This window comes from Ammodytes marinus (assembly GCF_949987685.1).
Source record: "Ammodytes marinus genome assembly, chromosome: 9".
Classification (NCBI taxonomy): Eukaryota; Metazoa; Chordata; class Actinopteri; order Uranoscopiformes; family Ammodytidae; genus Ammodytes; species Ammodytes marinus.
Genome location: NC_137213.1, coordinates 18,596,448 through 18,706,545, shown reverse-complemented (window position 1 = coordinate 18,706,545; position 110,098 = coordinate 18,596,448). Strand labels below are relative to the sequence as shown.

General features: G+C 40.9%; 7 protein-coding genes and 1 long non-coding RNA gene across 10 annotated transcripts; 6 read left to right on the top strand and 2 right to left on the bottom strand.

Moving 5' to 3' along the window:
* The first annotated feature begins 17,235 nt into the window (after positions 1-17,235).
* gdf15 (Growth differentiation factor-15) lies at positions 17,236-19,079 on the top strand. Its single transcript, XM_080033776.1, has 2 exons — positions 17,236-17,600; positions 18,093-19,079. The coding sequence occupies exons 1-2, from the start codon at positions 17,252-17,254 to the stop codon at positions 18,854-18,856; spliced, it is 1,113 nt and encodes a 370-aa protein (XP_079889902.1). The 5' UTR covers positions 17,236-17,251; the 3' UTR covers positions 18,857-19,079.
* Positions 19,080-19,443: 364 nt separating this feature from the next.
* On the bottom strand, positions 19,444-22,426 carry LOC307255743. Its single transcript, XR_013845037.1, has 3 exons — positions 22,356-22,426; positions 21,705-22,042; positions 19,444-21,247 (listed from the first exon to the last, which is right to left on the bottom strand). It is a non-coding gene; the product is annotated as an uncharacterized lncRNA (long non-coding RNA).
* Positions 22,427-28,495: 6,069 nt separating this feature from the next.
* On the top strand, positions 28,496-50,558 carry crtc1a (CREB regulated transcription coactivator 1a). 2 transcript variants are annotated; one of them, XM_080034711.1, is made up of 14 exons: positions 28,496-28,640; positions 31,123-31,239; positions 34,015-34,142; positions 34,530-34,589; positions 35,106-35,200; positions 35,943-36,028; positions 36,135-36,175; positions 36,574-36,761; positions 36,938-37,062; positions 37,861-37,953; positions 39,760-39,855; positions 45,535-45,618; positions 45,742-45,922; positions 46,922-50,558. In XM_080034711.1, the coding sequence occupies exons 1-14, from the start codon at positions 28,515-28,517 to the stop codon at positions 47,125-47,127; spliced, it is 1,626 nt and encodes a 541-aa protein (XP_079890837.1). In that variant the 5' UTR covers positions 28,496-28,514; the 3' UTR covers positions 47,128-50,558. The 2 variants fall into 2 exon arrangements, with proteins under 2 accessions (XP_079890837.1, XP_079890836.1); XM_080034710.1 differs by having other exon boundaries at positions 39,757-39,855.
* Positions 50,559-54,621: 4,063 nt separating this feature from the next.
* Positions 54,622-58,494, top strand: crsp7 (cofactor required for Sp1 transcriptional activation, subunit 7). The gene is made up of 3 exons (XM_080033618.1): positions 54,622-54,860; positions 55,928-56,002; positions 56,097-58,494. Exons 1-3 carry the CDS (start codon positions 54,789-54,791, stop codon positions 57,819-57,821), a joined length of 1,872 nt encoding a protein of 623 aa, XP_079889744.1. The 5' UTR covers positions 54,622-54,788; the 3' UTR covers positions 57,822-58,494.
* A 4,381-nt stretch (positions 58,495-62,875) lies between these two features.
* cnn2 (calponin 2) lies at positions 62,876-71,338 on the top strand. The gene is given in 7 exon segments (XM_080033959.1): positions 62,876-63,057; positions 65,950-66,071; positions 66,182-66,248; positions 66,721-66,929; positions 66,931-67,096; positions 69,506-69,652; positions 69,933-71,338. Coding segments are annotated over 7 exon segments (1,068 nt in total). The 5' UTR covers positions 62,876-63,003; the 3' UTR covers positions 70,236-71,338.
* A 9,233-nt stretch (positions 71,339-80,571) lies between these two features.
* rps15 (ribosomal protein S15) lies at positions 80,572-83,271 on the top strand. The gene is made up of 4 exons (XM_080033882.1): positions 80,572-80,612; positions 80,996-81,081; positions 81,748-81,982; positions 83,112-83,271. Exons 1-4 carry the CDS (start codon positions 80,610-80,612, stop codon positions 83,223-83,225), a joined length of 438 nt encoding a protein of 145 aa, XP_079890008.1. The 5' UTR covers positions 80,572-80,609; the 3' UTR covers positions 83,226-83,271.
* A 646-nt stretch (positions 83,272-83,917) lies between these two features.
* Positions 83,918-100,560, top strand: LOC307255052 (dipeptidyl peptidase 9-like). Of its 2 annotated transcripts, none has more exons than XM_080033652.1 (21): positions 83,918-84,029; positions 85,269-85,359; positions 85,539-85,777; positions 85,910-86,022; positions 87,535-87,708; positions 89,260-89,428; positions 89,685-89,795; positions 89,994-90,122; positions 90,215-90,276; positions 90,366-90,466; positions 90,633-90,810; positions 91,508-91,667; positions 91,771-91,850; positions 92,508-92,660; positions 94,818-94,953; positions 95,886-96,031; positions 96,148-96,294; positions 96,423-96,575; positions 97,002-97,144; positions 97,856-97,967; positions 99,731-100,560. In XM_080033652.1, the coding sequence occupies exons 2-21, from the start codon at positions 85,304-85,306 to the stop codon at positions 99,821-99,823; spliced, it is 2,655 nt and encodes an 884-aa protein (XP_079889778.1). In that variant the 5' UTR covers positions 83,918-84,029; positions 85,269-85,303; the 3' UTR covers positions 99,824-100,560. The 2 variants fall into 2 exon arrangements, with proteins under 2 accessions (XP_079889778.1, XP_079889777.1); XM_080033651.1 differs by having other exon boundaries at positions 89,257-89,428.
* Positions 100,561-103,410: 2,850 nt separating this feature from the next.
* On the bottom strand, positions 103,411-109,793 carry angptl4 (angiopoietin-like 4). The gene is made up of 7 exons (XM_080033494.1): positions 109,174-109,793; positions 108,215-108,325; positions 108,005-108,098; positions 105,637-105,750; positions 105,383-105,478; positions 104,850-105,134; positions 103,411-104,727 (listed from the first exon to the last, which is right to left on the bottom strand). The coding sequence occupies exons 1-7, from the start codon at positions 109,687-109,689 to the stop codon at positions 104,543-104,545; spliced, it is 1,401 nt and encodes a 466-aa protein (XP_079889620.1). The 5' UTR covers positions 109,690-109,793; the 3' UTR covers positions 103,411-104,542.
* Positions 109,794-110,098: the final 305 nt, after the last annotated feature.

The following is a 110,098-nucleotide window of genomic DNA, read 5'->3' as shown; positions in this document are numbered from 1 at the left end:
GTATCTGTTATAAAGTAGCCTCTATCATGCAGCGCCACACAGCTGAGCATAAATTAGCCGACTGTCCTGCTTAACAAGCTAGCCTCAAAAAAAAAATAGATAGGACGTGATGAACACAACTAATGTCGGCGGAGTTCGTCATTGGTACAGCATGTGAATCTATCAGTATGCTGAATATTTTGTGTTGTTTAGGTTAACTTTAGGCTATATAATTAACACATGCAGTAATTTATTTGCTAAATGACAAACAGGCAATTCCCAATGTAGCCTTGTGCCTGGTTGTAATAACCAAGCTCTCTGCTCTCCTGGATGAAAGCATCCACCAGCAGCAAGGAGGAAGATGAAGATGAAGGGTCAGAGTCAAGACCAGAGTCATGTTATCTGTTCAGGGCCTTTTAAAGCTCAGATTTTAATGTTGAACTGTTCCTCAAATGTTATTGAAATATCTTAAAAGCTGTCCACACATTTTATTTTAACTACGCAAAGTGGGTTAGTGGTACTAAATCAGTCATGAAGCTATATATGTTAATTATATTATTTTGTCCCAACCATAAGTTATTTCTATGTTACAAGACTTGCAGTGATCTTGTATTTACCTTAATAGGATATTATAAGTACGGAGATCAGGGGCCTAACGAAGACTTCAGAGAGAGAATTCGGGATAAGGGATTATTTAAAAAAATCCGAAGCTGACTGTTTTTTTTCAAACATGTACATTTTTTCTTTCTGCTTTTTGGTAATTCTGTGTCTCCAAATTATTCCAAAAAATAGTACTAAATAGCCCACATTGACACAGGTGATTTAGCCTTAGTTTTCTTCTCAAAGTGCATCTGATTGATGAATTTTACTTTAAAAGGTTCAAATTTTTCTTCCGGGAGAGCATTCCCCCGGACCTCCCTAGAAGGTCCAGGGTCCCAAACACAGTCTTCCAAATTCCTTCGAGAAACACTCTATGTGTGGCCGGGTATTAAAAGTCATTAGGCCAGGGGGGGATTTTGTACAATTACCCTTAAAATGATTTGGTCATTCATCGATAGAATATATTGCGCCCTTTTTTTTGCAATGAGCACCTGCCCCCAAAAATTTCTGTGCACGCCACTGAGGAGGAGTGTGTTTTGGTGACTGACACAGTTTTTGCAATGTAGCGAAAAAAAATCCCATACGCAAATGGGCGTGGCCTATCTCAAAAGATGCAGCTGACTTGTGGGCATCCGTGGATATAAAGTGTTTGACTGTGGGATGTTCGGTGTGGAAGTTATAGCCCCAAACGCGGTTTCTTTGCTTTTTGTGGTTTTGGCGCCCCCTATGGATGACATTCGCAAAACTACATTAGATAGAAAGATGCAGCTCAATGTACCAAACAAGTGGATGTCAAGTTTTTGAATGAGCAATGTTTGGTTGGGGAGTTATGAGCAAAATCAAATTGTCAACCTCTCCATTGTAAAGACACTTTTTGAATTTTCCCGCCAAAACATATCGAAACAGGAAGTAAAAGTGAAAAACTAATTTGTTTAATAAATCCGGCATACATAACAATTTCTTGGCCATAATTTTTTTATAGACTCAGGTATGCCCCATGATAGTCTCCCTTGAGTTTCAAGAAAATCCCTTTTTTTTTTTTAAGGAATTTTCGCGAATCTTTAAAGCGCTACCGTTTGGTCTTCCGATGGTCGTAGAAAAATTATTTTACCAGCATTATTTTGCTGGTGGGAGTTAGTAGAGCATAATGCTTTTGGTTTCGTCCAAATCGGGCGAAAACTGTAGGAGGAGTATGTTTTGGTGACTGACACAGTTTTTGCAATGTAGCGAAAAATCTATATATACGCAAATGGGCGTGGCCTATCTCAAAAGATGCAGCTGACTTGTGGGCATCTGTGGATATACAGGTTGCGTTCCGAATCGCATACTTTCTACTATATAGTATGTAGAAAAAATATTTAGGATGTCCCGATTCTTTACCCGGATGTCCTACTTCATGCGGCCAAGATTGTTAGTGTTGAAAAGTGCATCCTATTTGGGCGATTCTGACCCACAATCCGATGCGCTCGTGAAGTGACGTAACATCGACGAAGCCTCCATAGAGCTGTTAAGCGGAAGTGGCGGAATTACGGGGCATGGGACCTCTCGGCTGAAAAAAAATGAATGGGAGTCTATGGAAAGTAATCTACTATTTTCTGGTCCCAGTCATTAAATGCCTTGGATTACATATATGTTTTGTATGGGTCTAAATCAGGGGTGTCCAAACTTTTTTCACTGAGGGCCACATACAGAAAAATCTACGAAGGGCCGGGCCACTTTGCAAAAATAACACATTTATCAGGACATGTAGCTGCTCTGATGTTTAGTTTCATAGTGTCTTCGTAAATTGTAATCCTTCTTCACGGCAACACTTTCCTTGCACATTAAACAGACACATTTCCCCTCTTGTTTATATGCCAATGATACACCCAGTGTTTTCTGCCTTTGCGTCCAATGTCCAGCAGGGTGAAAATAGTATCCATCCGAGGTCCCGACCCTCCTAGGGGGGTCCGGGGGTATGCCCCCCCGGGAGATTTTTTAAAGTTTTTAAAGTGAAATGCATGAATCTGGTGCACTTTGACAGGGAAATTAAGAGGCTAAATCTGAAGAATTTTGTATGAAAAAAATGGAGACACTGTGTCAGATGAATTAGAAGCTATTGGAGAAGGACACATAGATTTTCCATAATAATATTAATTTAAAATAAAATATTATGCAGGGTCCTCTGGGTTGGGCTTGTTGCTCTTTTTCTTTTATGGGACATATTTCTCTGTAATATAATGAGTGCATTTAAATTATTTAAAAATTAAAAGCGCTATATTACATTATATTTTTAAAATGTGCCACGGACCAATCAATCAGTGTTTGACACCCCTGCACTAGTGGGTTAACTAAGAAATGCAAAAATAAATAAATAAATATATTATTTTTTTTTTCAAAGGGCCATATTACATTATATTTTTAAAATCGGCCGCGGGCCAATAAGGGCCGTAGTTTGGACACCCCTGGTCTAAATGATAATTTTTCATGTGAAGAGTTTGACGGTATGTTGTATGATTATTCGTCTAACGGCTTTTGAAAAAATGTTACGAGAACAACTTCAAGTCTTGTCGCCTCTGTGACATCACCTCAAAACATTCCCTCCACTTCTCGACTGACAGTGCTAATGCTAATGCTAATGGCTGGTGTGGACAACGCCAACAATCTCCCCACTCGAGAAATTGAAACTCTCCACATGTCCACTTGTGTAGTGGTTTTCGCCACGCTGAAGACTTTTGTCTTGTCATTGAAAGAAGGCGGTAAAGTGCATTAAAGACACAGCCATGTTTCTGAGCTAAGTGGGTGCGAGTGGTGGTGACGTAGGCCTATATCATAAGTGTCAAGAGCAGCGAAGAGCTGTAGTCCACAAAAGCGCTCTGCACAAAACCTGACCGTATCCAGCTTCTACTCGCTAAATTGTTCCATTCTTTGCACGAAAAAATACCATCTAAATCCATACAAAACATATGTGTAATCGAAGGCATTTCATGACTGGGACCAGAAAATAATAAATTTCTTTCCATTGACTACCGTTGTAATTTTTCGAGCCCAGAGGTCCCATGTCCCGGAAGTAAGCAACTTCCGCTTAACAGCTCTATATGAAAACAAACGGGGATGCGACGGATATAAAAGCAAGAGGCAAGATCAAGGCGCAATGTTATGATGAAATAAGAGAGTAAAGTATGTCCCAATAGTATGCCTACTGCATCCTAACTAGATTCTTTTTATCGTCGGATGTAGTATGTAGAATAGAAAAAAGAAAGAGTATGCGATTCGGAACGCAACCAAAGTTTTTGACTGTCGGACTTTCGGTGCGGAAGTTATAGCCCAAAACGCGTTTTCCTTTGTTGTAGCGCCACCTAGTGGCCGGGATGTCTGATTTTTTTTGTCTGCGTACCAGGCACGGACCTGGATCTAGCTCTGCAAAACGCGGTCCCAGGCCCTACTCGGGCTTGGCCCCCTAATAACAACATCATGTTCTTTGTTAGTAGAGTGAGAGGGCTGCACTTCAATCTAAATTGCAGATGAGTGTAAAATGGAATAAAAATTACAATTAGGCTACAAGAACTGAATGGGAACACCCAGTTTGGGCCAGTCTTTCATCACAAACCGTACAATACATCATCAAAATATAAACAAAGAAGCACTCACTACCTCATTGCATACAAAATATAGGCCTACCCTATGAATGGGGACGGAAATAATATAATATTTTTCTCATTCTGGACATTCCTGAGTAATAAACATGGCATTTAGGAGTGAAGAGAAGATTAAGGGGATTTTTTCTGCCAATCACCCCATGGGTTTTATGCTCCTATCACCAAGGCAACCAGATTCGCCGAAGCACCAATGGGAAGCTCCAAATATAGGCTAAAACAAGGGTGCACAGAGCTACTGTACATTCATGAACTGAATTAGGTGCGCTCAATTTCTACAATGCATGCACTCGTGGTGGTGTGACACCGCCTGTTTTAATGAATGGATATCAAACACGAGGAGAAATTATCAAGAAAATAAACATTTCCAAGCAATGCCACATTATGACCAGGAGAAACAAACTATCTATAGGGCCTATAGCCTAATAATTTTAATGCAAATGTGTACACTGCTACACCTTTCTGAGATTCCTTGCCAATGGTTTATCATCATCATCATCACCATTAAATTATCTTCTTATCGTCCAGTTCGCAAGGACATAGCCCAACTAGCCTACATCCTGCTGTCATGACAGTCTCTATTTATTAGCCTACCTGTAGACCCCGGCGTCTCAGGATATTCGGCTCGTCCATCATTGAAGGCAATTTCAAAGAAAACAAAAACAAATCGGATCCCCGGTCAGTCAGCTCATTCTGCGCTCCCTCCCCTCAGCATGGATAGAAGAGTCCTCCTCGCTGCTGCTTCATGCACAACCTCCTCCTCTTCCTCCCCCTCGTCTTCCTCCTCCCAGGGGCGAGCTGCACGAGACCTACCCCAGAAGGTGAGCTCTTCAGCCAGCTGATCACCTGAGAAGAAGGTGGGTGGGGTGGTAAGTTAATCAAGACCATTTGAAGTGATTTGGCGGTTTGACTTCCACCCCTCCTCCTATTGATATTTTGTGATCAATCGGTTTCACTGTGTGAAAACATTTTTTTCAGCTTAAGGACTGTCATATAGGCCTACACAAATAGCCTACTCAAACGATCATGTCTTACGATTCCAATTCCTCCCATTGGCATTATTTAGCAATAAAGCAGCTGCGACTGTAAATGAATAAACTGCACATCCCTCCAAAAACACTTGCAATCCACTCGTTTCCCACACTGTCAGACACTTGTTGTGTTTCCATAGTCATGTATCCTCTGTTCACCCAATATGTAAAATAACACAGCGTCTGTCTGCAGCAATAAGATACAACTTAACACAGAGGCTGCAGAACAATGCGGATAAACCCAACGAGTCACGCTGAATAACAGTGATTGATCTGTGTCTGACGCCCGGCGGTACCGTCATGTGTTTCCTTTTTTTCCCCCCAAATTGAACAATGATGGGTCTTTTGTCCTGTGATGTCACAAGTTCATTATGACGAGGGGATGTGTATCCCTCATTGTTCTCTTGCGAGGTTTATTCGATAGAGCTATAACGTGAAAACTATGAGTGCTTTCAATCAAGACTTTACAGAAGTAGGCCTAACCCCAGTTAGTTGATTCATTTGTATGAAATGGATTTGTGATCAATTGAGATTGTGGTACTTGACTAGAAAGCTATATGGTAATCACAAAGCTTTAAAAATAGCAAATAATTTAGCTTTTTTCACTGTTTCTTTTTTAAATGTATTCACCAACCTTTTTACTAAAAATTATCTTCTAGCCGATAGAACAAGATATATTTTGGTACGGAAGAGGATTAGGGCCGCACATGTAAAAAAAAATTAAGTTCTGACTTTATTCTCAGAATTCTGAGAAAAAAGTCAGAATTCTGACATTAATCTCAGAATTCTGACTTTAATCTCAGAATTCTGAGAAAAAAAGTCAGAATTCTGAGATTAAAGTCAGAATTCTGACTTTTTTTCTCAGAATTCTGAGAATAAAGTCAGAATTCTGAGATTAAAGTCAGAATTCTGAGATTAATGTCAGAATTCTGACTTTTTTCTCAGAATTCTGAGAATAAAGTCAGAATTTAATTTTTTTTTACATGTGCGGCCCTAATCCTCTTCCGTAATTTTGAGTAGCTACATTGTATTCTTTTTTGAACTGTGTGTTTCAAATTGAACTGTATTTTGACATTTTTAAGCTAAATATTTTGAATTGATTCAGATGATTTTGTTGGTATAGCTGCAAAACCAATGAATAGTCATATGTTTTGCCATATGTGGAGCATGTGTATAGCGCTGAACAATTTTTTTTTTCACCGAAATATTTTTATTTAAATTTTAACAATATGAAATACAGTCTGTCACAGTCGTATAGTATACAATCTTTGTAAAGAAGGACGGTCAGTTCGGGCATCCGAAGTTATTAATCCGCCCGGTAACTTCCATCAGCCAATCACAAATGCGCATCCGGTTGCCAGGCAGATTCGAGTCTCCTTAGAATGTTACGGCGGGAAACGTTAGTCCAAAAGTAACAGACATATGAGACGGAGAGAGACGCTGTTGGAAGAGTGCTGTTGTAGTTTAATGAGAAATATACAGTTAAAGTGTGTTTGCTCGACATTAATGGTTATGTGTGCGTCCATAGAACCGTGAGTATTATTTACATGGTTGCAAGTTCATATTGTATTGTGTATATTGTAATTTGTCTGCGTGCTCTGGATTGTTGAGAGCAGTTATTTGAGTTTACCGTGTAATGGCCAGTATTTTATATGTGTTAATTAGATGCATATGTTTACTGTTAAGTTTTATAGAACTTATTGGGGCCATTTTATGTATTATTTAGGATTCACTGTAATTGTGTTCACATCTGATAAACATAGGAATTAGTACATATTGGTTAATCTGTACATAATGTATGGCAGAGCATTTAACTCCTGTTCATAATAATAATGTATATTATTTAGACTGATTGTATTATTTTATGTTTCTGTTTCAGAACCACACACACAAACGCTACACACGTGCTTGCGAACTGTTAAATAAATCCGTGAAGAGATAATCCTCGTTCCTTTTGCATTCTTACCGATGCACCGCAGTGGTCACAAACTAACTAACCAACAAGCATACAGTCCTCCATTACAAATTGGTCCTTCGAGCCGGATTCGTGTGACTGCTGTGGAAAGAGAGGATGTTTCCGTGTGAGAGAAGTGATGCCTTACCCCCCGCTGACATTCGCCGTAGACGTCAAATACGTCCGCCTAACTGGTTTGCAGACTATGACGTCTCCCTGCCTGCGATCGAGAGACCCCCCTCAGCTTTAACACCCCTCGTCCAGCCTCCTCGACACCTGCAGGATCCTTACAGCAGTACAACGAGGATTGACAATATGTTACCTCACATCCCTCCGCTCTACGAGGACTGGACTTCAGTAGCTGGTGCTCACCCAAAGATTCCCACAGAGTCAGTGTACTCAGGACCCCGTCAGCACAGCACCCCCGACCCAGTGTCTCGTAGAACGGACCCAGAGGCTCTACCTGCCGTACTAGCAGAGCTGCGACAGATCAGGGAAGATAATCAAAGGCTTCAACTCACCGTAATCGAAATGCAACAGCAGTTAAATGCAAGCAGTGTGCCAAACCCCCTATTGGCCACCCCCACAAAGGACCACAGTCCTGATGCTCCCGCAGTGCCTCACAATACATCAGTGCCTCTGCATAGATCCATTAAAGAGGAGGAAGATGATGAAGATTGGCCACTCCCCCCTCCTCCAGTGGTAGAAGAGGATGGGAAACCTCAGGTACCCATAACCACATTGTCCACTGATTTAGTGACACAGCTGACATCACTTCTTAAGAGGATGGGAACGTCCCAAGACTCGCCACCTAGAGTCCCAACGCCCGACTACTGTGAGCCAGCCGCATCAGACCATGTGAGAGGGTTACAAGACTCACCAGCCCATCCCCATCCACCGCGTCCTCCACAGCAAAGCTCACCTGGAGATCTGAGACAGGATAACTCCAGTTCCCACCGAACCACAGAGTTTATCTATCGTGGCCCCAAACCAACCATCCCAGACTTCAGCAAAGGGGACCCACGTGGTTTTGCGAGGTTGAAGACCTCCTTAGAGAACCTCCTACCCCCGGATGCTACTGAGAGGTTCAAATATCAGATCCTAGTAGACCACCTCAAGTTCGAAGACGCACTTCTCATTGCAGACTCGTATACCAACTCTGCTCAGCCGTATACAGACACCATGGCCTCTTTAACTGAGCATTATGGGCAACCCCACCAGCTTGCGCTAAGGCGCATTGCTGACCTGATGGAGGCACCCAACGTTCGGAGCCATGACACCACCGCCTTCAAAAGATTTGCCCTCAGGGTGAGAGCCTTGGTTGGTATGCTTGATCAGCTTGGAGAGAACGGCCATGTGGAGCTTTAGTGTGGATCCCACGTCACCAGACTGATGACCAAGCTCCCCCAAGACATGCGATCTGAATTCATGAGGTATCTACACCCCCTCAGCATCCGTGTTCCCACACTGCGGGACTTTGCTTCCTGGTTGGAGTTCGAGTTGAAGATCCAAGAGTATGGCTGCGGGCCCCAGCCTAGAGAAGACAAAGAGAACACTGATACTAAGGGGGCACAACGATGGGATTCTAAGTCTAGTAGGCCAACTACAGTTCTTCTTGGGTCTGAGCAGACCTCAAGCAGCCCTCCTACCCCACACTCTCCATCTGTTAGTGCTGGGCCACAGGATAACATTGTCTTGTCATGCCCGTACTGTGCCGATGCTCTGCATTACCTAAACCAGTGCACTAATTTCAGCCAGCTCACAACGGAGCAGAAGAGGGACTGGGTGAAGACCAACTGGCGCTGCTGGCGTTGCGGACGCTGTCATCAAGCTGCACAATGCAGACTTAAGGCGAGACACCCCAGGTGAATAGGGATTTTTTTTTTACTTATAGATATCATCATGAAACTTTGCCAGTTGATTACTGACACTAACACAATAATTTTTTGTATTACATGTTTTTCTTTAATATTTTATTAAATATGCAAATATGGCAATATTTAACCAATTATGCGTAAATTTGGGTCATTTTTCGAGAAAGATTTTGAGATGTTGGATAAAGCCAGAGTTAAAATCTCTATTTTATTTTAACCACATATTAGTTTCTAAAGTTTTTACACAACAGATTTTGGATACAGCCTTTTTTCATTTAATAAATCAAAAAAGACTATGTACATGTCTTAGAAATGCATTTTCGGCATGTTTTTAGGAGGAAAATGTATCATAAATCAGACAATTAACAATATATTAACAAATCCTTGTGTAAAAACCTTTAAAATAGTGCTATGAATGATCATAGAAAGTTTGGTTGATGTCAGTGGTCTAGAAGTCTAGATATCTTTCGCACAGTATTGGAAAAAGCTCATTTTGAGAAAACGGCCGTTAAAGATAAAAACGTGAATTCTGCTGATAATCACTGATTATAGCTAGAGTAATTCATTGAATTAGGCCCTACACCCTTCAATGCCATATAGGCCTACCACTGCTTAACATATATAAACCATAGCATAGTAACATTTACATCCACATGCTAATTTAAACGTGGTTAATTCATTATTAGCCACTGTCTGTCAACCTGCTCCTGTCGGCACAGACGCTCTCTCTCCCCACCATCTCCCCTCTGATCGTCTGACAGTCTGTGTCTCTCCGACGTGATCGGCGTGATTTACATGTCTTTAACACTTCTCCCCTTCAAATGGCGATCATATAATGTCCGTAGCCAATTGATTAAGTATTTTTTTTGTCTTGGTTTGGCATATTTTCGACGTTTTTCCCATTTTATTTTGTGATTTTCGAGCTACCCGGGGCTAGCATCACGTGATGCCTTTTAGCGAATCACATCGTCAGAAATGTGCATTAGCCAATGAGGTCGCTTTCCTAGCATTGAATCCCTCCTCACACTTTCACGATTGGTTACTGATACAAAGGAAATGACCATATTTGGATCAGATAACGTTGTTCTTGAGATTCAAAGCTTTCCAACAGTACCATGGTTATTATGATTCATACAGCGGTCGCGGTGCTGTATGTTACGTTAGAATGCTCACTTTTGACGAATTTAGGAGCAAAATACAGACGCAAGCAGTCAAAGTTTAGTAAAATAAACACCTAAAACGTATATTTTGGACCTTTTATCCATACTAGTATGAAAGAAGACATGTTATGGAAGCTAAATAGACACAGATCTCAAAATTGACCAGTGCTTAAAAAAACGATGTTTTTGCCTGCCGTGTCTCGCCTTAAGGCTAGATGCAAGAAGTGCGATGGCAGACACTTGGAGGCTCTTCATATTCTCAACATCAGACCAGCCCCAGAGAACACCTCCTGCTTGGTGAGTACCGCCAATGAAGTGCTCTACCTGGATAGGCAGTCCGGCTGCAGTCAGGTGCTCCTAAAGGTCAATAAAGTTATTCTGCATAATGGGAAGCAAGCCATGGAGACGTACGCTATACTTGATGATGGATAAGAACGGACAATGCTCCTTCCGGCTGCAGCGCCGGAACTCAAGCTTAAAGGGGACCCAGAGAACCTCGCCCTACGCACAGTGCACCAAGACCTGAGGGTTCTGTATGGAATGTCCGTCTCTTTCTCCATCTCCCCTGCTAGCCAACCCCATAAGAGATTCAAGATACAGCAAGCCTTTACCGCTGACCAGTTGGGGCTAGCAGAGCACTCCCAGCCCGCCGAAACGCTCCAGCGCAAATTTAAGCACCTGAGAGGTCTCCCGTTGCAATCTCTGGACTGCGTCTATCCGATGGTCCTCATTGGATCGGATTACACTCACCTGATAACCCCCATAGAGCCTGTCCGTCTGGGGCCCCGTGGAGGACCGGCTGCTGTGAAGACCAGGCTGGGCTGGACCATCCAGGGGCCAACCAGGATTTTCAGACGGTACCGCCAACCACAGCAGTGTCTTCACATAGCAACTCAGTCACGCTTTGCAGAATTTCATCCTGTGGAGAAGCTCCGTCAAACAGATGTTTTGCCCTACAAGAGTGAAGAGCATGTTACACGCGCAAGGCAAGACCAAGAGGCAGTCCAGTTGCTGGAAACCAAAACGGTGAAGGTGGAAGTCGATGGGATGTACAGTTACGCCTCCCCGCTGCTGCGTGTGAAGGACATGCCTTGTCTTCAGACTCCCACAGAAGCTGTGGTAGCAAGTCTGTGGAGCACCGAACGACGCCTGAGGAGAGATCCAGAACGACCATCAGCCTACAGGGCCAAAGACTCGAAACTGGTGCAGGCTGGTTGTGTGAAAGGGATCACAGACAAGGAGCAGACAAAGTCAAAAGAGCTCTGGTCTATACCGCACCACTGGGGAAATGACAGCCAAGCATTCGTACAGCCGTCACCTGATCGATGTCCTACTAAGCCAGAAGCTGAGCCTTTGGAGGAGATGGAGCTACGCAAGATGACCTTCTGCGGTTCCAGCTGCAACACTGCTCCTTCGTCTCCCGTACCCGATGCCAGCAAGTTCACATGTTTTAAGGATCTGGTAGAGGCGGTTGTGCGTTCACGTCACGGGGCGGCAGGTAATCAGTTTACTCCATCTGCACAGGATTATCAGGAAGCTGAAAGAGACCTACTGAGACAAGCCCAGGCCGACTGCTTTTCCCAGGACTTTCAGCACTTGGCAAATAACAAACCTGTTCCTGCCACAAGCCACTTAATCACCTTAGCCCCTGAGTATGATGACAGACTAAGGCCGATTCGGATTGGAGATAGACTGCAGCGCAGTGAAACGCTCAACCAAGAAACCATGCACCCTATAGTTCTGGACCTGAATCGCCATAAATGGAAAGTGAAGGCTGCAATCCCACAGATGGTGGACCTCCCTCCTGCCCACCTATGGCAAGCTTTCCACTCGAAGCCCTTTGGATACGTTCCCAGCGACGTTGCAGACCATGACCCAGTTACACCAAACATGCTCTTGATGGGGCGGCCCGACCTATCGTTGCCTCAAGTTGTGTATCCGGAGTCCGAGCTAATTAGCCGTCGCCGCTGGAGGCACACACAAGTCCTCACCGACCAGTTCTGGAGGTCGTTTATCAGGAATTACCTTCCAGCCCTGAAGATCCGCACCAAATGGCAGAAGGAAGCTGCCCCACTGCAACCAGGAGCTGTTGCTATGATTGTGGACCTCCAGCTCCCAAGAGCGCACTGGCCGGTAGGCCACATCACCAAGGTCATCCCAAGCGCAGATGGGTGGATCAGAGCAGCGGAAATCCGGGTGAACAACAGGGACTACACCCGACCAGTTGCTCGTCTAGTCATGCTTCCAGCGATACCTGAGACAGTACCTGAACCCATGAGTCCTTCTAAGTGGTAACAAATTTGACAGTGCAAATTTGGGGGCGGCTGTAAAGAAGGACGGTCAGTTCGGGCATCCGAAGTTATTAATCCGCCCGGTAACTTCCATCAGCCAATCACAAATGCGCATCCGGTTGCCAGGCAGATTCGAGTCTCCAGAATGTTACGGCGGGAAACGTTAGTCCAAAAGTAACAGACATATGAGACGGAGAGAGACGCTGTTGGAAGAGTGCTGTTGTAGTTTAATGAGAAATATACAGTTAAAGTGTGTTTGCTCGACATTAATGGTTATGTGTGCGTCCATAGAACCGTGAGTATTATTTACATGGTTGCAAGTTCATATTGTATTGTGTATATTGTAATTTGTCTGCGTGCTCTGGATTGTTGAGAGCAGTTATTTGAGTTTACCGTGTAATGGCCAGTATTTTATATGTGTTAATTAGATGCATATGTTTACTGTTAAGTTTTATAGAACTTATTGGGGCCATTTTATGTATTATTTAGGATTCACTGTAATTGTGTTCACATCTGATTAACATAGGAATTAGTACATATTGGTTAATCTGTACATAATGTATGGCAGAGCATTTAACTCCTGTTCATAATAATAATGTATATTATTTAGACTGATTGTATTATTTTATGTTTCTGTTTCAGAACCACACACACAAACGCTACACACGTGCTTGCGAACTGTTAAATAAATCCGTGAAGAGATAATCCTCGTTCCTTTTGCATTCTTACCGATGCACCGCAGTGGTCACAAACTAACTAACCAACAAGCATACAGTCCTCCATTACAATCTTACATTACTGCAATTAAGTTTTTCGTTGTTTTCAGAACTCGCAATGACTAGACAAATATGAATGAAAGCAATCTGCAATAGCAAAGGCAATGAATCAGTTTAGTTATTGATCCAGGTCTTATTAAATATGTGCCTTTTACACAAACATAAATAGTTTTTTCCCCCATGTACTTAAATTCATGAGTTTATTGTTGCATGTCCCTTTTAATGTGTATCTACATACATGGTGACGTTATCAGTTATCTTTTCTCATCAACAAATATGATATAACCCAAGATTCAAGTTATTATCAGCTTCTTAAGAGGAAGTGATCACAACCCAAATACAGAGGAAAAATGTTTGAATATCTGTTTTTGTATTGTTGACTAATTTTGCTTATTTTAAGTGAATACTTTCACAAACCTAGACAAAATTATTTTAATCATTATATCCATGTGTACAAATGTCTACATTTTGTTCTTTCGCAGATTGAGGGTGGGGTTTGGAGGACAGACTGTTGTGCTCCCCATGTGATCCAGTCTAGTTTAAATGCTCCATACATGCTCATTAGTGGAACCAGTCAAGCATGAAAGTCAGCTCTTACTCTTTTACTGCCCTCTTTTTACAATAATTTTTGTTTCCTTTCACTCTTTGTCTCTTGTCTTAACCTGAATTACTCGTTTTGTTCCATTGCGAGTCTGAAAAGTAAAAGCAAGTTTGCTGACAGTCCAGGTTATTTTTATCAAATTAAACAAATATAGTATAACAAATGTGGAAGCATAAGCAAAACCAACTCTTGCAACAAAAATCTCAATATTTCTAGTGTTCATCCTTTCTGTTTTCTTTTTCTTTCACTATTTCTTTGCTGATGGTTTAAATCACAGACCTGGTAATTTTTATTGAAACTGCTCACACTAGATGGGAATCAATGAAACAAATGAGTATTAAATAACCGCAATATTTTTTATGATTCAGAGGCCAGTCTTTACAGATGGAAAGAACATTGCAATCCTGTATTTTATTTTATGCATGGATTTTTCAATGTACATATATTCACACACAAATCGATTTGACAGGCTGGAAAACATTGGATTTAATTGTATAATCTGCCTGGAGAATTCTTCATCTGAGCTCCACAAGGTTCATATTTATATTCAGTCTTCCTGACTACAAATACACTTAACTGCACTATAGCTTTAAGGCCACTAAGGAGCGCCATAGAGTTACATGTCTAATCATTCTAACCCTGAAGATGACAAGTTATCCTCTCCTCTGCCAATTGCATTATGGGATGTTTCAAATGTTTTGGTTTTCTATCCTATCATAGAGTGACTTGCTACATTTACCTTCCCACCCCTCGTAGGGGTGTCGACCCACAGGTTGAAACCACTGTATTGTCCCATGTGAACATTGCAATGCTCTGTCATTTTCACAGTTATCTAGTTTTTAGTCTCTGACAGCCAGGATCTCTGTCTGTGTATGATGCAATCCACTACCATTATGCAGAAACTTGCCTTTGTCATGATGAGATGACAAAACAGCCCCCCCTCTCTGTTTCTCTCACGCAACAAGAAAGAGAGTGAAGAGAGAAAGGGGAATAACCAGATAAGAGAGAAAGAGTATTACCCAGCAGTTTAAACAACAGTTTGCATGAGTCACTTGACACCTTTCACACACTTTCAAATAGGTTCACCTGGCGAAGCACATGATTGTTCAATCACCTCAGAGACTCCCTGCTCAAAAATTCACACTAAGGAGCTACATCTCTGGCACTTTTTAAACAACTTTTTTTACAGTAACTTCTTTACATTTTATATTATGATCTTGGATTTTGATTTCGGAAAGGATTTGTGATGTTGTGACATGTGGAAGACATTCCTATATCTCTGATTCCCATCCTTGTATATAGGGATTTTATAAATACCTAAATGGTAAATGCAGTATATCAAATTATATAGATTGTGTGTGTGTGTGTGTGTGTGTGTGTATATACATATATATATATATATATATATGTAATAAACATTAATTATTGAGTTGAGAGAAGGGGTAGGATTAAATAAGTTTACCCTTCTGATGCTGGTTTATCAAACATATGTTGTGATATTCTTTTTTATTTTTCTTATTTGTGAATTAATTTGACTTATCCGTGCAAAATCTTTTTTGTGCTGTTCTTGTTTGTTTTGTATTATTTTAATATGTTTGAAATACATTTATTTATTGGTTAATTTTAATAGTTGGTAGTCCTAAATAAGGTGTAAATTATCGTCAGATAACCATAATGTTAAATTAATCTTGAAGATTTTTTGTTTTCCTTTTCCTTTTCACAAACCCTCACATTTATCTCGAAATCTGTCTACAATTTCCTTTATGAGCTTTGAATTATTACACTTCCTATGGCTTGGTATTCAAATCTAATTTGCATTCTCATAGTACTCATTTTATGGTTTTGTGGTTCTCATTTTTTATTGTTTTATTATTGAATGGTATTATAATCTACAAATTAACATTTAATTGTATTATATAACTTGACTTAACAGTTTTACTATCTGGTTACTGAAAGGTAATATTATACATCTAAGCTGTTGAGAAGAAATTACCATATGCACTTTAATAGACATTTTCCATGAAAGGAAATCCTTATCAGTAGGCGCAGGGAATGCCCTTGAGAGGGAAGAAATAGGGTCAATGACACAGACGGCCACGTATTAGGGTTGGTAAACTCCTTTGCAATCAGCCAGTGCCCTGAACCTATGTAATGATGGAGGTGTGGATTTTCACATGGTATGTACAGTAACTACCTGCCAACAAGTGCAGACGTATTTGACACCTGTTTCCAACCGTCAGTCCATCTCAACAATTCCCAGCGAAAGAGCAGGAATGCTCTTTGATCCAGTGGCTGCAGACAACAAGGCTGATATTAGATTTGTTTTGAGTCATCCTAAAAATAGAGCGCTTTTACAGAGCGCACCCTTTGAAGGGCTCCTTACATCAGTGGTGTGCCAATATGATAACTAAAAATAGAATTAAGATAATAATCACAGTTATCTCAGTTCCCTTTTTCAGCAGATGAGACAACTTATTTGATAGTTTATCTCTTTTTATAACCTTGGGAGGTCGGGGGGGGCATACAAATAAGTAACTCTCCACATTTTTCTTCCTTTCATGACTAAAAGCTGTTGGAATATACAGTACATTGGTAGTCGGACTGTCCACAGTAGCTCACAATCTTTGGCAGGAAGGTAGAGACTTAGAATTCCTCTTCGGTTAGGACTAAACAAGGAGAAGCAGCTTTTAGTTATTATGCACCAAAAATCTGGAACAAACTCCCAGAGAACTTGAGGTCTGCTGCAACTCTCAGTTCTTTTAAATCAAGTCTGAAGACTTTTTTGTTTCCATTTTAACCTGCAATTTTTTTTTTATTTGCTTCTTTTATTCGCTTTTAAATGTTTTATAATATGTTTTATGAATTCTAATCTTGCCCCTGTAAAGCACTTTGAGTGGCCTTGTGTCTGAATTGTGCTATATAAATAAACTTGCCTTGCCCCTTCGGTGTGTCGGATCTTGACCACTGACCTTACTTGGCAGAGTTGCAAGGGAACAGATATATATATATATATATATATATATATAAAGCGCTTTCATATATATATACTGTATATATATAGAGTTACATGCAGATGTTCACCTCGTGTACTCGTGACGTAACCAAATCGTATCCAGAAATCCTTATTTTTTCACATTTCACATGTTAATACATAACACAATGCTGAAAAATGTTGCCACATTATGACATATGGTTGCTGAGGCCATCACAGGCTCACCTGACTAACCAGGGGTGTGGCAACACACAAGCTCTATAAATAAAAGCATGTTAGGAATTTCATTCATAACATGAACAAAGCCCATCCACTGAGCTGCAGCACTTTCAAACCAAACCTACCTGGCAGGCTCACCATGTTCAGATCACACACAGTCCACAGATTCATCCCCTGCATGCTGCTGCTCCTTGCCTCCCTCTCAAGCTCAGGGGAGGGCCGGCCTCACAAGTTCAACAGAGGCACACCTGAGGTGGACAGGACGGACCGACAGAGGGCCCTGCTTCTGGAGGCGGTGAAGACGGGGATCCTTAACTCGTTGGGTATGGACAGAGAGCCCAGGCCAAGTCAAAAGGCCTCTGACGAAGAGCTGAGGAAGATGTTTCGGCTATACAGGGACAAACTGAGAGAGAAAGCAGGAAATTCCAGCCAGGAGATGAGGAAAATCTGGCAGTACATCATGTCTACTGTGCTCTTTCCACCTACAGGTGAGCAATTTGTTAGACAGCCATTGTCACACTTAAATGACTTAATCTGAAAAGGCAATTTAGGCAGTTTGTGTAGGCGTAAAAAGGAATTACTTAAATGCTGAAGAAATGTTGCAGTGTGGGTTTACCTTGGCAGACGAAAGGAATAGCTATTGTGCTGGTGTGGCTGTGAACAGATCTCTGTCTTCTTGGACTCGATGCAGAACAAAAACATGTGTGAATTGTAAATGCATTCCTCTAAGCTTTTAGAAAGCACAAGCGTGACACGGACACCTTTTACATGACGTTACACACATGTTTTAGTAACGTCAGCAACGGCAAATGTGACAAGAGAGTGTTGAAATTCAAACTAAAAGTATACGTATCCTTTGTATTTCCACTCTCAGTTGTTCCATGCCATAGTGTTTTCTAGATGTACTGTGACAAGTTATTTCAGGATGTTTCCAACTTTGATTCTAATCAAGCTTGCCTTTGTTTATTTGTTTTTTACAGTGAGGCCAATTAAAGTGCATCGGAGGGGGGAAGAAGCAGAGTTGGGTCAACGCATGCAGTGGTACAGAGCTGTTTTCCAGAAAAAACCCGATATCCATGCTGACCTGACACTAGCTCGGGCTGAGCTGAAGTTTTCCAGGCATATTTTAGATACACCTGATGTGAAACAAGAGATTGAAGTTAAAGTCAACAGGATGAAGCCGAAGAACTCTCCAGTCCATGTCAATGTGTCAAGCACTCAAGATGTAATACTGGACGTAACCCCTGAGGTGGACAAGTGGATGAGGACTGATGATGGCGGTCAGGCTCTGGTTGTAGATGTAGGGGTAGTTGTGGGTGGAAAAGATGCATTCAAGGCTAGTCCAACCATTTCCCTGGAATTAGGCCACACTCAGCCCACAGCAGCCCAAAGGACAAGGCTGCCTCGCTCCAACAAGGAGGACGAGTGTGATGAGCGAGGGTGGTGCTGCCGGAAGTCTGTAACAGTGTCCTTCAAGGACATCGGCTGGTCTGAGTGGGTGGTGGCACCGACCGAGTACACAATGCATTTCTGCGACGGCACCTGCCCTCACAACTACAAGCCCGCAAGCATGCACACGCAGGTGAAGTCTCGGCTACACCATATTACCAAAGGAGAGACACCTCGGCCCTGCTGTGTGCCGGCGTCCTACGAGCCCATGGTTCTCATGCACTATGACAGTAGGGGAACGTTGAAGCTGACTCCTTTCAATGATTTGATTGTCAGTAAATGTCACTGTGCCTGAGGAGAAACGGCAAGGATTGTTTTCCCTTTCTTTTTTTACCATACAAACTTATCTTTGGGAAGGGATTGCCACTAGAAACAAAGTGTTACATGGAGAAACATGTACTTTACAATTACTTTATTTTATTCACTTTGCTTTACAAAACTATTTATTGTTAGTTCTATTTATATTCCTAAAAGTTTATTTGTTTTGCCATAATTTAATGTTACAGCATATTTTTAGTATTGCTTGCTATTTAATTTTATTGTAGTGCATCATTTAAAGTACTGTATTGTTTTATGAGGCACATGGTTAGATGTTTTTGTTTGTTGTCCTATATATTTCATAATTATGTGAATACCAAAATAAATATTTGGATTTATTCCAGCTGAACCGTTGCACTTGAATGTGTCAATATGTACATTTCACAATAAACATACAACCATGATATTTTGTCAAATTTTTAATTTATGCACAGAAATATTGTCAACCGCCTTACAATATAAAGGTCAGGGTGTCCCGGAAATTCAGCTTGTAAAGATATGATAACTTCTATCTCCCATTAATGGCCTTGAAGTGTACTGTGACCTTGACCAGCTGGTTGAGGAACAAAATAAGAACAGAATTGTTAGTTTCATTTAACTAAGATAGTGGGAGTTTGCACAAAAGAGAAAAGGCTGCTTGTAATGTAAACTCAAGACTGCTCAGATTGCATATCATTGACGATACAGTTAATACATTTTCATTACAGATTATCAAAGCTTGTTGTTGTACTATTTGCTTTTAAGTGCTGTTGAGATAAGTTGTTTGAAAAAAGAGCAACTGATAATGTAAGATATCCTACAATAAGGGTGATCACTAAGATGAGAAAAAACATTCAAAAGCAAAAAAAAAAAAAAGGAGCTCAAGCTGAAATTTTCCAAGAAGTGACACCACTGCCCCTAATGAGTATTTCATAGTTTTTATCTTTAATGGGTAAAGGTCACTCAAATATGAACATGACTTGTTTTGCGATTAATAAGCTTGATGTATTAAAGGGTGGGGCATAATGAGTGACCCTAGTGGACTGAATAAACAGCCAGAGGAATAAATAGGTGATTAGTCAGAGCTGCAGACACAAATACTCAATGTAATGATACTTTCCTTGTGGTAAATTCAGACCTGTGCCCAGAAACTGCTCATTCATTTCTTTGTTTTGACCCTGCTATGCTTTGTTTTTTACTCAACCGTGGGCTGATGTAAAGGTCCTCAATCTTACATTCTGAAAGGTTGCAGTACCACCCAAAGTATACAAGTATAAAAGAATGAGGGACAGTATTTATCAAACCCTTCTGCGTGTCATCTACCTTAGATGACACGCAGAACAGCATGAAATTATTAGCTGCTGGGATATGGCTTTCTCCTGGTTTTAATCCTCATATAGCCTTCTTTTCTAGAAAACTACAACTGAAATTAATTACAGGGTGTAAAGGAAAAACATTTGAAAAAGAAAACATCACCTCTTGTCATTACCAGAGAAGCACAAGCACAAAATGAATGTGGGGGATATTTTCATATCACATACCCCAACACTTATACGTTTTCAACGTATTAAAAAAGTCCTTTGTAAGATTAAACCTGTTTAGTAATGCTATGAAATGACAATACTTATATATTAATTTTCCTTGTACCTAAATCTAATGGTTTGCAAAATTGCTAACACAAAAAGGGCATGCATGACTTTACTACACCAGTGTGAACAACTCACTCGCACTTCTCTTCTCTAAAGGTCAAATTGAAGGTGAGTCATTGGTGACTCCAGACGTGTCAAGAGGGAGCAATATGAACATCCGATCTTTACAGAAAATTGATTTATTTGGATTGCTGTAAAAAAGTGTCAACTTGTTCAGTGCTTCCAATAAGATTGTATATTACCTGCATGGGCCAAAAGCAGTGGCATTGAAAGATGCTAAAATCGGCTAAATATAATGCATGTTAAAAACCTCATGTTCTATTATTCTTCCCAGAAAGCCAAAATTTACCGAACATTAGATACAACAACTTACACATATTTTACCATTTTCTAATTTTACAGATAATATACAGTTGTAAAAGAAATATATAGAATGTACTGTACACTTGTACTTATCAAGTAGTATCACATTTTTACCACAGGTCAGTTGCATCAAAAAGAAGAAGCATGTTTTTGCCTGGTAAAAATATACATTTATACCCTAAGGAACACAGTACATTTAGTAAAATGATGCAGCCATGAATAGAGCGGTGTGCCATCATGATTCTGGCACAACGTACACATCATCCTCTTGGTAGTCCGAGACGATGGAGAGGTTACATGCCGGATCATTGCTGTATATTGCATCATCCTGTGAATCACATTGCAAGTAGACACCCTCTTCAGGTTCAATGGAAGATCTGCAGAGAAACAGTAAGTGTAGTGGTTAATGTTCCTATCAGTAACCACGTTACTGATACAAAACCATTGTGACACAAGACAAATATTATGCAAGCTGTGTGGATTTCCTTTTTTCTTCCTTACAGAAATTTTCTTGCTCGGACAAAAAAAAACTCCAGCACTGAGTCATCAGCGGGCAAGTTTTTTGATCAACAGAGTTTTAATAGCAGGAATCAACAGAAGAAGAGATTCCCGTCTGACAGCAGCCTAAGTATGTGCATTTCATATAAAAGGATTTTGAAAAATGGGGAAATCCGGTATTTCTTCATATGTTTCTTTTCTGGTCTGTTTTTCAACAGCTGCAGTTTCATAAATGACATTTCAGTTTTAACCATTTCCTCTAAATTGGTCTAAAAGTGTAAAACTAATCCTGGCCACTTTCATTCAAAATATGAAAAAACTGCAAGTGTAGCTTACCTGCTCTCCTTTGCTGGCCGCCTCTCGTATCCAGTAGTTTGAGTTGTCAGGTTTTCATAAATAGGGTTCTGTTCTCTCGACTGTCTGGTCATACTGGTGCACGGTTGGGATTCGCCATGTGGTGTCTCTGTATAGCCCTCCATCATCTGGCTCCTTCTTGATTCAAACTGCAACATATTTCTGATTGTGCTGTGGTATTTGTACACAATGAAACCGGCCACAATCAAAAACATTAGAAAGAGGAGCGTCAGCCCTACAGCAAGTCCTGCAGAGGAGCCTGGGACCACACATGCAACGGTGTCATTTCCAGACAGACATGTGCTGTTGACAATCATGATCTGCAAATATGAAAGTAACAGAAGTAAATTGAGTGACTGCATGGCATTGCTCAATTTAATACAAAGTGTCAATTTTTTTACTTATTCCTTTTGAAAAGGGACTCTCCATAAATAGAATATACTTTATTGGTATGATAACAACTTTTTATTAAGTATTACATAAACGTAGAAATATATACATATACAGTATATACATATTTCTAAAAGCTTAAAAATTCACAACCCATTCCAGGAAATGCTGTTAATATCGTGTAAGCCAAGGAAAACAGTTTCCTGTAAAAAGTGTGTCAGTCAACAAAAACAGTGAACTTACCAAACAAAGCTACAACGTCGTGGGTCAAGGTCTGAGTTGTAAGTGAAGTCATGCAGTTTGTCCTTAATGCCTCACACTCTCAAGCGGTGAAGTTCCCCTTTATTGAAATCATGAAACTGGGCAGCAAAAGAGCTGAATCTAGAAGATTTCCTGTGCAAGCCTTTTTCTCTGGAAATAGACGGCTGCTGACGGGAACTAAATTACTGTCATATTTAACTTAATGATTCACTGGACCAGTTTCCAATTCGACAAATAAAATCTTCAGGATTGCAAGTTTGGAAATAGTTTGAAATCGAATGATTGATAGGTAATAGTGGAACTTTTTTTTATTTTTTATAAATCTATGTTTTCTTTTGTTTTTGCTTTTTTTATGGTTTAACAGTTTAAAATTTAACCGAGAAATTAATAACATAAATAATACGTGTTTTGCTTAAAAGGTGAAAAAGTGTATTTGGAGAGGGAAATGGGAGGTTGATAACACAAACACATACAGGCTTTAGTCCTTCCACTGTTAAAGCAGTGTTATTTGTAATATGCATGTTTATCAAGCTACATTAATGAATGATATGAGATGCTGTCACGACATTGTTAAAGGTGAAGTAAGCGATTTATTTATGTTAATATAAGTGTTAAATCGCTCCTTAGTCATACAGTGATCACTTACAGTGGTATTACCATAAGTATTCATACCCCTTGAACTTTTCCACATTTTGTCACGTTACAACCAAACACGTTAATTTATTTTATTGGGACTTCATGTGATAGACCGACACAAAGTGCAAATGAAAGTGAAAATGAAATATGATTTACATATTTTTTATGAATAAAAAACTGAAAAGTGTGGCGTGCATAAGTATTCAGCCACCCTGAGTCAATACGTTGTAGAAACTACCTATCGCTGCAATTATAGTTCCAAGTCTATTTGGGTATGTCTCTACCAGCTTTGTACATCTACAGACTGACATGTTTGCCCATTCTTCTTTGCAAAATAGCTCAAGCTTCAGATTCAGCGTCAGATTAGATGGAAAGCATCTGTGAACAGCAATTTTCAAGTCCTTCCAGATATTCTCAATTGTATTTTGGTCTGGACTTTGACTAGGCTATTCTAACATGACTATGCTTTGATCTTAACCATTCCATTGTAGATCTGGCTGTATGTTTAGGGTAGTATCCCTGCTGGAAGGTGAACCTCCACCCCAGTCTCAAGACTGTTGCAGACTCTAACAGATTATCTGCCCTGTATTTGGCTCCATTGATTTTCCAACTAGCTTCCCTGTCCCTGCTGAAGAACAGGACCCCCACAGCATGTTGCTGCCACCACCATGTTTCACAGTGGGGATGGTGTGTTCAGGTGTGAGTTTTCCACCACACATTGCATTTTGCAGTATGGCCAAAAACTTCAATTTTGGTCTCATCTGACCAGAGCACCTTCCTCCAACACTTGCCACAAACCATTTTGGGGACACAGCATATTCAGATGAGACCAAACTTGAAGTTTTTGGCCTGAATGCAAAATGCAATGTGTGCTCGAAAACTAACACTGCACATCACCCTGAACACACTATCCCTATACCTTGAAACATGGTGGTGGTGGCAGCATCATGCTGTGGGGGTCCTTTTCTTCAGCAGGTACAGGGAAGCTGGTCAGATTTGATAGGAAGATGGATGGAGCCGAATACAGGGCAGAAAAACCTGTACGTGTCTGCAAAAGACTTGAGATTGGGTGGATTGGGTAGGACTTGAAAATTGCTGTTCACAGACTTTCCATCCAATCTGATGCTGAATCTGAAGCTTGAGCTATTTTGCAAAGAAGAATGGGCAAAAATGTCAGTCTGTAGATGTACAAAGCTGGTAGAGACATACCCCGATAGATTTGGAGCTGTAATTGCAGCAATAGGTGGTTCTACAACGTATTGACTCAGATGGGCTGAATACTTTTGCAAGCCACACTTTTCAGTTTTTTATTCATAAAAAAAATTGTAAATCATATTTCATTTTCATTCCACTTTACAATTATGCGCCACTTCGTGTTGGTCTATCACATGAAATCCCAATAAAATAAATGTACGTGTTTGGTTATACCGTGACAAAATGTGGATAAGTTCAAGGGGGATGAATACTTTTTCAAGCCACTGTATATAGTGTGTGCATTTCATAAAGCCGATCTCTCAGTCACCTGCTCTGCATGTAATCGGCATATAAACTTTTTCGGGGATCCCACTACTGATAACCAATCAGAAGAGAGAACGCTACAAACCGGCACCTGCCTCACTGCCGGTGCACGGGCAGAGCGACAGAGGGGTGAATGTGTATGCGCCTACAATGGCGGAGCAGGTAAAAATCCTTCCCAATGTCGGTTTTGATGGTTTTTATCATGCTTTATCACACTTACGGATCTGAGATGATGCTAGATAACTCCTACTTGAAGACCGCAGTGCATTAATGTGGTGACGTAGGGACAAGGGAGGGGACTGCTAACTGCTGTCACTGACAGGAAGTTAGCTAAACTGACCATTCCGCTTACTGAACCTTTAAAGTGAAACTGTGCGTTCAAACGCACTCCTATTACACAGAAGACATGACCACTCTGGAAGGTTATCTAGTTCAGCCAGACCTTTACCCCCCCCTGCTGTCACTACAGTCCGATACAGGCAACATACACAAGCCACATTGTTGCATTACCTGTGTACAGTTCCCCACCATTGGTGCAGAGTTTGTAGAAAAGGAGTTGATAAACTATAAACAAATTATTCTTTGGAAATATTTTTTTATTTTTGTGGTTGAACTAGCGATTTGAAACTTCTCTGCGTGAATGTTTTTGTCACTTCTCCTCACACATGAGGTGGTGTGAGAAAGTTCAATTCTTATAAACATTGAAACAATTTGTCGTATCACTTACAGTTACCCATGTGGTGTGATGAATCCTATCCCATCGGTCACCTTAACCCCTTACTGATCCTTCATCAAATTGACTGCACTCTTACAGGGATTGTGTCCAAATTGTTGCCTCTCATTCACCCATTTGCACGCACAATGGCCAATCATGATGCTCAATTTGGGTTTTTGTGTCTTTGTGTGTGTTATAAGTGGACTCAAACTGGTTCACATTATGATTTCGGACAGAGAACAAAACCAGCCATTGTTGATGACACAAATGTTGTGTGTTTAGGAGAAAAGCAGAACACATCAACACCTACGGAAATAGTAATAATATGAGCAATTGATCAGAAAATATCCCACATTTCAAAGGCTTAAAGAATGCCCCTCTGCATTCGACCTTCGGCGGTCACATGCATCTTGCATTTACATCTATTATTGTTCCAAAAACCTTCTGTGAACCACTAATAATATCTTGTAAAGCCAAAGTGGCTGAAAACTATGGATTATTGGTAGAGAATGAAAATCAAGAAGCTTAAGCATTCAGACATTCAGGTTGAACTGTGAAAGTTAAAGGAATACTTCGCCCATACGGATCAGGCTTTCTATCATTATAAAATCACTATTACAATATAATGAATGAGGTTTTTCTTCCCTCTGTCTTCCCTCAGTCTTCCCTTTGCCCAGCTGTCCTGTTAATCCTAGCCCTTACTGTGATGTCACAGTAAGGAACATGTAGGGTTAGACAGTGAGACCATAAAACACTCTTTCTGCCTTTTCTCAGGCTAGGATGATCCAATTTCAATTTTTTTTGCACATTTATACTAAATAGGATCTCAGAATTCAACACACATTCATATTCCCACCGGTGAAGTAGGTCTTTAAGTGAAACTGTCTGCTGCTTTAATCACTCAGGCCTCTGAGATGCTGCTGCTGTTAGTTGTGCTGCTAATTTTGATCCAGCTTGTTTGCATACAAGATACACATTTACAGAATCCTAGGAAGGAAATCCTATAACATGTGGTTTGCCTCAGTGTGACAGGCCATCACAAACAAGCCAAGCGTCAAACCCCCAACCCCCCCCCCCCCCCACACACACACACACACACACCTCCTGTTGGTTTGTTAACAGAATAATCCTGTCACAGAGTCCTTCCCCCCACCTGCCCTGGAGTTGCTTCTTTTTATATGTTACCATGGTTACTTTACAACTAAATCACCTTTCTCCTGAATGGCAGTTGAAGCAGCTCCACTGTGCCTTCAGTGCCTGTAAAAACAAAAAAGAAGAATACATTGATATAAGTGTGGCTTTTGGATGTTTTATTATTCTTTGAAATCAATTTGCATGTACATTTTTTTCATTTTTTACTGTTCCTGATATATAATTAATGCCTCTTGGTGTCAAACATGCAGCTGTTTTCGTGGCTGATAGAAAGCTGCCGCTGCAGAAACTGTGAGAGTGAAATTTCGGCCAGGAAACCAGAACGGACACGCAGAGGTCTTTTGCTCCTGTTGATGCATTTATTGAACACTTCAATAGGGGAAAGGGCTTGGAGAAATACCACTTCTTTCTCTCTTAACTGATCCAATTTTTTATGCATATGAGTAATTCTCTAACAGCAGTGTTCACGCCATTCACCCTTTGAATCTACTCAGTCGGAAAGTAGGGGAAGACAGTGTTGTGACAGTATTTATCCACAGTCAGCGTGGGTGCGCACACAACTCCAGAGGAGGCAGAAACTGCTCCGTTCTGGCCTAAGATTTCATATCATAAAAATGTAGGCCAACCCAGACAGGGAAGATACATTATTTCCCCAAAATAGTAAGCTGATTTTGGTTTTATACTCAAACACATCCCTCCTCACAAGAATCCATTCAGGTGTAAAAGAAGATTGATATTGTCAATGTCCACCACATGGCCCTATAACAGCAATGCTGTAACATGCTTGTCAATCTGGGAGTGAGGATTACCTAAATGACTAAAAATGCAATTTATTAAATAAGCGTATAGCCTACTAGACTAATTTACCTAGCCTATTACTTAAAATAGGTTAATAAAAGAAAACAAAAATAAATAAAATATAATCATAATAACGCCTATATTTTGCCTTCAATCATTTGGTTTATTCTGGTATTCTGGTACAAAAACGCACTAAAAAGTGAAATTTGCGTTTGTACCACAATCCAGATGTGCGCTGCACCTCCACTACACCCCCGTGCAGCAACGTGCGCACGCACAACCTCGCCAAAGGCAGCTGTGTCGATCGAGGCTCCCAGAGGCAACTACGTAGGTACCGGAAACTGAACGATCCTGACTTCAGAATAAAGGTGTGCCTTCTCGCTTCAAAGGGTAAATTAAGCAACAACAAAAAAATAAAGTTATTTAGCCTTGATCACTTTAAAAAAAATAGCCTACAATCAATAGTCCATCCATTCCAATATGTAATCAATAGCCTATAGACCTAAATTTGCTGGATGCATATTTCAAATGTGAACTCATTGACTTTTTCATTAGGGTATTATGAGTTAGTAACTTGTTCCTGTTTAATTGGGGCAGTTGTGAGTCTTTTAGTCAGTTTGGTTTTGACCTCATCCAAATAGGCCTAGGCTACTTGTTATCCGCATGGTTACTTAATTATAGGCTAAGCTATTAATCAATTTGCCTAGTAGCCTACATTGTGATAGAGTTTGTTGGCCTATTCTACGTCTATTCCAGTAGTAGAGGCTATGTTTCTGGCTTCGTTTACTCACTGAGAATGGTATAGTTACCCAAACTGTGAACTGAAGGCTACTTTCATAAATAAACTTAGTGGCCTTGTTCATTCCCAACAAACAAGTTCAGGCAAATCAAGTGTGGATATACAGCCCTAGGCCACCTGTTCTGCACAACAGATGCTACACAGCAAGTTAAAGATAGTCTACAGACATAGGCTTTTTGTCAGGAGTTAATGAAGACTAAAACGGAGCTAAAAGGCCAGCAAGTAGGTCTAGCCTGGGTCTACATCGCTTCATCGACGTGTCTGAATGTTGTCTCGGCAAAATGTTTTGCTAACGTATTAGCAACATAAACCTACTTAGCACACTGTAACCTGCTCATTTACTGACACTGCTTGCCCCAAGTGGTCGAAAACATCTGAATACAGTATATTTCTTTATATGTCCATAATATTGCCCCTGGTGTTTGTTTTACTCATTTCACCCTCTCTAACCGGAAGTCCGGTGTCCTCACTCCGTGTCGCTTGACGCTGTCCGTGGAAGGAAAACGGAGCAGAAGAGCGAAACATGGCGACTCCGAACAATCCGCGGAAATTCAGCGAGAAAATCGCTTTACACAACCAGAAACAGGCAGAGGAGACGGCGGCGTTTGAAGAAGTGATGAAAGACCTCAGCATTACCCGGGCAGCGAGGGTAAGGACACCCGGTTCTTGTTGTTGTGACACACACACACACACACACACACACACACACACACACACACACACACACACACACACACACACACACACACACACACACACCCACACACACACACACACACACACACACACACACATTTTGTTTTTAGCGAGCTGTCAAATCTGCATATGTAGCGCAGCGGCGGCTGCACGCAGCCCGGGCGGGATAGGTAAACAATAACAAACGACGCCTCCTGCCAGCTGTAGCCTTTTTCCTACCGCCACTGACAACGAGCATAGCTGGCAGGAGCTCGGTTAACAGTCCTGTAAACGTAGAAATGGATGGCAGGGACCCTCGTCCCAAAAAGTTATCACAATTTTTGTCCCACGCAAGAGGAAAGAAAAGGGGCGTGCGTGCGAATTTTGACAGCGCGCGCCCAACTGCAGCAGCGCGAGGGATTTCTCCTTGTCTCGTGCTCTCAGACAGGACCATGGAGAGGACGCGATAAGACAAAACGATGGAACCCACTTCAATAGAAATATAGGCCTAGGCATATACACGTTTTTTTCGTACTAAATAATTTGCTCTTTTTCGCTGTATGTAGGTTATGGCGGTGACATAAGGTGTGTGTGCGCCATGGCTGTGTAAACTTGTCTGACAGGTCTTCAGGCCTGTGTTCTCTGCAACATGAGTGACATTTACAAAAAAAAGATGAAAGCAAGCAGATTATGGGGATTTTAAACCACAATAAATCCTATGGAGGCAGGGCTTTAGTAATTGGCTGCTGCTGCATGATGGGTTAGACAGACTACAACTAGCATTTACAGCAAACCCTGCGCTGCTGCAGTGCCTGTTGTGTGATTTCTTTATTAGCTGTCAATATATAGAAAAGGATTGTGCAGGAGGAAATAAAAATCATCAGAAATCATCATTGCTTCCCTCCCATGATATCGATTCATCTGCCACTTGAATATTTGTATTCAAGCGGTGTTCCTATTTTAGATGAATTAAATCGGCCCACATAAACAAAAATAAAAAAGCGTGTAGTTCTTGTCCACTGTATGCACGTTGACATGTCTAAAGGGGAAAAGCCCATGTGCCAAATTATTAAAGGATTTGTGCCTGAGCTCCATTCAGCTTCAGTTTGGGTGCTGGTGTAGTGAACACTGGCTCACTGTCACACTGTCATGGCTCACTGGGATACTTGAACAAAACAGAGGCGTCGTACTGTGACAGGTCCAAATGCCTGCTGGAGAAGGCCTATGAAGTTGTGGCTGGATGTTTGGGTTTTCCCTGATAAACTACTAGTTTAAATTTTCTATAAACTATAGTGCGTAACTTCTGTTGCCCTCATGAGGAATTCTGAGAAATTACAACAACACTGTAGGCGCATTTACATGAGGTAAGCCTTCGCAAAACACACATGGATTGTATACATTCTGCTGTACGTCTAGGTTTTCTATTAGCAGTAGAATCAACAACTGAAACATTTCTCAGGCGCTTCTTGGGATTTTATTGAGCTCCTGCACCAGTGTTGAATAGTGACACCAGTTTGTAAACCTTGCCTGCAGAGAGAGTTCTGTTGAGCTAGGCTTAATCAACTTTGTGACTACTCATTTTACTATGGCATTAATGGAACCGTCATTCAAAATATGAAAAATATACGCACTATCTTTAACAGGTGTATCAATACTGTCAAACATGTGTGCTTTTACCTTAGACACATGTCTAGACAGGCTGATCAGAGAGTGCATCATTCATTTAAATGAAGGCCCTTTAAATGTATTGATTTTATTTGCATTTATCTATAGACACATGGTAATAAGCTCTTGGCTGGGCCAAAGTTAGACCAGTGGAAAGTAGGCCTCCGGTTTAGAGTTTCCTCTCTCTCTCTCTCTCTCTCTCTCTCTCTCTCTCTCTCTCTCTCTCTCTCTCCGACCTACCTCTACCTGTCTCGCTTTGGTTAAAAAGATTTTGGATTAGTCACCTCCTGATCCGGTAATGTTGCAATATTTAATCCTTTGTCAACAGAGTAGGTAGGAATGAAGTCAAGAAATAAAGTCTGAGGTGGGTCGGAGGCTTATCAACATACACCAGCAATACAGGCGTGGTAATTGATATTATTAGATTTTCTGCTCTTCCAACAGTGAGCGGTGGGCCGGCATGCAAAATTGTAATTGAGCAGTTGTGGGCTCCACATTGAGAAATGAAACTGGAGGTCGTTGTTGAAGTAAATACTGTCGCAAGGCTTAAGGGGGAGATTTTTTTCTGAAATCCATCCTTGTGCAAGTTCAGTCCATGTTCAATTATCCCTAAAGTGGTTCACTACCCCCTTTTTTACCGTCTATTTACATGCTCAAGATATAAAAATTACATTGAACCTTAAGATGACTCCTGTAATTGTCCCTAGCTGCATCAGACATAGCCAGAAGACACACAGGCTTTTTATCTCAATTAATATAAACATGGTGTCCTGCTGTTGTTCTGTTTCTAGTTACAGTTGCAGAAAACTCAGTACTTGCAGCTGGGACAGAACCGTGGCCAGTACTATGGAGGATCATTGCCAAACGTCAATCAGATTGGAAACGGCACTGTCGATATGGCTTTTCAGGTGAGGGACTTTTCATGTTTTCCCTGCTGTTTTGCATCCTCTCAGCAACATTTGAAATACTGTTTAGTTGGAGAGCCATACATTTGAACTAAAATTTGAATTCGTACCAGTCTTTTGGTTTATTTTTATTTTTTACAGCCATTTGATATTTATACATATCCATGGTTCTCATCTCTGTGGCCGAGTAATATCCTGCAATATTGATTCAACCTGGGCCCGCTCCATAAAAATGTTTACATAGGCTTTTTCAAACACCAAGAGATCCGTGGTTCCTGCAGGGTTCGACATAACGTATAGCCCGATGGCCCGGGGCCAGTAAAATCATATGCAGGGCAAGTTGATTGGCCAGTCACTGTCCCGCCCGGGCCAGTGACTGGCCATTCACAGTTCAGTATCTTTTTGTAGACTACATCATGGTTCATTGAAATGCGCGTTGAGAGTCGGAATGAAAGCAGTGTTTATTTAAGACTCAATATAATAAACCTAATATAAAATATATTTTTTAATGAAAGGCCAGTGGACACCGATGCGTGGGTGTTTTGACAGGCGGGGCAACAAGCGGGTGCACTCTCGCTCCGTTGGTAGAGCTGCCTACTGTCCGCCTGCGAGTCGACAAATCAATCGACTTGCTTTGCCCCCTTTCTTTCTTCCCACAGCAGAGGTTGAGGTGCAGAAAATGATAACTGCGCTTTTCCTTTATCTGCCGCCGTAATGTTACAGTATTTTCATCCAAGCCCCAATGGTAATACAAATGAGAGGCGTTATTTAAACGCTGTGAATGCGTCTCTGGTGATTGTGTCGGTTGTAGACAGAAACGAACGGAGGGACTCCGCTCACTGTACAGTATAGTCGCGCAGTTTGGCACTGTGTTTTCAGGCTCGAGACATTCAATCAGATCGCGGAAGTCTTTCCCATTGAAATCGCTAACGGGGAGAATATCCCCGGTTATTATTTTAGCCACAAACCACAGTTCATCTGCGCGGCGGCTCACTCGCTGGCGAGATCACACGGTGAAACGCTGCTGTGATCGGACGAAGGCATTGTGTGTTTCTAAGGTGATTTAACGTCATAGTCTTAGACGAGCGTTTAACTTATGCTGCATATTTTGCACTGCATTGTTTTTTATCAATAGTTTGAAAAAATGGTCCCACACCGGACTCTTATGTGAAGCTGACACTTCATGGAGAAGTGACACTCCTGCAGCGCGCACGACCAGACGTGAACTCACATACACGGTGAAATCTCCCATTAAAAAAACGGCATAACCCACTGATTTTCGGATTTCTATTCTATTTTTAAAGTCAACTTGAGCGCAAGTGGAAAACCGGTCATTCGGTCGACACATTCACATCCCTAATGCATATAGAGAAATTAATAAAAACAGCCTACCACACCACAAAGAATGATCAGACCTTCATCTCTTATTTTTTTTTTATGTTTGATCATGACTTCTGCAGGTGAACTATTCATTAAACTGCCCAAATTCAAGAATAAAAACAACCATCAAACTACTGGACTTTAAAATACTGGCCGACTCTTTCAACATACTTTTAGTTGTAGGCTTCTAATTCAATATGTTTTCCTGGTTTTATATATGAGCAATATCAACATTTCATATAATTAACTAAAAGAAAAATAACCAAATCTAAAGGGAATATCTATACTGTTACAGAATAGATATTCCCTTTAGATCTGGTTATCTTTCTTTATTTTTCTAATACAGGTATTATAATTATTGACACTAAATTATGAAGGAAAAAAAAGTGTGTGCAGGGCCAGTGAAAATATACAAGGGGCCAGTAAAACTCGGATCCACTGGCCCGACGGGCCAGTAGGAAAAAAAAGTTATGTTGAACCCTGTCCTGTGTTTTAATTCTCTGCTTCACAAGAAGTGACATACGTACTGTTTATGTAAGCAACAAGAGCACTTTGTTTGGAATAAATTGAAGAAAGCAGAGTAAATATATTAACCAACAGTCTACATAAGGTGTCTGGTTTACTGTAGTATTTTGGACTACATCCTCTCCTATGGAGTCATTTGTATCAGAGCCAGAATAACACTGTTCTAAACACTGTTTCCAAAGTCTTAGAAAGAAAGATAATCCACCATAACATTTCTGACCATGAATCATGCTTGTATAAATATTTATGTGATGATGAAGCAATGATGAGTTGTATTACACACCCAAAGTAAATAAGCTGCATTTTTTCTGGAAGGATTCACAGAGTTTTACTCGTATTCGTTGTTGTTAGGACACATTAAAAGAACTGACATTCTCAAGTATCAAGTAGAGAAAGTGTCTTGGTCGACGATGGGAATTGGTATGGTTGTTTCCCAATTCAGTCTCAGTCTCCTCATGAGTCAGTTGATGAGCAGTGGCCCATTCCAAGATATTACTCAAGAAAATACTTGAAGAAACTTGCATGAGCAGAACAAAATGGGAACTGTATCCAGATCCCTTTTTTTTTATTTCACAGGAACATCCCAATTTTCTACAGTCAATTTTCCCATGAGTCCCATTAACTTTCATCCTTTCTCTACATGCAGTACACGCATCACATTTCAATACGAGAGCTTACAAACACAGGTTTATTATCTGTGGGCCAAGGCCAGAGTCACTAGGGCGGGGATTAACCACTTCAAAGTTTAAGAAAGGATTTAGTTTGGTTTGCATTTCTTATTCAATGCTGACCGATTAGAGAAACCCTCAAAAATGGGGGAAGAATTCTCCAAATTTGATTTTATATAAATATATTTTTGTCTTTGCGTGTCAGAATTCAGGGCTGGACACAAACAGGTCGACGCGACACCACGGGTTAGTGGACAGAGTCTACCGGGACCGGAACCGCCTCACATCGCCCCACGGAAAACCCCTGTCCGTTGACAAACATGGACGCCAGATATCCTTTAAGACCGACTGTTTATTAAGCTAATTACTGTATACTGAGTTTAGATACGTCATACGCAAATTATGCTATTTTCTCTCTGAGGTCCTATGACATGGTCCTGTGATGTGATCGTGTCTGATTTGTACATATACTTCTAAGAATAGTAGAGGTGTAAGTTGTCTCACCCTGACGGCTGCAAAAACATGAGCTGTAGCCTTTTGGAGATGTTCATAAAACGTTAGTGGAAACACCTATGTGGATGGGTAGGGGGTTTTGTTCTCATATGCTGCATAAACTATATTTCCTCGTGTTGAAAACATCCAGAGGAAGGAATGCAAGACTTGAATGTGCCAAGACTTCTCCAGTCTCCAGCTATATTTTCTTAACCTGCAATCCTACATTGACAGCTGTCCATATGGCTCAGTATATCTGTCACCGCCATCTGATACCAACTGGAGGAGGTAAGACTGCCTCTCAGTAGGAAGCCCCGTCTCGAGTGACTGTGTGTCGTAGAGTTTACTCTTTTAATAACGGTCATAATAACGCTTTCCATAACAGTTCTGACTTCTATTACACTGCTTTGCACTGTCTGCATTGCATTAATTCCTAATCATGAAGATACATGGTCAGATCAGTACGAGACAAATTGGGAAAACAACCCAATACTTTATTAAACACTAATTTCATAGTTACATTTTGTGTCTGAAAATATGTTCACAGATTACATGGAACACATTTGGTTTAGATTTGAGTGCTTTGCATAAAGTACGATATCCTGTTTAGACCTAAAAAAAATCTATTTATTATTATTATTATTTGATTCAATAATTGTGATTTAAGCATGCATTTGTATAAAATACAATTTATTTTTAATGTTGCTATACTGTGGTTGAGGGATGTTTGTTTGTTATATTGTTTTTATACTATGCACAATGTGATTTTTCTTTTTTATTATTATTATTATTCTTTTGCTGCAGGACAAACTCTGACTCAGCACTGCACCAGAGCACATTAACCCCTGCCCAGCAGGCCTCTTTTATTGGGGGGTCACAGGAGCTCCAGCCAAAACGAGGTAAACATCACCTCAGGATTATTTTATTTTTATCTTTTAAAGATTTTCAATAAAACTTTATTTTCAGTAAGTCAGGATGCATGAGGACATTTTGGTGACATGATTGAATATTGATCCGGAAGGTTGCAGCAATGTAAGATGTATATGAAGTGAATTCTTATTGTATAAACTGACTTGTTGATCAGGTTCCAACGAGTCAGTTCCTAGCCAGAGTGTTTAGGTGTGTTCCTTCTTGTTATCTGCAGAGGGTGGTGGTGGTGGTTGGGGCTGTATTGTTTGAAGCCATCTTTTTGGTTTATTTTTTTTGTATTTTGCTGCTTTCTCTTGGCAGTTCAATCGAGTGCCCTCCAGTGTGTGATGAAAGGGTTTTGTATTTGGCTTTGAAGGCAGCTGAGCAGGAAAATGACTGCTGAGAAGACAGGGTGCATCCATGTTTTCTATAGATGTTACTGCTTGTCGCTAGTGTGTGGCGGGTTATTTTAACTCAGAGGGCCCTTTGATTGAAATTGTATAAATCTTCTCTGAGACATTTTTTTTCTTTGTTTTTGCCTAGTATTATTCCCAGTTAAAATAAACCTTTTTACTTTTTTTGAATGTCTTTCTTTTCCCTCTTGCTTTCCTATTATCTGTGTCATATTAATCGAGGACATGTGGGCTGTGATTATTATAAGCTCAAACAGGCTGGACATCTGTAGACCCAAGAGACTGAGTAGCTTTCATATAGTTTTTTTTCTGTCTCCAGTTCTCCTGCTCTCCATACCCGGGGCTGAAGCAATTAAACAGGAGGTTGATGAAGATGGACAAGAGCAGAACTGGGAGTGCAAAAAGGTGGAACTCCCACACTCACATCAATGTCTTATTTATTTATTTGCATCAGCTCATTCTGTGGTCGTCCTAATTCTCTAGCCGTATATTATTATTTTTCTCCCTGTAGAACCATTTGAGGCCCAAGTCCTGCAAAGTCCCAGGCATCCAGTGAGTATTTCCTTATCTGTCTAGAATAATGAAAAAGATATTTAAGAGCTTCAAATTAGGTGCGTATTTACTATTTACACTTACTGTATATCACGTGAACAAGTATGAATAAAACATGGCTTTAAATTGAGGACCATCTGACATCATTTTCCGTTTGCCCACTCCACCGCCAAAGTAATAAGAATGTGTAGCCAAAGCATTTTCAGAAGTAACCCTGGCCAAATACATGACGTCCGAATATCTCTGGAGTTGTTTGTGTTGGAAAACATTTGCTCAGTAATTCAGTTCAGATATCCGCCGTTTGAGTTTCTGTGCCTTCATTATGTCTTTATTATGTCACTGTTTTTTCAGACTGTATTAAGCCTGTCATCACTGCACCCCGTCTTGTTTTTCTGCAGCATTTTCCCTTCTCCTGAGCAGCAGTTGACCACTTCACTAAAACCAGCAGCCCACAACACTGGCGGCTCTCTCCCTGACCTGACCAACATCCAGTTTCCTCCTCCGCTGCCCACCCCCCTTGACACCGACGACGCAACCTCCTCCTTCAGCTCCTCCAACAGCACACAGGCCCTGACTAACTCGCAGGGTAAAAGGCTGCCCATCGTTGACATTTCCCCGTAGTCATGTGTGGGATATTAATGACTTCTCATTTCAGCATCCAGCGCTCTCTGGTGCCAATTTCTCTGTGACTCTACTTGTGCTTTTGAAAAAAACTTGGTGTGTGTGTGTGTGTGTGTGTGTGTGTGTGTGTGTATTGGGTAGAGCCTGCAGTAGCCATGGAAATGCAGTCTGGGCAGGACAACATGGTCCCTCAAATCATGAACACAGGAGACTCTCACCAGAACCTGCAGCTCTCCCCAACATCTCCACCACTCACTCTCTCTCAGGTACAGCCCCGCTCTTTGCCCTGACATCAGGCTTTTTGCAAGCAAATCAGTCATGCAAGCTTCAATTTTAGACAATTCCCAGTGGTTCAGATTGGTATTTTGTTTTGTGAAGATTATGAGAATTATTATTATGAAAAAATTGATTTCAAGAGTCGATTTTTTAGAGCTTGTAACAACGCATTATGTAATAATTTCAACATTATGTAATAATCTGCCGCATTTTGTAATAAACAGTCTGAACCCAAGTGCAATAAATTCCCCCCCCGCATTTTGTAAAATTATTACACAATGCGACTTTTTCTGTACAAAATTTTCAAAACCTTGAAGGCTTACTAGCACAGTGTATGTGTGTGTGCGTGCGTGCGTGCCTGCGTGCCTGCAGTGATGACAAATAATTCATTATTAAAATGAATTTTGAGCCAAGATTCATGCTAAAATAAACATCACAATGTCATACATTTTGGCTGGTTATTACATAATGCAACATTATTGCATTTTTGTCAAACGAAATAAGAAAAGAAAATCTGCATCCCTAGCATTTTAAAATAACTACCAAAATATGTCACAATGTGTTACAACATGTGGAGGAATGTATTTATTATTGCATTCAGGCTTTTTATTACATAATGCGGCAGATTATTACATAATGTGGATGTCATTACATAATGTGAAAATGTATTGCATTTTGAAGTTTTTTACATAATGCATTATTATTATGTCATGCGTTATACACGGCTTATAAAGTAGAAGTATTGTATTTTTGACCTCTTGTTTATGTGTTACTATGCTAAACGTCAGGCGGCCATCAACGCCATGAACCTTGAGCAGCAGTTGGCACAGTATGTCTTCTTCAACCAGCAGCCGTCGTCCCAGACCCACCAGAGCCAGCAGGTGAGTTTCTCCCCCAGCGCTCTTATTTTAAAAAAAAGCTAACCGCCATACAAGAATGTCAACAGGACAGGACGTATACACCAGACCAGGTTATAGTTGTTTAATATCTGAAGCACAGGCTATGGTTAGTATATAAACCACATGGAAGCACTAGCAGTATAAACACGATTGGCTGATTCTGTGTTTTCATTCACGTCAGTTTGCCAACTGCTTTTTCAATTGTCATCCACCGAGGTCAATTAGTCCGTGAATAACATGCAAGATTTGGAACTATTGTCCAATTATTGCAATTATATAAGGTCAGCAATTCTGAAGAAAGCTTGTTGTCAAAATCACTTTTTGTCAAAATCAGTGAATATCTCCTCAAGATCGGCTACCTGTCCGTACCGTTTGTGCACTGAAAAAAAACCCAGTCTTAATACAGAGACTAGGCTCTGTAAATTGAAAGTAGCGGTTAATGACAAAATATTTTATGTCAACAAGCATTCACCAGAATCGTTGACTCTACCTTTAATTAAAAAAAACTGTTGGTTGTATTGGAAGGAATAGTCCAATTGGAAGTCCACAGCATTTACTTCTTTGCAAAGGACTGTCTACAGCCAGCAAGGTTTTTCCATGAGCTAATACTGAGATTTGAGCAGCTTGTCAAATAAATGAGGGAAATAAACATCATCTTAGATCAAAACCAGACTCCCTGTTGTTAATGAAGATGATGTTTCCTGAGCTTAAAGTACTTTTTTGTTTAGAATAATTTTTTTAATCAGATTTTTTAAAGGAAAGCCTGTTGCCTAAATAAATGGATGAGCACAAATTAAGTCTCAAATTACAAGCAGGGCACAGACTTTTTAGTGTTGAGGGATGGTTGCATTACAGCCTCTGCCTCAGAGATTGTACTACGTGCACATTTTTTGTAAAAAGGAAAAAACAAAGGAAATGTGCTCATTGAGATGTAGCGCCCGCATCCATCCGTTTGCCTCAGCTCTGTGGAAAACTCTCCTCCGTCCTTGAATCAACGCTTCACATCCTGAAGTGAAATCCCTTTGAGATTCACTCTGATGTTCAGCAGAAGCAGCAGGAGCTCATAAATTAATGATTCAAAGCTAATTTGTTGACTTGGTAGTAGTTGGTACAAAATTAGGCCTGTATGATGTCTTATTATGAAACATGTTTTCTTCAAAAAGTAAGCAATATTTGAGCATTAAAAAAAAATGTAATGGGGACATTTGATATTTATTTTGGCATCTACTGTATGTTTTAAGGAAACAACATCCTTAAATCTATTTATTTGAGAGTTGTGAGAAACATATTGTATGTACAATTTATGTAAGATAATTGACAGGTTAACGAAAAACAATGTTGTGAGTTGAAAAACTGAAAATGTAATTTAAAAACTATAACAAATATGACATTTTAATAGTTTATCCTGTAGCCATTTACGCACAGCTTATTCCTTTTTAAATGTCTGCCAACATACAAAAAAAGCAGATGCTGATGTACGTTATCTGTAATGAGCCAATATTAAAACTATTAAAGGTGGATTTAGAAATTCTGGAATACTTGTTGTCAAAATCACTTTTTTCAAAATCAGTGAATTTACAGAGCCTAGCCCTAGGCTGTGTATTAACATAAAAAATTTTTTCCAGCGAACACACAGTACAGACAGGTAGCGGATCATGACGAGAAATTCAATGATTTTGACAACAAGCGTTCTACAAATTTGTGGATTCCACCTCTAAGTGTTCTTTAATGACTTAATGACATGATGTCTGTTTCTATTTATGACTCTACTCCTTGTTTCCTTAGCAGACAGGTCTAGTCCAGCTGTCGTCCTCTGTGAACTCCTGCGTTACGTCGGACAACCAGACGTCCACGCAGAACAATATGACCGTGGACATGAACACGGTGAGCAGCGGACACATCTTTATGCATTGCATCGCGTGTATAGCGGTGTTGTGTTGTGTTTCATGACAGCAACACAGTGAGGACTTGTTCCTCCTGGCTGGTTCTTGTTTTCTTCCCTGAAAATGGGTTTCCTCAATGAATCAATGTGTTGGTGCGGACACGTTGTAAGTATTCAGACTCCTTGACGTTGTGCTTTTTTCTGTGCGATAGGTAGGTAGGGTGTAGTTTGTTGTTGAGTGGAAATGTGCAGTGATCACTAAGATCAAAAAAACAAACAAATTTGCACTGTTGTTCTCTTTCATTTTAAAATGTATACCATTTAAACACAAAACAAAATTGCCTTTGAATATGTAATTTTTATTTGCATTTATTTGCACAGAACTGCCATAAAACCTCCCGAATTAACACCTGAAATAAAATCACAGCAAAATGTGCAAAACATCAAGGCATCTAATTGCTTTCGCAAGGCTCTGCACGTCCTTCAGATCTTGGCTTTCACTGCTCTATTTCTGTAATGTGTTTGGATAACTGCAGAAGTGTCCTAAATTCTCTCACTCTGAGTCGTAGACTTTACAGTGTGCAGGTCAAGTGAAACTGTGAGGAAACACAGAAAGACAGCTGCTTAGACCGCCACCTTTTTGTTGATTAGGCCAGAAATAAACAATCAGCTGTAGATGTTAGGTTCAGAAGCAAATGGGGTTACATCAAGATAATGGAAAATATCTCTTTACATTTCAAACAGGTCTACTGTAGAAACGATAATTGCACTAATAGTTTCTATCTATATCTTGAGACCTTGGACTGCTTTATCTCATGCTACCAATATTTTGATAGCTTATCTATCAATAGATTAGGACTGTGGAGGTTTGAACTCCTGTTGGCTTTTGGGTGATAAGAGATTATCATTCTCTTTGATACACCTCTGAATTTGAATAACTAGATGGTTTATCTTTTATTTACTGTGATAGTAGCGTTGATATTTCTTGGTTCACAGTTATGGTCACGTATATGCTGAGGTTGAATCGATTTACTTATTTTTTTAAATAGGAACAGAATTCTTGTTTTTCTTTTCAGTAGAAGTATTATTCTTTATGATACTGTTGGATGAGTAAATTGAAAAGAGCAGTTACGACAGCAAAGAACAAAAGAGAGCGGAGTCGGCTCTTTCTGACCCTCCAGTTTTACAGTCTTGGGTCGCCTAGCTAGCTCAGATTTCTGACAACATTTTTCCTCCACTAATTAATTCCCTATAGTTTTCTCTGTTTCTCACAGATCTTTTACCGCATTATTATTAATGCTGTGATGTGACATGTAGCTCATACTGTAATTATTTCAATTGTATTACAGCATAAGATGGTAGTATGATGAGTGATCAACCATTAAAAGCAACAAACAATTGTTTGAATAATTCCCCAGTTAGGTCACCTCCTGTTTGTGATGAGCTGGATAACAAACTAAAGTGAGACAAGCACCAGAGATACATGAAACAAAGCTGGGTCCAAGGAACATCGTCCCATGTGAATAACTCAAACGTATGCTCTTGTATCAGGCCTCCACCATCCAACAGTACCGCAGTAGGGTCGGATCCTCTGCCAATCAGTCTCCAACCTCCCCCGTCTTCAATCAAGGCTTCTCACCTGGAGGCTCGCCTCAAGTAAGGGCGTGTGAACCAGTGAGCTGCTGGCTCGCTCTGTATCAACGTCACCTAGTCCCGTGCATATCGTAGTCCTGTGCTTATTGTTGCAGAGTAGGACTCTGTGGTTGCCACCCCCCCCCCACCCCCACAACTTGCTTGTATTTTGTTGACATTAGCAGATCTGGGCAAAGGCAAAAGCAAAGCAAAGCAAAGCGTGTCTGTTCCATTTCAAGCACTTGAGCAAGACTAACAAAGATATAACAGGCTAATTTCCTCCTTGGTTAAATAGTTATTTGTTTACCTATGTACTTAGTTGGGGCGATATTCAGTAATGTCAACCTTTTTGGCGGCTCACATTTTATCGTGTCATAGCAGGAAATTCACAGTGTTCTTCAGTGGAAGTTTCTCAACAAGTCCAACTCCATTTTTAATGTGGCTAATTACATCTGTGGTTTTCATGCTATTACATGATTAGGAAGTCAAATGTAATGTTGCTGAGTATTTACGGAAACATTCCGGGAGAAAACTGATTTCCACACAAGGAAGTATATAGGCTATAATTGTTCACAATTTGAAAGAAAAATAAAAGTGTCACAATTACAGGAATAGATGATAACATTAAATGCTGATTGGTTGTGAAGCCTACCTATTTCCAGCTTTGCTCAGATCTGACCACCACTCTTTAAACACTCATTGATGTATTGTTATGTATGTGTCCCTTACTGTCCTTCTCTGCTGCTTTTGTGGATATTTTTCGTGCATCTCCACTGTTTTCCTCCCCAGTCTTGCTATAAAAGAGTCTGTACTGGAGTTTTTGTTTAAATATATATGTATATATATACAGTATATACTGTATATGTTCATCAGGACATTGTTTTTATTTTGGGTTTGTATCAGCATGGGGATTTGAAGTGGGTGGTGAGATTGTAATCCCACTCTGCCCCACAAAGTGTTTTTGAGCAGAATCATTCCCATGGTTGAACCTCAACAAACTGAACCTTGCTTGCAGGGTGGTGCTTTGAGTAAACTAAACACACCCAAAGGTAAACATGGATCAGGGTTGTTCATTTGTGTCACACTTGGTGTAAGCATTTGAGATTTGTAACCCTGGAAACCTAAAAAAAAGTACATGTTTACGTGTGCTTTATGCAGAGTATTAGCCTGGAAATCCAGAACCCATGTCTAGAACGATAGAGGGTCTGGCCACGATCAATAGACCTTCCCAACTCAAGGGGCGGCTCCTACTCGTGCATTTCAAATGCCACTGCACGCAATTGGATAACACTACAACCAATCAGAGCAATGAACAAGGGGACGTATTAAGCCCTGTTCGTTTTGCGAACAGCTGGATTAACTGTTAAATTAAAATGGACCTATTATACTTTTTCGACTTTTATGACCTATAAACGTTGTTATAATGATTTATAGTCATATTTAACCATACTAAAGTATCAAATAATGACTTGCATGCATTTAGACTTATTCCCTGCTGACCGTCTGGGGTGGCTGTGCAGAGCGCTAAACACTAGGGCAGCCGGTCGAGAATTCACTTGTTCAAATCGGTTCAAATTTCCTGCAATCGTGTCGTCACGATCCCTGATTTTTCCATGTATGGTAATGCTGCAACGTGGTGGCGCGCTCCGGCCATGCCCCCACCTTCCTGCTCAAATCTGCCCGTGCGCTGCTCAAAGTGTTCCGAAAGGAAGGTAACCACCAATCACAACGGAGTGGGGTTTGCAGGAGAGGGAGGGGGGGGGGGGGCGGAGATGGCCGAAGCGCAGTGTTGACAGAGCATGCTGAATCGCCCAGAAAATCTACATCGTTTTTTGTGATGTGATTCGTGTCAGTTTGCTCTGTAGCAGTTTTTAACAAGAAATTAAGACCAGAAAAGTAGTATAATATGAGATCTTTAAACTTTTGCCGTGGTCGGTCGATAAACTGAACATTCCTCTTACTTGCTAATGAAATATTTGAGTGCCGTCTTCCAAATCGTTAAGGGTCGGGGCCAAATCCGTCTCAAACTCAAACAACTTATCCACAGCCATCTCTGTTGTTTACTATCACGGCTTCGACGGCGCATGCACAGCACTTTCGTCATCCGGTTACGTCCGCGCCAGAGCACCATACATAGGGCCCATATCAGATATAACCAATTGAAACGTAGCTCAGAATTTTCTGACATATTTAATGACCTTCAATGGAGAGTGTACAGGCGCAGCAAATGTAATTTGCCAGCGACAGGTCTGGATTTCCAGGCTAGCAGAGTATTAGATTATCCAGTTAAATATTTAAAGTTCAACCAGAGAATAAGGCACAATTTAAAACAAATAAGAAAAAGGCTTCTACTGATTTCTTAATGTGACTTTGTGTGTTTTGAGATGCAGAGAAAGAGAAATGTGGCGAGTCACAGTGATACTACAGTATATGCCATGTTTATACTGTACATCTCTGATGCCGTGCTGTTTGCTTAGCCAGCGCTATTCTCTCCTGGTCTGAAGTGGCTCACTCGTAGTCCTGAGGTTATCTACTGGCTAAACCACAACTGACAAGCCATGTGCTCTATTATCCCGCTCTGCCCTGTGGGGACATGCGCAGCGCACACAGATAATTTGGTTTTGAGCTAGGAGGAGCACGGTCTGAGAATATGATCCAATTACTTATACATTTAAAAGGGGCCACGGTGAAATAGGAGAATTTCCGTCGCTGGTTCAATGAGGACATATCAAATGAGAAACTTTCAAGAGAATTAGCTTGCACTGTGTGAATCAGTGGAGGGAGAATAAAGTCACAAAGGGGATTATATTTTCATTGATTCCCTTTTTATATCATGGGCGATTCATTCCATTTGGTAGGTGTTAATTAAAACTCCAAGGACAGAGGAGGCTCGCATGGAAGGTCAGCCCTGCATGTCCCTTTTGTTTAGCTGTGTGATTTTTTACGGTTGATGGTTTTATCAGCACTAGTGTATACAGATTTTTGTGATGACTTTTTACGTTATGTTAAGCAATGATTCTTGCAATTTTTAAGCGTCCTGGAGAGAAGAAAATTCAGCTAATTTTGCTCTTAGGTGATTTTTTAAAGGCCTACTTCACCGGTTGGAATATGAAGGTGTATTGAACTCGGAGATCCTATTTAGTATAAATGTGCAAAAAAAATTAAATCGGATCATCTTAGCCTGAGAAAAGGCAGAAAGAGTGTTTTATGGTCTCACTGTCTAACCCCACAGTTTCTTTCTTGTGACATCACAGTAAGGGTTAGGATTAACAGGACAGCTGGGCCAAGGGAAGAGTAAGGGAAGACTGAGGGAAGAAAAACCTCATTCATTATATTATAATAGTTATTTTATAATGATAGAACGCTGGTTCCGTATGGGTGAAGTATTCCTTTAAGTAGCTTTATTTATGAAAGATTAATTCATAATTTCTTGTGATTGCAGATGTATCCCTGCTACATCTATACATCACAGTAAACAGTCAATACTTTAAAAAATGCAGGATTTTCACAAATGTCGCAAGGTTTGGCTAACATCTCACAGAACCTGCAGGCTACAAATTGATTGACAATGAAGAAGTTACTTCTGAATTTCTGCGTTTATTACAAGATTGTTTATCGCTTCTTCGGTGTGTGCTTTTACTTTTCATTTCATTAATGAGGTCCAGCAAGCATTCTTGTCTATAAAATGTAAACACAAATATTATGTCACACACACGCACACACACACACACACACACACACACACACACACACACACACACACACACACACACACACACACACTGAGCAACGGATGCATTAGCATACACTGAATTATCATACTCAACTCAAACGAAGGACATTTCCAGATTCTGTGAGGTGACTTTGGTGCTCCAGTGTTACTGCTGCTTTGACTGTGTCCTTTTCACTTTCCACATTCTATGTGCAATGTGTAACTTCTGCAGCCTGGATGAAGATTATTCGTAGTTGATGGTTCGGAGTTGTTGTTTTTCTTTTTCTTTTTTACTAGACTGTGTTTAAACAGATTTGTCCTGTTTTTATTGTTGCAGCATAACTCCATACTGGGCAGCGTGTTTGCAGACTTCTACGACCAGCAGCTCCCGTCCATTCAGGCCAGTGCTCTCTCACAACAGGTACAAGCTCTGTCTGTGCATGTCCATATTTTTTAGTTCTGCTCTCCGCCTGCAATTGCGGTACCGCAGTGACATGTTAGACACCGCAGCATTTTTGATATGTCTCTCTCCTGTGATTGCCAGTTGGAGCAGTTCAACATGATTGAAACCCCCATCAGCTCTGACAGCCTGTATAACCAAACCTCCACCCTCAACTACTCCCAGGCACTTATGATGGGTTTGACTGGTGGCCACTGCAACCTTCAGGACTCGCAGCAGCTGGGCTACAGTAGCCATGGCAACATCCCCAACATCATTCTCACAGGTGCTGCCTCGCCGTATCATGTGGCCCACTTAAGTCTTCGAGCGAGTGGCTTGTTAGAGAACAGTGGCACACTGCGGCTTGTGTTGAAAGCCTTTTGAGGAGATTTCCAAAACCAGTATAAAGAATAAAGCGTGTGCTCGGTATTTGATGTTGTGCATTCAAATATATTGACAATATCGCTATCTTTAATCTCTGTCGACCAAAACTGAACATCATAGGTGTCGCAAAGGCATGATTCATAACAGAGCTCTTATATTGCAGTAAATTGTACCTTATATCCAATGAACTGGCTTTAAATTGCCCGGCATCTTTGTTAATCTGCCACTCATGCAGTGGGCAAATTAAATATTTGAAGCCAATTTCTAAACGACTGTAGTAGTTTGACCTGTGAGTTACTGGATGGCGCAGACATAGTCCAGAGTTGACCACAAAACAGAGCCATATTTATGATCTTTTTTCCTGAGAAGGAAAGTTGTTTTCCTAATCTATAGTACCGCACTTGCACCATCCTGACGGAGCATTCAATCAATCCACACTTTTACCGTGTATTCCAAAGAAGACTAGAAAAAAGGAAATACAGTATAGACTCATTATAGATGGGTAGAACCTATACAAAATTACGATGATTGACAGTTCCAGCAACATAAAAAGCTGCTCAAACTCATAACTTTAAACACTTGAATTGACTACGTACACTGTATGGATTAACCAGTTTAAAACACAAAGCATTTCCCTTTGGTTGCTTATAAATATTAGCCTTGTCTGTTCTAAACTGCTTCTTTCCTGAAATGTGTAATTAAAATGTCAAGATGTCAAGCTTTTCACAGCTAGTTATTTTCAAATCATAACCCATAGTTCTTGTCTTTTCCTGATTTATTTTCTTATTTTAACCGCCATCCCTCTCCCCCTCCAAAAACCTCAGAGAGATAAATACTTGCCTACTTATGCATTTAACTACTCATCCCTGTCATTCATTTTTGCTGTCTTGTTTCTGCTCAGTGAGTGGCGAGTCCCCCCCTGGCATGCCAAAGGACCTGACCGGCTCGCTGTCCACAGATATCAGCTTCGATATGGACTCCCAGTTCCCTTTGGACGATCTGAAAATCGACCCGCTGACGCTCGACGGCCTGCACATGCTCAATGACCCGGACATGCTCCTTGCCGACCCCGCAACCGAGGACGCGTTTCGCCTGGACCGCCTCTAACCGCCACAGCTCCGCGAGCTCACGCATAGGTGTGTGTGTGTGTGTGTGTGTGTGTGTGTGTGTGTGTGTGTGTGTGTGTGTGTGTGTGTGTGTGTGTGTGTGTGTGTGTGTGTGTGTGTGTGTGTGTGTGTGTGTGTGTGTGTGTGTGTGTGTGTGTGAACGCTGCTGCCCTGCAGGGATTTCAACCAGAAGGAGCAGATTTCTGGAGCACGCTGTTCCCAGACCTTGTCAGGATGGAGCGTCCATTCCACACTAACCAATCCAATCGAACACCACAGGTAATGAAAGAAACAGCATTGTAGGGAAAATGCATTGAAATTGTTTCTGAAGACTGCTGCCAGCCTCCGTTCTCTCTCAGAACCGGGAAAGGATGGTTTATGACTGATGACACACAAGTTACGGTACGATCATTGTTCGTGGTTCCGCCACTACCTTTTGCAAGTGACAAATCCAACTTAGATTTATTTTAAGATGCTTACTTTTCCTTCGAGGGAGCCGGATCATGTGGGCATAAAGAGCTCGCTCCTCCTATTGTCCAACAATGACCATGTCTGCAGAGCAAGCCCTTAACAACCTACACTATATCACTCATTGTTAACAGACATTGGCTTTATGACTCACAGGAAACATTTGTCAAGTTGAACCTCCCTTTGTGCCAAACTGGCTGTCCTCAGTAGTACATTCAGTTTGGATATTGATTTAGCGCTAATCCCTGTGTGGTTTTCATAGAAGCCAAAGTCAGGCCTGGTTTGATTTTCCCCAGATTTCCTCCAGAGTCTTGAGTGACTATGAGTCATTATTTTGCCAGGAAATGCTGAATTTAGTTTTTTTACCGTGGTAAATAGCAGTCATCAGTTATGCATGATATCACAAATCACTGTGCATACTTGTTTTGCCTTAATAGCTTGACATTTTGGTTTTCTTGCAAAGATGACTCTTGTGTAAATGAGGGAGGAAAAAAAACATTTCAACCATCAAGTCATTTTTACAGTTGTACAGGTTGTCTGGCCTACATCATTCACAGTTGCATTACTGTAATTGTATTTTTTGAGGTGCGCTGATCTTTATCCGTTACTTCATCCATTTTTCACTACTGTTGTTATGTTTAATAATCATCCTTCAGACTCATTTAAATGGATGATCCAGTCATTTGTTATGGAATGGATGTTTACAGGCTTGTTTTTTTTCATATTTTACATGTACAGAATGTGATTAGATTTTGCGTCATGGTATCTATGCAAAACTGATTTGGTTTGGGACTGTAAAACAAAACAGATAAAATGAACCCTTGTGAAAAGAAAGCCAATGTGCAGAGACGGTGCCATGTTATCTTTTTTGTTTTTGATACTTTGTAAACTCTTTACATTTTTCTTTCAGTCTAGCATGGTGTAGAGAGAAAGAGAAAAAAGGCTTAGGGAGTGTGATACACACAGTAGAAACTCTCCTGGATTACTCCCAAAGATGTGACCTCAGTGTAGTAGAAATAGATATATTTTTCCAGACAATTGAACTGCCTCAATTGTTGATGCGATGAGAATGTATTTGGGTCACATCTGTACTGTTGTGTTGTTGCCATTTGGTCATCCTCATTGCCTCCCATATCTAGCCTTTACTGTAGGACCAAATATCCTTCACCTATTTATTTTCCTCCTCACGAAGGAGACATGGCATACTGTTATAAGTTGTATGTTATTTTTTTTGTTTTGTTTCCTTGGCACTACAGTGACACTGACTATCCTTTTCCTCGTCATGCTCGTGTTGTCTATGCCCTTTAATCAATTTGTTCCGTCCCTCTATCCATGTCTTTGGTTCTGCTTTTATTTGTCTTCATTCTTTATAAAATAGCCATTGAATCCAGCTTCACTCATAACTGTGTCCATGATCTCATATTGCACTTTATGCATTTATTTAAACCCTGATTCATGAGAGTTTATATACCAAACCCCCCCTCCTGTGACTGTTATGTGCACTGGACCTGTTTGCCCTGTCTTTGATTAAACTTGCCTTCTTGTAAAAAAAAAAAAATAAATATGAAAATAAGCTAAATTAAATTATAGTTATTTTTGAAAAGTCATATACAGATAGTCTATTTACAAGAGCTGTTTTTACTTAATCTGTGAGTATTTTTTGAGCTGTCTACTGTTACACCGTTTTTTCCTAAATTTAGAGAAATATCTGTATTTTGGGACAGTCATGGTCCTGTGCTGCAGCTCTTAACTAGGGAAAAATGCCTATAGTTAATCACTGATTAGCAAATTAAAAGCTTATTACTGAAATAGTTCAAGACAGAGGTGCAGTATAGTGCAATTTTTCAGATAAGTATGTTTGAATGTGCAGGGCATATTCTCACCTTAACACCGTGCCAGATGAGATGAATCGATCCCTGAAAAGTATTTTGTGTAATTTATACTGTAGTTGAGGTGTAATTAATGGTGAAATGCCCATAAAATAAATATAGGTTTCTTTTTAGGACACTAAATACTAAATAGCCATTTCCCATCAATATTCCACTACGAAGACTATTCTGTATAGCTGCAACCTAATGTCTCTGTATTGGTGTGTCACTGTCCTCCTGTGCCAGCATATTTCACCACCTTTCTCACATAATGTAATTCAAAAAAAGATTCTGACACATGTTGTTGCATCAGTTGAAATGTAGTTGTTGAGCTTGAAGATTATTTGTTTCCTTTAAAAAAAAAAGTACTCCAATGTTTTGGAGGCATACTGTTTCTGAATTTTTAATGCACTGTTTCTTTTTTATTCGTCCTTATTTTATCAATGTTGTGACTGCATGAATCTCTCCCAGTTAGGGCTAGGGTTTGATTTCCTTTTGAAAGGCGGGTGTTGGCTTTGTTTGTCTCAGTGTTTTTTCTTGTTTGGTGATATTGTCCTTATGTCCCTTTTTTTTAACTGGGCTTCATGTGTAGGGATATGTATCTTCGAAGTAATGCCTAAAAGGCTTTGGAATTATCTTTTCAGAATCAGCCTTTTATGCACATGTAGAAGCTGTCTTTTGGTATGTTTTAAACTGCAATATACAATATACAGTACATGCTTATTTTCTGTGCAACACCCACAGACTTTTGTTGTTGTTGATTATGTCATTGTAAATCTAGACTAGATTTGTATATTGCTGTTTGGTAGGAACAATGTTTTTTCGTGCTTTATGTGATATGATGTCAAAGTGAGAAAAATGCACTGAGAAATACTGTGCTGCAATATGTCATTGTGGCTCTGCGATCTCTGCTGGACCTCAGACTTTCTAGGGAGCCTGACGTTGTTGTTTTTGGTATTTCTTTGAACCTCCTCTGTTCTCATGTAGATAGCTCTGACTGATGTGTGTCGCCTGTTACTGCCAACTATTTTATGCATCAATGTTCAGATATCCATTGGTATTACAGAAGTGTTTACAGAGACACAACTTTATAACAGAGCAACGTTTGTTTTTTTCTCTCCTTAAAATGTTTCAACTTTGTTAAATACTGGATCTGGAGTAATGGACTACATACTATGAACCACATGCAGTGTAGAGCAGCAAAAAAAATATTTTGCATATACATTTAAGCGAAAGAGTAATGTCACTTGAATTGTATGAAAGTAATTTCAATATTATAAACTCAATTACATATTCTATTTCATGAGCTTTTGAAAATATATGAATTGATAACATTTCCTTTGGACTTCAACCGTATGCATTTTGAGGCCCTGAAAGCACTTTTAATTTAATTTACAGACTTTTATTGATTTAGAAATTCCTCTTCCCTTGTACTTGCTATGAACAGCTATCCCCTAAGAAGTTTTAGTTTAGTTTTATTGTGAATCTGTCATCAGCTCTATACCTTCCTCTCTTTCTTTTTAAGGGTGTATTCACACATGCCGTGTTTAGTTCGGTTGAAACGAACTCAGATGCACTTCTGCCTTCGGTGCGCATCTTTCAGGCAGGTGTGAATACAGCAATCGCACTCGGGTGCGGACCAAACAAACGCTCCGAGACCCAGCTGAAGGGGTAGTCTCGATGCGTTTCCAAACGCACTCTGCTGCAGTTCGTTTGTGGTGTGAATTTGTTCGGACTCGATCCGACCCAAATGCAGGAGGCACTGTGCCTTTTCTTTCTTTTCTTTTTTAATAAATAGCCGTCAGCTTCACATTATGGGAAAGTGTTGTTGTCGCCATTGTTAGGAAGATTAGTTGTGGTTTGACCGGGAGCCCAGAACAATATAAATGCTGAATGTGTTCAGCGATCAGATGAAAGAGAGGGGAGCGTCTCTCGCACAGTGCCAACAGGTTCACGCTGCGCAAGAAGTGTGTGTTTTTATTTTGCTTCCCATGTACGGGACCGTCAATAGCCTACTATCCCCGTGTCAGTTTGGAGCTGAACTGCGCCGACCCAGCTGATACACAGCTTAATCAGCTGAGTGTCAGTTTGAGCCTATCCTTCTCGCGTGACGCGCATCCAGCACCAAAAATACAGTAAAAATTATGTTTCACATCGTAGGCTACAAGCCACATAACGTGGCATTGACATAAGGCTACACATTATGACCATATGAAACAACAATAATTTGATGTTTTTCCTCTTTATTTATAGGTTAGATGTAGGCCCTTTTATTATTTGTAGCCCCATATTATATCAATGATATATATTTCGCAGTTCGTGCTTCCTGTTTCTCTCCACCCCAGAATGTCTGTCCAATGAATGAATGACCTCAGATCACGTGTGGTTTTGCTTCGTAATGCTGGTTCACTTGCAAAAGGGGCAATATGAAAGTGGACCACACCAAACAAAAAAAATCAAAACTCTATTTGGTCTGGACCAAAGCAAGTGCACTAGCGGACTTTCCCAGTGTGAATACACCCTAAGTGTGAAATCAACAGTTGAACCAAAAGGCCAAAGTTCAAAACAGCCATAAATTAGAGAGTACTTAGACATTTATACAATACTTCTAACTGATTAAACACATCTTCTCCCTTTGTTCTTCAAAATACGTTATTGGGGTACAAATGACTTCACCTTTAAACATTGAACTTATCGATGCATTGTTTACATTGAACATAATTAATTAAATTCTTGCAGCGTGCAACTTCAAACAGATGTGACTCATATATTATCTTGTCCATTACCCGGGAAACCTCTTTTTCTGTGTGGTGCTAAATTTCAAAATATCTCAGTAAAATACCTTGACCATGTTGTATTTTTGCTTTAAATTAAGTATTTAGTTTTGCCTATGTTTTTATAAATCTGTCCTCTAAAGATATTATTTAGTAAATATTACTATATACATCTTGTCTGAGAAATAACAGAGATACAGTAAGAAATAGCATAAGAGATAGCAGATACACATACACTGTTCAGTCAGGCTATATATATAAATATAAATATATATACAGTAGATGTATGTAGTATGACTTTGTGACGCAACATGTTAAAACACAAACAGAATCAAGAAGATGAAGCAGAATCATAGTCTAGTCACTCTGTGGGTGACCCACATCCCTGAATCCTTTGTGTGCATTTTGAGGACAGCCCTGCTGGTTCAACCCTCAAGCAATGGCAGCTAAATTGTTATATAATTTATTTTGTCTCTTGAGTACAGTGATTCTATTCCAAACACTGCACATACATCTTACTGCCGTGATGAATGGGGTGCACTATGCTCCTATGGTACACTCACAGCAACAGGAAAACATTATGCTCATTAGAATATGCAAAATTTAGCATACTGCAGCACAGCTTGGCAAGTTGGTACTTTTTTGAGCTAACCCTTTAAAAAAATGACTGGTTCAAACCTTGTTCTTCAAAATTGTGTGTTTTCTATTTTTAACTATCAAATCGGACCAAAAGAATCCAGGTTGGCTGTAAAAATGTGTGCTGTATTAAAGAGGAAATACGCTTCTGTTTGAATTGTACCTGACGTATTTTTCTTGTGTGAAGGCTTCTGTCTTTGTAACTTTGCATTATTATTTGTAAATTAACTGAAAATAATAAATAAATATATCTGAATAAGCCAAGACCTTTCTTCTATCTGTTTTTTATTGTCATTAACTTGGCTACAAAGAGAACTAGAAAACAATATCAGGACTTACATGAAGATTGAAGCCCCAATAACTGGCACAATTCTTTCTCACCCACCCTGCAACTTTTCATTTTCTCACCCACTCCACAGCTTCCTGTCCAGCATTTTGCCTTGCCTCTCCCACTCTGTCCAGTGTCCACACTAACAAATCAAAAGTAATGACCAAGATGAGTGGTGGGAAGATTACGGTCTGGTTAACACAAGCTAAGGTTCATGATAATGTTAAAAACCTTTGGGGGAAGAACACTAGAAATCTGCCTGGTCATACTCTCTGCAGTTCGGTGACTCATTTTTTTAAGGCCAACATCCCGAGCATCACCCTCACTGATGCCCTCAAATGGCACAGTAGTATCTCCCATCTGGTCCAGTGATGCAGCATAGCAGACTTTTCTCAGTGCTTGACCTCCTGTTCTAATGAAAAGGCTATGCTCTTTTAGAAGCCGTAGGACTCCATCTGCTGGTGGATTGCTGCAATGTAAAAGTCATCAGTATGCATTATAGCTGACGTGCTTTGGTAAACAGATCAATGTCAAAATTGTATTCGAACATCTGCATCAAAAGTGGCAACTGTCAATGTTCTATGTGCTAATAATAGGGACTCAGGGACAGATTTTGATATGATTCTCTCATCTGTGAAACCTGTAGGCCTCTTACAATTATTTAGTTGAATTCACTTTTCAACTTTGCAATTAGTTCATGAGTGGCTTCCTTTCTGGGTGTTTCAACTGACAAGATTAGTATGTATCGATTATGAAACTAATCACCAACAGTCATGATTATGGAAGTAGCCTACCGTTTCAGTTGTTTATCAAGCAAAAAAAAGAAAAATATGATCTGGGTTCCAGATTCTCACATGAAAGGGTTTGCTTCTTTTCTCTGCAGTTGAATACTTTTGGGTCAGGCTTGGTCAGACAAAACTAGTCATTTGAAAATATCGCATTTGTCTATCGGAGACTATGATGGGCACTTTCTATCACATTATTATATTTCATAGTTAATAATAATAATAATCTTTATAATGATAATAACGGGGAAAAAAATGAAAGAAATTAAACAAATTGTTGGTTTCACACCAAAAAAAATCAAATTAAGCCTATGATGTTTTCCTTTAGGGCTAATTAGGCCTACTATAGGCTGTTTAAAATGCGGTTAGATGGCCTACCACTGATCTAGCCTACTGAATAGGCTATACAGTTGAGAAGTAGGCTACTCCCTTTACACATCCATGGGTTTACCTAGGTTTATCCAGCAGTGTAGGTGGACGGCGGGGATGTTTACTCGGCTGCGTGGAGCGACGTCAAAGCGCATACATCGTATCCCGGCATGCAGCAGGAGGCCGTGGAGAGATCCAGCAGCTGGTAGTGAGTTGCCACAGCGCCGAGCAGGCAGCAGCCAACGGTAAACACAGCGCAAACCTCTCCCACTCCATGTGAGAAAAAGCAGAGCCGTCTACATTACGGGCGAGAGGAAAAATATGCTGTTCGGACGCCCAATTTGCCACCGCAGCGGCTTTTGAGTCCTCACTGTCGGCCGGTTTTCATTTTGGAGGATTCCTCCCTCCATCCTCCGGATCGCACCGAACGGGCAATGACAACGGTCTCAGCAACCCCGCAGCAGATGAAGGACCGGCTGCTGCAGGCCATCGACAGTCAGAGCAATGTGAGTGAGCTTATCAGGCTAGGTAGCTAGCGTTAGCTTGTTTACCTGAACTCTGGCCAACTCGACAAGGCACTCTCCCGACAGCTGTCAATTAACTGTTTTGTTATTCTTTAAAATGCGCGATTTGCGAAGTGGGTTGGCGCCGAAGTGTCGATTGACTGCAAAAGATGGAGAGAAGCTGAGCTCTAGATTTGACAGCTTGAAGGCTAACTTAGCAATAGGCGCTACACTGGTTAGACGTCAGTCTGGCGTTAGCTGGTTTATGTAGCATGCTTCGTGCTAGCCTAGCCCCAACACCAGAGCGGGGTTAAAGTCTTTAACTGTTTGAAGGAACATAATGCTTACATGTTCCCCGGAAATACCTATTTTACCTCAACATTATCTATCAGTTTTACTCGTTGGCTAGCGTTTCGTTGGAGAAATGTTCACAATCAAAACTCCTCGTTGCCCAAGTGTAGGGGGAGCGTGCTATCTCTTAGCATGCATAGCTGAGTTTTAGGAAATAGTCGGACCCTTCCTGCTTAAGTTAGTTAAACGACAGTGGTAGCACAATTAGCCAACACAGGTAAGTCTGACCACAGTCAAACGCTGGCCGACTTTCTCGACGGGAAAATAAACTTGTTCAGATTAAATTATGTGTCACTTATTGCGTCTGTTTTCTGCCCTAATGGTGCACGTTTGTTTCGGCTTTTGCAGTGGCCAACGGTTTTCTAGTTGACACTTTGCCATCTTTACTTTTCAACGTCGTTCTCTCGATGTGAAAGTCAGACGAGCTAATGTTTCCACAGCTAACGTGCCCCCATACTCACACGTTGCAGGCACGACTCAACAACGTCGGCTCGAGTGTTTCTTGCCAATGCCATCACATTAAAACAGTTGGTAGCCTATATCATTTATCAATAATTTGCATCATCCTCTATTATATAAGCACAGTAATGAAAAATCTAATTTAAGAGTTCCACTGTTAATTCCTCTGTTAACAGTGGTTTTATGCTTACACTAAATATTTGCTTTGTGCAAGCAACAGTGCAGTAGTAACACTAAATATGTGTTTGTCCTCCTTGCAGATATGCAATATGGTGGCTGTCATGGAGGTAATTTCCTGCCTTGAAAAGTATCCTATCACCAAAGAAGCACTTGAGGTAAGATGATTGACTTGACATGAACAGCTACTTCACGTAGAATTTATTAGTTCGCTAAACTTGTTTCTAACTTTCTCACACATTATTTATGTAGGAAACTCGACTAGGGAAATTGATCAACGATGTAAGGAAGAAGACCAAGGATGAAGACCTTGCCAAACGTGCTAAGAAACTCTTAAGGACCTGGCAAAAGCTGATCGAACCTGGGTCAGCTGTGGTTGTGAGTGGCCCTGGGTCTACCAATGGCAGTTCTCACCCCATCAGAACAGACGCTTCCCCGCCCGACATTTCTTTGCCGGGTAAGGGCGTACCGGAAGTCAAAATCCGAAACGACGTTCACAACACGTACTCGCCCAAAGCTGAGAAATCAGGCAGCCGCAAACGACGAGCAGAGAACAGAGACAGTGGAGTGCACTTACCAGAAAAAATTTCCAAGATGTCTTCATTTGACAACTCGGTTTCACTGCCACCCACCAACGGGATTGCTGGCAGTCCTGACGCCCTGGCTGACCAGCAAGTCGTCCCGTCTCCAGACAGGTCTCGGATAGAGCATCTCGATAATGATAAAGTTATCAGAATTCCGGTTAATGCTGTCAAGCCTCGCCCCAGCTCCCCTGGAGTGGCCAAACTACCTAGCACTTCCTCTATGATCAAAGTTGCGGTGATGCAGCAACAGGCCAGATTGGATGAAGGAGGAGGGGGGTCTTATCAAGCCAAAAGTCCCCGTGGCCTCACAACCAGTCCAAGGAGCGTGAAGCAAGACACCGTGACCAAGCGCTCTTCAGCATTTTCATCTAAAGGAACACCTATCCCAAGCCCCTCCTCTAGGGACTCCCCCTTGTCTTTGCCCCAGCCCGTACCCTCCCCGGCCCAAGGATCTTACGCCGACAAGCTGCCACATTCTTCTCAAAGGTCTTCAATGCACTGGGCCACTTCGTCTGAAGTCCCCTCTTTTTGCCCACCACAAGACATATCTACAACACTGGAATCCCCGACAGTCTCCCCTCCCCCTTCTCACTTCCAACAAAACTCTGAACTACAGAGAGCCACATCTGAGGGAGTCCTGTCTGTGTCTGATGACACAGACGGGCCGATGGTCCCCAATTCAGAGCATAAAAGGAGGAAGTATAGATCGAGAGACTACGCTGTCAACTTAGACGGCCTGAAAATAGAAGATACAACTAAACCAGTACGGTTAAAAGAGCGCAGGCTAACATTTGACCCTGCCACAGGTCAGATCAAACCTATGGTACATAAGGAACCTTCTCTAACAGAGGAAGTCCCCTCTCCTCCTGACCCTGTTGAGTCCAGGCAGAGAACTGAAAGCACTGTACATCAGCCAGCTGCACCAGCCTTGGCCCCTCCTCTGGCTTTAGCCCCGGTCCTAGGTCCTGGTCCCGGTCCTGGTCCCCGTTCTGGTCCCAACCCTTTCCATCAAACAAACTGGAAGGAGCTGTCCAGAAATGAAATCATCCAGTCCTACTTGAACCTTCAGAGCAATGTGCTCACCTCCTCAGGGGTCCAGGCCCCTAGCGCACACTTTTTCATGTCAGAGTATCTGAAAAGGGAAGAACAGGAGGTGAAGGACTCACGTAAGATACATGTTCTGCAGACGGACAGCTCAGTAGGGGAGTTACCGGGCGTGAGCCGGGAGGTGACGGACGAGGACATGGGCAGGATACACACACAGCGCTGGACGGGGGTGAATGGTTGTTATGACACCAAAGGCACCTGGTTTGATTGGACAGAGTGCATATCATTGGACCCTCACGGGGATGAAAGCAAATTGAACATCCTGCCATATGTTTGCCTAGACTGAGGGGGTTTGGAGAAGGTTGCTGTCCTTTTTCCACTCCCCTCTCGTCTCCCCCCACAGAGACAAGATGCTTTGTGATTTTGTTTGTCCACTGTGAGTTTGGCAAAAGCCAGGCCTGCTAAACTCCCACCCCCATCCCGAACCTATTCCTGTGATAATCTATTGAGCTTTTGGTATAAAAAAAATAGTAAAGATTAAATGAATAGTTGAGTTTGTGATACCAAGGGCTGTTTCTGTTTTATTTTTCAAACTGAAAGCCACAGGAATGATGAGGCCCTTGTTGCCAAAGTGCTGCTACTAACACAGAAGGCAAGAAAGAGGGGAGTGAATCATCCCAGGTGACCAGAAGTGGTGTTATCATGAGAATAGTTGATGTTCTAAGTCGTACCTCTTATTTCAGGCTCAATGGGATGATTCCTTCTTTTCCTTTTTCTTTTTTTTTCTTACCTTCGAGAGACTGAGGAATTCCAATCTAGGGTTAAATTTGATGGGAAGGCTGGGGTTTAGCTGTCCTGTCCTGCCTGCCATGTTGGTGCCCAGAAAGGTGTTGATAAGAGTTCATCTAGCACAGGTAGAGCTGAACATGTCCAGAGTATGAAATACTGGAGCATTTTTGGCAGTTACAAGAAGCTTTATGTGAGATATTAAGAGTAAATTATAAATTTCTTATCATGTATACATCTATTTATTTTTGACCAGTTCATTTCTGTTTGCATCGCAAAGTTGTCATCCTTAGCTTCGATGTTTAAAGGGGCATACCAATGTTGTTTTTTTGCCATCCTTTCCTTGAGGTTGGCCAACGCATTTGGTCATCAACATTCCATACTCCACCCACTGTCAATCTCTCGCTGTCTCATCACACTGCTCCTATCTGCCCATGTCATCTCTACTCTCCAGAAGAAAAGTTCTGAAATATTCTGAAAGTTCACTTGGTTCTAAAAGGTTTCATTTAAAAATGGTGTGCCGCTAATTTAAAATTTGATTTAGCTAAAAGTGGAATAAGTCTTGCCACAAGCTAATTCTCTCCCAAGCCTGAAATATTAAAGAATGTCAAGTCAGATGGTGCTGATCAATATTTGCATTTTATTGACAAAAACAAAGAAATGTTCTAATGCTGGAACTCACTTAGTTTTCATTCCTTTAGATATTATTGTTTGACTCTGGAATCCCACACCATATTTCTCTTAGTTTAACAGCCTCAATGAATGTACAGAATGGAGACCGCTGAAGCACTTGTACATAAGTTGACAACCTGTTGGTCGTTTTATCTCTGACTTAATTTGAGTGTGAATAGTGTGATGCTCCCACTATTTATGTTCCCGATGTTTATTAAGATTTTCAGACGTATTCATAGTTTTTTTTGCAGCTGCATTTGAGAGTTTAGATAACACTTTAAGATGTAGTTTTTGAGGTAACATTACTTTGCCATATTTAAAAATTGGAATCAAAAACGTTAAAGGCAGAAAGGGAGAAAGCTGTGCGCATCAGATATTCTTGGTTTTTTCCTTGTGACAACTAATAATTCAGATTTTCCTATTATACTCATCAATCAATATCACTTATTTTCCCCCTCACGTTACTTTATTCTAAGATTGGCTTCTGTGCAGCCTCTCTGTCCATACATGTCATACTGTCTGTCATTCATCCCTACCAATGTGCCTTGGTAAATGGTAAATCGGGATTTGCTTCTGCATAAAAACACGTTTGTTTGAAGCTGGATTTATGTGGGAGAACTTAAAATCCTGTGATCAATACAACGCTGGTATTATGCACCACTTCTGTTACTTTTTGTACACAGTGATGTGAGCGCGGGTGAAGCTGCAGACAATGAGAAACTGCACAACACAGCTGGCAATAAAGGAAAAAAAGTGCTGCAACTGGTTGATGAGAATCTGTTTTCTGGAGTTTTGACTGGGGGCATCTTTATTTGTTCAGTGTTTAACATCTCAATTGTTTGAAAAATAAAAAATCTAAATCTTCAGCTCAGTCAACTGAGTCGTGGGTCTTTTACAGCACCATTGTGCTTGGCTTCTGCCATAATGCTTTAATATTTTGAGTGGTCATTCTGAGCTCTGTGTACTTCTGCTTTTTTTGTTTTTTAACTTCACTGTGGATTCTCCATTTTGTTGTACTTACCCAGTTCATCCATGCGGGGGTGCTCATTGTCCATTGGTCACCTTGTCTACATGTTATGTAATGGTGGCATGGTATGAGTAATTTCAGTTCAGGGGAAATGTATTGAACAGTCATCATTTATCTATGCCAACTAAGCAGATATGGCCATCTTTATTTAAATTAGAGAATCAAGAGTTGAGATGTAGATCATCTTCCACTTGTAGAACTATTAGAACCCTGGAATTGTCAACACCCTCGGTGAAGAGATGGCTGTGTGTCTACTAAAGTGACATTCTTCAGCACTATAGCCATAACAGAGATCGCATATGGATTGCTGTGTGTTATAGATGTCTGGGGCATTCAGAACTACGTCACTCCCTGTCATGACTCAGTGAGCTGACGTATTATCAGCAATATCAGGATGAGTAACTGTCCTCCCCTTAGGGTGTGCTTGCTTTCACACTCTGAATCAGTTGTCTTCACACCTGTATGATGTCATCACTTGCAACATTTACCTCTTGAAATACAGCTGTTTATATGTCCAGACAAAGTGTAAGAGACACCTGGGGGCTTACGTCATTCCTAGTTTCCAGGATTGTACGTCTCATCTGGTCTAGGTAATAATTAGAGTTGGTTGAGGACGACAGATGAGCGTTTACAAAAATCACACAGGGGGCTGAAGTTGCGCATGTCGGTGAAATCTGCTGACGATGATTTCTTGCCAAAAATCAATTGTTTTTCCTTTAAGAAGAAAATACTTCTGATGTATTCACCCTTGCTTCAGAGCAATCAATACAAAAACTAAAGATTTTCAACAGATGTTTTGCTGACTTTCCACATGGTTGCTGAATAATTTTCCAACAACCAACTAGTCAATTAATGGACTGATCATTTCAGTTCAAGTGATTTGAAACGGTGAGCTTTGGTTTGCTGATGCTTGAAATCCATAGACCATAAAACACTTTACTTTTCATCATTTGATCTTCCTGCTGACAAGTGTTTGAAGGAGACACAAACCATCTGTATGCCCCTAATTACACAGATTACTCATACTCATTACACTTTGATTTGGATGTTATAAAAATGAACTATGCAACCAGACATGTTTTTTGTTTTATAGTAGAACTACTAGCGGTCTCTTTGGTCAAGTCAGATTCTTGACTGTCCCATAGTCAACAGCTCTATCTTCAACAATTGCCCTACTATGGTCCAAAACTATATTATGAAAAACAACTACATATGTCACAGTGCGTAGTTTTTTGTTGTTCAAAACTATATGGTGTAGCTTTCTATATTATGTGATATGCTATGGAAGAACAAATCAATGACTTTGCATTGTCCTATTCTTTGAAAAATTATGGAATTTAGGCTGACCTGGAAACTTAGAACCTCTGTACACCAAAGTAAACTTTTTTTTAACAAAGAAAACGTTTTCCTTACCCTGGAGTCCCCACTATAGCTAATAGTTAAGACGAGAACCATTTTTCAAGTAGGCTACAGGTCCATTAAAACTAGTTATTTACATTTCCAGATAAAAGAAAGCAATGTGGTGTAGACCAGGCTTGTCGCTTCTGTTTGGAACTATAGTAATAGTGAAAGAAGAAGAGAGGTCGAAAAAAGCCCCCTAGGTCATAATAGAAATCCCCTGGCCTTCCCAACTCACATTTAGCCTAAATGACACTAGTAGGCCTACACTTTGTCATTATTAGTATGAGAAGAAGAGAGCAATCCTGCCGAGTTACTGCTGCAGGCTCAGACATTCATCTGGAGCAAATCCTGGCTAGTGAAGGGAAGTTGTATCTGTTATCTCAAGCCCTCATAGCATCAACATTACGTCACCTCAGTAGCTTATTGTACTTTGCCCACAGTAGTTTACTTAGGCTACTAAAAACTGACAAAAAAAGTGCGACAATTTGTCTGCTCCACTGCACGTCTGGTATGTAGGGTGGGACCGGTGGATCACTCCCACCATTCAGGAATTTGGGAAGTTTCCGTCCATATAAGGAGTTTTTGATTTCTAGCGCGACCTAAGAAAGAGAAGTGAAAGGTGGAGCCAATGATCGATTAAAGAAGCGGGCAACCGAAGAGTGCAGGAGAATCAAGAGGACTGCCGCCGGCGTAATCCTTCGCACGTAATAACTGGAACTGTTTTGTTTACAAGGGATGAAGGCTGTTTGTAGTGTAAGTTTATTAAGCCAGTTGGCTTACTGGCCAAAGCATATAACTGTTTCTGTGTAGGCTACATAATACGTGTCAATTTTAGGCCTACAGAAAAGTAGACATTTTACATAGCCTACAGTCAAATCTTTGAATTCCATTTCCAAACATGTTTAAAGGATTTCTCAAACAATAAAAGTGCCACAAATTCAAGTAGACCTATTGACGCAAAAAATGCTGAAGCCTTTCCCCTTTGTATTAAGTTGTTGGGCAAAAGTGAGCCCAAATAGCCTATGCACATTTTGTCCAAACTGAAAATACTGCAACTAGGCAACAAAGCATGTGTAGCCTATGTTTTGAATAGCTTAGTGGAAGACCACCTCTAAAAAACACAAACCTACACCGATCAAAACAAAAAGGTGAAATAATAGAGTGAGTATATCGGAGTATATTCATAGGAAAGGAGCATTGGCCCTCCTTTCCTTTTAAAAACATGTCAAATAGGCTATTTAGGCTAGATTGTGGCTCTTCATTTGCCATAAGGACATTATAAATGATCAAAATGTGTTGTGTTATCTAATCCAATTTTATACAAGAAAAACTCACTTGATGTCTTGTGTCGAAAATACATAGATTGTTGTTTTTCAGGTGCCAACCACAGGCCTATTTTGCTCTGTGTCGTTACGGTAAACTATCAGCAGTGAACCATCTCGACTTAACTCGACCCTCTTTGGCAGAAACCGTGGGAGCGCTCTAATTGGCGGCCGTAGAATAGAAAGGAAGTATTTAGTTCACTCCGTTTTCATTGGAAGAGAAAGTTGACGATATTTTAGCGCAGATTTTATCCTCAAGTCAGTATCGTCTTTTTTTTGTCGTTGCTGTACCCGAATAGAAAAATCCAACTTCTTTGAGAATGTCCTTTCATAGGGGTCCAGCCTTCGGGTTTTCAGCGGAAATCAGAAACAAGGTATTTTTATTTATTTATTTTTTAATGTAGGCTACATGTCACGTTAAGTATTGTATTTTTCTCCCGTCACCCACTAGTGTCTCTTTCGGTACGCGAGTATGGGAGTCACCTGCCTCCATTTTGATAGGCTATGTGAGGCCAGGTTGAAAGGTAGACCGAGGTGGATGAAAAAAAAATGTCTTAAAACATTTTAAAGTGTTTTTGGTTATTAGTTAATCTAACTTCATTATATTTAGCTTACTCAACTTCAGTTACGTGTGAATAGCCTACTTCGTAAAGTAGGCTATTTAGCCGCATTTTAGTTTTAGCCTAGGTCTTGAAAAGTAGAATATTGAGATTCCGCGTGCAGGAGAACAAAGTTAAAAGAAGACTATGGGCGTTGTCCGTCTTGGCTAAGAAGTGTGTCGTTGTGGCAAATTTGTTATCCCCCGTTTTTGCAGCATTTTCCATGCCGTGTGCCGCCATGGTCGTCCGGACATTGTGACCTGAATTAACTGTTAATGCAATTCACCTATTAAGAATGAATGTCATCCTCGTTACTGGCCTTCTGTTCTGTGTCTTTTCTATTGCTTCTTTAAATTCGAAGACTAGTTTCCCTCTTCCCCCCCTTGTGATATGGTCGTTCTGCTTCTGTTGAGTAGATTTTTTTTTTTTTTTTTACTTCTTCCAAGTTGTCACCCTGCAAAATGAGTCTAGCTCTGAGGCCACACCACAATGACCCCACTTTTTGGGCAAGTGCAATGTTTTTAAATGGGAGTCCTTGATGAGGAAGGCCCCTTGTTTATTTGGACCTGCCTGCAACAGTGCACACATCTCTACACACCCGGGGCCACTTAAAATGCCAGACCTTATGTTAGTTAGTTAGTTAAATCTTTATTGTCCACGGTGTGGAGATTCGTCTTCGGTCTCATACAAAAAACAACAAGCAGGACAACACAACAACAACAACAATAAAAGCAACAACAACAACATTTACACACAGACATCTTCAGGGCAAGAAGCAGGACAGCAGTGGCAGTATACACATCAGCGGGACATGGTGTTCAGTACCCCAATCGCTTTAGGAGTGAAGGAATTTTTAAAAATGTTACGATTTGCCCTTGGCACTCTGTAACGTCTACCCGAGGGAAGAAGTTCAAACTCCCTATGGAGTGGATGGGACGGATCGTTTGCTATTTTAACAGCTTTTTTCCTCAGCACTTCGTCGTACATACAACTTAAATTGTCTGGAGATCTACTTGACTGCCCTTGTTATTGGGTGTCAGAGGCAAACCTGGCTGCACAAGCTTGAGACCATGGCATGAATGTGGTGTTACTGTGTAATACCGTTTAGACTTTTGTCTTTCTTGGCCATTTCTCAACTCTATTCCCTCTTCTCACTAAAATGTGGAAAACTAAATTACAGCTAATCCGCCTTAGAGATCTAAAGTCATCACTTTCTCTGCTCTGAGGCACACTCTCCAGATTTTCTTAAACCCACCTTCAGATAATTTATTGTTCTGTTCTTTTCGTCTGCATTCCTTGGCTATGGCCTTGTATTGCAGAGACCAAGGTCATGTCCCCTCCGTAAATCTCCACAGAACAACATGTGCGCGACTTAAAGAAAACATGCAGATTTTCTCTGCATGTCTGTTACCAGTGATGTCCTTGGGGGGGGGGGGGTTAAGAGATGCTGACTTGAGTGGTATTTCCTGCCATCAGTGACGTAGGCTCCTCCGTGAAATGTGAGGCATTTTTTAGGATTTACACTCCTCCCAGAGCCCCCTCCTTCTCCCCCGCATTTTCTTTCTCCCTTTAACTTTTGCTTAAAACTCCATAGAGTTTCTCCACCAGCAGCCAGCATCTCAGAAGTTTTGACTGAACTCAAAGTTGCACGGCTGCATACAAGAAACATGTCTGAGCTTCCTCTAACCGGTCCGTGTTCATTCATTGGATCCGCACACACAGCTCTGCTCCCTCTCACTGCTTTTAACCAAGCACTGTGGGCTACATTCCTCTGAGTTCAGACTGTCTCCGTAAATTACACATGCAGGATTCTTTTGCGGGCAATTAAAATGGGCCAGTGTTGTTTTTTAATATAGGGATAACCGAACTAAGGAAATTTAATTATAAGACGTGGGCTTCCTTAAGAGTACAACCAGCTGTGAGCTGTGTGCGGCCAGCTTCTCTGAATAGAGACCAGTATAGGTTCAGCTGGTTGTGAGTTTGTGAGGAGCTTGGTCAACACCTTATATCACTCACTGGATGAGAAGTATTCTAGACCTGTTTTGGTCAGTCCCCCATTTTTATTTTCTGCTTCCAGTTTGTCAACCAACAGACTTGACATTCTCTTCTTCAATGGCCTCTTTCAGAGCCAGCTTAGTGCGTCTCACACTTCCGTCACCAATCGTTTAAAAAAAAAGCCTGTAAATCAGAGTATAACCTCAACAGCGACACCCACACTAGAAAATGCGATCTTTGTGCTATGTCAAGCCCCTCACAGCTCTCCCTCCCCCTTCTCAGCCATTACCTTCCTGTGTTTCAGGGGAGACTTGAGCAATTTAGCAGACAGGATATCCGTGTTTGTGTGAGGTCATGTCAGTGTCACCTTTTTTTAAATTTATGAAGGCTACAAAGGCCAAAACCCCCTCTGACATGGCACACAACAACGAGGCACTGAGTGAAATTCAGGGGGTTGACCATGAAACACGATAACATGCAATCTAAATAGGCGTGTGTGCGTTCCAGTGTGACGGAAAGCTAATTTCTAATCTGGTAACACAAAAAAAGTAAAAGAAGAAGCCAGTGATGAACTATTTGAATGCATTTACTGTTTAACAAGTCCAGCTTCTGGCCAATATCGCTGCTGGTGGAAACTCATGTGACACCCTCTGACCTCTCGCCCCCGACCAGATAGCACAGAAGTACGACACTCAGAAAGAAGAGGAGCTGAGGGTCTGGATCGAAGAACAAACCGGCCAAACCATCGGGCCCGACTTCCAGAAAGGCCTGAAGAATGGTGTCATTCTATGCGCGTAAGTGGAGGTCACAGCGCAACACAATGGACTCATTTTATTATGCACAAGGTTTTGGAAAACCTAAATATTTTTATTTATTAATCTCTGCTTCTTCTTTTTTTCCACAGACTTATAAACAAACTCTCACCAGGCTCTGTCAAAAAGGTCAACTCGTCAGCGCTGAACTGGCATCAGGTGAGTTAGTTGATGACTCAACACATTCTTTTAAACCCAATTGAGGGTGCAGCAAATGAGTGTCTTTTGCTCGCAACGGTTCATTAATGACATAATATCCATTTAAAGATTTTGCTTTTGTACGTAGCACAAATGGATCCATGTGCTTTCTCATTGTGTGTCCGGTTTCTTACCAGTCAGGATGTCAATACACTGAATCACTCTAGATCATCATGGCTGCACTCACATCTTGTCTGTGACCTAACCTTATTTTGCTTAGAGCTGCTTCTGAAACCGGTTTCTTTACTGATGTGTACAAAGTAAACAAATACACAAGTCCGGCTGAACGTTGCAAACTGTTTTTAAAGCTACAAGACCTCTTACATTTAAATACAATGGTAGACAAACAGAGATAATCCCACTGCCGCCATTAAAGACCACACACACACACACACACTGTTGCTGATCTTATTTTGGATTGGTGCGGTTTCAGCTGGAGAACCTGACAAACTTCATCAAAGGCCTCACAGATTATGGCCTGAAACCTCACGACATCTTTGAAGCCAACGACCTGTTTGAATGCGGCAACATGACGCAGGTCCAGACAACACTGCTTGCACTGGCCAGCATGGTGAGTCTTCAAAACCAGCCTCTGGTACTGGGAGCAATGTGTTCCTGTCATGGAAAATTGCATCATTATGACTGGTTTAAGTGTATTCACCATGACAACCTTCTGCACCGTTTTCACTCAGGCCAAGACCAAGGGGTGCCAGTCACGGGTGGACATCGGGGTGAAGTACGCTGACAAACAGGAGAGGATGTTTGATGAGGAGAAGATGAAGGCCGGACAGTGCGTCATTGGCCTACAGGTATAACCCTTTTATTTTTTACTTGGGAGACTCTTGAGAGGTATACTACAAAGCAAGTTCAACAGAGCCTGGCTCCCTTTGCTTGAGCTGGCTTGACTGCCTAAAACAGGGGTTGGCAACCTTAGGCATGCGTGCGACTACTGACACGCGCAGCAAAATTATCAGCACACTAGCAATAAGCAGTGCCCTTTCAGCAGCCTTTTATATAAACTAAAAAGCACCAGCTTTATAAGTGGCATTTGACCATCTTGTTTGTTTGGGTAGGCTACGTGCTCTAGCGCACATTTCCCGCAGTGGGCGCTGCAGGTGTCCTCCGTGCCCAGATTTCCTATCGCGCGCATGGTTCAAGCGCCTTAGCTGGGGGCAAAGTCGCTCCAGCGCTGCCCGACTCGGCCCCGCCGCCACCCTCTCTAGCAAGGAATCCATCAAGCTTAGTTTTTGGGATTCAATAAATTCATCGGGCTGAAATCCCACAAGTCCCACAACAAGAAAGGTGTCATTCTATAGGTAACATTTACTGCTGCTGCTATAAGCATAGTAAGAGATGGAACGATATTAGGGCAATCATGCTATTTTTTTAAAGTTTACAAGGAAGGCCCTTGTTTACAAGGAGAGTTGGCCGAAATATTAATTTCTTAAGATCTTTAGCATGAAACTCTCCCATATCTTTGTTGGAAAATATACCATTAACTTATAATATAAGCCCATTTAATGTATTTAAAGAGATTGGCCAGGCTACTCCTCCTAATAATAATAATAATATCTTGGTTTTATATAGCACCTTTCAAGAAACCCAGCGACGCTTCAATATTAAAAATACAAAAAAGTAATTGGCCTACTGTGGTATAATACAGTCACCATCCAAAACACAAGAATGGTGTCATAATTAAACTTCATATTTAACTTATTGTTAATTATAGCACACTCATTAGAAGAAAATTTCAAACTGTCACCCTGTTGCCGATCCCTGGCCTAAATCCTTCAACCATAGCCAGGTAAAAAGGGAACCACCTTTCATGACAGTCAGTGCGGTTACATGGCACAACTAGATTGGATTATCACATATATCGAACAAGACACTCGAACGGACCGTGTCACTTGTCTGAGTATACATGGCCTTTCAGAAATCGGATAAATGTCCGATGCATGGCTGTCTCCACTATGCTAGGTGGCGCTGTAGCCCTTTCAACCATGCTTTCAACAAGTGGTTTTAGAGCCACGTCCGGTTCTCTTCCGTCAATAACCCATGGTGTAGCCTATCACGCGCAGGCACACAAGCACAGAACGAGAAGTCCGATATGCGATGTCCGATCCCTGTATACATGCAGAGAGAAAGCCGACAATGAACGAATTATCTAGGTGTTCTTATCCGACTTCTCTTGTCCGTTATTGTGCCGATTTGTGTCCGAAGTAGATCGGATAAAGGTGTTTACATGCAGTTTAAAAGTCCTGTTGAGGTCTTATTCGTTTAGTTATCCGATTATGAGTCTGCATGTAAACGAGTGAAAACTCTGGCTTTAGACTAAACAGACCTCGCTCATCCGTTAGTCTCACTTCGTAGTACACCCCTCTGGGCAAGCAACAGGGTTTAATATGTCAACAGCAGTTCACTATTTATACTTGTGAGATCTCCATAATAAGTCACATTCCTTTTTAAACCAGTCTGATAACTGAAATTTGTGTTGATACACGTCTGACAGTGATATGAATAGACAAAATAATCAAATGTTACAGGACAAAAAATAGTCATTGTTGTCAGTGAAGAAAGTATTTGACATGACACCACAAAACAAGTTTTAGTTTATTATATTGGTATTCGTGGCTGGACATGACAGAGGAATGACACTGCAAACTTTGATAGGATGTGTCGAAACCAGTCAGCCGTCAGCTAATGTCAAGCAACGCATACTTCAGCATAAGGGCTGGTCATTGTTCTCACAGCCTTTTAAGCCTCTGTGTTTTGTTATTGTTTCCGTCACCAAGAAAGATGTCAATAAGATATGATAGGTGCCTAAACAGTGAGAAAAACGTACAATAGGACTTACTGTTTACAAACTCTCTTGACTGTTTAGTTATAGATGACATGACGCATGAATATAACTTTAAAGTATGTTTGCCTAGTGTCTTATGTTCACTTACCTTTTGTCGAACATTTAAAATACGCAGTGACATTATATAACACATGAAACCTCTTGTTGTTGTAGTTATATGCAGGCTTGTTAAATTGCCCAACTTTTTTTCAGTGTGCACACGACGGACAGGTAGTGAGTGGCGAGTAGATATAAGATGATATTGACAAGGTGTTCTGGATTACAATTGCCTAGTATGCCTTAAAGTGCAGCAAGTGGGTTCAAGGCATCTTTGGTTTTGTTACTTTTGTATGATTTATCCTTGTGTTTTTGTCTTCAGATGGGGACCAACAAGTGTGCCAGTCAGGCAGGTATGAACGCATATGGCACCAGGAGGCACTTATACGACCCCAAAGCTCAAGTTCAGCCCCCAATGGACAACACAACCATCAGTCTGCAAATGGGAACCAACAAGGGAGCAAGCCAGGTACTGCAACATATTCCCAATTTCTCATAAATCCGATTTTTATAGGGCTCCAGCGGAAACAAGCCTCAGTACATGGCCTATTGCCAGTCCTTCCGCTGCTGTTAACAAGTGGCATGTTTGGTCTTGTGGAAAGTTGTAATCTGGATTGTCTCCTTGCAAAGGGAAAACTTTGGAGTGAAATAAGCAGTTTGCTTTTTAATACCTATGTAGGACTAATAGGTGTTGCATTGGTGTTATACACTTTAAAAAAAAGTAATTTGTTTTGCTTTCTGTGCTACAGGCTGGGATGACTGCTCCGGGGACAAGGCGTGCCATTTACGACCAGAAAATGGGCACGGACAAGTGCGATAACAGCACCATGTCCCTACAGATGGGCTACAGCCAGGGAGCCAATCAGAGTGGACAGAACTTTGGCCTGGGACGGCAGATCTATGACGCCAAGTATTGTGCTAGCGCCGGCGAGGTTCCAGCTGATGAAAACGGGGCAGACGTTGCAGCGTACATCCCAGATTTCCAAGATGAGGGTTACCAAGGTTACCAGGAAGAAGAGCGGGTGTACCAAGAGGATGGGACTGATTACTGAATGAAGGGCGGAAGCTGAGGAGGGGATGAGAGGTTGGATAAAAAGAGGCATCTTCTGCAAAGAGAACATCAAAGCAGGCAGTTTATTTTTTATATCCATAGGATGTTGCACTTTTTTGGGTCTCATCCTTTTTTTAGTATTGTATGAATTTTTCTCTTCTTTCCCTGTTTGTGCAAAACTATTGTTACACATATCATGAGTTGTATTCCTGTGATTTTTATATATATTTAAAGTGACCACAAAAGCCAATCTGTCGGCTTAGCTAGTTTTTATTTTATCCCAGGGAGATTTTTTTATTTTATTATTTGTGTGCCAAAGCCCCACGGTTTTCGTTACTTGTTTTTTTTTTTTTTTTTTTTTTTTTGCTGACTCATTAGTTGCATACAGGGGGATCCCTATGTTTTTGTAAGGGCAACAACATGAAAGTGAAACACCTATACTTTTGCTTATCTGTAATAGCTATACACCTATTAAAGATACGCTCAGGCATGCATATTCTATGTGAACAACTTAAGTGTAAATGAGAATGTACTTTTGTGTGTGTTCGATTCCTTCAGTATTGCTTGATGACGTATACAGTAGTAAACAGTTTTAGATCAGACCGATGAGGGAGCAAAATGATTAAAACATTTTTGCAGAAGAAACCAGTCTAATACATTTTTTTAGTTTTTATGCCGTCTTTCTCTCAATCAATTCTGCATTTTAAAGGAGGAAATATTTCCTTTGTTTGCATAACCAGTCCTACTGGAGTTCAGCTTGTTTTCTTTGGATTAAAGACAGTGGGGGAGGATAAAATAATATTCAAGTGAAACTTTGAACATTCCAAGCAAGAATAATGAATTCTTCTCTCTGTCAGCGATGTTTTAGTGAATCATTCTTAAATGCTGGTTGATATGCAGACCAAAAGGACAATAGTGTTTAGATCATTATTTATGTACCTTTGTCATCTGAATGCGGGTTGTTTTGTATAATGACTCTGAATAACATTTGGTATTGGACTATTTTTTCCTCTGGAATCATCTTTATGCAAATGGAGGGAAAAAAAATATTTTTTTAAATACTGATGTTTGTGTTAATACAGTGTATTAAAGATCTGTATCAATTATCATGTGTTGATTTGGTTTGTGGAAAGACTTACGTGTGGTTCATTTACTTGATCGTCAGTTGTGTGTAGCATTGTTTTGGCATTGACTCATGAAAGTGGCTAGAAGTACATTCAATCAGATCTCCAATCAAAGAAAAACACAATAAAATTACAAATCTGTTGACTAGAGGTAAGTTAAAAACAGGACGGGTAATGAAACACTAAATTTTAGATAATACTGCAAGTCTTCCTAAATTAAATAAATTAAACCTACATTGGATTGGACAGATTCATTATGTACCATGTACATTTGTACTACAAATGAGTTGAAAAAAAAACATGTACAATACACATGTAAATAATTCAACCTGAATAGATTAAATGCTTATTAGATAAATGAATATGTATTAAAAAAAAATAGAGCAAGTAAAAACATGTGTGCATTTTTGTAATTTGGGGAACCAACTCTTTTAGTTCCCATAATACCTAAATGATGGGAAAAAACGCTTATTTTTTTAGGTGGTAGCACTGGTGCTAGCAAGCAAAAAAAATCAGTAGCACAAAAATAAATTCAGTAGCACACAAAGTATGATCGAAAACTTGCATAACCTTAACCCATGCATTTCGCTCTAATTACCTTTGAGCATGTTATCTTGGTCTCATTTGAAATTCTCAATTAATGTCATATCCTAGTGTGTGCAGTAATAATTGTAGAAAAATTAATAGGGGTGCACTGATTGTAATTTAGACAAAATAATCTAACCTGCCAATTGCAATTTTTTGCTGATTCAGAATTATTTCTCCCCATGAGCACATGCTGCTGGTCCAACGGTGACCATAAAAACCCTGAGTGGAGCAGAAAGACAATTGCTTGTGAGAAAAAACAATGGCAGAGGTTAAAAAAAATCCCATCAATAAACTTTAATGAATTTGAAAAAAATCTCTTAAAAACTGGGACTGAGCAAATAGATAGTTGGACCGCAATTCGCAAAAAATTCAATTAATGAAAATGTTACTAAGAGAACAATACACCAACTTCAGGTTATCTTCATTATTATCGGTATTTCACATCTTTCTCATTTATAATTTTGACATTATATTTAGCCTAATGATGGGCCTGTTTCAGGTAGCTGGTTTTACATACTCTGAGTTTAATCAGAGCGCAGGGTTGATGAGTAACTCTGGGTTTTCGGTTTCAGAACAGTGGATCAGCGTTGGGTTTATAAACTCTGAGCGTGTTCACTCTGGGTGGAGCATGTGCGTAAAAGGCATCGTCAATGGATCGCTGATAACATGATTCACCATGGAAACAGAAGAAACAAATGCTTGATCCTCCCACTTCTCCACTTCTCAAAAAAGAAAAAAAGAAATCTCCGCTCCTCCCACTGAGTTAGAAATATTAACGAATGAGCTTATGGTAGCCTATGGAGAAGAATTAACGGGATATTGTCTCATAACTCTGATCTAATCTCCTCGGCAATTCAGAAAAAAAAACAGAGCAAACATTTTTTGTCAAGATAATCATTTCGCTTCCGTATGAGAAGCCATTGTCTATTTTAAAAAGTTACTCATATCAGCTGTAAAGTAATAAAGCTGGCGCGGCACAGCATTGCTGACAGTGTTTTATATTCACTGTATAATATGTTGGCAACCTATAGCCTACTGTGCAGTAAACAGAACAGACATCGCTTCTTTTAAATGGGGAGTGAAAGACATTAACATCAGACACATTAGGTGACAGTTTCCATTGAAGAGCCTGATTGATTTATTACCAGATCCATTTTCCTCAAGTGATCACAGTTTAAATGATTATATAATTGTTATATTCATATTAGGCTATTTAACGAGGCTCGTCTGTGACTTTAGGATCGCACAAGTAGGCCTAGCCTAACGATCGCGTGCAGCCGCAGCGTTACATGAATCCACCTGACATAACTCTGTTCAGTGGCACAGACGTTAAAAAACATACAATACAAATGGGTTTATTAATCTGAATGTAGAGCATGTCACGATGTGTAAGGTGGCCGCCTATATGAACGGACCGAGGGCTGAGAACAAGGCTACTGATCAGATAAATGATCGGTCAAACGTAAAATCATCAGGAAATGATAAAAACATCCCGATGGAGATTTCTATGGAGTGATTTTGCTTCAAACTGTACAGGGACGCGTGTGACAGTGACACTCTTTCTTCAGTCGGAGCTGCAGCGTAAAGTGAAAACAAAGGTCTAACCACCTCCCGAGCAGGTTAGACCCATGGCGTATGTTGCCGCAGTAACTGACTCTCGGTTGCGCTGAACCTGTATAGCCTACCTGAAACGGAAAACCCAGAGTTTCCACTAACTCAGAGCGAACAAACTCTGGGTTGCCTCAAAACCAGCTACCTGAAACAGGCCCGATATCTGCACTGATAGACTCTGTAGAAAAACCCAAATCTCACTTTAACCCTTAAACAGGCAACAGTGGAAAATGAGTTTCTAAAAATATTTTCATGTTATCACTCATCTCTTTAAGACCAAAGAAAAATATTTCCACATACATTTTTTTAATACTTTGTATATTTTGTGTTTTACGAGTTGTACCTCCCAGGATACGTTGCCCTGGGTGTAAAAAAAGCCGAAATGGTAAAAATATTAATGTTTAATTTGATGAACAGAAATGATAAATTGTTGTTTATCTTGTCCATTTAAATTACAAATACTACTTTTTAAGTACATTTTATTCAGTTTTACCAATCTAGTTTCATCAAACTGGATCAGCCACATCCAGATGGGCAGGCTTGAGACGGTCGATAGTGACCCGCTGTAGCTTATCCCCCATGTCCACCACAAAGTTCTTGGGCCAGAAGGGCCCATCGTAGGGGAGGCTTCAGGGGGATCTGAGTGAAGGGGCTGGAGTTGCCCAGAGCAAAAGTCCGATGTGACGCGCCCGTCCACAGAACCGCAGCGTCCTGAAGGAACTTTCCTGGGACCACCAGTGGCTGTCCGTAAACCAATTCAGCAGATGAAAACTGCAGGCCCTCCTTAGGGGCAGAGAGCAGGCCAAACATTAACCACTGGAGGCAGTCAACCCAGTTGCGACCCCTTAGTCATGCAGCTCGGATGTGAACTGTGGGCCCCTGTACAAGGTAAGGTCAGCCGGCATACCAAAACGGGCCACCCACAACCAGAAGAACGCCCAGTCCACTTCAGCAAATACAGAGGAATGGCTTCCGGCTACCTGGTGGTGCTGCCCACCAAGGTGAGGAGGTCAGTGAACCTATGGGAGGAAGGCAGTGGGCCCACCAGGTCCTTTTTGACCTGGTCGAAATGCCTCTCTTGGACCAGAATCGACGTCAAGGGGGCTTTGGTATTATGTGTACCTTGCACACGCTGACTGGCCAAGCTGAAGCTAGCCCAGGTCTTTACATCCCTCCTGAGGCGGGGCCAGACAAATGTAACACCCACCAGCCTCGTAGACGCCTGAACACCCAGATTGCATAAACCATTGATCAGGTATATACATTGGCGCACCCAACCCACGTGCACCATCGGGCGGGGCTGGTCAGTACAGATATCGCAGAGGAGCCTTGCCGTGATCAAACACAGCACAGCAGCCACAGGCCTGAAGTTGGAGGACATGATGTAGTAGGGACATCTGAGCCAGCGGCCTGGTCTTTAGACATGACAGCGTAGTCGAGTCCCAAGTGCACAGACCTCGAAGTTGTCCTTACCAGCCATGCTGAATATCAGTGGTGAACTCAGAGACGGCGAAAACTGATGTTGCTGGCGTGCAGGCCACAGCTCAGAAGTCTTGGCAATGGCGAAGGTCAGTGGCGTGTGGTCCACGAAGGCAGTGGAGGCCGTCCCAACAGGAATGTAGGGACTTTATGGTGCAGTGTGCATGAACCTGGCACGGTGTCCTACTTTACCAGTTTAATGGCTCCCTTTGTGGAAAGCAGTGTCCAAGGAAATCAATGGATGACAGGCCAAACTGTAACTAAGCAGGATTGACTATCACCCTGATCCTTTCAAACAGCTGCTACAGGTGTGTCAGATGCTCCTCTAAAGCCAATGCAAGTATGATGCCACCAGCTTGAAATAATATATTTAATAAACAGCAGCTTACTCTCCATGCCAGTGGCTTTGGCCATCCCTGGGCAGGGAAGTTTGTTGGTGTTTTCTGCCTGGAAGGCACCTTCCGCCCCCAACGGTTAGGGTTAGGGTTAGGGTTAGGGATAGGGCCTTCCAGGCAGCGCTGCCCTAAGTATATATAAATATAGAAAGATAATTTTTAAAGTAAAATACAGTAATAATGTTGTAATGGGCACAACTGTTCATGATAATACGTATATGGTTCTGCAGTCATTATTAACATGTCAACAAGTTTATGTTACAATTATTAACATATCAACAAGTTTTAAATAAAACTCTGAATAATAAACATTGACCAAATTTCTACCCCCTAATCAGGCAACGTATCTCTGGGGATACATACATTTCAAATTCTGCTAAAAAACCCACAAACACAGATGGATTTTTTTTTTCTTCATCAGCATGTTAAGACAAATGTCCTAATTCAATCTATGAATTTAGATTGTTATTTTAATGAAAATAAGTATGTCTAATATATGATTACTTACACCCTGGGAAGCTGGCGCTTCGCCACTGGCGGCCATGTTGATTTCTGATCAGCCTGACTAAACAATGACAGATAACTTTAACCAAATCATGTCACCTAGATGCTAATAACAGACAAGTCTTTTGATAAATGCTAACTAGATTAGTGAAAACCTTCCAGCAAGCCCCCTACAGGATGTTAAAGAGTATGTATCTCCCAGTGCACGTTGCCTGTTTTAGGGAGAAGAGCTTGCCACAATCTTTCAACAAAGGACAGAAAAGATGACGTTGCATGAAAGTTATTCTGAGAATTCCATGAACAGAAAATGCAATATTATATCTAAAGGAAGTATGACATGAAAATGAAAATTTGACAGGTGGAATTGGACATGAAGTTGGAAGAGAGCTATGATTCAAACAAGATACAGTACTGAGACAATTGTGATTACTAATCACAGTGAAGATATAAGTAGAAAATAAAAGGTGTTCATGTTGTGTTTTTATCATTTTGTTATTCATGTGTGTCAGTATTTTAAATCACAACAACCACATTTGAAAACAGAATTGTTTTAGACACTCATTTTATTATGCTGAATACATATTCAATTTAAATGCATCCATCTAATGTAATGTAAATTCATCAAATAAATGTTTTGGATAAGACCTATCCACAAGTACTCTTCTGGCTGGCCTCTGCAGTGGGAGTTGGTCTTCATTTAGATATTCCAAATAGTCCATGCTCTCTCACAAACACCACTAAACTGAAGTTAAACCTGCCTCTTTGGAGGATTAATTTAAACTCAAATTTAGACCTAGAGTAGCTCTAGTCGTCCGTCTTGCAATTGGCTTTGTTTAATCCAGAATAGTTTTAATCTAGGACTATTTTAACCCTTGGGTATCCTTAACTTTTACTACGCCTTGGTTACCTTAGAGGACAAAAACGTCCTCTCCCTATAAACTGCCATAAAAACATTATACATTAATATTTTTTTCTACTTTTTTTTTTACAAACCTTTTATCTCACTTGACCTCTTCACATACATATCAAATATTCATTCATTTGTAATTGCTTTTAACCCTTTACATGCAAGTTTATGTGATGACGTGAGCCATTTTTATTTAAAAAAAACACAATAATTGAAAAATTTCTCATATAATAGATGCAAAGTGGATTTTTTTAAGTGGGATAATTAGACTCTAGGATATGTTAATGATTTGCAATAAAACTGCTTTTGATATATGTTTAGTATTTGTGCAGTCACAGATGCAAATAAATACTCCCTCTCATGACCTTAGAGGACAAAAACGTCCTCTCCCTATAAACTGCCATAAAAACATTATACATTAATATTTTTTTCTACTTTTTTTTTACAAACCTTTTATCCCACTTGACCTCTTCACATACATATCAAATATTAATTCATTTGTAATTGCTTTTAACCCTTTACATGCAAGTTTATGTGATGACGTGAGCCATTTTTATTTAAAAAAACACAATAATTGTAAAATTTCTCATATAATAGATGCAAAGTGGATTTTTTTGAGTGGGATAATTAGACTCTAGGATATGTTAATAATTTGCAATAAAACTGCTTTTGATATATGTTTAGTATTTGTGCAGTCACAGATGCAAATAAATACTCCCTCTCATGACCTTAGAGGACAAAAACGTCCTCTCCCTATAAACTGCCATAAAAACATTATACATTAATATTTTTTTCTACTTTTTTTTTTTAAAACCTTTTATCCCACTTGACCTCTTCACATACATATCAAATATTCATTCATTTGTAATTGCTTTTAACCCTTTACATGCATGCTTATGTGATGACGTGAGCCATTTTTATTAAAAAAAAACACATTAATTGAAAAATTTCTCATATAATAGATGCAAAGTGGATTTTTTTGAGTGGGATAATTAGACTCTAGGATATGTTAATGATTTGCAATAAAACTGCTTTTGATATATGTTTAGTATTTGTGCAGTCACAGATGCAAATAAATACTCACACTCATCCTCTCCCTATAAACTGCCCTAAAAACATTATACAGTAATATTTTTTTCTACTTTTTTTTTTAAAACCTTTTATCCCACTTGACCTCTTTACATAAATATCAAATATTCATTCATTGTTAGTTGCTTTTGACCTTTTAATTCCAGTTTCTTTGATGATGTCAACAAAGTAACAAAGTAAACCTGCAGCCACCTGAAAACCCACAAATTGCACATTACAGCTGCACACATATGCATGCGCACAAAGACACACACACATACACACACAGTAATTTCACAACACACACACAGACACAACCCTAAGGTATCCATATGGATCCACACTTTCCATTAATTTCTCATATTTCTTATGTTTAGGCCTGCAACTCTAAAAAATTACAAAAAAGTACAAAAATGGTTTTAGGGAGCATATTTGATCCTCAAAAAAAACTGGAGAAAATAAATGATTGAGCTAGATAAGGCTAAAAAAGCTATTTTGGTGTCTTAAGTGTTGGATTATTGCCTAATATCATCAAATGTACATGTGTTTGTCATCATGGCTATGGTTTGAAAAAATAAAGTTTAAATTGGGCCATTTTTTCCATACACGTTTGAGTTTGTAAAGTTTGGCTGTGTGTACACAAACACACACACTATATTTTCTCAATACACACATATGCACCTCACACTAGCATCCCTACCAACACACTCACACCATTTAGGTTGAATTTTTTTTTTCTATTGCACTGTGGGGGGCAGGACCGAAAACCTGGAAAATGCTTGTAATTCAACCCTATGCCAAATATAGGGAAATGGCTAAAAATTTTGATGGTGTTGAAAATGATCAATTTTGATGCTTTGTGTCTAGGATGAAAGCATAAAATCATTGAAAAAAATATTTTATGCTGTAATGACAGCAGGATCAAATTGGTGAAAAAAGGCCATTTTGAATGGGAGTCAATAGGGGACAAAAACGTCCTTAGGGAGCTGAGAGGAACAAAAAAGTGTACAGCCTTTATAATAGATGGTACAAAGTTGCTGAGTAGAAATAAACAAAATATTTGAAAAAAAAAAATCCCTGGCCAAAAATATTTCAGCTAACATAAGCACAGCCAAAGTTATACACAAAAAAGAGCGTAAAAAAAGTGCGAAAGGACAAAAACGTCCCCAAGAGCACCAAAGGGTTAAACTGAGTCTGTGCAAGTAGCTTTGAATTAATCCAGCTCAAACAGGCATTTTAGTCTCGGACCAGGCTTAAGCCTTGTCTGTGAAACCGGCCCATAATGTAATTATTGCACTAATGACTCAATCAATGAGATATAGCTTTACTGTACTCTTATGTTTTTTTGTTTATTTTAGTTTAAGCTAAATCAAAATGTAATCATGATGAATGTGTTAAAAGTATAGTGTTCATGTAAATGTTTCTCTCACACTGGAAATACTAAAGTAAGGTTTAAATAAATGTTTTCTAAGTTACAGTGATGGAAATAGTAGGCTACTTACTACTTAATGTATCAAAGTAGGGTACCAATACAATAACATAAAAGCATGTACAGTACATTACAATTAAAGGTACTGTATTCAATATTTAGTTACATAAATAGCCTACATTTGAATATGAATATGATTTGAATATTTTATTATTGTGTCATGCATTAGCATGCCCAGCCCACAAGGGCTTACAAGACACCATTATAAAACACAGACAGACCAAAAACCAAAAATAGATGCTAAACAATACTAACATTAACGATATAAACCATCCTGACGTTTCATCCAGGCTTTAGTAACAACAGAGGCTAACTTATAAACATTAAAGGTAAACAAATATTCCATCCTGACATCATTATTACTCCAAAATATTTCAGGGTTTTGAGCAAACAGTTAATTTACAAAAGGTACTCTCAGTTCATCATAAAAGGGACAGTATAAAAGAAAATGAGATTCATTCTCCACTTCTCCTAGGTCACACAGTTCACACAGTCTCTGTTCCTCTGGGATGTTCTTAAATCTGCCAACCTCAAGTGCCAGGGGAAGGATTCCAATTCTTAATTGGGCAATCAAGGATCTTTGATTTCTTGGTAAAATGGTTTTAACATATAATTCTGACGTAAACTCACGTAAAGATGTATATTAACAGCAAAATATAGGCTTAGTATCAAGTAGGTTACTCCGTGTGTAAGAAGTGGGCCTATTGTAGGCCTACTGTTGTAGGTGGACAGTGGAGCTAGTTTTAACTGTTTACAGTAAAGCAGTTTCAGTATAGTCCAGTATTTCCCAGTCCAGGTTTCAGGCCACATAGCCCAATAGCATGGGGGTTGTGTACTACTGTAGGATATGGTTTAGGAATGACACAAAACAAAAAAGTCAGCACATCCAAATGCTTTCCTTTTTTTCTTAAATAGCCTATTAGCCTATTTGAGCCAACAGCCAAAACTGGAAATGTATTTTCTTCCTCTTTATTATAAAAATGGACACGTTGCTAAGAAACTTGACACTGTGCAGAAACCATGGACCTATAAAGAAAGGCAGAAACTGAAGTTATTGAGTTGTTATACAATTGCACCCCCTGCTGTTCATGATGAGGACCGACTAGCGCCGGAACCGCCGAAACACACCACCGGATGTGTGTCTCAATTCGCGCGATATTAGGCCCAACGAGACTTCTGGCCGTTCTTTCCCCCCGGAACTTCAGGCAAGATGGTAGGTGTTTCACCGATTGCGAAGCCTTGCAAACTACAATCTATATGCATCTGTGCTTTGTGAAAACGGTTTAGAATCGCTGTCTACATCACCTGGCACTTACAAATATTCACTGACCACCCAGTTAAAAATCGTTGCAAATCATGCCGGATAAATCTATGTTTATAGGGTGTGTATTAGCCCGAGCTATGTCCGCCTTTGGCTAAGCTAACCCGGTGGTTTAACGTAGTCTGCGCTTGTGTATCTTTTTATTATACGAGTTATGTCATAGCGAGGGGTCAATACGATAATCTGTACTTGGTTAGCTGTGACAATCATCATTTTAATTTCCAAGCACGTCATTAATGTGAAAGTTATACTGACCTGTGATGCCTCTGTTACAGGCGGAGACCGAAATCAAGAAGAAGCGTACCTTCAGGAAGTTCACCTTCCGAGGTGTGGACCTGGACCAGCTTCTGGACATGTCCTAGTAAGTGAGACACTTAATGCCGAGCAGCTTATTCTGTACAGTGGTGAGTTTGAGCAGCTGACAGATGATTTCCTGCTTTCATTGACTGGCAAGATGGCACGTTTTCTGTCAACTATAGTGTCAATCTTAACTTTCTATATAACATTGCCCCACGCTCAGCATCTAAAAGGATGTCTCAAAGTTTTTGCAAAACTTATTGCAGTATATGCAAATTGAGGCTAACATTTTACAATGAGTGCCATAGATGTAAAGGGAAACGCATTCCTTGTTTCAGTAGTACATACTCCTAATTATAATGTACACTGATGTAAAGCTATTTAAAAAAGTTATTTTCACATTTGTATTGCAGCATATTGGTCTGATACTGCAATATATAATGTATTATGATATTTTGGGAGAAACCAAGCAATTCCAAGTAAAATCAGTCATTCGGCATCCCTATAAAGCTGGTATGTAATCATAATTCATAAGCAAATTGTGACGATTCGACTGAGATTGGCAGTCGAATTTGTCTTCCATCGGCTAGTCGACCACTCGGGGTCAACCCTATAGATGGCCAAATTGAATTGCAGCTGCCCTGTACTTTTTTTTTTACGAAAGGCTTAACCAAATATGTTGAAGCTTGCAAGGCGCAGTACTGATATCACTGCCCTCTTCCCTGTGTAGTGAGCAGCTGATGCAGCTGTACTGTGCCCGCCAGAGGAGGAGGCTGAACCGTGGCCTGCGCCGCAAGCAGCAGTCTCTCCTGAAGCGCCTGCGCAAGGCAAAGAAAGAGGCTCCCCCCATGGAGAAACCAGAGGTGGTGAAGACTCATCTTAGGGACATGGTCATCCTGCCTGAGATGGTCGGATCCATGGTTGGCGTGTACAACGGCAAGACATTCAACCAGGTTGAAATCAAGGTGAGGTGCTCCTGTTCAGATGGGCGGTAGCGCAATTTATAATGTTTTGGAGCTCGTGGGTATGAAAGGAAAACGTTTTCACTATGGTTGGGATATATTTTCAGAGCAGGCTGTCGGAGGTCAGTTAAAGCACAGTTTGTTGTCAGTCTGTCTGTGCCCCACCAATACCTCTCATTTATTGATGTCAGGGCCATAGGCATAATCTTGATCTGTAAGAATCCTTCGGCATTGGGAAGTAGCTTGATGATGACTTGACACGTTATACATGCATGGTTGATGAGTTGCTGCAAATGACGGGTTGTTTGTACAGATAATATAATTGGAATATAAAATGCATCATACAGAAACATTGATGCACAACTACAGATCTGAAAGAATTGTTTAGAACCTTTAGAAAGTTGATGTTGCTCTGAAAATTGTCTTTTAAACCATTGTCCTGCAAATGTTTCCATATAATTCCTATTACAATATTCACACGGAAGAAAATGTGAAACTTTGTAAAAGATAGATTGAAAACTTGACCAAAGACTAGCAGAAAGGTTCTGCATAATGTTACCTCTTATATATATCTGTGGCAACATCAAATGTGTTGACAATTAGTGTTGGGTGGTAGGATGGCCTAGAAAAAAAAGGAGTCAACCAGTATTATTTGTAAAACTAGTGGTGCCTGGTATTGCATGTACAGTCTTTACCATCTCAACCATTGTATCCTTGAGCAAGGCACTTAACCCCAAACTGCTCCAGGGGCGCTGGCTGTACTATGGCTGACCCTGTGCTCTGACCCCCTCCGAAGTGTGGAAACTTGTAAGGGGATATGCAAAAAGACACATTTCAATGTTGCAATTGACTAATAAAGTAACTTAGTGTTGACATTGCCTATAGGGCTAGATAAACTGTTAAAGGTAGTGGCAACTGATGCTGCTTCAGAGCACACTGACTCCAAACTCCTAAACAAATATGACAGTTTCTAGTTCCAGATATAAATAATTTTAGAGCTGCCTAAAGTGAACAGTTTTTAGTGTATCTGGTTAGACTTGTTTTATCATCAGCATCTTCTACATAACTTAATGTAGCCAAAAGTGAATCTAAGGCTTTAATCCTGTTACTAACATGTTCCTCCTCTCGACAGCCTGAGATGTGCGGCCACTACCTGGGCGAGTTCTCCATCACCTACAAGCCTGTCAAGCACGGTCGTCCTGGTATTGGAGCCACACATTCTTCTCGTTTCATCCCTCTGAAGTAGACTGGCTGTATTTGTAAAAATAAAAAAATGGTTGCTCCACAAAAAATGTCTGCTTTGCTTTCTTCGGTGTAATGTTTCAACATGAAGATACTTTCCTCATGTATATTGTGTAATCTTAAAGCCTATAACTTTTTCTAAGGGGTCTTGATGAGCTGTATGGGTGACTTCATATAACTGAAGGAATAAACAATGGGTTCTACTGACTGTAATGAGTTCTGATCAGCACTGGAAAACATGAATAATTGTGTGAAGTAAATTGTCATTCAATCTCATCCTGAGTTGCAGTGAATTTGATAGAAATAACATACGTGTCACACAGACGGTTACACGCGAGATGATTTAAAAATTGGTTTGATTGGAAAAACGCCAGAAAATTAAATATTGGTTGGTTTGATGGGGAAACCACTGAAAACGTTTAGGGCAACATATCTACGGTTCAAGCTTTATTTTCTCAGTGGTAATTTAGGATGGATGATTACGTCTAACTTAATTTGCAGGAGTCGTCACGGACTGATGCGCGATGAGTGTTAAATGTTTAAATTAATAAGTCTTGATGTACTGCCCGGCGACACATCGTGGAACCATGGGCATATAAAGCCTGCAACAGTGACCGTCACTGACGGTGCTGCCCTGAAAGAGTCCCGGTGTGTCCTCCACCTCCATGGCTAAGGTTCCTCCTCTTTCCGTTACATTCTGTTTGTGGCCACTCTGGGCCATGGATGCAACCTCTAGCAGTTGCACAATCTGTTTATTGACACCAAGCTAACAGTCTAAAACGTGGTTAAAGAAACAGTGGCCTGATTGGTAAGTATTCCCCTTAATTTCCGCTTGTTTCGTCCGTACGATCGTCTGAGCCTCTGTTTTTACGGAAATACCAGCAACCGCTAGCTGGCGGCTAGCTTGCTTGTAGCTAAGCTAACGACAGTTAGCTTCAGAGCGAAAATGACAGAGTAGAGCTGTCATGTCAAATTGTAGCTAAGCAAGATTTCTGAACACAGACACTGGCTGCTGACGGTCCTTTTATAAGAGCTTGGGGTGTTGTAATTAATTGCTAAATGGTACTAAGGCTTTTGCCGTTTAAACCGTTACCATAAATCAAATTGCCGGTGTTTTCCCCATTGAGACCGAGTAACGTTAGGTGAAATCCGAGAACAAAGATCGTAGGCTAGCTCACTGTTAACGATACAATTATTTTAATGTTTCAGCTTGTTACCCATTCTTATAAGGACCTTTTTAAGTAACCCACTGAGCCAAATGGGGCCTTGTCATGTATAGCGGTATGTCGCATTCTATTGTATACAGTTTTTACCACAACACCGAGGCCAGGTTAATTTTAGGTTTAATGGTCACGGGAGGTTTTTTGTTTTAGCAGAATACATACAGTGGTATAGACCTACGTGGGTACCACAGTAGTCAGATCATGATATCCACATATTAGCAAATCTCCATTCATTGATCCACTCCTTATATAGACATCCTCAGTAGGGAGTAGGTACCATATGACAGCTTAATTCATGATTACTGGTTATTGTCGAATTGACCCTTCAGGGCATAGCTGAGGTATTGTGGTGTTTGCTTATTGTTACTTCTATACACATTTAAGGTATCTCACACAATCAGGCAAGTGTGCTACAACTCCCATAACAGTGCATAACAACTATGATTTTTCCCACTGCTCTTTGTCATACTAATCCCTGACCAAACACAGAAGGCTAAAGGGAGGAATGTCAGATATTCCATGCGCCCTGTGTTTCACCTTCAGCTGATTGAAAGCCTTATCAGCAGTTTTTTGTGTTCACAACAGGAGAAATGAAAAAGCCATAATTGTCACTCCCTGTTTCTGAGTCAGTATGCTTTGGGAGCCTGTGTTGAGGACTCACTGATCTAACCGAAGAAAATGTAAAACTATCCACCCAGTGCAGCTCATTTGTAGCTGTCATAATGAGGAAGTGCTGTACAGCTTGTGTCACCATGGTTAACTCTTATTTATTACATTTGTATTCAGGACTTCTGGGTGATCTTAGTTGTGTACTCTGTTCACAGGTTACATAATTGGAGTGAGGCGTGTTGACCGGTGAATGCATAGAGTCAAGAAGCTCAAACATTGTGACAATAAAGAAGGTATCTGGAAAAGGTACAGTATACTTTAAAAAAAACAGTTTTTATATATACAGTATATCCGCTTTAACTGCCTTGATGCTTGGGGAGCTGGATGAAAAATGTTTTAAGCAATTCCACTCAAGGAATGCAAAAGCACTGGTGGGCCTGGGCTTCTGCGACTCTTTTCATCTTATTTTTAATCTCATCATCCAGCTGTGTGACCGTGAGCATGACGGCTTTGGACGGCCTTTCGGACAGCACAGAGGTGGTGGAGATGGAGGACGTCCCATCTCAGTTCTTTGTTGAGAAACACTCTTGGGAGGGCCTCCGTGACATCATCCACTGCAGCAGGAAGTACTCGGGCATGATCGCCAACAAGGCTCCCCATGACTTCCAGTTTGTGCAGAAGAAGGACGAGAATGGGCCGCACTCTCACCGGCTGTACTACCTCGGTGAGTTTACGGATGCCACAAAGATTACCCCTACATCAGCTCCTGATTTGTATTCTCTGTGTAAACCACGCTGTTGAAAGTTGTTTTATGTGTTGTTGATGAAGTTGCCTCTGTTCTCTGTGTGCCTGCCAGGAATGCCTTATGGAAGCAGAGAGAACTCGTTACTCTACTCAGAAATCCCCAAGAAGATCAGGAAAGAGGCCCTCTTAGTGTTGTCATGGAAACAGATGCTGGATCACTTCCAGGTGAATTCCTCCCCTCTTCCTGTTTGTGCAGTGCCAATACCAAACAGCACACGGTCATTTGTCTCACATTTGTTGAGCAGCCCCGTTTATACATTGACGGAAGCATTTTTCTTGAGTTTTACTTTGATGCAAGTTTCACTGAGGTAAACAATCCATGATGGTGCTGTAGTACAGCGTTTTTAAAGAGAGGAATGCTTGTACCGAACAACCATTGTATGGTTATTTTATCCTTACTTGAATGTGTGAGATATGTGTCGGAATGTCAGATATATTTCACAGTAATGATACTGCAAGAATGAGTACACTAAAACTTAAAGGCCGTGGCAACCCACAGACATAAATATATGACATTAATGTTGGGTTTCTCTATAAGCTGTTTACAGTCATCCAATTAAAAATTAATTTTCATAGATATTATAAAATTTAGTCTAAAAAACAGCTTTTTTGCTGTCTAGAACATTTTGCAGGGTGGTGTGGGCGTGGCCAATAACGTTCTGTAAGGGAACGTTCTCTCACTCACGGCACTGAGCAGGTACTTAGCCCAGTTCAGAACAAAGATTCACCACACAACGAGACGCAAACTTGAAAATGCTGCACATGCTCACAACAAGCCTGACTGGCAGTTCACACTGCTGCATCGGGCTGCGACGGTAGCTGGTTTCCCTAGCAACGGTGAATGCTCTGGCACAGCTGAGAGCGCAAGCTCAACATCACTTGCAGAAAGTAGCTTTTTATTATTATTAGGCCTATATAGGTTTGCAATTAGTTATAGTCTATTTTTTCCCACCACAACCGCAACCTATTTAATTGACACAGGTGTCAGTGTCACAATGAAAATATATAAAAATATCTCATATTTATTGTTATCTCTTATTAGTCTATTTCACATTTAACTTGCAAAAAAATCTGCTATCTATTTTAGGCATATGCATTTTTTTATTTTTTTGAGGATAGGAGTGGGAATAGAGAGAGAGAGAGGAAGAGAGAGAGAAAAAAACGGAGTCTGATTATGTTTCTCATCACGTGAGCTGATGCGATATGCGGTTTGAATTAAGGAGTAAACTCGTAAAATATAAAAAAGACAATCAAATGAGTTCAAACCAGCCGGCCAGTTGGATCCTAAGCATGCAGGCTAACGTTGTCCAGACGGATCAACAGTGTGGAGACCCGCTGTTGAAGTAGCCTACGCTACAGGCAGCCGCAGATACATATTCTCAGAAGGGAGTGCTGACAAAAAAAAGCTCTGCCTGCACTTAAATAATAACTCGCTACATTGATAAAAAAAAATGCATCACCAATGCAATATTGTTACATGCAGCGGTGACACATGGCGCAGGGCCTATTGGGCCAATTATAATAAGGGGTTTCCCCCTGGGAATAGGTCGTAAAAAGTCGGGTCGTTTTATATTCGGTGTAATATTCAGCGTCCAGTTATGCAAACTTGTATACTCAAATCTCTTCTGTTTATTCTAATGTTGTCTGTGTAATCTGATTTCCTGTCGGATCTCTTAGGCTACACCGCACCAGGGGGCGTACTCTCGAGAGGAGGAGTTGCTGAGAGAGCGTAAACGTCTCGGAGCATTTGGCATCACGTCCTATGACTACCACGCCCAGACGGGCCTGTTCCTCTTCCAGGCCAGCAATAGCCTCTTCTACTGTCAGGATGGAGGCAACAATGGTTTCATTGTGAGTAGCCTGCTATTCATTTCTTCAATTTGGAATTCAAAGCTACTCTGTATTTAATGCAAAGCCAGGTAAAAGTCGGCCAGTACAAAATTCTGCAGTGCAGCCGTGTGGTGTGTGCTGTCACTCAACAGCAATTTACAGATAGGAAATGTGTTATCGAGCATCTGCTAGAAAGAGCTGTGCTGCTGCTGTGTATCAATGAAGAAAACCTCCAGAGTTTGCTTGTTCCAAGCTGCAAATGTTCTCCTTTATTATGTTTGTTTGTATCAGTAGTAGTAGTTATAGTGTTTGTAATGCTGTTGTCTACTGTATACATTTTAATGTTTGTATTAAATGTTTTTTAAATACTGATCTGCTAGTGGAGCCATGCTCAACACACAGTGTCTATATAAGTTTTGGTCCTTGGTTAAGGCTTCAGATGTTATGCTCTTAACACCAAGTTGATGATTTTTGGGCTTTTGTGTTACATACAATTTAACATTTCTATTAATCCTATTTCTTAGAAACACATGATGAAGGTTTTAAGGCTGTCACATAGGTACAAAATGCGTCTTGCGGGAGTCTTAGAATCTTCAATACTTTAACCCATTTATGTGCAATGCATGCGATTACATACAATATTTGGAGAGGAGATCGGAGGAGTTGATAAACATATCGAAAAAAGTATTTTTTCTTTATTGGGAACATTACAACACTGCTTTATTTTGCACTGTGGGTGGTGAGCACCACCCCAATTTTGTTGTACAAGTTACACAATGAAAATAAAGGCTGAAACTGAAATTGTTAAAGAGGACCTATGATACTTTTCGACTTTTATGACCTATAAACGTTGTTATAATGATTTATAGTCATGTTTAACCATACTAGAGTATCAAATAATTACGTACATGCATTTCGACGTATTCCCTGCTGATGGTCTGGGGTGGCTGTGCAGAGCACTAAAATGTTTCCATGTATGGTAATGCTGCCGCTCAGGCAAGCTCCGGCTGCATGCCCCTACCTTCCTGAAAATTTCCCGCTGTTGGAAGGAAGGTAACCAATCACAACGGAGTGGGGTTTGCAGCAGGGGGGAGGGGCGGAGAAGCTCAAAGCAGTGTGTAGAGAGATAATGCTGTGCTCGCTAGGGTAAGAGGAAGAGTGTCCCGAAAATCTACATAGTTTTTTGTGATGTGATTCGTGTCAGCTTGCTCTATAGCAGTTTTTAACAAGAAATTAAGACCAGAAAACTAGTATAATAGGATCTCTTTAAACGTAGATATTTTTTTTTTAAGTGAGCGTGTCCATATAGGGCTGTCATTTGGACGGTTAAATATTTGAAGAAACCACTTTTATTTTGAAACATCAGGACACAGCTGCTGGCTCGATTTTGCAAAATCTTTAAGTACGGACCTCACTGTGCGCACTCTCCTTTTTCATGTCTGAGAAATGTCTCTATTTGAGACAATGTTTGCATCAAACATGTCTCTCCAAATAATCTTTGCATCCAGAAGAATAAATCCCTTTTTTTCCCCCTTTCTGCTTGACTAAGATTGTTTATGTTGGTTTTAGCAGTCTGCTCCTGTAAAGCCAGTGGAGATCAAGACCCAGTGCTCAGGGACCCGCATGGACCCCAAGATCTGCCCTGGAGACCCCGACTTCATAGCCTTCATCAACAATAACGACCTGTGGATAGCCCACATTAAGACCGGCGAGGAGAGGAGACTCACCTTCTGCCACAAAGGTCTGAAAGGCTCTGGGTTTCATTTGACTTGATTTAGTAGGAAATTAAAAGTTATGCCATAAAAAGCTTCAGATATTTAAATATCTTGTATATCTTTTATTTGACTTATCATAATAACATTTTCACAAAAGGGCATTGAGATGCCATTTTCATCTTTCATCTTATTCTTAAAGACAAAAGTGTATGGTATTATTTGCAATATTCCAGTCACATGGTCGTGAACTTTTTGTTCTTAATGAAGCACATTCTTCATCAGGTGTAGATAGTGTTAAGGAGGACCCCAAGTCTGCAGGTGTAGCAACGTTTGTCATCCAAGAAGAGTTTGACCGTTTCACCGGCTACTGGTGGAGTCCCTCTGCAGTGGAAGGTCAGCTGTTCGGTAGCTTGAGGAACACAACTAACTCAGAGACAATGTTACTATGTAATGTTTTATCATTCCATGTAATGTTGTAAAAATTCCGATTTCTTTATTAACCATAGGATCTGAAACGTGTTATAATTAGGTTGCATATGCTGTTTTCTTTATAGACTTGCCTCAAATACGTGCTTTTCCCCCCACTGTTAGACCCTACTGGAGGTAAAACGGTGTACCTGCTATATGAAGAGGTGGATGAAACCGAGGTAGAGATTATTCATGTTCCGTCTCCGGCACTGGAGGAGCGGAAGGCCGACGCATACAGATATCCCCGTACAGGTCAGTGTATCCCACACACAGGCTTGGAACACAGTGACTTTTATTGGCCATTTCATTAATTTTCCATTTCCCCTATTTCTTTGTATTTACAGGTAGCAAAAATCCCCTGGCAACCCTTAAACTGGCAGAGATCACAACAGATCATCAAGGAAGAGTGAGTATTTCACCATCTTATCTTGTCTTTTTGTCTTCTCCAAAATGATAATAAGGTGTTCCTAAATGTGTGTGGTTGCACACTTACAGATTGTGAGCACGCAGGATAAAGAACTAGCTGTCCCCTTCACCTCCTTGTTTCCTGGGACCGAATACATCGCCAGAGTGGGATGGACGAGTGATGGCAAATAGTGAGTGTTACGGTCAAAGCTTTGTTTCTGTAGACTCAATGATGGTGTCCTGCTCAAAATAAACCACCAGATGGTATACAACCTGTTTTTTCTCTTGTAGTGGCATGTTTTGGGTCATGCTGTATGAAGCATTAATTAGATTTTGTTCTCCTCTTTGCCCCTCTAGTGGTTGGGCAGTGCTTCTAGACCGCAGTCAGAGAAAGCTCCAGCTGGTCCTGCTGCCTCCAGCCCTCTTCATCCCTGTGACAGACGACCCAGCTCAGAGGCAGGAGAGTCTGGTGGCCATTCCCAATAACACGCAGCCGTACATAATCTACGAAGAGACCACCGACGTCTGGATTAACGTAGGTTTTTTTTCTCCATGATGTCCTCTTTGCTTTAAAACCAAAATCATTGTTTTTTTTTTAATTCACTATAGCCTCATTTTCACTAAGAGGTGCAGTTTTTGTTCGATGCGGCTCGGCACGCATTGTTTTGGGTTTCCACTATCAAAAGTTGGAAAGGATACCAAAATCAGCGAACCGTGCCGCAACAATTTTTGTCACTCTTACGTTGGGGTACCAAGCCATCCCAAATGCACTGCAGTCTGTTGATCGGTCGACAGAATCACAATTTCCGTGCAAGAGATAAACCGCTGTGTCACCTCGGCAAGAGTTTTGCGTTAAGTGAAAAATGTCTGTGCACAGCTCTTTGTTAATTGTGTGCCACTTTTCCTCTTCATTGAATTAATCAGCGGGCTACACTGTCCCGCTGCTACAATGTCCCGATAGTTGCGTAGCTGCTGCAGCCAGCGCCCTTTAACGGCTCTGACCTGTAGAGGGTATATATTCTAACCGCTGCCATCGCTGTCCGACATAAACAAGTAAAGAGAAAGGTTGGCAGGGGAAACGCAAGCCATATCTAGGGTTACTGTGCCCAGGCTACCCATGCCGTGCGGAACCGAACCGTGCTGCTCGGTGGAAACCAGCCATAATTGTTATGGTTCTGAAAGGTTTTTCCGCTGTAGGGTTTCAGTAACTGACAGTTTTTCTTTTTCCACAGGTTCACGATATATTCTATCCTTTTATTCAAACAACAGATGACGAGTTTACTTTCATTTGGGTCAACGAATCTAAAACGGGTTACAGCCATCTGTATAAAATCACATCCCTGTTACAACCTGGCTGCTACCAGTGGGCAGACGACTACCAACACATAGAGGGTAAGATAAATGATCGGACTAAAATGATCCTATCAAATAGTCACATAATCACAGTTTTACATCGGAGTATGACGTAAAACCGTTCTGTTTATGTTTACTGCAGGAGACTTCAAATGTGCAATCAACGAGGAGGTTACATTGACCAGTGGAGAATGGGAAGTGCTGGCAAGACATGGTTCCAAGGTTAGAAAAAGTCTGTTGGTGTGGAATACATAAATTCACCCAGCAGATATACAGAATGTTTTCAGAAAGTATTTGAACAGTTAGATATAGTTCGTTATTGTCTTTGTACCCCAACCCATTGAACTGGAAATGAAACAATGACTATGAGCTCAAATATCTGACTCTCGGGGTATTAACATCAGATGAACGACCCGGCTTAAATGCCTGAAGCATGCATCTCAGCACAAACTTAGTGTTTTCTCTGTTGACATTCTAAAAGACCTGTACCTCAGTCACCATCACTTCTTACTTGTTTTACCGGATGTATGCCTTCAGTCTGCACTAAAAATTTGTTTTGGCATTTGTATCTTCTTAAAAATTGGGATAAGAAATTAAAAATTCCTCTCCTAGTCTGGTTAAAGTTAAAGTCTTTAACCCTTTAAACTTAAATCTGAGTTCAATTGTACCAGAATACAGAGACCAAAACAGTCACGGGTCTTACACTTAATGACTGAACAGAATTTTAGATTTTAAAAAAATATATAAAACAGAATGTTGATTTCTTTTTTCAGTAGCGCCAATGAAATTGATCTTCTCTTCTTAATACTTGGCTTACAGTATCATGCTTTGGCCTCACTGCTATTGTCTCATGTTTCTCTCTCCTCTCTCATTTGCCAGATCTGGGTGAATGAGTCATCGAGGTTGGTGTACTTTCAGGGAACCAGAGACACCCCTCTGGAGCACCACCTCTATGTGGTCAGCTATGACTCACCCGGTGATGTGGTCAGATTAACTAAGCCTGGCTTCTCTCATAGCTGCTCTGTTAGTCAGGTAAAAAGCATTAATTTGTTTTCCTACTTCCTCTAAATACATACACACACATTTCATTAATCCATTCACATATTTACTCAGCTGCTTGTCTGTTCATATTCATAACTAATCCAGCAAAGACATTTTGCTTATGGATATTCCTTTCTTGACAAGCTTTTTAATTACTGTGAATTTAAAGGCGTAGTCAGTGATTCTGGAGAACGCTGGTTGTCTAAATCAATTTGTCAAAATCCGTGAATATCTCCTCAGGGTGTAGGTACTGTGAGTGTGCTGAAAAAAATCCAGTGTTAAAACACAGCCTAGGCAATTTAAACTAGTTTAGATTTATTTCAGCGAACACACAGGATCGTGAGGAGATATTCAATGATTTTGACAAAGTAATTTTGATAACAAGCATTCTCTAGAATCACTGACTCCACTTTTAATGTCTACAGTAGTGGCCAAAAGTTTTGAGAATGACACAAATATTACATTTTCACAGGGTCTGCTGCTTCAAGGTTTTTAGGTATTTTCGTCAGATGTGTCTATGGTATACTGAAATATAATTACAAGCATTTCATAAGTATCAAAAGCTTTTATTGACAATTACACTGAGTTCATGCAACAAGTCAATATGTGCAGTGTTGACCCTTCTTTTTCAAGACCTCTGCAATTCTCCCTGGCATGCTGTCAATCAACTTCTGGACCAAATCCTGATTGATGGCAGTCCATTCTTGCATAATCAATGCTTTGAGTTTGTCAGAATTTGTGGGTTTTTGTTTGTCCACCCGCCTCTTGAGGATTGACCACACATTCTCAATGGGATTAAGATCTGGGGAGTTTCCTGGCCCTGGACCCAAAATCTTTATGTTTTGTTCCCCTAGCCATTTAGTTATTACTTTTGCTTCATGGCAAGGTGCTCCATCATGCTGGAAAAGGCATTGTTCATCACCAAACTGCTCTTGGATGGTTGGGAGAAGTTGCTCTTGGAGGACGTTCTGGTACCATTCTTTATTGGCTGTGTTTTTAGGCAAGATTGTGAGCGAGCCCACTCCCTTGACTGAGAAGCAACCCCACACATGAATGGTCTCAGGATGCTTTACTGTTGGCACGAGACAGGACTGATGGTAGGGCTCACCTCGTCTTCTCCGAACAACATTTTTTCCAGATGCCCCAAACAATCGGAAAGGGGATTCATCAGAGAAAATGACTTAACCCCAGTCCTCAGCAGTCCAATTCCTGTACCTTTTGCAGAATATCAGTCTGTCCCTGATGTTTTTTCTGGAGAGAAGTGGCTTCTTTGCTGCCCTTCTTGACACCAGGCCTTCCTCCAAAAGTATTTGCCTCACTGTGCGTGCAGATGCACTCTCACCTACCTGCTGCCATTCCTGAGCAAGCTCTGTGCTGGTGGCAGCCCGATCCCGCAGCTGAATCAACTTTAGGAGACGGTCCTGGCGCTTGCTGGACTTTCTTGGGTGCCCTGGAGCCTGTTTGGCAACAACCTTTCTCCTTGAAGTTTTTGATGAAGTTCATCTTCAAGGCAAAGAGGGACTTTGCAATTAATTGCAGTTGAGCTGATCACTCCTCATTACATTCTGGAGTATATGCAAATTGACATTATAAAAACTGAAGCAGCAGACTTTGTGAAAATTAATATTTGTGACATTCTCAAAACTTTTGGCCACAGATGTATATATGCAACGTTTTATATTTTGATTTGAAATAGAACTAATTTAGAACAAAGGATTTACACCTGACAGACTGCTGGGGTAACACAGACAATGCAGGTGGTAAGGCAGATTAGAGATGGTTGAAGAACAAGAACAGATAGATGACCCTTGAAAACCCGAGGAAAGAGATTGGTTGGATAGTTTGTAGTTCATGGGATAGATGTTCTCTGGCTGTCAGCAGGGTGTTACACCCACAGTAGCTCATTTTGGGCTTCGTAACACACAATCCTTGTAATATAGGGTTCAGCGTTGTAACTACATCCCGTCTTTGCCGAGCATTTCAATTCCTCACTTGTTGTTGCTTGTTTATTACATACTTTAGGTCCCTTGTCTATTTTGTACATTATTCTTTATATCCATAATATTTTTCACCCCTCTCTCTCTCTCTCTCTCTCTCTCTCTCTCTCTCTCTCTCTCTCTCTCTCTCTCTCTCTCTCTCTCTCTACAGAACTTTGACTTTTTTGTCAGCCACTACAGCAATGTTAGTACGCCTCCGTGCGTTCACGTCTACAAACTGAACAGCTCAGAAGGTGACCCACTACACATGGTACCTGAGTTCTGGGCCAGCATGATGGAATCACCAGGTAAACAGGGTGTTCTGTAACAGTGAAGTCTGTTTATTTTGGTGATTCACCACGCAGTTTGAATTCACGTGTTTGACTTCGAGCAGCTTTCTTTTTTAGGCCATGTTTACACGACAGCGAAGACACCATGCACACACTTATCAGAGATAACAACACAATCACAGCTCGGTAATCGTGTCGTAAAATGTTAGAAAGCAGTCTGGCCAAGTGTGAAGGTCGCCCAAGTGTCAACAACAACAATCAATACAGCCGATTCTCTGGGGGAAAGTTGAGGTCTGGCTTTGATTAGATCAAGGACAGTCCGTTAGATGTAGAATAATTGTCCTCCAGACTAGGGCTGTATATTGGCAGTGACTCCACGATAAGATACGCATCACGATGCACGGGTTATGCTAAGATATATTGAGATACATTGCGTTATACCACATGTTTTACTCAAAATGTAAAACAGAGCTCAAAAACAAGTTGCTGTGTACAATCTGGGTGATCTCCATACATCACAACACACTATATTGATAACACATTGTGTAAAATCAATTGAATTCAAAACTTTAATTCAGATTTTAAACCCTGCAAATAACCGTACTGCTACATCTGCAGGGCCGCTCTAACCACTACACCACGAGCGCGCCCGAGATGATAATTCTTTTTTGATAGGTTGTGCGTTCATGAGCTTTTCTGCTATGGCAGAAGTGTAGGGGTCACAGGGTAACTGCCACCCTAACACAGCCCGACTCTCCACCTACAGATGTTCTGTAAAACACCCAATTTGAAATAGAAGAATTAGGCTCCCGAAATTCAGCTAAACTACCAGGGAGCTGAACAGTTACAGAATTAGAATGTCTGTTGTAAGAGGGAAAAGTGGTACAGGTTGCAGAGTATTGTTTTAGGTCTAGTTCCACTCAATCCCATGTTTTTAAAATGTCTTCCAGGTTGCCCAGGAGATTACAATCCGCCTGAGATTTTTGACTTTCCGGGGAAGTCGGGCTTCCAACTTTATGGGATGGTTTACAAGCCTCACAACCTGCAGCCTGGGAGGAAACACCCGACTGTCCTCTTCGTGTATGGAGGCCCACAGGTTGGTGGAAATATTCAGCCCAATATTGGTATCTTGCTTTGAGTCACTTTGAGTTGCAATCACTGTGCAGATAATAATAAAAAAAAAAAAAACATTTTGTGTGTGTGTGTCTTCAGGTTCAGCTGGTTAACAACTCCTTCAAGGGGATGAAGTACCTCCGTCTGAACACGCTGGCCTCTCTGGGTTACGCTGTGGTTGTCATTGATGGGAGGGGTTCCTGTCAAAGGGGCCTGGAATTTGAGGGAGCGCTAAAAAATAAAATGGTGATGTCAGAGTTTGATAAATGAACAATTCATTAGGAGCATTTAAAAAATATACATAATACCATAGATGAAATGATGCACAATTGCCAGGTTCACTAACATACTTACTTTGCCTGGTGTGTCTTCAGGGCCAGGTGGAGATTGAAGACCAGGTGGAGGGACTGCAGTATGTGTCTGAAAAATTTAAGTTTGTGGACCTGAGCCGTGTGGCCATTCACGGCTGGTCCTACGGCGGCTTCCTCTCTCTCATGGGCCTCATTCAGCGGCCCAATATCTTCAAGGTTAGGAGCCTCTTTTGTCCCTTAGCCCTTCTTTTATCATTGAAACATACACTTGCTTTCTATCAGTGAGCGTTCTCTGCTGTCTCGTTTAGCAATACATCTGAATGCATACCATAGTCTGTATCATGTATCAGCATGTAAAGCATGAAGTCTCAACGCTGAACTTGGGGGTTGATGTAGTTGCCACTTGCATCCACAGGGTGTCCGTATTGTACAATTTATTAGATAATGGTGTTCTTTTGGTAAGGATGTTTGTAGATTCAAGATGTGCTAGAAGGATTGAAAGTTACATTTTTGTACCGATTGTGTGTTTTTATTTTTCAAATATGTGCTATAATCTTTTGAGGTTCCACAATAAGATAATTATTTTTGATTTCTTCATATGACTTTGTCTTCCTCCCTACCCCATTGTGCCACCCCTGCTAGTTGGCTATTGCAGGTGCCCCGGTGACCGTGTGGATGGCCTACGACACAGGCTACACAGAGCGTTACATGGATGTGCCTGAGAACAACCAGCAGGGCTATGAAGAAGGCTCTGTGGCACTGCACGTGGACAAGCTGCCAAGCGAGTCAGTACACATTTTTGTACAAGCAGGCAATTAACATGTAGCGCTTGAAAATTTTGCTGGAAATATTTCACTACAAGGCACTTCCAATTTTTCCTGTCATGTCATGCCTACCATCATATTCTTCGAAAGTCAGTGCCACATTTATGTATTCTACCTGAGGACAATTTGGTCGTTCTGCTTTGCACATGGGGACGCCATTCCTTTAACATCTATGTGTGTATTAGGGGTCATTCTCATCCTTGTGACTTATGAACTTTGAGCCTTTTAGATTGTAAGAACGTTTTGTCCATGCCTGACTGTGTGGCTGGTATTTTTGATGCACTTTCAGGTATGCGGTTAAGTGATCCTTCCATTGCCACTTGAAAATTAAAAACAGATCAGGTCTATTTACTGTTTATAAGCAGTGATTAAATCCTGCAACGCTGAAGTAGGGTTTTGAGTTGACCGTCTTAATCAAGCCTCAGTGTTCTAGGACTGAGGAAACCCTTAGGGTCTGACAAACAGCATGTTGCAGCATTCCTCTTGGATGCTGAAGTCAATTTGCAGATTTTCTGAATTTCTTTGGTAATGTCTTTCACTGGGGGCTTTTCCTGTGTTAAACCAAGAAGGAATGGTTTAAGAGCTTTCACTATTAGGCCAAATGTCATTTATGTCAGGAATTATCGTGTTGTTTCGCGTCATATTGTCACCATATTATCCTTGTCATTCCAGGCCCAACCGTTTGCTGATTCTCCATGGATTTCTAGATGAGAATGTGCACTTTTTCCACACCAATTTCTTAGTGTCACAGATAATCCGTGCTGGGAAGCCCTACCAGCTTCAGGTTAGTGCCACAAGTCGTATTCCACTCACTAACACATCTTTCTCAAGTTGCCATATGAAAATCCCTCATGTAAATGTGAATGCAAATCTAAATTATGTCATACTAAATTGACATTATTTACAAAACTTTTTATTGTGAGAATGCCTTGGTGATGAAGTATATGATTGATTAGATTGGCTTAGACCTTGGTAATGTTTAATTTTAGTGAAATACAATAGATACACCGATCAGGAATCAGGATTATATATATTAAAGCCCCTCTAAACCCAAATCCACAAATCATTCTAACTATGTAATTTGGGGAGTTAGTTGCGTGATAGTAAGCATCTGAAAACAGTTTGGGCATATTTATCAATCCAAATGAAAAATATTGTCATTTAAGTTTGATAACCTTTACAGACATTTTGTTTAGATGAGGCGGCTATGTTCTGGTTCTTATTATGAAATAGGTATTTTGAACCAATCACGGCAGCTCCTTGCCATGGAGACGGTTTGATACAGCCATGCCCACACAGTCCTGTCAAACTGTCTAGACCAGGGGTGTCAAACTCATTTTCACAAAGGGCCGAATTACGACATGATAATCACACGAAGGGCCAGACATGTCGCTTACTGACATGCCTTCTTTTTAATCCAAAACTCAAACAACATATCTAGGTATATAACCTGCGTACATACGAGGCATAGGCTAGATTTTGTTTACATATTTTGGGGGACAAATTATATGTGGGGGGTATGGGGGTGCTCCCCCAGAAATTTTTGTGCGTCAAACACTTAATTTCCTGTATTCTGGTGGATTTTTCTGTGTTGGTTTTCTGTGCCTTTTCTGCGTCAATTTATTGTGGAAATGTCTTTATTTTTGTAAAGGAAAAGACAACATTCAGGTTCCTGGTGAAACAATTATAAAGGACTATAATGCAGTAAGGCTCTCAGGCATCCTGGATTGAGCCACAATATGTTTTCTCTTGGATTTTTCAAAACTTTCTGCACATTCAAAACATATCACGTTTTTAAATTTAATTTTTTTATAGGAATCATGACCCAGCACCAGTGTTAACTATTTATGACACTTTACATTGGTAATGAAATGCAAAGCCACCATTGGAAACAAAAGGGGTGGGCTATCAGCGGGTATCTATCTAGTTAGTGAGCTATATTGTAACTTCAGGCAAAAGTTAGAAACCAGATAATGTTAGCATTCATCCTTAGACAGTTGACACAATCAATCATCATATTAGCATGCTATTTAGCCCCATAGATTGGCCTATTTACAGCCATTAGAAAACTGACATCTTTTCTTCAATGCAAATTCATCAATTCATGCCTTAAAATCCTGAGCTGTGGAACTTTCAGCAGACATTCCTAGTGGTAAGCTATGCGAGTGTCCTAACGGTTGGGAGCGTGTGCGACGTGCCAATATGGCACAGGCTCCACATGAGAAAAAAAAAAAAAAAAATCATGATTTTTTTTTTTTTTTTTTTTTTGGGGGGCCAAATTGAATGGAATTGCCGAATTTGTTCGCGGGCCAGATTAAATATTGAAACGGGCCAGATTTGGCCCGCGGGCCAGAGTTTGACACCCCTGGTCTAGACAGTAAAAAGCTGTTTTATCATATTTATGAACATATATTTCCAATCAGATCTTTGTAAAAGCTTATGAGACACACAACTTTGATATCATATATTTATTTTTCCTATTTTAGACCAGGTCTCTAGAGGCTGTAAAAATGACAGATTTTTCCATACCCTGTTCCACTTTTGCAGGTATACCCCAACGAGCGACACAGTATCCGCTGCCCTGAGTCTGGAGAGCACTACGAGATAATGCTCCTGCACTTTCTACAACAATACCTCTGAAATGAGATGACGGGGGGAAAGTGAAGTCTAGATACCCCAGTATGTCCTCCTCTATCCCCTCTAACACACAACCTATCTCTCCCCTCCCCTCCCTTCCCAGAACCTCCCCATCCCCAAACCCCCCCGTCTCCCAACTGTTCACCCCATCATCAAGAGACTATCAGACACTCTGCAGCCACACGCCACTTTCTCCTATGAACTAGTAATGTTACTTCTCCACTATACCTTCCCTCCTTTCGCTCCGTCTGTCTCTTGTTCTATTGCTCACTTGTTCTGTCTCCTCCCTCCTTCCCTGTGTACAGTCTGGGGTATGGTTTACGAGTACAGAGATTTGGTGTCTCACCCTGAAAGCTGAACAAAGACAAGGACATATGGAGAAATATTTGCAGGCTGTGTCACATTGACTCATCGCTCACCCACGTCCTCATCTCTGCAGCCATGATGGTTTTTGCCAAATGTTATGTTGTCGTTTTCCCCACCGCACCTTTGCGCCACCTTTTTTATTCACTTGAGTCAGGGTTACAGTTCACAGATATGAAATGGAATCTATACACATGTTCGCAGGCCTGAGCTCCCACACTTTACATACATACGCACACACACACACACACACACACACACACACACACACACACACACACACACACACACACACACACACACACACACACACACACACACACACACACACACACACACACACACACACACACACACACACACACACACACACACACACACACACACACGTAAAAATACATTATTTCATGCATAGACACTCACACTCACCTACACAGAATTGCAATACCCATACATACCGAGTCTGTACCTTGCAGTTTGTGCATTTATGAAGAAAGGAAGAAACCCAAGACTCTTCCTCTGTCCGCTTGTTTTAAGTGTGTGTGTTGTTTAAAATAAAACATTTTATGGATTTTTATTCCTTTTTTTTAATGAGTGCTGACAGAAGCTGCTCATTGATATTTTTGCGCCGTTGTCTCTCCTCTCACATTTGCATTGCTCAAGATGTCTGCTTGCCTTCTTAACACATAATTTATATTTGCCAAAGTACCTCTTGACTCTTAATCATGCTGGTATTTCGTTTTTTTACTGCAATAAAGACAACAGGAGGGTGAGCACTGGAGTCTTAAACAGCTTTGTACCACCGGAATACAATTTGTACATGATAATGAATAAATGTATGAATCAATCACATGCTCTTTTAATGCAGTCTTCTTATTCAAGTAGCTACAAGTATTGTGTGTTATGTTTTTGCTGTTTTGTCGAGGGGGATAAAGCCAGGTTGTCTTATTTAAGCCTTTATTAAGTTCCCCCCTCTCCCCTCATGTCATCCCGTTTGCTGCACCTGACCACGACTCGCCACCGCTGCAAGAGCAACAAGGGCTTTCAATCACTCCAGACCTTGCACAAGTGATCTAGCAGATGTCTGCCCTTCTGCCCCCTTCCTTTGTGGACAGTTGCCATGGTAACTTTTTCATAATGGGTACCCTTCACACGCGATTGATGCCTGACCTTGATCTGATAACACCACTTTGTTTAGATAATGGAGTCTTCTGCCCGTCTTCCACCCTTATTTAAAATTACTACGTCAGCACAAAGGCCTGTTGGACAGCCACAGTATGAACCATCACCAAGCAGGAGCACCAGATAGGTCATGGCATCCAAAAGATAGAAAGATTGATAAGATACATACTACAATTGACAATTAAATGCGAGCACTATTACACATAATAAAATTGCATATAAAATGTACCATGCACAGTTTATGCTAAATGTAGCCTATGGTAAAATTATTTTTTTATGTTGTGGAAATGCAGGGTGTTTGAGGAGAAGGCTGCTACCACTTTAATTTATTTATGGTAAACATGAAGCTACAGTTGGCCTTGTTTACCTTAAGGTAATCAAAGCATCCTGGCTCTATCCAAAAGTAACCAAATCTGTCTGCCAGCACTTTATTAAATCTCATTGCTTTTATACGTCCACACAAACAGTGTTTATATGAAAATTTGGCTATAGGGGGGTTATGGACAGGATGCTTTCACATGTCTTGTCAGGGAGCAGTGCCAGTCACTTCCCGGAGCCTCTACTGAAAGCCTGGCAATTGCTCCCAACCAAAGAAAAGTCAAAACGTAACCCTCATACAACCACAACTTCTCCTCGCTTCTACATTTCTGTTTTTGGACAGATTTAACAACATAGCTTAAGAGTTGCTGCTTGGCTGATTTTTACAAGTCCTTGGTACTTCTGGACAGAGCCCGGCTAGCTGTTTCCATGCTTTTTGCAGAACTAGTGTTTTCTAATCTATCTCTCAGCAAGAAATCGTATGACTAAGTCTACTACTATCATTCTTTTAAAATAACTCAAATGTGAATCATGAGGGACGCTTGTTCTGTATTTATATTAAAAATAGTAGCCTACACTGTAACAAATTAAAGAGCTGGCAGCTACATTAACCTGCTATTTACTGTAGTTCTACAGTGTACCTACTGCAATTTATAATGACAGTTAATTATTGTAAACGTTTGTACGGTACTGTGCTGTATAAATAAGCTGCACAGTAAACTACTGGCAGCTACATTTATTGTATTTAAAAGTACAGGTGATTATGATTGTTCCACTACAACAGTTTTACCACAAGGTCTGTTGAGTAAGTCAAATGCTATGTTCTATGTTGCAGGTAACAAGTGCTCTCATCGTGGTTTTAATCACCTACTGGTCACAGACAGTCAGGATTTGACTTCCACCCTGAGGAGAGAGAGGTCAGCTCAGGGCACACACACTCATCTGATAAACTGTTTCAGAGGTTGAACCCGGAATAGTTGTCAGTGCTGGGAGGATCAGTACAGGTGAAGCCCATTAAGAGCCCGACAAGGAAGCAGGGTGTGGTGCAGTGAGAAATCAAAGCTGACACCTCCAAGCTCCTGAAGTTTGCTTCCAGGTTACATGATTAAGGTGTTCTTCAAGATAGCCTACAGGAGACCTGCCACATGTTTAGTTTGACTGTTTGGGTTTAGGCCTAAAGGTGGTTTCTAGAGAAAGTCTCTCTGTCCAGACAGGTTTGGTTGGATTGGTAAAACGTACATGTTTTAAGTTGAATTAAGAGTTAGAAATCCTATTCATTTTTAATAGATGGAATAAACATATTTTAAAGACAAATCTAGATAGTTTTACCCAGAAAACCACAATGAACATGGAACTCCTTTGAAATGTTTTCTCTTAACTCTCAAATTGAGCTGAGAATTTTTTTTGATGAAATTTAAATTTTTTCACCACTAATGGCAAGCAAATGGGGAAATTGTTTAATTTTTCCATTTCAGGCTAATAACCTTGGATTTCATATGAAGAATCTGTAATTCGTATAAAAAAAGCTGCGAGACCCTATCTACATAACTGTAGTTCATTGGCCATTCACAATATGATATTATCATATTATTGAATTTTTTTTTATGAAATATTTGTGTTGTAGCTCCGTTTTCAGTTGAATGTTTGGTGCTAGGAAACGACCTTTAGTTGAATTTGTTGCAACTTCTAAGTGTCACATAATACACAGACAAAAGGCAGTATTAGTTTAAATCAATTTTATTGGCTCATTGTGGCCAAATGGTTATTTTCTCTTAAAAAACAATTTTACATGTGGTAACCACAACAAAGACAATATAAATTACAAACAAGCAGCACCAGAAAAAAAATATATCTATATATTGATTCTTTACAGCATTTAAATAAGAAAGGGAACATCTACAATCACAAACTCTCAAGTCACGGAAACCGATAGTGTCACAACAAAGACAGTAACAATTATATTTCTGAAAAGACAGACGTCATTCCTTCAAACACTATGTACAATAAACTCACATCTTAAAAGAAAGTCAATGTGACTTATCATATAAATCTCCACAAAAAAGTGTCAGCGAAGAATATGCTTTGTGTGATTCACAAATATACTGCAAAAGGCTGAAATGGTTTTCAGTGCCCCACGGACTGTTCTCTAATATCAGTCTTAACAGAGTATTTGTATCGTAATCCTAGTTTACAGTGATTTATAACTTTACATAATGCTTTTGAACACTAATCTCCTCTTCTTCATGTGGAAAAATGACTTTGTTTTAATGAAGTCACCATTTGGTCCGCACCATTGGATCTAAAAGGCTTGCTTAAATCGGCCCACATTTCCCTCCTACATGCATCCTTTACAAGCAGCTCTTAGGCTGTCTTTAGAGCAGACAGTGCTGTTTACCTGCTACAAACAGCAACCACCCACACAGACATGGCAGGAGATGAGTGTAGACTTGTTGAAAAACCTTTGTGAGCAAAACGCACAGGCCGGGACTCGCGCTATAACGTTCTCCTGACTAGGGGCCCCTGCTCCTTGCCAACATATGGAATCAACTGCAACGGTTCAACAGAATATTTTCCACTGCAACCGTTTCAGTTTTGTCTCTTTAACCATCTGTGGCTCTATGTGCAGGGGGAGGAATCTGCTCGTCTCTCAGAGGAACAGAGCAGTGGAAACCTGGAACTCATTTAATGTGAATTCCTTTTCGCTTCTATTTGGAAGGCCTGGTCTCTGGTATGAGTTTCTCCTTACAGGGAGACAACCAGGGAAAATGGAAACCTCTACCTCTTCAACTAAGCACCAACAAAAGAAAGAAGTGTCCAAAATCTTTTGTATACATTTTTTTTGTTGTCTCTGTCAATACTTTATGACTTGTTTTGGATGGCAGCGGGAGCGATCATCATGGTGCTGTACTTGAGAGGGTAGTAGCGGCCCCTCCAGGTCTTCCAGAAGATGCCCTGCTTCCTCTGGTGCCGCTGTTTTGGGGGCGGGCTCTGGAAGTATTTACCGTTGAGGTTGGAGTGACCGCAGTTGCTGAACCACCAGCCGCCTAAGAAGATGACAAAGGACAGTTTCAGGTTAGGTGCTGCCTTCAAGGTGTGTCCCAAATTGGAAAACTGGGAAATATACAAATGGAGGCATTTATCGATATAATTGTCATTTACAACTCACCAGAGAGATGCTTGGCGCAGTTGGTGTCGTTTTTCTGGTCGTTGTCTTGGTCGCTGGTGGAAAACGGCAGGCCGGAAGTGGCGTCGGTCCCCAGGGAACTCTCCAAGGTGCTGAGAGCGCTGGTGTTCTCAATTTGGAGCGTGTATTTGGTTTGGTGTCCGCCCAGACGGAAGGGGAGACGAACCGTTGCTAGGTCATCACTCCAGTCAGAGAGCTTGATGTCCATGATGTAGCCACCGTCCTTAGCAATGGCGTGGATGTTTTCCAGACCCAACCAGAACTCTCCTAAAAAAGAAGACAAGGAACGCAGAAAAACTGTGAGAAAACCGCCCAGAGCTGTTTTTGCCTTTGAGTTATCTCAAGCGTGAAGGTGACAAAATGATTTTGGGAGGCCAGCTCCCGCTCTCTAATGCAGTGGTAGTAAAAAGACAGTAACGGTATGTGAACTTATTTGACCCTGGACAAGCCAGCTATAGCACCTGTCAAGTCGGCGCGGTCAGTGAGAGTGAGTTCAAAGTCAAAAGAGCATTTACCATTCAGGCTGCCAAAGCCCTTCTCGTAGGCCTGCCATTGTTGGTCAAAGTCCACTGAGCCATCTTGGCGCCTTTGGATCACCGTCCATCCGCCATCTGGATGGAAAGACAGAAAAAGCTTGATCAGAAAAAGTGTAGCATGATTTTGAATTTCTTAATATTTCTGACAGATTGCAGACAATTGCTAACTTCTGATAATTGTTTGCCAGATGTGAACTGAGTAGGAAACAAATGGCAACATATGCTTCACCTACCAGTTGTCATCTCGCAGAAGACTTTAAAGGGCTCTGCATTGATGGGCTGGATAGTGTAGACCCCGCTGGTGGTCTGTCCTCTCAGGAACAGCTCATGGCAGTCTGATGCAATCTCTAGAAGAATCACAAAGAAAAACAGGGATGTTAGGACTCACAACTCTGTAGGGCATCATTAAATGATCCACTTCACTGTTGGCTATGCTATTTATACATGACACATTTTATCTGAATATGAACCCCTGAAGTTGGCACTGTTACTGTAATGGACAAGCAGATCATTTAGTTTTAGTTTGCTTGGTCACATACAGTAGAGCCATAGAAATATCACCTTTCTTGTACATGATTCCTGTTCTGACGCTTTTTTAGATTATTATTAGAGTATTCTTGCATGTGTGTTATTTGAAGGAGTGTTTTCTTGAATCTGAACTTGTTTACACCACCCGGCATTCGTAAATATAGCTCCTCCAACGTTTATCTGGTTTCACTGCGCTGCAAGAGCCGACTATATCCGAGTGAGCTTATCAGCAATTCTGGAGATACAAATGTACACCTGATAGAGCCTTTGACCTCTCCCTAACAAGAGAGAGAGAGAGAGAGAGAGAGAGAGAGAGAGAGAGAGAGAGAGAGAGAGAGAGAGAGAGAGAGAGAGAGAGAGAGAGAGATTTTCGATCATAAATATGACCTTTCTCTCAGTTCCCAAGCACAGGTCCCTCTTCACGGCTGCTTTTCCTTCCAGGCTATTGACTTAAACACTACAGCCTTTACATTCCTCAACAGTCTTCCCCCACACACCCTGTCTCTGAACCCCCTCCTCTCTGGCTTGTCACAGCTCCCTCACATGCACAGCAGCCAGCTGGTGACGTAGGAGTGCATGGCCACTGCATGCACAGGGAGTGATCAGAGCATGGCGGTGGGATAAAGTGACATAAAGGCAGGGACCCCCGTAGCCAATGGGAGCCTAATAAGGCACAAGACTAATAGCAGCCCTCCAGTAATCCTTATATATCACAGAAGACATAGTCATGTGATGCTATTTTAATGTCTTTACATCCCCAGAAATTATATATGTATTTTTTTATAAATGTATTTGATTTTTTTAGCTGGATCTTCGTCTGCATATTGTTTCAATGGGAGCACACCAGCTGACCACAAAAGCTAATTTGTCCGTAACAAGTCTACGCAGGGCCAGCTCGAGGCTGAGGTTTGCCTGAAGGGTCAGGGGTTGTCCTGAACTTTGGCACACTTCTCATTCATTACAATGGGAGAGAAGGGGGACGTGGAGGTGTATGGGGGTTTGTTTGTTGGGATGGGGGAGGAGAGGAGAGGGGAGCTGAAGAGGAGAAGTAGGAGGAGGAGGAGGGATGTCTGACTCCCTGACAGATCTAGGGGAAAGGTTGCTCATTCTTGAGGGATGTACACTTTTTTTTGTTTTACACAAAAAAGGTGGGATGTCCTAAAAAGGAAGGAGGGGTGTCTTCCTAATTCCTAACATCGGAGGATGTCTGTACAAAGTTCACAGATAATTATAGACCACCTTTTTTCCTCATTTCCCCCTCATTTTCCCTCAGCCTTTTTTATTATTATTTTTTCTTGGCTAGTACAGTAATCCGAGGAACATTGCATGCTGGATTTGTACAAAGCCTTGCCTTCTCCAGGTTCCCCTAGTCTACCCCCCACCCCCCTGCCAAATGATCATCATTGAGTAATCCCGTTGAGCTGGTGTGACCCTGACTGAATGCTCTCAGAGACCGGTGAACTCTCCCCCAGTTGAAACCTTGCCAGAGGAGTGAAACAAGTTTCTTTCTTTCCTCATTCCTTTAATCTTGCTGATGTCAGAGCACTGAGGTGTTATTGTGTTTTAGTCTGATCCCAACTGTTGCCTCAGCCATGTTCTCCTCTCCACTAGTTCTCATCCTGCCCTTGTGAAAAACAGAGAATTGACCCTGAATTTAGTTTTCAATTTATCTCATTATTATGAATCTAATTTATTATGCAAATTCACTATTTCAGTAATTTCATTCAGATTTCAGACCAAACACATCCTCAGTAAAGATGTTTGTCTTACTTGACAAAGTTTGTCTCAACAGTTCCTTTAATATGCATCCAGTCCAGTACAGTGCGGATGAAAGCATCCATTATGTCTGCTGGTCCAGTCACAGTGCAGCTCAGATGGGAGCAGCAGCTGCTTGGCGTGGCTGCACGCTGGAGCCATCATTTACTCCTTGATTTTAATTGCTAGTGATGTAAGCTTCTTTATAACCTCTTCTTACACAGATGGCCGGCCACATTGGGTGTCAGATCGTGTCCAGTCGACTTATGTTAAGACAGTTCAAGGAGGGGATTTTGGACGTGTTCTGGCTTTACTTACCCACTGGGGAGTCTTGTTGCTCTGCTGCGCTACTTTGCAAGGAATCGTCCATGTTGGTGCTCCGCGGTGACGTTTTCTGTCGGGTCTGTTGCACCTGGAAAAAGTTATAAATCAATGATGAGATTGAAAAAAATATATAAGATATAGGCTTAGTATGATCTGAGTGCAGAAACTTTTGTTTGCGAGCCGATGAATGTAACGCTTCCTCACCTGGCTTTGCAGCGTCCTGATGCGCACATTTTGCTTGTCAAGCTTCTCCTGTTGGAGTCTGATCCGCTCAATCAGATCGTCAATGCGTTTGTTCTGACCCTCCAGCATCAGCTAATAGAAAAATGACACAAAGGTACCACATTTAAAGCATTGTATCACATTTATTATTACTCACTGTCTGTGCGTAAAATGCGTCCATGGTGCATCACCAAAGAAACATAAGAAATTATTAACACACCAAACACATTTCCACCCCTCCATGTAAGCATTTTTTTCCCTCTTACACTAAACTGTGCTGTGCTTATGTAGGCCTAACTCCCTCATCGCGCGGGATTTTCCGTCCCACTATAGAGCATCATATGAGGTTCACATTATTACTTTGGAACCGGAGCCCTAAAGAAAGAACAACTCCCATAATCCCCTTCAGTGATATGTGTCATAAGCTCATATGCCAAAATGCTCTCCAAGTTATGAAATGCTACAGCTGGGAAAATGATTCACACATTATTGAAGCTGATGTGCTGCTCCCTTTGTCTGGAAGACTTTTGAGCGTTTCCATGCACGTACTGCACGTTCTTCCTCCATGCAGTGCAGACCAACACTATATTACACTCCACTCAACTATACCCACCCAACCGCCACCCACACTGCTTGTCCTCTGTGTATTTCGATTTAGTGCCTTTTAGCGCATGAGGAAAAAAGCGCCCCACCATAAAAGCCAACTGTCCGTGCACACTGTACATCCACTTAAGTTAAACCATCTGCTGCACTAGTCTGTAACACCATGGTGTACTTTGTGGTTGTGAATGGTAATGTCTCAAAGTAACAAGTACATTTACATACAATGAAAAGCCTCCTCCCAACTATGACTATCCTTATCTTAGCATGCTTCTGTCCCAAACAAATGGTCATCACCCCAAAAACACGCACCAAAGACAGAAACTCTATAGCATTCTCACCTGGATGCTGCGAGCATCACTGCTGTTCTTGGCACCGGCGGCGTTCTCGTCTCCCTGCAGCATGCTGTCCACCCTCTCCTCCAGCCTGCTCATCCTCTCGCTCATCGCTCTCCTCTCGTGCTGCGTCTCCTCCGCCTTGTCCCGGAGTTCGGCCGTGACGTTCAGCAGGTGTCCCTCTCGGTCCTCCAGCCCCTGGGCGCGTGCCTTCAGGGCCTCGCCCTCGGCGCGCAGCTTTTGACCCTCCTTACCCAGCTCGCTCACCGTGCGGTTGAAGACCTTGAGCTTGCCGGCGATGTCCCTCATCTGCATTTTGGTTTTGTCCACGTGCTCCTTCAGCCCCTGTCCCAGCTGCAGCAGGCCGTGGGCGAGGACATTGACATCGTCCCACCCCGCGTACTGTACACGCTTCTCCCTGGCAGCGCTGCCCGAGGGCGAGCCCCCTTTCCTGTCGAAAGGGAAGCCCGTTGCCATGAGCGCCACCATGCACAGAGTCAGAGTTGCCAGTGTTGTCTTCATTGCTGCAGATGTCCTTTAACTTGGAAGCTGCTGCTGTCGATGGTGTGTTTTCTTGTTGTATAGAAGTGTACAGTGCCCTGCCCTGTCTTCTTGAGTTAAATTTCAGAGCTAGGCTCCTGGCGGATTATCCACAGCAAGCATTTTATATAGTTGCACAGCCCTCAAGTCTCAGCTGTAAACGGGCTGTCATTGGCCAGCCTAGGGGAGGGAGGGGTGCAGTTAACTCTCAGGTTTCTGTCAGTCCCTCCTCCTCCACCTATCGTGTCGGACTGAGGCAAGAGTACCTATTCGACTGAGGCGTATAGTAGAGCAGGGACATGATACAACAAAAAGATTATCTTTCATCTCTGCTCAGTGGAGACAGGGACTATTATCTGCTGGGGAAAACCGAACAGTTGGAATCTCAATT

Bases quoted from the DNA above. Each gene is read 5' to 3' on its own strand.
- gdf15 (XM_080033776.1), top strand. From the start codon at position 17,252: ATGTTCAGATCACACACAGTCCACAGATTCATCCCCTGCATGCTGCTG. The intron at 17,601-18,092 runs GTGAGCAATTTG...TGTTTTTTACAG, and splicing joins TGTGCTCTTTCCACCTACAG to TGAGGCCAATTAAAGTGCAT.
- crtc1a (XM_080034710.1), top strand. From the start codon at position 28,515: ATGGCGACTCCGAACAATCCGCGGAAATTCAGCGAGAAAATCGCTTTA. The intron at 34,590-35,105 runs GTAAGACTGCCT...CTTTTGCTGCAG, and splicing joins TCTGATACCAACTGGAGGAG to GACAAACTCTGACTCAGCAC. The intron at 35,201-35,942 runs GTAAACATCACC...TTCTGTCTCCAG, and splicing joins GGAGCTCCAGCCAAAACGAG to TTCTCCTGCTCTCCATACCC.
- crsp7 (XM_080033618.1), top strand. From the start codon at position 54,789: ATGACAACGGTCTCAGCAACCCCGCAGCAGATGAAGGACCGGCTGCTG. The intron at 54,861-55,927 runs GTGAGTGAGCTT...TCCTCCTTGCAG, and splicing joins CCATCGACAGTCAGAGCAAT to ATATGCAATATGGTGGCTGT. The intron at 56,003-56,096 runs GTAAGATGATTG...TTATTTATGTAG, and splicing joins TCACCAAAGAAGCACTTGAG to GAAACTCGACTAGGGAAATT.
- rps15 (XM_080033882.1), top strand. The intron at 81,082-81,747 runs GTAAGTGAGACA...TTCCCTGTGTAG, and splicing joins CAGCTTCTGGACATGTCCTA to TGAGCAGCTGATGCAGCTGT. The intron at 81,983-83,111 runs GTGAGGTGCTCC...TCCTCTCGACAG, and splicing joins TCAACCAGGTTGAAATCAAG to CCTGAGATGTGCGGCCACTA.
- LOC307255052 (XM_080033651.1), top strand. From the start codon at position 85,304: ATGCATAGAGTCAAGAAGCTCAAACATTGTGACAATAAAGAAGGTATC. The intron at 92,661-94,817 runs GTAAAAAGCATT...CTCTCTCTACAG, and splicing joins ATAGCTGCTCTGTTAGTCAG to AACTTTGACTTTTTTGTCAG. The intron at 96,576-97,001 runs GTTAGGAGCCTC...CACCCCTGCTAG, and splicing joins AGCGGCCCAATATCTTCAAG to TTGGCTATTGCAGGTGCCCC.
- angptl4 (XM_080033494.1), bottom strand. From the start codon at position 109,689: ATGAAGACAACACTGGCAACTCTGACTCTGTGCATGGTGGCGCTCATG. The intron at 108,099-108,214 runs GTGAGGAAGCGT...AACTTTTTCCAG, and splicing joins TCAGGACGCTGCAAAGCCAG to GTGCAACAGACCCGACAGAA. The intron at 105,751-108,004 runs GTAAGTAAAGCC...TGATTCTTCTAG, and splicing joins GCAACAAGACTCCCCAGTGG to AGATTGCATCAGACTGCCAT.